The following is a 144179-nucleotide window of genomic DNA, read 5'->3' as shown; positions in this document are numbered from 1 at the left end:
CGAGTGTCAACTTGATTGGATTTAAGGATACAAAGTATTGATACTGAGTGTGTCTGTGAACCTGCTGCCAAAGGAGATTAACATTTGAGTCAGTGGGCTGGGGAGAGCAGATCCACCCTTTATCTGGTGGACACAATCTAATCAGTTGCCAGCGCATATAAAGCAGGCAGAAAAATGTGAGAAAGAGACTGGCCTAGCTTCCCAGCTACATCTTTCTCCCGTGCTGGATGCTTCCTGCCCTCAAACATCAGACTCCAGGTTCTTCAGTTTTGGGACGTGGACTGGCTCTCCTTGCTCTTCAGCTTGCACACAGCCTACTGTGGGACCTTGTGATCATTTAAGTTAGTACTTTATAAACTACCATATATATATATATATATATGGTACTATACATATACATATATATGGTACTATACATATACATATATCCTACTAGTTCTGTTCCTCTAGAGAACCCTAACTCATACACTGTTTGAAGGGACTGAACAAACGTCAGAACCAGAGTCAGATATAACAGGCATGTTGAAAGTATCAGGTCAGGAATTTTTAAAAACTATGATTAACATGCTGAAGGCTTCAGTGGAAAAAGTTAACAATATGCAAAGGCAGGTAGTAATGTAAGCAGAGAGATGAAAATTCTAAGAAATAAAAAGGAATGTTAGAGACCAAAAATACTACAACAAAAATGAAAGATGCCATTATGGGCTCAGTAGACTAAGCATTGCTGAGAAACGAATCTTTGAGCTTGAGGATATGTCAATAGAAACTCCTAAAACTGAAAAACAAAGAAAAAAAAAGACTGAGAAAAAAGAACAGAATACCCAAGAACTGTGAGACAACTACAAAAGGTGTAATACACATGTAATGAGAATATAAGAAAAAGGAGAGAATGGAAAAAAGAAATATTTGAAGCAATAATGGCTGAGTTTCCTCAAATTAATGTCGGACATCAAATCGCAAACACAGGAAGCTCAAAGAACACCAAGCAGGATAAATGCCAAAACACAAACACACACACACACACACACACACACACACACAAACAACTACATGAAGTTACATTGTATGCAAAATGCAGAAAATAAAAGACAAAAAAATTTCTGAGAAGCCAGAAGAAAAAACACCTTCCTTGTGGAGGAGCAAAGAATTGCATTTGACTTCTCCTCAGACACTATGCAAACAAAAACAGAATGGAATGAAATATTTAAAGTGTTAAGAAAAAAACACTACCTATAATTTTGTATCTGCAAAATTATTCTTCAAAAGATCTGTTCATATTTTTTCTATTTTATCTGCAAAATTATTCTTCAAAAGATTTTTTTCAGGCAAGCAAAAATTGAGGACATTTGTTGCCAGGGAGTACTTTTGAAAGTACTTAAATTAGTTCTAAATTAGTTATATTGCAAACTCTAGTGCAACCACTAAAAAAGTTTTTTTTAAAAAAAGTTCAATTGATATACTAAGAAATGAAAGAAAATGAAATCATATGAAATACTCCATTAAAACCACAAATGGCATAAAAATATAGAAGACAAAAATAGGAACAAAGAACAAAGGCACCAAATAGAAAACACTAACAAATATGGTAGCTGTTAATCCAATTATATAAATAATTACTTTAATCATCAATAGTCCAAATATACCAACAAAGGCAGATTCTCAGAATGTATCAAAAACAAGACCCAACTATATGTTGTCTAAAAGAAGCCCACTTCAAATATGAAGACACATATAGATTAAAAGTAAGGAGATGGAGACAGGTATACCAGGCTAACACTAATCAAATGAAAGCTGGAGTAGCTATATTCATGGTAGATAAAGCAGACTTCGAAGCAAGAAAAGTTAAACTGTGGTAGATCCAGACAGTGGAATATTATTCAGTGCTAAAAAGAAATGAGCTATCATGTCATAAAAGAACGTGGAGGAATCTTAAATGTTATTAAATGGAAGAAGTCAATCTGAAAAGTCTACCTATTGTACAAATTCGACTGGATGGCATTATGGAAAAGGCAAAACTATAGCAAGAGTGAAAAGATTAGGGGTTGCCAGGGGATGAGAGGGAGGGAGGGATGAATAGGCTGAACAGAGGACTTTTAGGGTGTGAAACTATTCTATGTGATACTACAATGTTAGATACGTCATACATTTGTTAAAACCCATAGAATATACAATACCAAGAGTGAACTCTAATATAAACTATAGACTTTGAGTGATAATGATGTTTCAATATAGGTTCATGAATTGTAACAAACGTACCTCTGGGTGACATGTCATTAGTGGAGAAGGTTGTGCATGTGTGGGGACAGGGAGTATATGCAAGCTCTGTACTTTTCTCTCTAGTTTTCTGTGAGCCTAATACGCTAGTAAGTAAAGTTTATTAATTTTTTAAAAACAGATAATAGTGCTGTTGAGAGTATTGCCTGGCACATAGTGATATTCAATAAAAGCTAACCAGTACTAAGATGTAGATTCTGATGATTCTGCTTTCTCACACTTTCAATTTTCTTTCCTCTTACTCCTCCTTCTCATCCTCTTCCCCCCATCTCTTTCATCTTCTCTTTCCCTGTCTCTTCTCCCTCATTCTCTTATCTCTTTATTTCTCAGTGTCTGCCTCAGAAACATAAAATTATCTGTACTAGTTGAACTGAATATGATGCTGTTCATACTTTATCTACTCCCAAGACACACAAATAGTAGTCAATGTGTACAGCTTATAAAGAGAATTGACTTAAAAGACTATTGATGGTCATGACTACCAAAACAAGATGTTGTAACAGTTTTAAGACTGAACAGGATTAGTGGGAATGCTGCAAAATAACAAGTTTGGAAACTACTGTATATTTCTTTAGGAAAAAAAAAAAAAAAAGCTTGCCAGAAGAGAGAGATTATGAGTTTTGCCCAGAACATCCTCATTTTCATAGAGACATTACCATCTTTTGAAAGAGTAGAAAGTGGCTGACTTCTAAGCTCTTTTAAAATCCAGAGGCTTTGAACTGACTACTATAGTAAGACACCCCTTAGAGGTCCAACAAAGTAAACTGCTATCACTAAATTCAGTTCATCCCCATATTCAAGGCACCTACAACCTGAGGCAAGATTTTAGCTAATGACTAAAGCAGTAAAATAGAAAATGAGAGTGATTTCTTATTTCCTTCTCTGTATTTACTTGGGTCCATCAGATTTCACTGTAATAGGCCTTCTTATTTCCTGCCTTCCTGATCTCTCCTTCTCCATCTCCTCTTTATCACAGCAATTCAAAATATATTCTTATCTTTACCCAACTTGTTATCATATTCCTAGAAGGCTATCATTCCATCTTTGTGGTTAGTTTTTTAGCTTTAATGTCCAGCTCTCATTTCTTCCATTTTTGTAACCAGCTACTGATTATTTCTACATAAATACCCAACAAAATCAAAATGTACATACTGGTTCCATTACTCTCCCACTGCTCAACTCTTCATTCTGGGTTTCCCATTTTCATTTCTGTCTCTATCATTATCCAGGTCACTCAGACTTTAAAACTTCGCTGTTTCACCTTGAGATCTCACTTCACCTTAACCCACAACATACTCATTGCCAAGTTCTGTCTCTGCTAGCTCAGAAAATCTTTCCAATCTCTTCCCTCTTTTTTGCTATTACCCCCATTCTTAATTTGATCTCGACTTCCTCTCACCTGTACTATTGTTAAAGCTTTTTAAAAAATACTTCTTGTTCTTCCTAATTCAAGCTGCTTGTACATTGCTGAGAGCTTAGTGTTACTGATGTGCAATTCTAATTTTGCTGCTTCCCTGCTCATAGATGTTTAATGTTCCTGACTGCAGAATGAAAGTCAATTTCTTTATTCTGGCACACCAGCCATCTATGATCCTCCTCCTACCTCTCTTTCCAGCTCTATTTCCTGTCTCCACACAGTTTGTGCTCCTGGCCAGCTGAACTTCAGACTTTTCTCAATGTACATTCCAGGTTGCTCCATTGCTCCCCTTGCTCATGTTCTTGCCTCTTTCCTCTGGTATGAGCAGCTAATTATATGCTGCCTGAAGTAGTTAATTGACTAATTTCCCAATTAGAGTGGAAATTCATTGAATTAAGGGTGTACTTCTAGTGTATCTCCGATCCCCCCTCACACTTTGAGCAAAGTTCATTTGAAATATTTTTATAATGAATAAGTGTTTGTTTCCTTATTTCATAATATCTTCTGGCTTTTTAATGATGGAATTAATTGAATTAAGGGTGTACTTCTAGTGTATCTCCGATCCTCCCTCACACTTTGAGCAAAGTTCATTTGAAATATTTTTATAATGAATAAGTGTTTGTTTCCTTATTTCATAATATCTTCTGGCTTTTTAATGATGGAATTCATGTCAATTTATAACATTTTTCTTTTGCTGGTAAGGTATTTATCTAGTTTACAATTCTTCCATAGATGGAATTCATGTCAATTTATAACATTTTCCTTTTGCTGGTAAGGTATTTATCTAGTTTACAATTCTTCCATAGATGGAATTCATGTCAATTTATAACATTTTTCTTTTGCTGGTAAGGTATTTATCTAGTTTACAATTCTTCCATAGAGTGGGTAGGAAAGATTTTCCTCCCATAACCACCATCTTGCAGCATATTCTTCCTCTAGAATTTTGATTCAAACCATCTTGTCCAGGCTTTAAACTGTTTCTATTGTAAAGGCATCGTGTGGGGCATCTTTTTTCTCTGCCTATCATATCCCCTTTCTTCTACACCATGTTTCAAATGTTGTCTGTTAAGTAAGGATTTTTTTTTTTATTATTACATGTGAATGTTCTGCCCTCTACTAAGCTAGAAAGTTGTAAATTGGGAAAAAAATCACTACTGATATTTGAAGTCCATGACAAAAGGATATGTTTGTATTTCTGAAAGGTATGTTGATGACTAAAAAAAGAACTTACCATTAATTATGTGGATCCATGTAATAAATATCAAGTTATATTACAATATGAAACTATTATTTTACTTTGGTAATGTCACTTTTACAATCAAAATAATCATGATCATCAAAATGTGTATCAAATATGCAAGAATTTTTGAAATATTTTAAAAATCATTATGTAAAACTTTAGATTTTTCTTTCCTTATAATCTATCCTAAAATAAAAAAAATACTAAATCCATTTTGATACAAGTACTTGATGTAATAATTATATTTTGAAAAATATTCTCTTCATTCAGCTGCAGTTTATCACAAGCAGCGGGTATTTTTAAATGGTCTGGAGTATTTGACATAATCAAGATTTTCTGATTGGCAGCTTAATCATCTTGGTTTTGCCTTATGGGAAGGGTTTCTTTTTATTATTTAAGATACTCTTATGAATTAATGTTGTCAATATTCATCATTTTAATAGTCAGAAAAGTCTGCCAAAATTCATTCTTGAAATGATAGCTATTGACTTCAAAAATTTACTTTTCAAAAAATCTTCTAAGCTTTTTCTTAAGTGTGTTTCAATATTTTTCTGGCAAATTTCTATGTATTTTACCCACACTTTTAAATACTTAGAAACTTAATATTATATTTAAAAGTCATTATTTCAAAAACATAAAGAATATTACGCTACACATTCAATTCTTTAAATTATCGACAAATGGCATAGACCAGGGGTTCCTAGCCCCTGGGCCACGGTATCAGTCTGGAGGGTTAGGAACAGGGCTGCACAGCAGGAGGACAGTGGTGATTGATCCATAGAAGCTTCATCTGTATTTACAGCTACTCCCCATCACTCTCATTACCTCCTGAGCTCCACCCGCTGTCAGATAAGCAGTGGCATTAGATTCTCCTAGAAGCACAAACCCTATTGGGAACTGCGCATATGAAGGATCTAGGTTGTGCGCTCCCTATGACAATCTAATACATCACCACCAGATGGAACCATCTAGTTGCAGGAAAACAAGCTCAGGGCTCCCACTGATTCTATGTTATGGTGAGTTATATAATTATTTCATTATATATCACAATTTAATAATAACAGAAGTAAAGTACACAACAAACGTAATGAGCTTGAATCATCCCAAAACCATTCCCCTACCCCAACCCAGTCTTTGCAGAATGTCTTCCATGAAACCAGTCTCTGGTGCCAAAACAACTGGGGACTAGACTATTAGAGTATTACTCTACATTTTTCATATTTGTAGAGACATAACCGATAAACATAAGAAACAAAATCATCTTTTCTTGTTGTCAAGTTTGTGGTTTCTGTTTTGTTCTGGTATTTTATTTTTTGTTTTTGTTCTGGGGTTTTTATCTCATTTTGTTTTGCTTTTATGTGCATACATGCATGATGAATATACATGAATAAGAAATAATGAATAAATCGTTATTTATTCTATAAGTTATTAGACTTTTTATTCATCTATCCTCCTAAGGAAACTTTTCCTATTTGGTCTCCAGGCAAGTCTAATTGAGACAGATGATGCTGTTACTTGGGTTTCAAATAATTTACACAATCTTAAAAATATAGCACTGGGCTTCTACTTTTGACAGTTGGCACAGAAGATAGTCTGAAAGCCTTCCCACTAAAAATCGATTAAAATGTTGGACAAAATAAAATAAACATTCTTTTGAATTTGTAGTTTAGTTCAGAATGTCATTCCCACAGTTCCAAAATAAGGGAATGCAGTAAGAGCCAAAAAACTGAGAGTAATCCCTTTTTAAAAGTATGATAGACAGTGATATCCACAACATTTGCTGGTTTTAGCTACTTAAGATACAGGGTTTTAAGGCCAGTGTGAGACACATAAAAAAAGATCTTTGTGCCTGAACAAAATCAAGAGTTGAACCTGAAAACTCCTAATAAATGAAGTTTAGAACTCCAAGGAACTTCAGATTCAATGACAATTAGCAGATGGAGGAGGGGGAGTGCCTAACAGCAAAGAAAAGCAACAAGAAAACTACTGGTGCTCAGCCATGTTAGGTAGAGTTGGGTAAGTAACCACCCCCTACCCTAAGAATTCTTTAATGAAATAGACAGTATCTAGATGCCTTAATAAAATACGTGAGTACTTAAGCATGGAGGATAAATCTCATGAAAATTAAGGGGGCTGACAGGAAAGCTTCATGGGTCCTTTCAGCTAGAACATTCCTTTCACCTAAAATATCCCTTTCCAAACAGAACAAGTTACTGCTAGCTGGTGAGAACCCTTCTCTAATATAAGTTCAGGGTTCTAATGCACTCTACAAATGTGGTTGAAGAAGTTCTCAACTAGAAATTAATATACAAAGTGCCAGTATGAAAGTGTCAGGATATTTGAAAGAAGCAAATGTAAGTTTACTTTTGCAAATTCTACAAATTAGGTTACTATTGATTCTTACCAATAAATATCAATCAAAAACAACCACATAATAAAAAAGGGAATACTAGCTAAAACAGATGAGCTCCCCAAGCAAAATGCTGTGGAAAAAAAAAAAAAAATAAACAGCAGCATTATATTTTGAAGGATTTTGGCTATGAGATTCATTAAACTCAAAAATAAAATTAATATATGTCAAATGCTCAGGAAAATGCCATAGGAAATTGAAAAACAAGCAGGACAAAAGAAAAACTATCACAAAATTCCAGGCAATGTAATAAAATACATCACTGAAATTTTAAAAGGTGAATTAAATAGCAGATTAGATATAGCTAAGAAAAGAATTAAAGAACAGGAAGTTAGGTCTGAATAATGTAGCAGAGAGAGACAAAGCAAATATGCAAGATAAGTTAAAAATGACCGACAGAAAGTGTAGTATATTTATTCTAGCATATATATATAATTATTTTAAATCAAAAGCAAAATAATATCTTCAAATTTCACAGAGAAGCTAAATATCAGTCTAGAAATATCTGCACAGGTAAACCTTCATTAGACAATAAGGTCCAAATAAATATATCCTCAGAAAAACAACAAACTGAGAGGGTTTAGCATCTTGAAAAGGAAGTTTTTCAGAATAAGAAAAACTATTTCAGAATTACAGTCTCAAATAATCGAAAAGGAAAAGATTATCCATATAAAACAATAATTTAAATATATTTCTTGAGTTGAAACAAAATCATATAGAAAAAGATACAATGTTTTTCAAATTCTCTGTGATGTTATTCTTAGTGTGCCAGTTGTCCTCAGCATGCTCTTTTATGGTTGTAGTTAACTCACCAGCTAGCAGTAACTTGTTCTGTTTGGAAAGGGATATTTTAGGTGAAAGGAATGTTCTAGCTGAAAGGACCCATGAAGCTTTCCTGTCAGCCTCCTTAATTTTCATGAGATTTATCCTCCATGCTTAAGTACTCACGTATTTTATTAAGGCATCTAGATACTGTCTATTTCTGTGTCCGATCACCAGATATTATCAGCAAGATATCATCAACATGGTAGATCAAACAGAATGCTTGGCAAACCAGTTCCTCATAGATTGAATTGTGATACAGTGTTGGAGAGTTGATATAAACTTGAGACAAGACTGTGAAGGTATAATTTTATCCTTGCTAGGCAAAGGCAAACTAATTCTAAAGTTCCCCTCTTTTCAGAATAGAAAAAAAAAAAATGGCTTTGCTGAATATTTACATACTAGGTAAAGAAAACATTATTCATTTGGTTTAATAAAGTGATCACATCTGAAACGGGGGCTTATATTGTAACTGTGCTTAATTAAGCTTACTACTTACTAATTACTATTCATTGTCATTCTCAAACACTCATTTCCAAAGACTTTCCATACTAGCCATACCAAAGGGGGAAAAAATGGGCCTAAAATATGAATTACTATGCCTGTATTTTCAAATCTTAATATGACATTGAATTCAATGATAATTTTAGTGACAGTTGTTTCATTGGAATGATAAGGACAGAAGATAAATTAGAAGGATTGAGGCATTAGAATATCTCACTGTGGCCTTAGAAGTGTTCTCTAATTTTCTGTGTGCTAATTTCTATAATTACCAATGACTTTATAATTTGTCTTGCATAAAGATATTAAGAATAATGAATGTAACAATAATGTGTATACTCACTACCTAGTATAAGAAATAAAACATTACGGGAGGACGTGGTGGCTCATGCCTGCAATCCCAGCACTTTGGGAGGCCGAGGTCAGTGGATCACGAGGTCAGGAGTTCGAGACCAGCCTGACCGACATAGTGAAACCCCGCATCTCTACTAAAAATACAAAAAGTTAGCTGGGCATGGTGGCATGTGCCTGTAGTCCCAGCTACCTGGGAGGCTGAGGCAGGAGAATGACTTGAATCCCCCGGAGGCAGAGGTTGCAGTGAGCCAAGATGGCGCCACTGCACTCCAGTCTGGACCACAGAGTAAGACTTCATCTCAAAAAAAAAAAAAAAAAAAAAAAAGGAAAAAAAAATTGCTAACACATTTGAAGCCTTTGCATAACCCTACCACCACCTCCGGAATAAACAGTACCCTGAATTATCTTTATCATTCATGTGTTTGTTTGTATTCTTACTATATATCACTAATATAGTTATTTTTTCTAAAAATTTATGTAAATAACATGTATGTATTGTTTTGCAGCTTGCTCCTTTTGCTCAATATGCTCTAGAAATTTATCCATAATATAAATTGATCTGTTTATATTTGTAGAAGTTATTTCACTGCTCCATAGTATGCTTTTCTATACCTGTATCATAATTTATACTTTCGATAACCTATTAATGGAAATTTAGTCTTTTTCTCTTATTTTATAGTACAAAATATACTATTCTGGATATTCTTACATATGCTTCCTTGAGTACATTTGCAAGAGATCTAGAAATATCTAGGGAAACAATTGATTGAGAGTGTATGTACTTCTTAATTATTACTGGATACTGCCAAATAGTTTTCCAAGGTGTTGTACAAAATGTTTACTGGACCCAGTAATGTGTAACAGTTTCGACTAATTCACATCTTCACCAACTCCTGCAATTATGAGATTTATTTTTACCAGTCTGAAAGATATAAAATTATGATACCTAATAGTGATTGAAATTTGTATTTTCCTAGTATTCATGAGGTAGAGTATTCTTTAACACATTTCACTTTTTATAACATTTTTTGCCAAAATGTCTCTTTTTGTGATTTCTCCAATTTGTGTTCTGGTTTTCATTATTACCAATGACTTACTAATTATCATTTTCTTCCATATTCTCCTCCTTCCATTAGCATGGCTGTAGGATACAATATGATAATCATAACAATGTCAGTATCCCAAGCTGTATTAAAATGACATATTTAAGAATAAATTAGCATCTAGTTTCAATCACATGGTCATGTTTAAACGGCATGTGTCATATTCTCAGTGCCTGATCCACCCAGCCATGATGGGTCATAGCATGCAGCAGTTTAATTGTAGCTTCACTTGTGAAGTTCTGCATGCCCTTTCTTAGTAAAACTTTGCAAACATATTTTGCAAAATATTACCCATGATCCCTCAATAAAAAACAGAACAGAGTGGAACACTTTTAATTAAAGCATCACAGCAGCCCAGACCCTTGCTGGCTTTCTCTGTCTCCGGGAAAGGTTAAACTGAGGATGAGGGAAGAAATTTTAGAACAAAAGAGATAAAATAAGGACATAACCATTGATAAAGTATTCATTAAAAGTATTATATTCTATATATAAATCAACGGCAATGTGTCTGAAGACTTCTCTGAAAGGGATAAATGTTTTCAAAAGATAAAATTACTGAAATGATTTAAGAGGAGATAAAGACCAACAAACTTTAAGCATATTAATGGAATCATTAATGTACGTTGTTAATTACAATATTACAAATTTATTAATTTCAAAATTAATGAATGTTCAAAGTGCAGAGTAGTAGAGTATGGCTATCATATGGGGTAATTAGGGAATCAGGCAGTCTTGGAAGATGAGTTAAGAATAGTCTTCTATGCCAAACTTAAAGGTTACTGCTACTATTTGCTGCCAATGAAGGACCAGGGAAGACTCTTTAAACAGAATAATAAATTCAAATTTGTGTTTAAATATCATAAATTTCACAGTAATTAACAGAGGAGATATTAAAGTAATGAAGACAAGTTAGGAGGTATTCAAACAGTACAGGCAGAAGATGATAGCATTACAAGTGAAGAGGAACCATTTGAATTAAATAACATAAAATATAAAATGAATGATGTGAGTAGGAGGATGGGATGAGGAACAAAGGAAGAAGTTTGGATAACTATGATAACATTGTTATTTGAATAACTTGGTAGATGGAAATTCTAAAATCAAATGCAAGACAGAAATTAGAGGCATGTTTTTTCAGCCATCAAACATTGAGTATTTGCCAAAAATGTGTTATTTTCTGGGGACACACAAAACAAAATTAAGCCATTCTGCCTGCATTTAAGGAACTCACAGCTGTCACATGGTGAGTCATACAGAAAAAAAATGGGCTATGCAGTTGAATAAGAGCTGCAATAGAAGTATATATTTGTGTTGATAACAAGAAAGGTGTTATCAATTCGATATTGAAAAAGATTACATTTCAAAGAAGAAAAATAATAAAATGGGTTTAAATATTTTGAGTTTAGGTTACCTATATTTTTCCAAGTGAATCTGTCCATTAAGCAGATGAATGTGTTAGGTCAGGTGCTATCTGTGTTAAAGATTAAAATCTGACAGTTTTCAGAAATTAGAAAGTAGCTAAAGTTATAGAAACAAATGAGATCACTCAGGGAGAATTTCTAAACTAGAAAAGAAGATTTAAGAATAGACTAGAGAGAGAACGGTAGCTATTATGACATATCAAGTACAGTGAGAAATATTGATAGTTTTTCATACCTTTCTTGTCCTTGTTTTATTTTTCCTGCATTGAAGATATTGTTGGTGTGCTAAACAATGTTTTATTTAATAAGAGAAAGGAAGTGGGGTCAGAGCTTTGGGGCCTCAGATTTTTGACAGTATCAAATAGCAAATCATGATGATCAACTGTTCTTTAACAGAGAAATCAGGGATGGAAAAGTAATGCTAGATTGGACGTGACAGTGAAGGATGAGAAAGACTATTCTAAAACATTGTTTCCTTGTGCATTGCTTTGGTCAGATGTAGAGCAGTTCTTTTCATGCTTTAAATGAAGGAATGAAGTGGGTACAATCAAAAGGAGAAATGTTAATTCTGTTGCTTTTTAGAAGTTCTTTTCTGTGGTGGAAAATAGATGTAGCACAAATAACAGCTGTACTAACAGCAACAATAGAGTAGTCAATAATTTTTATCAGTACTTAACAAATTTATCAGTGTTTATGGATTAATAGAACTGTGAATGTCTAATGTGAAGAAATTATTCAAGTAAAAGTAATAGTCTATGAAACTCAAGTCATCCAAATCTAAACTAATTTTTTAAATTATAAAATAAGCAAAAAATGTATACTGTGGTAAAAAAAGTTTAGTGGAATTTATATATACTATATTATAGTATATTCAGTATTATATTTACAGTATTTGTACTATATGTAAATATTTAAGATATTGATAGTCATAATCATAACCATTTTAATTGTAGTCACTGAAAATTATAAATTGATTCTTATTTGTATATAGTATTTAAAATTTCATACATCTTTAGATTTTACAATACTGTAATAATGTAGATAATTATAGTTTCTAAACTTTTAATATTATTAGTTAGATTCATTTTTTAAGAATGCTTCTTTGGGAAAGGAGATACATGAACTTATAAACTGGTGATATTCATTTAAATCACAGATTTTAATAAAATTACACTCAAATGGAAAATGCAGTATTTTAAAATTAAAATAATTGCATCATATCAGTCACCTTTTTTATAAACAGTCAGAGTTTGTATGATGTTCTTTCTGGGGAAGGTGAAAAACTACTCAACAAAAACATGTCAGTAGTATTAATTTTTAATTTCTCTTGAGTAAATCAAATCTACTTCCATTATAGCAAAGAAATAGAAACAATATTCTGTTTCTTCTGCTACCAAGAAATACAATAAACTTGTATATGAATAATTTTTGACCCATTGTATTTGTAGCTTTATGTGTATTAGTGTGTCAGACTCTGAGATTAGCTCATAGAAGGCCTTTATAGAAGGCTAAGGGGATTTGTGCTGTAGACAAAAGAGCACCATTTCTATTCAGAATCAATAACTTTTATTCTGCTAAGTTGTATTGTGTTCGGGGTAAAGATACTCATCTCTTTTGTGTTTTCTTTATAATATTCTGTTGTACTCTCTTGGATAAAATTTCAATGAGTTGTTATTGATAGTGGCCCTGATTCATACTATAGAACTATGCTTGGTTAAAAAAAAATAAAAATGATAATCCATACTTTTAGCATAAGTTACCTCAAACTCACTACCGTGCTTTCGTAGCTTCCTTTGCCAATTTGAGATGGTGTTTTTATTTTTAAACATAATTTAGGAACTTAAAAGATTCTCCTTCTTGATTTATTAGATGTTCCCATGACTCAGAATTAACTTTATTTTGTGAATCATATCAAAGTTAATATAATTAGTTTGATAAATCTATATGATCTTTTAAGACATTCAAACATTGCAGAGTATATTTTAGATGTTATTTTGTAATCAGAACCCAGTAACTCAATACTATATAACATATTTTGTAAGATGTTTAATATGTTTCATATAAAGACCTTGTTGGTTTTTTTATTTATAATTGGAAGAGAAATAAATTTGGAGTGTGTTCAAATAGCATTGCCTGAAGAGGCTTTTGGAAGCAGCGGGAAAACACTCTGCCTAACCCCAATTAGTCTTGTTTTCCATATTCAGGGCAGTTCTGTTTTTCAACATATCCACTAAACATGGTGATAATGAAAATTAATATGGTTAGAAAGCAATTCAATAGCAAATGTTTATTGCTTATAATTGTTGTTTCCTGTCATAATTTTCATAAAACCTGTCAACACTGAAAAAAGGTTCAAAGAGTGTGTGAGCCAGAAAGTAGGCAGGTGCACCTGAATCATATAATAGATGTGCTCCTGCAAAGCAACATGGAAGTCATTTTTTAGCAAATTGAATTATATTTTTATTGCACTTTGTGAGTTCATTGCTTCTCAGAATAAGTAAAACCTAATTATAAAATCAAGTAATTTAATTCATACATAAACCCATATATAAAGACTATCCTTTCTCAAACATTTTCTGGTAGACTTATCAATAGTGTGAAAAGCCCTAACAACAAGAAAAATGCTGGAATCTCATCATTACCTTTCTCATCTCATTTTATTTATAAAAATATTTTCTGATTTTTGTTTTCAAACTACCACAGATGATCACTTTAGTTGTATTTGTGTAAGAATATAGCATTTGCCTAACATGTGCAAAATTGGACATGCCATAGGGGGATCAAAGGTGGATCAAACACAGATCTTTTCTTCAGAGAATGTATAGTATAGGAGGATAGAGGAGATAGGCTTATGGACTTTCCTTTTTATCTAGTCTTACATCTCACATTAGTTTCAATGCTCCTGGTGACAGCAAATGTCAGGAAAAATGGTCAATGTACCATGACACATTTGTCCAGGACCTCCCCAAAACATCTACAACTCCTAACTTGGAGTTTCCTTCTGTGAAGCTAAAATTTAAGCTCCATTAGGGTAATCTTTATATATTTGCTCAACACTGTATTCCTTGATGAGTTCTTGGGATGTAGTAGTCACTTGATAGATGTTTGTTGAATGCGTTGAATTCATTAGTGACTTCCAGTAGGATAGGCAAAAATAACATGAAGAAACAGTGTCTAAAACCATATCTATGGTAGAATCAACAGATATGCAACATCCAAATAGTTTCCAAGTTATATGCTAAGGATCCTACTTATTTACAAGCCAAGTCCATCTCTTTGTAAACTTAACCATTTTCCTTTACTAAAGGCATCCAAATTAATATCCAAACTTCATCTAGTGTCCAGCTAGCTATACTGCATCTTAACTTGATTGGCATATGGCTTTTCTTCTTATATCATTAAAAATTGATGTGCAGTTCAGCATCTGCAAAGCTTCTGTTCCATCAGTGACATTCCAACTATGTTATAATCTTTTCTGGTCACAAGAAAGGAAACTTACCTCCTTAACTCATATTTTCCCCAGTGTCTTCTTAGAATTCACACGCTTAGTACATTCTGTTTCTAACAATTAAAGTCACTTCACTGCCTTCATCCAAATTATTAGGTTTACTATTGTTATGCCCAGACCGTTTGTTCCCCAAAGAAGACCACCAGAGTCCAGTGTCAAAGCCAAGCGGCAAGGATCTTTACTACAAGTTCGAACCTGGTCCCTCCATTCCACAGTATACAAGAGGGCCCCGAACAATGCGAGCGTTTGCTTTTTATAGCCCGAAAGTTGCAGGGGAACAAAGAAATTCTTTTGGCTCCCGCGCTTTCAGTAACCTTGAACGGCTGTCTCCTTATCGGAGACTTTCCAGGTGGTGTTTGTACTGGGCTCAGGGAGTTTTGAGCCCGGGGCTGAGGAATGTGCCCAGCTCCTTTCACTATATTACCAATTCTATAGTTATGCCAACAATTGTAACGTAGGATAAAAAACAATATGTAGACTAAAAAAAAGCTGTGGATACAATGCTTTGAGGAGTTCAAATTTGGGAGAATATTCAAGTAGGCCTTGAATTAAGGGAGAAAGTTTATACCTAGGATTTGAGGAAGGATGTTCCACAAAGATAGAACAATGTGAACACAAGTAGAGCAACAAAAGAAAGTTGGTTCAACCTTACCAGGAGATATGCATGTGTAGAAGCACTAAAAAGTAAGACCACAGAGGGCCTGGCTTACTTGATAATTATACTGTAGTCACTGAAGTTTTTGACCAAAGGCCTGAGGTAATTATGATGGAATAAAATTGACATGGCAGCAATGACAACTAATAGACACCGTAGGAAGGAAAGCAAGTTAGAAAGAAGCCACTGAAACAGTTTAGTTGAAACAATGAGAACTTAAACAAGGGTTGTGGTAGCAGAAGGAAAGATACAAGGTCTGATCTAAGCAAGAAGTGTCAGGATCTAGAAACTAGTTTGGGAAGAGATGAGTAGATAATGATGCTGAGTTTCTAAGCTTGGAACACTAAGTACTGTGAGTTAGAAACTGAAGGAGCAGCAGATGTAGAAAAGTCAGAAATGATTAGAGGACTCAAGACAGAGGACAGAGCCTTGGAAATGATGTGTGTTTTAAAGTGGTTAAAGGAACAGTCTGTAAAAGGTAGGTAAGAAGACAGCCAAAGTACGGAACAGTGTCATGAAAGACAAGAAAAGAGAAAGTTTTAATAAAAATAAGGGCTTAGTATTATGGAGATTTCTAGGCATCAGTGTTCATAAGCACTGATGAAGGATTTGCTAACAATGCTTTAATAACCTTTGAAAAGATTCAATAAAATGCAGAACGACGTAGGTAAATTTCAAAGAGTAAAAGATTGTGTATAGAGGCCAAGAAATGGTAACTTTTGTGATACCATATAACTTAAGTCAAGCAGTTTAATAATACATAAGTTGTATTGTTTATACCTGATTCTCACAAGTAATCTTCACAAGTTATAGGCATAAACAGGATGTTAAAAATAAACTTTCTTTTGCACAACAGGATATAACACTGTAAACAAATAAGGTGCCATACCTAAAAGCAAGATTTAACTAGAAAGTATTCTTGATTTAAAAAGGGTTTGTATTTAGACGAGAGGATTTTGAGAGATAATTTTGAGAAAATGTTTTTGAAGAAGGCTGTCTTATGGACCTCACTCCCCACCCTCTTCCACCCATCGTATCTGACAATGTGTTTGGGGATAGCTAAAGCTGGATCACTGGGAAAGTAGCACCATGGACTGTTGACCTATGGACTCATACATTCATAGCTGAGCTAAAGCAGCACTGTGTGTGTACGTGTGTGTGTGTGTGTGTGTGTGTCTGGAAGGAGAAGGAGGGGGAGAGAGAAAGACAGAGAAAGGGCTGGGTGGGATGGCTCATGCCTATAATCCCAGCACATTGGGAGGCCAAGGCAGGTGGATCACTTGAGGTCAGGAGTTCAAGACCAGTCTGGCCAACACAGCAAAACCCTGTCACTACTAAAAATACAAAAATTAGGCAAGCATGATGGTGTATGCCTGAAATCCCAGCTACTCAGGAGGCAGGAGTTGCAGTGAGCAGAGACTGCGCCACCATGTTCAAGCCTGTGCAAAAGAACAAGACTGTCTCAGAAATAAAAATAATAATAATAATAATAATAAAAAACAGAGACAGAGCTTGGTTGGAAATTAACTATATCCCACATACAGTAGGACAGGAAATGATAGGGAATTTAAGAGTCTTTACCACGTACTAGATATGTACGCCTCAGGAAAAGCAACTGGCCTGAAAGTCATTTTATGTTCTTCCCAAATGCTCCTTGTTAAGTTACTAAGATGACCTTAACACTCTTCTTAGCTTAACTAAACTTTAGAAAGGATTCTTCCTGACTCTAGGTCCCTGGTCTCCCTTTTCTTGGAGCATTTACTTTAGAAAATTTTCCATATTAAATTATTTCTCTGTTGCCTTTGAAACACAAATCTTTAAAATACCTTCTTGTCAGTTTTACCAGCCAGGAATTTCTTTCTTAAGGTTCTTGGAACCACTGTTCCCCTGAAATGTAATCATAAAAGAAGACAGCACCCCATCTGTCCACCTCTAGGGGAGGGTATAAGACTAACTTCAATGGGTGCCTTGATCCCAGTTGTAAAACTATGTCCTGATACAAAGATAACAGAAAGTTTACCTATCCTTTGAGTAAAGCCAATTAGCAAACACGGATGGCCTGTATTCTCTCACTCCAGCTCTTAAAAACTCTCCCACCCTTTATTACAAAGGAGTTGAGTTCGGACTGAGTTCTAGCCTCTCCCTTACTGCAACAGCCTTGAAAAAAGTCATCCTTGCCTATTCAACTTAATCTGTGCAGTGTTTACACTGACACAGGCAAGTCATTGTCAACAACAAGAGTTTGAAAAATCAGAGCAAGACCAAGATAGAAGTGACCAGTCAAAGAAGGCAGGGTATGACTGCAAATCCTAGGTGTGGCAGTTGACAAAGAGTTTCCAAAGATTGAATAAACGTTCATGAGTCTTAGTGTTACCAGATTTAGCAACTAAAAATACAGGATTCTTAAATTTAAATTTCAACTAAACAGCATTATTTTTAGTATATTTCATGTGATGTTTGAGACATACTAAAAATTTATGGGGCCTGGGCACAGTGGCTCACGTCTCTAATCGCAGCACTTTGGGAGACTGAGGCGGGTGGATCCCCTGAGGTCAGGGGTTCGAGAGTAGCCTGGCCAACATGGTGAAACCCCATCTCTACTAAAAATACAAAAATTAGCCGGGCATGGTGGCACATGCCTGTAATCCCAGCTATTCAGGAGGCTGAGGCAGAAGAATCGCTTGGAGCTGGGAGGTGGAGGTTGCAGTGAACCAAGATCGGGCCATTGCACTACAACCTGGGCAATAGAGCAAGACTGTCTCAAAAAAAAAAAAAAGAAAAGAAAAGAAAAGAAAGAAAACACAACAACAAAAAACTTATTTGTTATTTAACTGAGCATCCTGTATTTTATCTGGCATGCCTACCATGAAAGAAACAATCAGTTTCAAACATGTTCCCTTCCTAAATAACAAGATGCCTGGTTACAACAGTACAATTGCCAGTTCTAACAGCTCTTCTTTACTGTGTCATCTTTTCTTTCCATCCCACCTTGCCTTCTCCCATTCAAAGCTGGAAGGGTCAGAAACAGCAGCTAATCTGAAGGAGAGGTGATAAAATGAGAAAAAGAACAGAAACCAGGGTTACTTCTGCCCCTCAAGGAAGACAGCAGGTGTCAGGCCACCTAGAGATAGGCTGGTGAAGGAGGATAGGAGAAATCATGTCTCTGACGGAAGATTTAAATGTTACTAAATTTCTTAGACTGGATATTAGCTTCTCACTCACTGTATGACTTAGAGAGATGGTAAGAATCATCAGAAATACTAAATGTCCATCCAGTGGCAGAGAAAACTCCTCCCATTGTGAGAAAGACAAAAAAGAAAGTTGGCTGGGCACGGTGGCTCACGTCTGTAATTCCAGCACTTTGGGAGGCCGAGGTGGGCAGATTGCTTGAACTCAGGACTTCAAGACCATCCTGGGCAACATGGTGAAACCCCATCTCTACTAAAAATACAAGTTAGCCAGGCATGGTGGCACATCCCTGTAGTTCCAATTACTTCGGAAGCTGAGGCAGATGGATCACCTGAGCTTGAGAGTTTGAGGCTGAAGTGAGTCGAGATTGCTCCATTGCACTTCAGCTGGGCTGACAAAGTGAGACACCATCTCAAAAAAAAAAAAAAAAGGTTGCATTTTCAACATCCTATGTGTTGCACTTGTTCAATGTACCAATTATATTTTAATAGATGTGAATATAGATCTATTTCAATGAAATGTTTCAAATTTTATGTGCATCAAGATTTTGTGAGATTAGTTATTTAAAATAAAAATAATTCTGTAAGTCTAAAACTAATAACCTTGCATATTATAGTAATACTACTTATAAAATACCTATTATTGAAAAGCACTAAATATTAATGAACATTAATAAAACTCCTGAGTGTGACAGTTCTCTAACCTTTGTGTCACAATTTTTTTCACTTTATTGACATAATTACATCAAATAAAATTTATCAATTTTAAGTGTATAACTCAATGTTTGATTGTTTGTAACCCAAAGGATAAATGCTTGAGGTGATGGATACCCCATTTACCCTGATGTGATTATTATACATTGTATTCCTGAATCAAAATATCTCATGAAACTCATAAATATATATACCTATATATGTGACCATACCTATATAATGTGACCACAAAAATTAAAAATTAAAAAATGCAACCTTTGCATCACAAAATATCGCAAAAGAATCTGGTGAAGAACTATGATTTCACAATGCAAGTACACAGATTTTTTCAGACAATTTCAGGGTGTTTGTTACTTCTTAAAACCCATCCATGAACATCAGATTATAACTCTTATTCAGTCTTTTCCTCTATACTGGTAGTTAATTATTTGAGGCAATAAATATAAATTTATTATACTTCATATCTAAAGTTCTTAAAATTGGACCTAATGTTTTAAATATTAGTGTTACCTTTTTAAATGAATGCTAACTATAAATGCTAAGCTTTTATCTATTTGAGTAGCAATATAATGCTATCAGAACATATTAATACGATTTTCTTTTTTAGATGCAGGTTTATTTTTTCCATCTTTCAGTGGGAATTCCTATTTAGAACTGCCCTTTTTGAACTTTGTCCTGGAGAAGGAACATAGCAGAACTGTCACCATCTACTTGACTATAAAAACAAACAGTTTAAATGGAACTATTCTTTACAGTGAGTATTAAATGTTTGACTTTTTATATGTCATGTTTCTTTCTCAAACGTTAATCTATTGAATCATTGATTTATTCATTTAAATATTGTGAGAGAACTTTTTCAGATCAGTGCATGAAGCATTACCAAAGAGAAATTTTAGTTCTTGGTAATTTCTCTAGAAGTTTAATTTATGAGTCATTCAATGGAACGTGACTTACAAACAGGCTCTGAGCTGACAAGACAGAATTTAGCAAGCATATGAATTTGACAGCATATGGCTACAGCAGTAAAACATAAATGCTGCAAATGTTTCAGAGTATATTTTTATGATATAAATCACTAAATATGAATTATATTCAATACTTGATAACTTGGGAAAAGGCATTCCAAAAGCTGGGGTTCATTTCACAATCAAATAAATTCCTACCACTCTTTTAACAACATCTATTATCTTGATATAAGCTGTTTTCTTCAAGTAGTATTAACAGTATTTGCTTAAGGAAATGTCTCTATATCCAGAGTTCTCTGCATTATGTAATTTGCTCATAAAAGTCTCTATAAGCAGAATTTATGGGCCTCTTCTCTGAATGAACATCACTAAGCTGTATTAGCAGCAGTATTCAAAATTTGACAGTTGTTTTCTCTTTTGAAATAAATGCACAATCGTTTTAACAATTCCTCATATTGGGGGTGTAATGTCTTTAGTATGTTAACAGATTATCCCCTTTGGGGCAACTGATTTCCCAAATGATTTGCTCCTCTACTTTGAAACAGTTTGCTAAATTGATTCATCATTCTGTACTTTCTAAACAAAATATAAAAGGTTTTATTATTTGACAATGAGTAAAATGCCTAAAAGAAGCATTTGGGGAAGCCGGGTGAACTTAGTAGTTTTTAACATTAAATTAAAACTAAGAATTTATGTTATATTTTAGAAAGAAAACAACTGGTCAGGGTAGGCCAGTATTATTTATTCCCCAGGAGCAGAGGCACCCATGTTTAAATGTTAGCTTAAGAGTGTCTGATTGATTTATGTTAAAAGAGAGAAGAAAATACAGAAAAAAACTTTTGTATACAAAATCTAAGTGCTGGTACATGCCCATGAAATTTGGAAGTAATAGCGCATTGCAGCATAAAGAAAACAAGAACAGAACAAAAGACACAAACAGAATAATTGAAAGACACAAATAAAAGTGATTTTCTGGTTTTGCAATTTTTTAAAGTTATATAGAATTAGAAAGTGTTTTCTTGGGGAAAATGTATTTCTACCAACTAAAAACAGCTCATAGTTAAAGCAGCACCCAATCACTGGGAATTCTCCTGCTCTGGGTTCATGCTCCTGGCTCATGTCTATACCGACACTTGGATGTGTTATTTTTGAAGGCCAGAGAAATACAGGCCAAGCGTATATACACTCCATTCAAGTTTATACTTTAATTTAAATCCAATAAAAGTCAAGCTGATGATAGTGCCATAGGATCATTTCTGCCTTCCTTACTCAATGACCTACAAAAACAATCAAACTAGAAATTATTAGTAAGAAAATAATGTCACTGTAATGATTATCCATTTCTGCCCTTATATAATTGTTATTGTTATAGTACCAGATTCATCAAATCTGTTTACTCTAGAGAGTTTTAGAGCCCATGAAGGGAGAAAATATTTTTGTTTGTAAAGCATTCTTTCTGTTCATTTGTAAGGTGATAATTTAATCCTACACTGTTGGGAATACCTCAGCAGAATGTTTCCTGGGGTTGTTACTTTCTATCCTCTTAGATTTGTCAGCCTCATAAAAAGCCTCACAACAGATAAGCACAAAGATTTTTGCAATTCAGTTAGATACCGGTAATTTAAAAGGCATGTCCCTTAACTTATGGGATAATTGCATTTGTTTTGAAATCAGTATATTATGTGTAGGAGCAATTAAAAGTAGTGAGAAAATTAAAACAGATGTTTCACTTCAAATTTTAGGTGTTGATTTTGTTTGAGTTGCTTTGTTTTTAATTTTGCCATTTTTTTTTTGCTCCTAAACATTTCAGTTCAACTCAATTCCATTTCACAAACATTTTTTGAACATTTGTATTTTATATCAAATCAAATATTTAAGGGACAAGGATAGAGAACTGTCAGGCTGGTAAACCACTGTCAGCTTTGAATTATATTCCTGGTTCAAAACTGCACATTTATTTTGTCTCAGTTTGCCTCACCAACTAATTGATGTTGAAAAGGAACAAAAGGAAGATAAAACTTGAATCCTTATGGGTTACAGTAAAAATCCTTAGAAAGGATAGCTTAAAAAAGAACCCTCTGTGGGAGAGAGACAGCTCCGAGAGCAGCAGTCAAGATGAAAAGAAAGTTTTTTGTATCTGCCACTGAACCAATTCAGAATTCTGGAACCCAGTCAAAGGAACTACTAATAGGTCACGAGAGAAAGGATGAGACCACACAAAATTCTTTAGGTGCACTTTCAGAAAATGAGCTCTATTATACAAGCAGTATCAATCAGGAGGTTTCGTCATGGGATATATTACCATGCAGTTGGATACATTCTGTGCTACTTCTTTGAAAAGAAATAAGCATGCCATGTGGAAGTATGTGATCTTTGAGAATTAGGAGCAGACATCTGACCAAGTCCCAGGAGGCAAATTACATGAGCAACTCCACTGGGAGGAGAGGATTCAGAAGCAATCGTTGTATCACTTAATGTTTGTATTTAAAATAGGAAGCAAAAGAAGATCCAGTCTTAGATAAGAGTAGTTGACAGGCTAGTGGAATTATTAGGGCCTCTTTATTTGCATTTATGGAGGACTAACAGATTTCTGATACTCCTGGAGAAAACAAATTAAATCTGAAGAGTCATAACACCTGCCTTTCTCTATAAAATGATTTCCAGCAGAATATACAATATCTTCATTACATACTTATTGTATTTCATTCCAATGATGTGGCAAAGCCAGAGAAATCCCACAGCATTCTCTGGCATCATATTAGATAGCATCTTCTTTTTTTCTTCTAAGTAAAAAGAATGCTCAGTTGTTTTAATCAATTGTGGGCACCATAAAATTCTTTGAATATCTTTTTCCCTCCTTGATGGGTCCCAATAGAGCTAACGCCAGACAGATATGGGAAGGAGTAGGTTGCAAACATGGATGGCTGAATTCATGCATTGTCATTCATGAGAAACTGCTATTCATTGTTATTTCATCTTTTTTATGACAGCAAAGACAAATTCAACAAATTCTGAGTGCCTGAGAAGTACATAGCTTTCTTTGGGCAATGTGAGGGATACAAAGTTGAATAAATGATGGTCTATATATCCCTAGTTTCTCACCTTTTCATAGATAGGTACATAATTCTTTGGGCAACCTGGTTGTGATATGTCTTAAATTAGAAGTATGAATTAAGAACTGGCACAGAGTTGAGAGATTCATTTTACCTGGAGTCTGTGCTTATATCTCCTCACTAAATAGAAAATACCTCTGTATTAGTCTGTTTTTACACTGCTAATATAGACATACCCAAGACTGGGTAAATAATAAAGAAGAGGTTTAATGGACTCACAGTTCCACGTGGCTGGGGAGGCCTCACAATCATGACAGCAGGCAAAAGACACATCTTACATGACAGCAGGCAAGACAGAATGAGAGCCAAGTGAAAGGGGAAACTCCTTATAAAACCATGAGGTCTCATGAGACCAGAATAGTATGGGGGAAAATGCCCCCATGATTCAATTATCTCCCACCAGGTCCCTCCCACAACATGTGGGAATTATGGGAGCTACAATTCAAGATGAAATTTGGGTAAGGATGCAGCCAAACCATATTAACCTCTTAATCTGAAACTGCGTTTTGTAATTCCCTATTCCCCCCACCTCCTCAGAACCTCCTCGAGTGACTTGTGTAGGGTACGTACTTGGCTAGAATAGTTCTTAAGTTTTGTTTGTGAGTTACTCAACCTTGATAGTTGTGATAAAAAATAAGTAGATATTGAATCTTTAGGAAATTCTCCCATTGAACATTGTTATAATTTCTTCCTCTGATAGAAACAAACACACAAATTTCAATGGTTTAGTCAAAATGTAGCTTGAAACATAATTTTTTCATGCATTTACTTTAAAAATCAGGAATATAGCAGGAGTTGGCAAGTTTTTCTATAACCATTAGAAATAAGTATTTGAAGTAGATGTGTTTGCAAGCTGCACAGTTCAACTCTGCCATAGTAGCCTGAAAGCAGCCATGGACAATATATAAATGAATGAGTGTGGCTATGTTTCAATGAAGCTTTATTTGCAAAATCAGACAGTGTTGGAATTTGGTCCATGCACCATAGATTGCCAATCCTTGACCTAGAATTATGTGATTCATTACTTCACCTAAAATAGAACAATTATATTCTACTTATACAATTGAAATTTATGAGGAAATAAGTCAATGAAAGATACATTTAACCTGCTTAAAACAGGGCTTGGCAAATGGCAGGCTGGAAATAAGTGACTTATTGAGATGATGCTTTAACTCCTTTCCTCTTATACCTTGTCTAGGGAATTAAGGTCTTAGGACGCAAGATTTTTGTCTAAGAGGTGTTATGACTGTTATATCCATTTAACAGCCATGTTCATCCTAGCAACAAATAGACTAAAAATCGTGGCACCAAAAATGGGAGAGCAGGAAAACAAACAATTGGTGAAATTTGGAGTTTTCATTTTTATTCATTTCACCCAAAGGAAGAGGACCCATTTCCTCTAAGAGTTGTGTATTACTAGTGATTTTTACTGGTTAAGCACAATTAGCAGACTTGAAAAAATTAAAATAGCCTGTCTATAAATTTCAGAAATTGGCCCAAAGCCAATCTCCAATAGCATGTAATAAACATGGGTGTAATCATTAATTATGTACCAGGCTACTGCCATGATCCTTCAGTTCTCCCCAGAGCGTCTCTGTCTGCCATCTTCCCACTGACAAACTAGCTTATCCTAACACTGGTTATTATCAGCCCATGTCATCATTGTTGCTGTAAGCTGTCTTAAATTATGAGCAACTGCTGCTGAGGTTGCTACTGGAATTACTGCTGTATACAAATCCAAACCTTTAGGGGGAACCAGAAAAGGGGAATTCTAAAACTACAGAAGAAACATATATGTTCCAACAGAGATCTCAATGCAAGATAACCAAACAGTCTTTATCATATGTCATGAAGGCAGCACCAGGGATAAAGAGATCATCTGACTGCTCCCACAGGTCGCCCTGATTGAAATGTCAGATAACCAAGGATAGATTTGAACCCAAGTCACTGTGAGCTACTGTACATATAGGGGACATCTATTCATCTTTCTATATCTTAGTTTGACTACAGTTATACAGATATGTTTATATTACCAAACTTCACAAGGTTTGAAATGTATATCTATATAAGTGTTTTGAAAAATATAAAACACCATAAAAATGTAAGGTATTTTTCTGTTAAGGTAGATGATAGAAATCCATGTCACTTTATGGAAATTTCCAGATTTAATAATCTAGGTACCTGATTTAATAGTGCATTATCTGTACTGATAACTATTAATTTTTCTATAAGGAATGGTGTTAGATTTTAATTCAAATCAATAACCAATGAACTTCTTCTGAATGTTTATAAATGATCTCAATTCAAATTGTTGATATTTGGAGCATTATTACAATAGCTTAATTAGAGAAGAATACCCGTGTTTAATGGGAGTGGTACCATATAAACAATGAATATCTTCAATATTTCAATAAAGTGATAAAATATCCATGCTTAGAAAATTCCAGATCCGCAATTCAACTAATATCTAAGCAAACTAAAGTTGTAAAAAAGTTGACTAGAATATCACTTTTTCTCCATGTGATATTATTTCTTTTTATGAGACTAATTATACATATATATTTTTTTATATATCAAATTCAAACTTGTTAGAATTATCTCTCTAAAAGCTATGAGATTTAGATACTAGAATCTGTTTTGAGAGGAATACTGTTATTATTCATTGTTCTAAGCAGCACTTTTATGCTTAACAAATCTTAAATTAGCAGACAATCATTTTATTAGGATAAATAAAAATTGAGAACTAGAGATTTTGTAAAGTTTTGAAATGTAATCTGGATAAAACATTCTGGAAAAAAAAATCAATAAATAATTCATTTTAAAACTTTACTACAAAGCCTAAAAGCATGAAGAACTGTTACTGCATTACTTCTGCACCAACTTAATATTTCAAGAAAAGGATAAGTTCACACTTCTCTAATGGATCATCAAGCATCTTTTCAGTGAAACAACAGAATGACTTTCTTTCAATGGCTTAATAGTAAATTCTTCTAGAGCTTTCAAGTCCTGCCTGAAGGTAGCACCAATTAGAACATTATGGGGAAAATGTTCTAAACACTGCCTTTAAACATTTGCCCTATATATATTTGCAAACATACATATATATACATTTCTAAATATATATATATATTTAGAAAGATTCACCTTTGCTTGATGTCTAGATTCAATGAGCAATGTTGAACTAAATTTAATATGACATATGGATTACTCAATTCATAAGGTTTAATGTAAAAATACATACATTTATCTAAGAATAGTCATTACTTACAATTTTCTTCAGTAGTTCTATTTTGGAAATTCAAGTTTCTTTCTCTTTTCCTGATTGCCACTAATTTTTCCATTCTAAAAATCAAATAATTTTTATCATAACTGTGTTTGAAAAATTGTCTTTAATACTGTTTGGAAAAACCAGAGTTCCTCCTGAATGTGTTTATTCATAGCTTTTCTCTACTTATAGAATCCTAGGGGTACATGATACAAAACGAATTGATTTGAAGGTCAGAAAAGTCAAATGATATGTCTTTTCTTCCCTAAAGTGATTCATTTGCTATAGAATCATGGAAGCACATCAGTAGCATCAGACCCTCCCTTTCCCACCTACCATAATATGTTATTTGCAAAACACTTTGAACTTTGTGAAAAGTATTATATAAAACCAAATTGCTTGTTAATGGAATAAATCAATATGATAAATTAAAACCTGTTAATATATAGCAGACTGTAAAGATAACTAAGCTTCATTGTTCATTTTTATTCCCATTACATTAAAGCAGTCTTATTTTATACTGTACAATAAAGCAGCTACAGTCCATAGGATGCTGGTATACTTGAATAAGACTATTCATTTCTGTCATTGATGTTAGTGGCTGACCTTTGTTTAAAAATAACTCATTCTTGCATAGTACTACATACATCTTGTTGAATGTGTATAGTCAATCTTTAAAATTCAGTTTTTGAAGTTTTGAAAAACAAATGTTGTGCATATGGCACAACAGCTTGACCTAAATGCTCAGCTGTTCTGTTCTACCCTATGCTATATATCCTATTTTTAAGTCTTATCTCAAAAATATGAATCTGAAATGGTAACATAAAGCAGTTTATTAAAAATATTAAGAAATAGAAAACTTCTGAGTAGAAATGATAGAATGGAGCAGGATAACAGACTGTCCTTTAGTGCGTAACACCCTCCCCACTCACAAAACGATGGAAGTGGAGAACAAGTCAACAATTCAAGAAAGAACCACCTTATGCCATTTTATAGTATAACATTTTACAGATCCAAGGAGAAAAACACAAGTGCTGGTGCAGTTTTGTGTTTCTAAATATGCTCCATCTCTCAACCACCACCTCACCTCCACTCCAGAAAAAAAGAAGTCAAGAATACAAAAAATTGTTAATTATACTCTCAAATTCAGATAAAAGCAGCCTGATCAACTGAATAGGAAGCCATGGGAAAAAATAAGAAAAAATACTAAAGAGTAGAAGAAAAAAAAAAAAAAAAAACCTGCTAATGGATCTCAGAAGATGCAGAAAAGATGAAGCTGCATTGCCCTTTGCCACACAGTGGGCTAATTTGCTCATTGTACAGCTGAAGTCCTCAGAAGTGATAAAAACCCAGATGGGTTAAGTGGATCCTAAAATAGGACATTTAGAAGGATCTCAAATGAGTGATTTTCAACCATATGCCCTTTTGTTATTCTAACTTATTAAATCTTTTAATGCTGTTATTTTATCTATTTTCTTACTTCTGCAATATTGACTTAATCTATTTTTATTATTATGGATTACTTTGTGTTGCTCTCAAACTGAATTTATATTATCAATAAATTCTATAGCTTGAAGCACTAATGGGAAACGTACTTCTGTGCTTTGGATTTTTTATGTCCCCCCCCCATCTGTTTCTTCAACCATGTTTTGAATTATTCCTTCCTTCCCCAACTTTGTCATCCTCAGTGTGTGCATCTTTGTCCAGTGCGAGAGTACAATGTTCCCTAGTATCAGGGACCCCATTTGCACTGTTTTTATGCAAATTTTACTCATTGGAGTTGGTTTTGGTTTTGTTTTGATATAATACAAATCATTCCCCCTTATATGTATTGTAACATCAAAAATTAGAATTAGCTGATTTTTCTTTATTAAATAATTTTTAAAAGGGTATATAAAATCAACACATGTCAAAGATTTTATTTACTTATTAATTTATGTAGTAACTAGTGAGATATTACAATAAATTTAAGAAACAATCCAAGGGGTGGAAACGTATAAAAACTAAGGAATTCTGAAGTAAATTTACAAGTAGATGAAAAATAGGTCTCCCCATGGGGTAATAATCAATTTCACTTCATCAGAAAATTAATATGCATTTGTATCATCAGGAATCATTTGAATTATTAGTTTTCTGCAACTTACAGTGTTGGGAAATAGATCAGAGACAAGGAAAGGGTCAGAGAACCAGGATGAGTAAGCTAAATATTAAATTATTTTCTCATTTCAAAGTCTTTCATAATTTTTCCAGATACCTTTCTCCGAACCCTTATTTGAGACCTGACTGTTGCTTTTAATCCACTCTTCTAGAGCCCAAGGCAGGGGTAACAGATAACCCAGGTTTCTACACATTCTTGCTGAATTGTTAAACACTTATTAATGTTGAGCAGTAAGTCTAGTTTCATTCTGGCTTCTGGTTTTTCCTTTTAAGCAGAGGTAAGCTCTAACACAGGGATACTCCGAGTGTATCCATAGACTCCTGAGGGATCCATGAGACTTTCAAGCATCCACAAGGTCAAAATCACTGTGTTGACATTTTCACTCAGGGTGTAAAAGTCACAATAAAATTATTAACACCTTAATATTAAGGCAGCAGCACCAAATCGTACCAGCAGTCATTGTATTCTTTTCCACTGTCCACTCAAAATGGACGCTTAAAAAATGTCCTTAGACATGCAACAAAATTCATTAATCCTGTTCAATCTCAACACTTGAGTATACAAATCTTAATATTCTGCGTGTAGAATTGGAAGTACACATTAAGAAAGCTGGCTACATACTAAAGTATAATAGTTGCCTTGAGACAAGTTGCCAGTTTATCATCTCGACACTATGAAGACACTCAAAAAATGACTAGCAGATAATGTGTGGTTATTCAAACATGACTATTTGGCAGCTATTTTCTGAAAAAGTAATAAAGTAAGCCTATTACCTCAAGGAAAACAGCTAATAGTATATTTGCCAATGATAAAACTCAAGCTGTCAAAGAAAAATTAGAATTTTGGAAAAATCTACATTCCCCATAACGAACTTGAGAACTTTCTAACATGTTCTGATTATCTTAGTGGTAATATTAATGAATTTGATTTCTTATTATACAATAAATGTGTCATATCTGAGAACTCTGCACAACTCTGAACCAATATTTTTCAAATGATCAATTAGTGACATTATAAAATTATGAATGAGTAAAACATTCAAAGTGCAAGAAAGACCAATGACATTTTAATGTAACAAAGTATGTGAAGTTCATTAATACACTTTTAAATTCCACACTGCAACTAAACTTTAAGGAACTGTCATTTGTCCAGTTTGTATGTATTTGAAAAAGTTATTACAATGTTTCTCCTCTTCCAACTACATTTTGTGTGAGGCTGAACTTCCTGTACTTCAGCCAAAGAAACAAATCACAACAGATTGAATACAGAAGCAGATATAATAATCCAGCTGTCTCCTATTAAGGTTCAAAATAAAGATATTTGTGAAAGTATAGAATAATTCTCTTACTGTTTCTTATTTGAAAAAATATAATTACTTTTCACAAAATATGTTATTTAGGTTAACATGTAATGGGATTTTTAAATTAATAAATATTTGACAATTCTCATGGTTTTAAATGGTAATTCAGTAAATCAAAAGATACGAACGATGTAAACAAAAGCTCCTTAGAGTTTACTAGATTTTAAGTGTGTAAAGGGCTCCTTAGATCAAAGGGTTTGAGAACTGCTCATTTCATATAATTTTCTTTTTTAAATACTTTATAGTGTGATCCTGCTATTTTAAGAAATTCTACGTATCTATCCATATGACAATCTTTGTATCTATAGATGTTCACTGAATATTAATGCTGGCCATTTCTGAAGGTTGTAATTTTGGAGAGATTTAAGACACTTATTGGTCCATGTTTCTATTGTTTGAGTACAAAAACAGTGTCATTATCATAAAATACATATACTGATATATATATCACGTGTATATATACTGATATATATATATACACACACACACACATATGTATATACTGATAAAAACAATAGAAGAAAAGTAGGGAATGGGGAAACTCAAAAGTAGTAATATATATATATTCCACAAATAAATATCTGAAAATTCAATATTTACATCGTAAGATTTACTTTGATGATTTTGGATCAATTAGAAATCAAAATGGAAAATTAAAAAATGACTCCTGCATTATTTTGTATTGCTGCTATGCCAAGTTACCACTAAAACAACAGAAACTTATTCTCTTACAGTTCTGGAGGTCAGAAGTCTGAAATGAGTCTTATGGGGCTAAAGTCAAGCTGTCAGCAGGACTGGTTCCCTCTGAAGGCTCCAGAAAACCCATTCCTTGCCTCTTCCAGCTTCTGGTGGCTGTCGGCATTCTGTGGCTTGTGGCTGCATCACTCCAGTCTCTGTTTCTGTAGTCACACGGCCTTCTCCTCATCTGCCATCTAGTCTCCCTCTTCCTCCCTTTTATAAGGACACTTGTGTCTACTTTTAAGGCCCACCAAGATAATATAGGATAATCTCTCCATTTCAAGCTCCTTAATTTAATCACATCTGCAAAGTCTCTTTGGTAGTATCAGATAACACTCACAGGTTCCACCAGTTAGTACATGGGTGTCTTTGAGCATCATAATTCAGCTTATCACAACTCCATACTTTACATTACACAGAAAAATTTATTCTAGGCAGAACTGAAGTAAACCTTACAGAAGCTAATGTAGAATAACTTTATGACTTTGGGGAAGGCAAAGAAATCTTAAACATGACATGAAAGTACTAATCATAACTCTGAAGGAAACAATACATAAATTTACACAAAAATTAAGAATATACACTCATCAAAACTCACCCTTGAGATTGGCAAGTCAATCTGCAAAACTGAAGAAGACATTTACAACTTATGTAGTTGACAAAGAACTTGTATTCAATAAGAAAAAAACAAACAACTAAATATAAATATGAGCAAGAAACACAAAGTGACATTTCCCAAGAGTATATCAAAATAGTCAGTAAACATGAGGATATGTTCAACTTCACCAATATCAACAAAGTAAAATTAAAGTTACAATAATCAGAATAGGTAAAATCTACAAAGTGACCACACCAAGTGATAAGGCTATGGATCAGCTGGAATTCTTGTACGCTGCTGGTAAAGCGTTAAATATAAACAATTATTTTGGAAAACCGGCAATACTTACTAAAGTTAATCCTACTTATACTTTCTTACAGAGCTATTCAACTCCTAGATATATATACAACAAATGTATGCAATTTAACTGAAAGACATATATAAAATGGTCATAGCAGCATTATTCACAGTAACCAAAACCTAGGGGGAAAATGTCTATCTATACTAGAAACAGTAAATGAATTTTAAATATTAATTTAATGGAATATTACAAAATAATGATAATGCATTAACTGTGGCATAATGCTATCTCTCAAACATAACATTGAGCCGAAACAAATGCAGTAGTCCCTCGTTAATTGCAAGGGATACATTCCAAGATCCACTGGAAACTATGGATAGTACTGAACCCTATCAATATTATGATTTTTTCCTATACATCCATGCCAATGATAAAGTTTAATCTGTAAATTAGTAACAGAAGGACATTAATACCAACATATAATAGAATGATTATAACTATATCCTGTAATAAAAATTATGTGAATATGGTCTCAAGATATTTTATTGTACCGTAATTACCTGTTTTGGGACTGTCATAAAGGGAACACTACTTTAGACAAAGAATCCATACAATATGACTCCACTAATATGAAGATTAAAATCAAGTAAAACTATAGTTGTTAAATATCAAGATAGTGGTTACTTTTGATGAAGAGTAGAAAAGAATAGTGATTGGTAGGACTTCTGACAATGCAGATAATGATCTTTTCCTTAACTTGGGTGATGTTTGGGTGAGCAGGTTCACTTTGTGATTACTTACTGAGCTTTATGCTTATAATTTCTGTGATTTTTTTGTATAAGTGACACTTCAATTAGGAAAGTTAAAAAGAGAGATCCATGGGCTTCCAGGGACAGATGTCCAAATTTTAAGTAAAAAGAGAAAGATGAATGAAGCCATTTGTGAATTTATGAATAAAGTACGATCTCATTTTTAAAAATAAAATTGGGATATGTAAATATTTGTATGTGGGGAGATAGGTGGTAGAAAAGAACATTTCAAAGTGGGGATGAATAATGAGATTAGGGGAAAAGAAATATTTATCTTTTTTTCTCTATATATTTCTCTGTTATTTTGAATTTTATAGAAAATGCATATTGGCCGGGCGTGGTGGCTCAAGCCTGTAATCCCTGCACTTTGGGAGGCCGAGACGGGCGGATCACGAGGTCAGGAAATCGAGACCATCATGGCGAACACGGTGAAACCCCGTCTCTACTAAAAAAATACAAAAAAACTAGCCAGGCGAGGTGGCGGGCGCCTGTAGTCCCAGCTACTGGGGAGGCTGAGGCAGGAGAATGGCGTAAACCCGGGAGGCGGAGTTTGCAGTGAGCTGAGATCCGGCCACTGCACTCCAGCCTGGGCGACGGAGCGAGACTCCGTCTCAAAAAAAAAAATAAAATGCATATTGCTTTGTAATTAAAATACAAATAAGCATAAGAAATTAGAAATCAAAAATCAAATTTAAACATTAGATTCAATAATGATAATGCAACTTATTAAAAACTCAACATGGCACTTTTCATTTATTATTTTATTTAATTATCACAGGAGTTCTAATACTCACAGTAGTTACTCTCACTACCCCATTTTAACATATGGGGAAACAGGTTTAAAGTAGTTAAGGACATCTAGCTACTAGGTAACAGAATCAGAAGTTAAAACTCATGTCAAGTTAATGCTGTTAATACCATGCTATCTGTCAGCCTGTGGACAATAATGTATGTTTCTAATATGGTACTTACTACAGTGAATAATTATCTCATAGCACTCCTACAAACCCCGTAAATTAGTCTTTGATGGCAAATACTGTGTTTAATTATCACTAATCAACAAAATATAAATCTACATCAATTACTAATATATTGTTTTTTCTTAAAGGTAATGGGAATAATTTTGGAAAGCAGTTTCTTCATTTATTTCTTGTGGAAGGAAAGCCATCAGTTAAATATGGATGTGGAAATTCTCAAAATACTTTGACTGTTTCTGCTAACTACAGCATTAACACAAATGCATTCACCCCTATCACAGTACGGTAAGTACTGTACTCCACAGTAGTTCTTTTGTGCTGAACTTTTGTTTGTTTGTTTGTTTTGAGATGGAGTCTTGCTCTGTCACCCAGTCTGGAGTGCAGTGGTGTGATCTCAGCTCACTGCAACCTCCACCTCCCAGATTCAAGCGATTCTCCTGCCTCAGCCTCTCCAAGTAGTTGGGACTACAGGTGTACACCACTTTGCCTGGCTAGTTTTGTTGTTGTTTGTTTTAGTAGAGATAGGGTTTCACCGTTTTAGTAGAGATGGGGTTTCACCATGCTGGCCAGGCTGGTCTCGAACTCCTGACCTCGTGATTCATCCTCCTAGGCCTCCCAAAGTCCTGGGATTACAGGCATGAGCCACCGTGCCTGGCCTGAACTCTATTTTTTAAATGTTATTTACGTGTGTAATAGCCACCCAAAAACGAAACGAATTTTAAAAGTTCATCTGAAAATTGTTTTGTTTACCTTTTAATTTTTGCTTTTGTTTTACTTGTTTATTTTTACAGTTTGGTGAAATGAACTACAAATTGAACTAAGCCATAATTTAATACTATCCTATGGCAATCAAATTGCACACAGAGTAAATCAATTTTATTTGAAAATATTATGGTACAAGCAAATAAATTAATGCATCAAGGTGTTCAGTTAAAACTAACATCCAGTTTAATTGTTCAACAAAATATCTACGGAGTACAGCTGCTAGAAATTGGTTAGTGGGAGCCCTTGACTGCACAAAAAAAGAAAACTCAGTAGAAAACAAAGACCAAACAGAATACTAAATGGAAATGTCTTTCTGGATTATACAAATTTTTGGAAAGCAGTATTTGAATTCATTTATGCTTCAAAATTACAAAATATCAGAAAAGAGAAATTGCTAAATGATGGTCACATCTCAGGGGCATTACTAAACACTTACATGTAGCAACTAAGAATTTAAAACTTTTCATCAGTACAGCTCAAATTTTTCATCTAGTAATAATGGTCTCCAAAGTTACGCTATGTCATTGAAAAATATTCTGTGACTGAGTTCGTCTTTAAAATGACAATTAGGTAAGTTAGTCTGATCAGCAGGACTCTTGGCTAACCTATGAAGGTTATATAAATTAAATAAACTTTCTCAGAAACTGCATCAGTCTGAAAATAACATCAACAAAATTGACACCAATATGAAAATGAAGCTTCTTACAGGCAGGGATGGTTTCTTACTCATTTTTAATGCACTTAATAGGACATCTGACAAATAGGAGATACTCAGTAAATGTCTGAATGAATGAAGAAATGAGGGTGTCTGGGCTGGGCAATTCATTTGATTATAACAAGAAGGCAATGAAATTACTAAGGTAATGAAATTATCATTTGTAAATTAGATATACCCTTTGGAACGCCGAGTTCTATACAGACAAAACAAACTCCTTCAGATCAACGGACAAATATTTCAACCATTTCTGTTATAAGTGTTTGCTGTTGATCACTAAAAAGAACCAGATGAGAAGCTAAATAACAGAAAACTGTTTAAAAGGTGTTTCTATTAATAAGATCATCATTTTATACAGCATCAACAATTTATACAAACAATAGCACTTTCAGTTATACATGAAATAATTGCTATTCGAGGTCAAGTTCTTAGAGAAATGATTTTCTTCTTTACTTTTAAGTTGTAACCTAACAGAGCAGTCCTCAAACCACTCAGATTCTGAGATAGCCTCAGGAAAAAAATAATCTGTAAAATAAATATTGATGCTTCCAGTAAAACTGAAAAGGACTTTCCAAGTGTTTAATTTTATCAAAACTTAAGTAAAAAGGAGATATTACATTACTATGAATGTAAAAATGCAAATCTGCTTTGTGTTATAGGCAATTGCCTACAAGAGCTCAAAGTGACAATAGGCTGACCCTAGGACTACATATTACATATTATATATCATTCATGTAAAACTTTTGAGTGCTCATCTGCTAAGCATGCTCTCAATGCCTTAATATTTGCATCTCATTTTTGTGGTTTTCCTTGTTTTATTCTATATTTAGTTTCATATATTCATTTAACAAATGTTTCTTGTAGTGCTATACTAAGCTACTAGAATTCAATGGTAAGCCTAAACAGAAAAAATCCAAATTCTTATGTGTATACAGTTTAGTGAGGGTGACTGACAAGTAGACACACTAATGAAGGAATAATTTGAGATGTGTTGTAAATGGAAGAAACATGATGCAGGAAGAACAAGTTAAAAAAGTAACCTAGCCTGTGCTAGAGAGACCAAAGAGCTTTAACAATGAATAGAGGTAAACTTGGTAAAACAAAAACAGGCAAAGCAGTGGTTATGAGTTTCAGGCAGAGGGAAGAGTATGTGAAAAAACCCTTTGGGAGGCGGCTGGGTCACCTGAGGTCAGGAGTTCGAGACCAGCCTGGCCAACATGGTGAAACCCCATCTCTACTAAAAACACAAAAAAATTAGCCAGGTATGGTGGCACATGCCTATAATCCCAGCTACTCAGGAGGCTGAGGCGGGAGAATCGCTTGAACCCAGGAGGTGGAGGTTGCAGTGAGCCGAGATCCTGCCACTGCACTCCAGCCTGGAGAACAGAGCAAGACTCAATCAATCAATCGATCAGTAAAACAAAACCCTATGCTAGAAAAAAACATGGCATATTCAGATTCAGAGACCCCAAAGAACAGTGTGTTTTGAACAGAGAAGCAGAAGAGGGTGGCTTAGTAACGGAAGATGAAGTTTGAAAGGTAGACAGTTTGCAAATGCTGTCTGGCCTTGCGGCTATATTAAGGAATAATTGCAGGAACCAGTTAGATGGTTACTGTATATCCAAGTAAGATATGACGGTGACTTGGAGTAGACTAGTGTCAGAGATAAAGTGACATAATTAGGAGCAAAATTGTGACTTATTAAATACTAGGAGTAAAAATAGAGCTGTCAAAAACTAATACTCATTTCTTATGTGCAATTGGATAGCAGATTTTATCAGACACTGAGATAATAATAAACAATGCAAGAAGAGCAGGTTAGATTGAGAAGATCCTAGGTTTAAGCTTGAGCATGCTGAGATTAAGATGTCTCTGAAACACAAAGTGGAATTTTCAATTGAATATATTGAAGTAAAGGTCAGAGAAGGGATCTGGATGGAAAATATGAATTTATGAGTCATCACTGTGTAGATGATAATTGAAACCATGGGAATGGATGAGAGTATATAGTAGAAAAAACTGCCTCAAGTGACTCTTGAGGAGCTAACATTTAATGACTGTATACTGGAAGTTGAAATCATTAAAGAGTCTGACAAGGAGTAAGTAGGAACTAACAGCCAAAAAAGGAGTAGAGTGTCATGGAAGGCAATGGCAAAGCTTATCAAATGCTCCAGTCCACTGGACTGCCCACATGATTCCATGACCTGAGGACTTCAGTGTATCAGGATAGAAGAAGCCCGATTAGAGGAAAAAATCAAGATAATATGTTTATACAACTCCTTGAAGTTTTAATGTGAAAGTATAAAAAGAGGTAAGATGATAACTAGAGGAAGGTGAGGAATCAAGACAAAAAAAGTAAGATGAAAGAAATTTGAGTATGTTTAATTAATTGGAATTACTAGTTGAATAGAAATTGTTAATACACAGAAAACTAATGAAAAAGGGAGAATATAAGTTTTGGTTTTTGTTTTTTTTTTTTTCTTGAGACGGAGTTCTGCTTTTGTCACCCAGACTGGAGTGCAATGGCGCGATCTCAGCTCACTGCGACCTCCGCCTCCAGGGTTCAAGCGATTCTCTGGCCTCAGCCTCCTGAGTAGCTGGGATTACAGGTGCCCACCACGACGCCTGGCTTCGCCATGTTGGCCAGGCTGGTCTTGATCTCCTGACCCCAGGTGATCTTCCCACCTCAGCCTCCCAAAGTGTTGGGATTTCAGGCGTGAGCCACCACACCTGGCCAAGTACATAAGTTTCTTAAAAGTTTAGGCCAGTAACATACAATGTACATGAGAGAAGATTCCTGCCCGAGGGCAGGGAAAATAGAGATACATAGCCTGAGGCTTCTGATTTCTGTCATTGTAGATGTCCCTGGATTTATGATTGCCTTTATCTGTCCAGTGGTTTATATCACCTCTGGCTGTCTCATCTGTTTAGTCTTACTTCTCCATCATTAACTGGGTAAAATATAGAATTTAAGGGTCTTTTGGGATGGCTTTTTCCAACTTAATTCTCACTAACAAAACTCTCACTATGCAAATGCAGGGTACATTTCTCCCAAAAAAGCATGTGAATTAGGTTCCTTTTTCATCATATGAATGTTGACGTTATTTCTTCAATATTAAAGAATTTCTTGACAATAAAAAAAATATAGCATGATTGCTAAAAACTTTTTTTTGAAACAGAGTCTTGCTCTGTTGCCCACGGTCCCACTGCAACCTCCAATTTCCGGGTTCAAGCTATTCTCCTGCCTCAACAGGCACGCATCCCCACACCTGGCTAACTTTTGTATTTTTAGTAGAGACCAGATTTCTGTATGTTGGCCAGGCTGGTCTCGAACTCCTGACCTCAGGTGATCCACTCCCCCACCGGGCCTCCCAAAGGGCTGGGAATAAAGGCATGATCCACTATGCCCAGCCTAATAAAAACTTATTTTCAAAAATTAATGGAATAAAGATAAGCTCAACTTGTAAAATATGACTTTTTGATTTGTTATTAGCTATTATTTTTTATTTTGTTATCAGCCAGTAGTTCCTCCAACTAAATCCATCTTACATCTGTAGGACAGGGAGAAGTAGAACAAACTTGAATAAGCCACTTGTAGTGATTGAGGTCAATTCAGTATCAAGATAGAAGTTCTTCTTAAATGAAATGGAGCAGAGATCACAGTTCTACAGATACATTGTAATTCATACTCATGCACAGTTTGTCTTTCATTTCAACGAATTTTGAAAGGGATCACATAGAGAGAGCTATTGGTTTTCACAAGGGTTATTCTCTTTTGGGGAAGTTCAGAAAAATTGTCTTACTATATATATACACTTTTTTAAGTTTCTGAAGTTTAAAATTTTCTGGCACCTTTAGTGTCTGTTTTACACTAAAGCTAACTTTTACCCAGTATTTCGTTCTCTAAAAAAGCCCTGTGTCCTTTCTTGTAGGTGATTTACTGTGTTATCTGCATGTTTTAAAGGCACATAACCTATTTCCCCTTCCTTAGATGCTACTATCTAACACTCCTGAGAACATTTCCTCAAAGATTTATCCAGAGGTATAAAGTTATCCATGTCTATTGAAGGTATACCCTAATACCTAATAATTTATTTTGGTTAGCAACTCTTAGGGTAGCCAAAGTGGGATGCTGGCCAAGAATTGCATTACTGCCAGAGCAACACAACTCCAATAGCCACTTTTTTACAGGTCAGTGTAAAGAAATGCATGGTTTAAGATCATCTGCACAGAGGCTGGAAAAGTTTCTAGTAGTTGGACAGCAAGAACCCTTATTAGTATTTGCTAAAACCCAAACATATATCAAAAGAAATCAATGTAGACATATTTATCACATTACCTTTGATAATATTTGGTTCAGAAAACAAAATAAAAACTGCTGAGTTTTATAAATGGCCAAATTTTTATCTTCTGTTGACCTTTCCATGTTTATGAGATAAAACCTCATACATATTATATATGTATATTGGTGCAGATTTTGTAAAATTCATTTTAATTAGCTCATTTCTCACAGTTGTTTAAGAAAGATAGAAATTTATTGTAATGCAAAATCCACATTAACTTCACAAAACGGGAAGAATGATTCTGAGTAGGACTGATTTTGGTCATATCAAATTAAGATACTAGTAAGTAATTTATAGAAAAATATGAAAGGAAAAGATGACTTCTTATAATACCCACATTTAATTTGTTAAAGGCTCTCAGACACCTCTACTCAACATCAGATTCCAGTTATGTACCCTTTCCCCACATACATCCTCTGCATTGCAGCTTGCTTGACCAGATGGTATTGATCTATAACTCAATATGGCGAATGAGCAAGAGACCATTCCATTTCATGTAAGAAAAAAAGAATATCCATACTCTATTATCTATAATTTTGACAGTAACTAAAAATGTTACCTATGTTTCTAATTTTCTAAAATATACAAAAGCTTTTCACATATTCCTGAGAGTTTATATAATATAAGCTATGGATTTCATGCTGGTAGTCTTACAGCCAGGAAACTATGTGAGAGCCTCCACTTCTTGAAACAGATGGTGACTTTTGAACTGCGCTAAATCTATAAGATATTAGATTTATTCATAAAATGTTGCTATGTCAATATGGAAATTTTGGCAAGATTTTCACATTAAAAAGGTCAAACTTCATCACTTCAATATTAATTTGTGTATCTTTTTATCAGCTCTTCCATCTGGTATTTCTTAGAGAAAATGAAGGAAAACTCAAGCTCAATATGGGAAATATAGGTAATACTTTATCATTATATTGGCATGTATGTAAACATATAAAGCTAAACATTACTCCTGCACCTTTATCCATGCATAGCCTGTTCTTACATAACATACATAAAAACTAGCTGGATAGCAAGTTACAATGCAGTTTATTTGTATTAATTTGTGGAGATCTACTGTAAAACCAAAATTTCTTTTATTACATAAGCTTAAGAAAATCTTTAAAAAAGATCTATGAATCTGCAAGTTGGTAATTTTAGTACTATTTCAGATTATTGGATAGAATGTTCTACTATATAAAGTTGTCTCCAAAATTTGCATACTTCTTGAGAAACGTGGAAGTATTAGTTTGGTGCTTATTGATTGAAAAATAAATAAAGTGAAGCAACTCAGTCTGAATGTGAACCCGAGTCTACAGACCATCTTTATGGAATAATATGCCAGTGGACTCTCCCAGCCAGTTTGACATTTAAAAAGCATATTTGAAGTGATTTGATTCTGTAATCACATTTGTGCCTTTTAATTGTGCAATTCACTTCAAATTTTCAAAACAGAATGGCAATTAGCAAAATTTTAAAAGTCAAGACTGAGGGCCCAAATCCTCATCTTACGGAATGCGGAGAAGAAAAGACAGAGAACTGGTTGACCTTCAAGTCCTGAGAGCAACCACAAAGACCCTACTGAAGAGAAAGGGACTACATCTATAACATGAAATGAAAAATGAACTCCATTTTGAAGATTAGAAATTTATCAGGGTACAGCAGATGAAAGAGTATCTGCAAAGATATCAAGGTATAGATAATAACATGCTCATGGAAGAAAATGTATGATGAGAACAAAAAGTTCCAGGTGAAAGGATGTTTAGCTCTTTAGCAAGTCACCATTAAACACTGTCATTTCTAATGCAGAGTGTAACAATAAATAAAAATAAAAGGCAAGAAGTGTTTTGAGCACTAGCAATGTATGCTGAGGAAGACTCCAGATTTTCTTCATCCTTTAAAGTTAGTGGTAAATTTCTACCACTGTCAGAAAAGACTACTGGAGAAGTTTAAATTATTTTTGTGCAGTGGCAGAGTATACAACAAAATAAACTTCAATTCTTAAAAGCCTTCTAATTCTAAAATGTGTATAGTTTATCACTTTCAAGACAAGATTTTGACAGTTATATGAGAACATAATATGAAACAAATGAAGACTTGGGGAAAATCAAATTGATAAAAATCGGGGCAGAATAGCAGTAATTGATGGGGGTCAGTGAACACTCTGGCATATAGCACAGTTAAATAATAGGATTTAACATGTTGAAAAGTAAGATTCAGGGGAAACATCAAGAGATTTGTTAATTAAGTGATGAAGTGGAGATTTAACAATATATTTATATTTTGTGTATTTTTCCTCCCACTTCTATAGTCCCCCTAGCTCTCCTGAATTGGAATTTATCATTATAGTTAGAGAATATTTGATTACTTCCTTAAAATGACTATCTGGAAAGAGACTTTATTGTGAAAAATTTTTGAAGCCTGTTCTTAGTGGTAGAGCTCAATCCTTGAAAACATTTCTCTCAATTAACTTTAGAATAATTCTCACTGAATTCACTCAAAATATAGACCATTCTATTAAAAAAAAATTTACTTTATAAATGAAGCTAAAGGAAGCTATGCCAACTTCCTCCTCAACAAATTGCTCATGACTTCATCAATGTATGAATAAAATGTAGATATATGTTGATATAAATTGTTTTACAATTTAACATCTGAACTCTTTTCCACCCAACACTATTCAGTTAAGAATAATTTAATGCTTTTTAAAAAATTTACTAATTTTCTTTAAAATTGAAAGCTGGTTCCAGAGACAGGTACTGGTATTCAGCCAAAGTGTTTGAACTCAATAAATATAGAACAAAGAATTTTAATATCTCTTCAGATAATTTATTCTAATGCCATCATAAGACACAGTAAATTTCTGTTTTATGGTATTTGAAATAGAATTCTGTCCTGGTTCCTCTTACTTTTTAACTTTGTAATAGCTGGCCTAATTCTAATGGCCAGTAATACCAGAACTCCATCCTGCCCTTCAAAGACAATGTTACAAAGTTAAAAAGAAGGAGACTGCAGGACAAAGCCCTATACCAATTACCATAAAACAAGAATTTACTGTGCCTCCTGATGACATTATGTTCACAGTACCCAGTGGCATCTGCTGAGCCACAGAGGGGCTGGTTAGACACCTAAGTACAGCTCCCATCATTTGAAATGCAAAAATTTCCAGTCAAATGAGGTGGACAAGATAGACTCAACCATGCCCTGGGAATCCCTTCCCCTCTACCCAAAGAATAAAACACCAAAGGAACATTCTCCTGTTTGCATGGTAATAGCAGTGTCACTCATCCCTTTCACTAGGGTGCAGTAGCAGAAATTAGGGTGAAGGAGAATCCCAATTCCTCTGGCACCTCAGCCTCAGGGAAAGTGATAGAAACACAGTTCCAGTTTGGCGTAGCCTCTTAGAATAGGAATATATGGAATTCTTAGAATAGAAAATGTAGGAATGTAATAGGAATGTCTTCTTAGAATAGGAAAAAGTAAAGTCTTGGATTGATGATGCACAGTAATCACCAACAAGCGAGTCTGATACTTGGCACACATAGACAAGCAAGTCCTGGGAATTTCTAAAAATATTTGGAGAGGGAGAGTCTATAATAGATTGTAATTCCTAAGGTTAAGAGTGTGTATTCTCAGTCACTGAAGCTTAATAACTGCATCTTAGGTCAGATTCCTTGGAAACCGTCTGTGTGCCATGGAGATTTGCATGCACAAAGTTTGTTAGAGAATGCTCTTAGGAACAAACACTTGGAAAACAGTGAGGGAAACAGAGTTGAACAGAGGCAGAAGTTGAATTGCAAAGTAGTTGCACCAGAGGCCTCAGCTGTCTATAAGGGAGTCTGGACTTGAGATGTTCATACTTTCCTGAATTTAGTCAAGAGGATCAGGCCTTTGCATCCCCTCTCATCCCCAGGGGCCTCTGGGCAGCACACCGTAGCACTCACTGTAGCTGACTGAGGCTGCTGGCTACAATCGGCACTTACTGGCTGAAGAAGCCTGAGACACTTGGGTTTGACTTACACCTAAGCAAGCCAAGGTTGTTTTTAGATAAACTAGGCATATATTCCCACACCTGCTATCACCCCATCAGGGAGCTAAATTCCCCATGTTAGCGACTGGTTCTACTGTTTCTTATGAGGAGTGACCCAAAGAAACAGTGACGCTTCAGAAGAACAGCTAAATATTCATCATACCAAAACCATAAAATGCTAATTGTATAGATGTGCATCAGTATGGACACATGTAACTCCAAATGAAGTCACTCACTGATATATCATTAGAACATACAGCACAGCCCAAGTAGGGTATACCTGGGTATAGAACAAAAGAAGGAATCTTTATAGATTCATTCTGCTTCAAAATGACGGCACAGGACATGTAAAAGGCAGAATCCCGCAAGTGGGGAAGTGAGGAAGCAAAGCACTCTTTGTATAACTACAAAGGATCTTACCTATTTCTTTTTTGAAACAAAGAAAAATAACACTCATTTTTCTGCTATATAGGTTTCTGTGAATATCATGTATATGAAAGCTCTTTCAAAAACATCAAGTATCCCTCAAACGAAAGTGTTATTGTTACGGTTACACACACATATACCTATTTCTTCTATTGCTGCCGTAGGACTAGAAAAAAAATGTTGCCTTTTATTTTATAGCATCTTATTAAAAACACTTCATAATTAGGCAGTTAGCACAGCGACTAATCCACTATCCTCTGGGGCAAATGTCTTTGAAGGTTCTTGCTTTTTAGGTTTGTCTTCCTTTGCAGTTTCATAAATGGGAAGGTGGTAGTCCTGGAGCCACAAGAGGCCAAGCTCCGGGAGGGTCATGGAGTGAGCACGTGCCTCTTCTTATCTGTATTACAGTAAGCAGACCTGTTTCCTTGACAATAGGAAAGAAAACTGTCCTGATGATTGTGAGGCGGATAAGTAAATGTTAAGTTTTGGCCCTGTTATGTTTAAAGGATAGGCGGAAAACTTCACCTGCATTACAGTAATCTCATTTAGTCATTTCTTCATGTCCATTAATAGCTATGTAATACGTATTTATTTTGCATTTATGTGACAGCCACCATGATAAATATTTGTATACACTATCTCATTTACTCTTTATAATATCTTTAAGGGGTAGTTATTTTTCTGATACTCATTTAAGAATTGAGGAAACTGGCCGGGCGCAGTGGCTCACGCCTGTAATCCCAGCACTTTGGGAGGCCAAGGCAGGTGGATCACCTGAGGTCGGGAGTTTGAGACCAGCCTGACCAACATGGAGAAACCCCGTCTCTACTAAAAATACAAAATTAGCTGAGCCTGGTGGCACATGCCTATAATACCAGCTACTAGGGAGGCTGAGGCAGGAGAATTGCTTGAACCTGGGAGACAGAGGTTGCAATGAGCCGAGATCGTGCCATTACACTCCAGCCTGGGCAACAAGAGTGAAACTCCGCCTCAAAAAAAAAAAAAAAAAAAAAAAAGAATTGAGGAAACTGGGACTTAAGGAAATTAGGTAATTATCTGAAGTCATGCAACTATAAGTAATTGTAACAGGGTTCCTATGTAGACCATTTTACTCTACATGCCTTATATTTAACCACCCTATACAACTCATTCTTGAAATATTATTTAAATGAGGTCACTCTCAAATCACCAATAGAAAACTTTCCCTTTCTCCATCATTTATCATTTCATGAACAAATCATGTGTCTTATAATCAAGCTTTTTTCTCAGCTCCTTCCATCTTTATCCTCCTCTAATACCCAAGTCTTATGGACTTGCCACTCCATTGAAGCCATAATCTCTACTGTCCCAAACACAGTCCTACATTTTCCTACCACATGCATCATAGCCAACACCACAATTCCTTCCTAAATATTCTGGGTTTTTTTCTATGAAATTGTACCTTATGCTTTCTGCAAGTCATTCACCTTCTAAAAGCTAGCCGAGACCTGTCCCAACTCATACTCAACTCCTTTGCTGTCAATTCCAAGCATGCTCATGTCTTGTAAAGGATTTTTCTATTGATCTTTTGTTATCTCATCTCCAAAATCAAACAATAAATGGCACAGGATCTCTTCCTTTTGTCACATGTAAACTACTATAAGAATGCTAGGAATAAAGTATGTATTTATTAGAGATAATCCTTAAGACCGCATGTGAAACCAAATCAACAAAATATAAACAAGTATGCAAGGGTTGAAATGTTACAGTCAGAAGAAAATCAATTATACAGACTTCACCATAGGAATCTTACTAAAGGGGATTAGTTAAGTATGTAAAGGCCATGGAATTTTAGCTTTATAGAGAGATTATTTGCAGTAGGTTTACCATATGCAAATATACAAATAAAATGCTTATATGAGAAATTAGAAAATTGACTAGAACCTAATGAGAACTCTAAAAGTTGCAAAAAAGGAAATGGCATTAGTAGAGGGCCTTCAGGTTAAATGGAGAGGCTGATGATTCTAACTTTTTTCTTAAAGAAAATGTCTAAATTATGTTAATGATAAAATAGCTATCACTAATTAAGCTCTTACTATTTTCTAAGCCTAGTTCTTGGTCTTCACCTGTAGTTAATTATTTACACCTGTATTTAATTAGTTCTAATATCCACCCAGTGAGTTACTATTATACTTATTTTAAAGACAACAATATTGAGGCACATAAAGCCAGAGGACACTGAAAAAAATCACACAGAAGTTTTCAAAGTAAAGAAATTTGAATCCAGAGTCCAACTCTAATCACTACTCAATATTGCATGGTCTATATTACAGGCAATAAATGGAGTTAAAATCTCTTATACTTTACATTTCATGAAAACCTTAAGAAATATTCAAAATTCTCTATTTTTAATTCTAAAATATGCTTTATAAAATTAATGAACATAATTTTGGAAGCTCAACTGTAATAAAAATTAAAAATGTACAAAATCTAAAACTTTTATTTCTATTTTCACTTATGTGACTACCGTTTTTCTATTTAGAAATTTCACACAATAAAATTTAGCAAAAGTTTTATTCTCATTGTGACAATATATTGAAAGAAACATGGAATTGGTATACCATTTATAAACTCTGGAATTTCAAAAAAAGGGGTCAAAAAAGTTGCTTTTACTTATCCTACAAAATACATATGTATACATTTAAACATAATTTAAAGGTGTTTATAAATTATTATATGCTGCTATACTTATTATACATCAAAAACTTTAATGTATTTGTTATTATGAAAAAAAGCTATGTATTAGTCTGTTCTCACACTGCTATGAAGAAATACCTGAAACTGGGTAATTTATAAAGAACAGAAGTTTAATTGACTCACAGTTTGGCATGGCTGGGGAGGCCTCAGGAAACTTATAATCATGGCAGAAGGCACCTCTTTGCAGGGTGGCAGAAGAGAAAATGAATGCAAGCAGGGAAATGCCAGATGCTTATAAAACCATCAGACCTCGTGAGACTCACTCACCATCAGAGAACAACACAGGAGAAAGCACCTCCATGATTCAATTACCTCCACCTGGTCCCTCCCTTAACACATGAGGATTATTACAATTCAGGATGAGATTTAGGTGGGGACGCAGAGCCAAACCATATCAAGCCATAACATTCTATTACTTAAAATTTGTTAGGCTATAATTGGTAAATACTGTTTTAAAAAGTTTTTAGAAAATATGTTTTTCATCTTAGAAAATTACATGGATCAATTATAGTTCTATTGTAGACACATGTTTTTAATTCCATAAATGCAGGAAAGTTTAGCATATTCCCCTTCTATCTAATACGAGGAGGTATGTTATACTAAAATGAATATTTATTTCTAATTAAAGACTGATGCAAATTGATATGCTATTTTTCAGATTTTTCTCAGCCAAGATTACTGATTATTATTTGAGAGAACAGTTGCTTTAAAATACCACATGTGAGTTGTTCAAAAGCATGTCTAAGTGCTTAATTAAAAAGTATTCATTGCTGGGTTTATTCCTAGGCTCAGGAATAAAAGGAGTGATTTTTTTTTATTGCATTTGATGACTCTAACTGATCCACTGAGAAAATAGCAAATTTTATTTCTATATTATTTTAATGGTCCAAAATAATTAAGTGTTCTCACAAAATATGTTTACTTTCTTCTAAAATATTTAGATTAAGATTGAAAAGGTACATTAACAATAATGTAGTTCAATCCCCTCATTTTTCTGATGAAGAAACCTGAGAAGAAAGGAGACTTGCATGGAGCCACATGACTCAAGGACAAAATGGGAAAGTTAGAACAACTAGATGCACATTTGGCACTTTTCCCTGCACCCATCTTTTGTATCTATTATTATAGGTGACATACCGCTACCTTTTTCTTTCCCCTCTCTGTGACCTATGTTTTACTTCCTACTATATATAAAGAAAAGAGATATCAGTTTTTTGTTCATTATGCCAGGCCTACAGAACACTTGACTCTTTTCTTTGTGAGAGGATCAAGAAGTCCAAATCCAATAACTCCTCTTTTTCAAACCTGACCTGGAAAACTTCTGTTTGTAAGAACAATCATGTTCATTTCTCTGGTCATCATAAGCGAAAATTAGTGATCTCGATTAACACAAAAATCACAGAACCTTAATTTTAAAAAACTATGGGCAAGTATCTATTCTTATCCCTAATGCATATGGGATTTATCTAAAACCACCTTAAAGCTTGATAGTATTAGCTAAATGTTAACAATAATGGGAAATTGCTATTCCAGAAAGCATCCTATTCCATTCCATGTTTATAGACTCTGTACATGTTAGGGACTTGTTTACATTAAGGAAATGTATTTTTCCTTGCAATTTTATGTGCATTAGTCCTCTACCTGTTCTTTTAAGAGAAAAAGAAAGGACACACATAACTCCATAAATTTATCTTCCTGTTTCTACTTAACTGCCCTTAACTATTTCCTAATCATGAAATATAAACTCTAAACAAGCAGGACTACTGTTTTTAATGACTATTTCTCCACAGCACTTAATGTAGCGCTAGTATACACTATGTGTTCAATAGGTATTTCTCAAATGAATGAAGCAAGTTTTCTTATCTTCCTTGTGTTTTTTTCTATAAACAAAATACTGCCAGCTCCTAATCCATTTTCAACAACATGACTTGGGAAATGCTCACCATCCTAACTATTCCCTACATTCATCATTCAATGTATCAGTTACTAGATAATCTGTCAGAGACAATGGAATTCAGTATTCCCCTTATAATATAAAAATGCATAACAAAAGTGAGATTATAATATGCTCAAACAAGAATGAATTCACTTTTCTCAATTTTCAGATCATTCAGATTGTGATTTTAGCCAGCTAAGTCTCTATGTCTGTTTAACATAAACTGCCTGAAATTATTTAAGTTGCTTAGTCATACTGCCAGATTTTACCACTCTCATAATATGTAAACATCCTCAGGAGATTTAACACATTAAGCAAAGTTCTCAATCATTCACAGCTTGTGGTCAATTTCTTCCATCAGATATAATTTTCTCCTAACCCCTAGCTGAGAGAGCAGCATGCGGAAGGAATGGAAGTTTGCGGAGATAGAGTGGATGATTTTGTAACTCGTGGCACTGTCCAGAAAGTCAAGTTTGAGCACAGCCCTCAGTCAAGGAGCCAGGGTATATAAAAGTACTAGGAAAGAAAGAAAGAAAAGAGCCAGGGTGAGAGTTTAACACAGTAAGGGCATTTAGGGTAACAGTGAAACAATTTTTTCCCTATTCGTGTATTTTCAGTATACATGATTCAGTACATTTTAATTAGGAGTCTACTATGAGTCAGGTACTGTAAGACCCTCTAGTTACAGAGAAGGGAAAAAATGTGTTTCTGACATTATGAAATTTTAGCCTACTAAGACAAATGTAAGAAACAAGTAAACAAGTCTATAGTTAGTCATTTTGAAAAATGTTCCAGGTAAAATAGAATTCAGAGATACAACATAATGACAGTGGCTGGGAGGGATTCAATAAAAAGAGTCAGGAGAGAATTCCAAAGAGGGGATTATCAGAGATACTTGGATGAAAAGAAGCCTGTCATTTGAGGAATGAAGGAATGTATGTGGATGTGGATATGGATATAAATATATCTCTGTTAAAGAAAGAAGGCAGGGTGAATAATGACTGCTATAATAACATGTTTTAAAAAGTGTTACCAAATCTGAGAAGTACTGTGACTTTCTTTCCCCTAATAAGATGTCAGAAACTCACTGCCTACACAGGTTCAGGAGAGCAGCCTCCTTGCAAATCCATCGTCTGCCTGGGCCCAAATTGTCTACCTGGAGTGTGTGCTGGCTCTGTAAGGAGTTGAATTTCCACCCACCTGGGTGCAATGGAACAGGCTGTCACAAGCTGCTGCACATGAACCCCATTTTTATGACTATTTTATAACCTCATTTCTATCTATCTTCAGAAAAACTAGAATATCCATCTGTTATTTCTGCAATATCAATGTTCTTAGTATTTTAGTCAATCGGACGGTGGCCCATCTAGTTTCTCAGCCAAGTGCTTCCTTAGACTTCGCCTGAACATACTCCTAGGATATGTTTGAGAGGTCACAAGTTGGGCTAATACAAGCTACATACAGGGATGTCTTTTCCAAAAGTCTGTAAAACACACCCACCTCTAGCTGCCTCTGAGTCTCCAGAGACCACTTATCTGGGCTTAAACACCTTTAGTTTCTAATGCTTTTCAAAGTGGTACCTAAATTCAATCCAGTGGGAAAGAATTGAACATCTATTATGTGGTTAGTACTCTGCTGGGTGCTATGGAGGGTAGAAAAGTTAATCACCAAATTATAAAAAATACTGACTGTAGTGATAAGCATGCTAGAGTATGCCTTAGCATATGGTGAAATGCGCTCGTCTCTGCAACTTATTTTGCAATTTAAACAAAAAATAAGGTGAAATGATGCATGAATAGAGGGATATATATGTGACAGTGCAAATATAGCAAAATGTTAATCAAATACAGCAAAATGTTAATTGTAGGATCTAGGTAGGTATATGACTGTTTATACTGTGAAATCGCTTTAACTTTTCCATATGTTTAAACTGTTTGATAATAAAATATTGGGGAAAAACAACTGATCACTGTTTATGTGAACTTTACCATTCAGATAAATACTCACATAAAATAACTACTATACTGTGAAGTACTGATTGTAAGTGCTATGGGAATTCAGAGAGAAATCAACATAAATTGACATATGAGGAAGTAGGGCCACTTGAGATTTGAAGATGGTATAGGATTTTCAAAGATAAAGTGGGTGAGAAAGAGCATTTCAAGTGGGAGAAACAGCATGAACAAATATCTAGAGGGGAGAACAGAATGGCAGAAGAACAACTGAACCTGGGAGAGAATAGTCAGAATAACTGGAAAACCTAGTGAAGCTACATATGACAGGTCACGGTGGGTAGGAAAAAAGCATGGTCCCTTCTTTTAAGAAGCTGATAATGTTTAGTATTAATCAGAGGAAATAGAAACCGGATTTCCAAAAGAGTGGTCACATAGTCATATGAAAATGAACAAAGAAAGTGACTAGATGAACGTGGGCCTTTAATAATACTTCAGACCTCTAAGTCATCATGAATCTGATGATGTAAAAGAATTAGATGAAAAACGTTTGAGCCCACCTTTATCACCATGATTTTATTGTTCTAGAGAAGTTAGGTGCCATGTTTGTACTGGGGCCATCTGAATCCCTCCTTTCCCATGACCAGGGTTTCTACAACTTTAGCTTTTCCTAGGCCAGCTCAGGTCACAGCACAGATGACTATGACAAGCCACTGTCATTTTCCTCCATCATATACCAGATCCCCTCACCCAAGCACAGAGCCATAAAGAACCAAAGTCACAATGAAAGCAACTGAATGGAAAGTTATGGAGTAGCTCAAGATTCAAAATAAATTCTCCAGAATCACATTCAGAAACCACAGAAATCGGGGTGTGTCCCTGAGATCCAGGTCATTCTCTAGAGGGATACATTCCAACAGTTGTCATTACCACTTAAAATTCAAAATTAAGGTCAGGTGCGGTGGCTCACACCTGTAATCCCAGCACTTTGGGAGGCTGAGATGGGCAGATCACCTGAGGTCAGGAGTTTGAGATCAGCCTGGCCAACATGGCAAAACCCCGTTTCTACTAAAAATATAAAAATTAGCCAGGCACGGTGGCACGCATCTGCAATCCCAGCTACCTGGGAGGCTGAGGCAGGAGACTCACTTGAACCTGGGAGGCAGAGGTTGCAGTGAGCCAAGATTGTGCCACTGCACTTCAGCCTAAGCAACAGAATAAGTCTGTCTCAAAACAAATAAATAAAATAAAATAAAATTCAAAATCAAGAGAGAGTACATCTGAGGAGACCAGCCTCTGCTGCAGCCCAGCCCTTGGCCAGAGGATGGTTACCTCAATGATAGTTCCCACCAATGCAATATTCAGTAGGGACACGTAGTTTGTCCAAGCAAGTGACTTAACCTTCTGAGATGCACCTGAAAGGGGAATAATAGCAGTATGCCCCTCGTAGAATTAAGCAAGGACAAACTGAGATAAAAATAATAGAAGGGAACCGATATGGTGCTTATTATGTGACAAACACTCTTCTGAATATTTTGCAAATACTAAATCACCTAATTCTATAAACAACTATTTGAGACTTATCTGATTACACTTTGTAACTCACATTTTAAAATTTAACTCAAAATTAACATGAAACAATTTTCATTCTGTCAGGCATTTCTATGCCTGAGTTCTGAACGCCCATCAAGTGTATGTCTCTAAAAGCATCCACTTGAAAATTTGAGCCTGTTTATTCATTTCTCATTTTTGTAGATTCTGTCACTTAACTCTTTTCCCTACAGCACGTTGATATAATCAGTTTTTGTGTTTCTGTTTTTTGTTGTTGTTGTTGATGATGGTCCCATTTGTTTCTCTCTCTCTGCCTGCAGACCATTTTTAATAACAACCTCTGGTCTCCTAAGTAGAGTGACTGAATTATTACTTCTCCTCACCAAAATAGCTTATAATATAATTACCACAATTTTATCTTGTTTGTTTTTTTTTTAACCTAATGACACACTTTAAAATTAGAGATGGGAACTGAAAAACATCTTTACCTGGGGAAAAAGGTACCTAATTTTAATACTTGGTTAATTTCAAATATAGAATAATGAGAGGGGGAAAAAGCCATTAGGTGAAATATTCTTGGTGCCCCATGTTATCATTAACACTTAGCACAGCATATTATGAGAATAAAGGGAATTTGCAGTGACTAGCAAGCTAAGCCGGACCTCTGCTCTACAACCTTCAAAGAGGAGAGAGAATGTAAAGCTAAGCCTGACCTCTGTCCTACAAACTTCAAAGAGAATGGAAAATGTATAGAGTCACAGAAATTATGACCTACTGACAGACTATACCTCATTTCTGGGGGAGGATCTGGAGGTAGTAAATACGGAAACAATTTTTCAGGCAAAGAAATATTCTGATGGCAAGAAATATAAACCATAATCAAATGTGAATATCAGTGTGTGATATGCTGACTGTCTGGATGAAGTTTATTTAGAGAAAAGGCAGCACTTACTATTCAGTTGTCCTCTTGTTTTTACAGACACTTAGGCAGCTTTTGAAAATACTACTCCCCTACCAAGACACTGTTTCTCCCTCAGTAAAAAGGAAGGAAATAAATTCTATTGTGTTTCTGGTTGAAAAAAAAAAAAGAATAAAGCTTGAGCCTCCTTTCAGGTCAAATTCATGCTTCAGAATTAAGTTAAGATGTAGGGATGATAGGCACAAGCCAGCGTGTGTTCTCCCGACTCACAGCAAGATGCTCATAAAGATGGTCTTTTTCATACCCTGGTGAATCCAAATAGATGGACAAATGGAAAGAGAGAGAGAGAGAAACAGACAGATAAATCAATAGATAGATATGGACAGGAGACATTTTAAATGTTCTTCCCCTTAGATTTCTTTTTGTATTTTAGGTCTGAAATCGATCCTTTCAAATTGTCACTGCTTACTGGTTAGGCAGGCAAGATTCAGGTCTGATATCAAACCTCAAGAAGCTAATGTTCTCAAGTATATTAAAAATCTCTAAAATATATTACATATATTTTATATATTATAATTTTTAAATATTATAAAATATAATTACATATATTTTATATATGTAAAATATATATGTAATGTATTTAAATATATTACATGTGTAATTAGATGTAAATATATGTAATATATTATATATAAAATGTAATACATATGCATTATATATTACATATATAAAATGTATGGTACATATGTATTACATGGCATATCTATGCATATACACATATATATCTATGTACACATACATACATATATATAATATTACATATTGCATAATATTTAACTGTTGTTAATAATTTGTTTCAGGCCAAGCATGGTGGCTAACGCCTGTAATCCCAACACTTTGGGAGGCCGAGACAGGCAGATCATCTCAGGTCAGGAGTTTGAGACCAGTCTGGTCAACATGGTGAAACCCCATCTCTACTAAAAACACAAAAAATTAGCCGGGCGTGATGACAGGTGCCTGTAATCATAGCTACTCAGGAGGCTGAGGCAGGAGAATCACTTCAACCCGGGAAGTTAAGGTTGTAGTGAGCCAAGATCACGTCATTACACTCCAGCCTGGGCAATAAGAGCAAAACTCTGTCTCAAAAAATAAAATAAAATAAAATAAAATAAAATAAAATAACTTGTTTCACCCAAACATTAAAAAATGAATTATTCTTAGGGAAAAATAGGGAAATAATAGCAGTATCCACCTCAATAAAAACATTTGTCAACAAAATATTTACATTCACCTTTTTAAAGTATTCCTGAAAAACTTTTTCATTATTAAAAAAAAAAAAGTAAAAATTAGGCAAAGTTTTCATTATCTGATGGCAAGTGCCTGTAGCCAAAGGATGCACACATAGTCATGGAGAGGACTCACTCTGACCCTAATAGCTGCTGGCTGAAAACAATGTTTGTTCTATGAATGGCCTGTGTGCTCACAGAGAAAGATGGCTGAGTAAGGGGTGTCCTTTTCCACTGCATTGATTACAATGAGACAATCTTTTTTCGGCCAAAGATTATCTCAATGTTCTATATGCAATGTTCTCCATACAGCTAATTCCCAAGGGAATTAGGCCTAAATTTAATTTTAACCACTGCATTTCATATTTTTCAGCAGTTATATTTGTCATTTGGTTCATAATATCTACTATCTGATCTAAACTATTCACTTCTGCCTTTTATTTTCATGCTCATCTGGAAGCTAAATCAACAAAACAGCCTGGTATAGTAAATCATATGTTCTCACCATAAAGTTTTATCATATTTTTAAAGTAAAAAAAAAACACTCAAAATATTCTATAATCAACAGTAAAAAAGAAAAAGTAAAATTTTCCCTGAAAAGAACAGAAACAATGTTAAGCATTCTAAGAGATGTGTGGGGAATGTCGAAGACCAAAGTTCAAATACATTTTCATAACTACATTAAGTAACCAATGGAGCTGCACAGAATTATTCAGCTAAAATTCAAGCTGAGTTGAACACCAGGGTACAGCCACTCACCTTACATGAGTGCTTTACCTTATAAGCGAACTTACGTTCCACCTGAAGTGTTCCCCGGCTCTCTGCCATTTTGATTTTAGCCATCATTACATTTTAACCAGAAAACCTTTGCTTTGAATCATCTTGAGGTAATACTGATGGGCAGAAAGCCAGTAATGCAAGGGCTGTAGCAAATCTAGATGTGAACAAAAGCAGATAAATCACAATTATTTAACCAGTGATCAAGGCTCTCTATTAATTAATGGAATTATTTTGAAACAAACTTTCCATTCAATGTAGGACCTGCAACAGCATAAAACAGAAGATGGAAAATATGTGTTTTCCAATAAACTGTTGTAAAAAGGAAGTAAATTTTTTGCTGAAAAGACCGCTGAACATATTTGGAATCCTATTAGAAATATGACATATTCACATGCACAAGGATTCACAAACAAAGCTAACTGAACATGTGCCTCATTAGCATAATTAATGAAACCACTCCCCAGGTCCAGGAGTTACAGGGTAAGGAAGGTTTTCATGAAAAGTTCCTCAAGTTATGTGTGGAGTTTAAAATAACAATGAACAAGAAGTTTACTTAGTATATTTCCCTTCATGTTTTAAGGGAAACAATAATGGTGGGATATTAAATCAGTGTATTTTCATTTCATCTTTAAATCTGCTTTAATCAACCGTATCCAAAGCTGAGGCTTCTCAACCAGGAAGTTACCACACAGAACAAAGCATCTTAGCTTTGACCTCCAAATAACTTTCTTGAATCTGCAGCAAAACAGTGTTAGAGAGTATTATAAGGATGTTTGGAGTAGATCAGTGAAGTGATTGCCAGGATCTTCTTCTCTATACCCTCAAGGACCTACCCAACCCTTGAGAAAAGGAGGTGATTCTATAGGACTATCCAAAGGAAAATGAGGAACTAGAAAGTAATGGGCATATTCGTGGCAGAACCTCTAGGTGTTCAAGAGGACTCTAACTTTGAACTCAGCATTGGCTCCAGCATGGTGCATGTGTGATGGCACAGAAGTAATGGTGGGAAGTGGCTGAAGAGTGATCAAGTAGCAGTCCTGGTTCCTCATGACCTGCGTGTGACATACATGCAATCCAGATGTCCCCACACTCTTCAGTAAGGCACGTAATAAATATTCATCCTGTTGTTATAAACATTCTAAAATGATGCTTACCTACATATGGAGTACAGAGCCTTGTGATGCATTTCATATTGTACATGAAGGCTGTACCAATTATACTCCTGCCAGCAGTGCCCACTTACCCACCAGCACTAGATATTTTCAATCGTTTATAAAATTGACAAATTATTAGGTGAAAATGGTATTTTATCGTTAGTTTAAAAAATTTCTATTCAGTACCTATATCATACATTTCCATGGGACCCAAGTTAAATAAAAACAAAGTTCTTAAGATGATTAACATTTAATCATCATAACCACTCTATAAGAAAAATATTACTATAATCTCCTTTTTATAGAAGAGGAAACAGAGCACAGAGATATTAAATAACTTGTCCAAGGTCACTCAGCTAACTAGAATTCAAACCCAAGCAACCAGACCCCAGAACCTGCACTCTATGTTATGATGGAAGCAATTTTAGAAAAGTATGTGACATGAGGAAAGTGGAGTGGGAGTCCTTAAAGATGGCGGATTCGGAGACAAAGGAAAATGTTAATTGACTAGAGGCAAGTCAGCTGAGACCAGCCTAAAAGTATATGGTCTACTCCTGATCTTTGAATCAGGAAGAGTATCTTAAGTGTCCAGAGAACAAAAAGATATAGAAAATCACAAAGTCCTGGAAGAAAAAGCAAAAAGCCACTACATTGAACTCACGTCATATAAAGACTGTGGTTTCCAGTCAGTCACAAGAAGTGAATCTGGAGAGGTAAAGAGGGAAATGTGTGCACAAAATGGACAAAGAGCTTTCTTCCCAGGGCACTGCCTGGGATATTCATGAAAGGTCTGTTGTTCGCAGTCTTCTGAACACTGCAGAGAAACATGCACTTCTTATTTGTATGAGCATTTAATAGAAATTGTCCTGACTCTACCATGAAAAGTAACCCCAAAGTCAAATGCTTTTGGAATAGAGCAAGGCATGCTTATTCCCCATTTTCCAGTCACTAGCTAAATGTTTCCCTAAAGTGGTTTATAAAATAGTTAAGTTCTGTTACTAACAGAGAAGTAAAGCATTGCATGCACATTTATGTAAAGATTGTAAAGATTCAGAAGAAACTTTAATAATCATGGAATTAATTATTTCCTGATCCTGACCTGTACTCCAAATTAATTCTACAAATGACTCCAAGTCCAGTCCATCAGTAACCAAAAATATGACCCGCTGCCTTATAATTCTTACTTTTTTAAGTATAAAGAAATTGCTCTCATTCATCATTAATATGTTATCTTGCGTGTTAGTGAACTCTCTAAAGGATAGAGATTTTTCTAACAGCTTTTTAACCTTTTCTCACATACACTGGTATTTTAGAAACTAAAAGAACTATGAAGAGGTGAGTTTCAAATGCATGAAAAGCAAAGGCAGGTAACACATGAAGACAGTGAAAAGAATCTAAAATGCTTTCAACATTTTAAGAAATGATTATATTTACTTTGGATTCCAACTGAGACACAGACCCATATTTGTTTTCTTTCTGCCTCAGATACCAACTTACAGCTGGATCTATTAAGATTTCCAATTAACATGTGGACAGCAAAAATTTCAAAATAAGGAAAATGAAAGAGGCAAAGACAGTTTTATTCCTATTCAGTATTTTCTCTCATAGTTTCTCCAATTTCCATCCCACATAGGGAAATTGGTATGTACTGAAGATTGTTATTGCCTTCTGAACATGTAAGAGCTTTGACGCAAAAGGAACTTTGGAGCTTTATGATTTATTGCTTTATCATTTTTAGTGCCATCTCTGTTCATCCTCAAATCCAAGGCAGGCTACAGGACATATTAAAAGGGCAATATTTTCTGGATTCCCTTTTTAAAGGGCAAAGCACTTACCATTTTCTACATAGAAAGCACTTATCTTTTGGCTCAGTGTTTTCAATGAGCAACATTGAAGACTGCATTTTAGACCTCTTTAATACCAGAAAATTTATTTTTCCCATATCCAACCAACTTGTAAATTTTTATGTACCATGATTCTTATTTTTCTGAAAACTGCAACTATTTTAGTCTACTTTAGTTCTACTTTTAAGAGAATTGTTTTTTTTTCATACACACTATACACACCACACACACACACATACACACACACACGTGCAGATCTATGATGGAATTGATTCCACACTGTGGGGGTCCATGTGATCCTTTCTGTCAGAATCAGCAGAGTCTATCACCCCACTATCTAAAGAGGCAAAGCCCCACTACCACCTCTACCTCAAGGGGACAGAAATCTTAAAGGTACAGGTCATCTAATATTACAAACACACTACCCATGTTTAGTAAATGACCGTGGTTAAACTTAAAATGTAACCAGATACTTTCTCTTGAGTGCATTCTAACTTTTAAAATTGTCTTTTCCATGAACGAAAATCTGATTGCAGATTTTGAAATGAATACCTCTATTTAAACACAGGTTGCATTTGCTTCCCCCTTATACTAGTGCCTTTAATTATTATTCTTCATGGGCAATTGTAAAGCTCAGCTCCAGCTTTTTAGGAGCTCGAGGATAAGGAGCTGACAAACACTTCTTCTAAAGTGCCAGATAATGAATATTGTAGCCTTCACAGGCCATACAATCTATGCTGAACTACACGACTTTGTCACTGCAGCTCTAGAGCAGCCATAGACAATGTGTAAATGAATGGATATGGCTGTGTTCCAACAAAATGTTAAGTGTGCTGTATTTGACTCTTTGTCCTTAGTTTTTGAATCTTGGGTCTAGGTTATAAACTAATAGTTTTTATCTTAGTTGTGTACCACATTAAAATTTCCAAAACCAATTTAAAATGTCAGAAAAGAAAATCGAACTAACATTTGAAAATCAATAGGTATGTGTTCCAAATAATACAAAATTTAAAATTCTACCTAAATGTTTACATAGAACAGTTTTTAAAAGCTCATTAACTTTCACAAGATTGACTATTTTCAGAAGCAATGAGTTATCAAATACACATAATTAAATGGAAGTGCATTCCAACTACAATTCCAAATTACACTTAAGTAATTTTTGTCCTGCTCTCACCACCACCCCCATAGCATTACAAGTAACTCTGAGGCGTCTTCCATATATCACCACATTACCACAAGCACAAAAGACAGAAACAAAGGTTTAGTGCCAAAATCTTTGCTGGATTTAAACATAGTAGGTTCAAACTCCCAATTTACACAGTATGGAAATGCAGAGATAAGAATTATTTAAAAAGGATACCTCTACAGAAGAACTGAAAACATTTTTTCAGTTCTAACTTGGAACCGATTAAGTTACTGCTAATTAAGAAAACTTAACTTTGCAAGTTCTATCTTGCCATATGGACACATTGCCATTCAAGAATTTCTTATTTCCATCTATTTTAGTCCCAGTGCTATGAGGTTATCTTTCTAAGAACAAATTTAAGTATGCAATGTGGAAATCAAAGATTTAGAAATAATTCCTATATTATTAACATTAAGTTTAATTCTGCACATCAAATTTCTTAAAATTGTTGATGATAGCAAAATAATAAAATACGTACAAATAAAAGAAAAAGGAAAGTATTAGAATTTTCTAAAGATTGCAGATAATCCAAAAATAATAAAATGTGTAGCTTTCTAACTTTCTACCTTGTCACCTAAATTCCTGCCTCTCAAGCTACAACCACACATTCATGTCATAAATAAATTTCATGGAAACATTTTTTTTTTTTTGGCCATTAAAACAACATCAACCTTATATTCCCATTTAAATAAATTTTAAGACTGCAAAACATATTTTATTCCAGTTAGTAACCAGTATATTTGCAAAATTTCAGACTTTCAAACCTGGAATACCTTGCCAGGGATCTATTTAAAAGTAGAATTACTCATAGATGAAAACTTTAATTTGGAAAGAGCTTCCACTTTTATTTATCCCTCTAAGATGCTTATTGAAGTCAAATTTCCCAAGTTTACTCTTACTGTACCATTTCTAATATTTTTAACGTGTATTTCCATGCTTTGCAATACTTTGTCTCAGAAATTTTACTCTCCTTTAAGCAGCTGACTTGAATTAGATTCTTGTCCAAGAGTTCAGTATTCTTCTTTAGTAACCATCACAATAATACTTACCTAAATAATTCTTATCTGAAGTAAAAATTCAATGTCTGAATGAATGATCCATTAAGAAATATTCTTAATATTTCTTATATAAGAAATATCAATTAATGAATTATTATATTAATTATTACTTAATAATATAGAAATTAATTTCTATATTTTGTCATAGAAACAAAATCTATTATTTTGTGTAGACTGAAGTATCTGATACACTGATTTCTACATTTGTCAGTCAGGTATTTGAAAATTGGATAGAATAGGCCAGGCATGGTGACTCACACCTGTAATCCCAGCACTTTGAGAGGCTGAGGCGGGCAGATCTTCTGAGGTCAGGAGTTCAAGACCAGCCTGGCCAACATGGTGAAACCCCGTCTCCACTAAAAATACAAAAATTAGCCATACACAGTGGTAGGCGCCTGTGGTTCCAGCTACTCAGGAGAGTGAGGCTGGAGAATCACTTGAACCTAGGAGGCAGAGGTTGCAGTGAGCCGAGATCGCGCCACTGCACTCCAGCCTGGACTACAGAGCGAGACTCTATCTCAAGAAAAAAAAGAAAGAAAGAAAGAAAACAAAAGTAAAAAGAAAATTAGGTAGAATAAAGTAAATAAATCACTAAAAAATGTTCTACTTTGTGAAGACATCTTCATGAATAAGAATTAGTCTCATATTACTAAATAAAAATGGAGGAAAAAATTAACTGCCCATAATATTTTTATGCACACAACATTTTTTAGTTAATTTTATAAGACATGTCTATATATCCTAATATTGCACAATGAAGTACTGGATTTTGATAGTCAATTAGGAATGTAGATATTAAAGTGACAAAACCTCAGTTCTAAAAGATAAGATTTGTATTTTAATGTATTGTTTATTTTAAGACAGGTAAAATTATATATATTTATCATGTACAACATGATGTCTTGAAGTACACATACATTGTAGAATGGTTAAAATACAGCTAATTAACATATATATTACCTCACACAGTTATCATTTTCATGGTAAGAATATTTAGTAGTCATTCTCTTAGCATTTTTCAAGAATATATCATCACTAACTGTAGTCACTATGCTGTGAAATAGACCCCCTGAACAGATTCATCCTATCTAAGTGTAAGTTTATATCTTTTAACCAACATCTCCCCAATCCACATCCCCACTTAACCTCCAGCCTCAACCACCCCAGCCTCTGGTAACCACCATTCTACTCTTTATTTTTATAAGAGAAATTGCACCTGATTAATTTTGCATAGGGAGATTTTAAACTACCACTAATCAGAAAAAGTCAATTTGATCTAAAATATGTTTTAGTTCATTTTGCATGTTTATTCAATTGTATTCAGATAAATTGAAACTTTACCCAGTGCCTAAATTATAATTTAAGTATCTATATGATTGATGTTTCCACAGTTCTAGAAAATGAAATGCCACATTTCAACTCATCTAAACTAATGAAATATCATTCAATAAATTAAACCCTTATGTGTTTTGAGGCAGGCATAAAATTCACAGTGACTCTTTGTACCCTATTAATGATTTTAGGAGGAGGTGAAAAATCAGAAATAATGACAGATGGGAATTTCTAGTAAATCCATAGCAACCTAGCATCTCATCTGCATGTGTGTGTTTATTCATTGTTTCATAGTTTACTAATGATTCATATACATTGAATATGATCTTGTTAAGATGCTGCCAAGGGGAGTACTTTATTCAAAACCTCATTCCCTCATTGGGAAATCTATCATATTTCTCATAATCTTTGCCTATCTTTTTCCATGAATGTTTCACATTTTACATTTTTAAATGACTACAGCAATCTATCTTGTTTGAAAACAGCAATTCCATAAAAGAATGAATTGCACATTTTGTGATACAAACTCAAATACATTTGTCTGGTTTTCTATTAATATTCATGAAATTTTTTGCACTATTTGTTTTCTAGATTGTATTTAATTCAGTTTCCACTTTTGTACTAAATGTGGTTGAATACAAAGCCCAGATTGCTATTTTGTGAAGTGTACTGAAGTGTTAATGTACAATGTGGTTAAAAATGACTAACGAAAAAGTTAATAGAACCTTCTTCCACAATCTACTTCCCAATACGTTCTGGAACAGTTTTCCATTATCACTGGTCTTTTTAGATTTGGGAAAAATATAAAAATATTTGCCACTGTTATCATTATAAAATCCAATAAGCTGGAATGTAAAGTGGCAGGGTAGTATATAACCAAATTTGAAAATTCCACTTAGTTGCCTATTATATGATCTACCTTTGTGTTGCATAGCCATCTGAGGCTCAACATTTCCAAAACATAATGCAGTATTTTATCTCACACCCCAGATATTCTCTTCATCCTGTAATATTCATTCTAGTTACTAAGAATAGTTGAAATCATGTGCTTTGGAGTTAGATGGTCCTGAGTTCAAATCCTAGCATTGCCACTATCCTCAGTGTGGTCTAGAGCAAGTTATTTAAGCCAAGTGTTCTCATCTGTAGAAGGTAGATAACATTTATTACATCATAGATTAAAAGAGAAGATACAGGTAAAGTATTTAGCTGCATCCTAAATCAGTAATGTATGAGTCTTACTTAGTCTCCTTTTTATCACACACTTTACAGCCAATCCAGGCTCAAGATTTTGTTACTCCTTAAATGTCTCAGTAGCTCAAACTACCCTTTTCTCTTCATCCCCACTGTGACAGTCTTAGTGTAGGCCCTCATTGTTCACCTGCGTGATGTCTGTAGCTACTCAATGGTCTCCTTACTTAAACACTAACCCTCTCTCATCCATCTTCCACAAGACTAAGATTAGAATCATTCCACATTATTCCAGAATAATAACTCTTCCATAGTATTCCAGATTAATCTCACTAATGTCTGGAATAATGTCATTACATTACAAATCTCATTATTTTACCTTTCCAAGTTAACTTTTCAATATTCCATACCCAAAATTATTTGTATGATTATTAAGGCCATCCATGATCTGAGACATAGCTCCTACATTAGCTCTCACTACTTACTCCCACTCTACACCCAAACTCCATCACCCTTAGCAGTCCTATCATATTTTTTTTTCTATTATACTTTAAGTTCTATCATCTTTACATGCTTTCTATCATCTTTACATGCTATTTCCTAGTCTGGAATGGCAGACAAGCAACAAATACTTCTCCAGCTAGATCTAAGTTGTCACTGTACATTACTGTATTATACAACAAAATTTGCTGTATAAGATCTCTTAGAAGATTACTACTTTGGGTATTACAGAAAGAACAAGGGTAAATGAGAATTCTAGTTCAAAATCTTTTCAGTCATACAGCACTACTCTTTAGTGCTAACACAAACTAATGCCTTCAACAAGATCAGAAGTACAGCTTTCCAAACCAAAACTTCAGAGCTAAGCTCAGAATCCAATTTTAATAGGATATGCTAGAGTGAATCTCTGAGAACTTATAATCAGATTTTCTCATAATCACTTTCTTATATAAGGTTAAATGTAATAGAATTTAAAAAGATAAAAATTAAAATTTTTTAAAGCACTGCAGTGAAAAATGTTTTAAAAGAAAAAAAGCATTTAGGATGTCATGAAAATACAATTAGTATGCAATAAGAAAAGATAAGATGCATCACTTTGAAGGTTATCCTCTTACTGTTATTACTTTAAGTAATGTGTCAAATTTCCCCTGCACATTTTCAGGGATGTAGTTGCATCTTACATGATTCTTTACTCTGGTTAAATAGAAGGTGTATTACTTCTTCATAGGCAGGTGAAACTAAACATAATCTAGGCTTCAAAGAACCAACGTCAGCATATTTGCATGACCTGGCTCTGGTCTTCTCATTCAGTGGTCTGGACATGTTTGAGATGTCCATTCCATATCTAGCCCTGCCCTACCTAGTTTCCTTCTCCTCCCTATGAGTCGTAGATTTTGAAGGCTGTAACTGCATTTACCCTCACGTCCAAAGAATTTTCTAGCCATGAATGTACAGTTTCTAGGAATTCAATGGTTGTTGTAATTATTCTAATACAGTCACATCAGTGTATCACGCTTTTTGAGTAAACACAAATTAACCATAATCCTAGATGAAGAAAAATTGAATACACTTAACCTCTTTACTGTCTGTGTAATTAAAATGAAATAGCCATTAGTAAAGAGTTTCTCATACTGGATACTATTGACACTGAGGACCAGATAAGTCTTTGCTGTGGGGCCTGTCATGTACACTGCCATGTGTTCAGCAGTATCCCTGGCCTCTCTATGCTACATGTCAGTAGCCTCCACCCCACCCCTCAGTTGTGACAATCTCCAGACGTTGACGTATAGCTATTCTCTGTTTATGAACATAATACCACTTTCAATTCCAAATAGAAATCAGATGCCTTATTCCTTAAAATGCTCATCACCACATGTTGCTTTGGTAAGATACTAAAACTAGAAATATATAATTTCATCTTGCTGCAGCTTAGACTCTTTTTTTTCCTTTAGTTGTAAGAGAATGCCTCATGTTGCTTGTCACTATTCACTGTATGCTTAAGATTGTCCATTATTCCTCTTAATGTCATAGATGGATTATTTCCTGGGCTTACTAACTCTAGTTCCTTCGACCTCTACAACTTTAAGACAGCATGGCATAGTACAGAGATTCCCAAACTTGGCCACACATTGGAATCACCTAGGAAGCTTCAAGAACCCTTGGCATCTATGTCCCACTCCCACAGTAGGGAGTTAATTGGTCTGGGACATGGCCTGAGAACTGTTATTTTTTAAGTCCCTCCAGGATATTCCAATGTGGAGATGGTATTGGGGACTACTGGGATAAGTGTTAAGTGTGCAGACTCAGGGCCAGGCTGCTTGGGGCCCCATCTGGCTCTGCTCCTTGACAGTGTGTGCAAGTCACTAGGATTCCTGGGTTTTGATTACCTTATCTGTAAAACAAACACTGTAAGATAACATTGCCTACATCTGGAGGTTATGAGCTAATATATGTAGTACGTATATAAAAGTACTTGGTCTCTGGCATTTGGCAAGTATTCAATTGTAAGCTAGTCGTGGTGGTAGTAGTAGTGGTGGTGGTGTTAACAAGTATCATGTATTATCACTTTTTATTGCCCCCCTCAGTCATTCTGTCTTCAACTTTATTTTGGGTTGTTTGTTTTAATTTTAACTTAACACTTACTGGACCCTAGATTTGGCCTACCATTTAATTTGACTGCATTGCTAATGCAGACCATTACCCAATACAGGCCTGACCAATAACAATCTATTAGGAATCTAGATCCATTTTTACTTCCCTTTGTTTTGTTGAATTTATGTTGATTAAATCAGTGTTCCTGACAAATTAGACTATACTGTAAAAATGTTCAAGATACTACTGCTTTCTGATTTTTTTCTCAGCTACTCCACACCTGAATATTTGTTAAGGCCAAATTGTTTAGATTATATGTATGTTTTAACAATGTAAGTACACTCACAATTTAATATATATATATTCTAGTTACATTGTAATTGAATTTATGTATATACAACATTATCAACATAGCTATTTTGAATAGGGAAATTATAGAAAACAACAATTCTAATTTTTCTAATAATTTTAAATTTGTTTTTGTTTCAACCGTATCTGATCTGAATATAATTAACCTGTTAAATATTTTAAATGTAAATTTAAATAGATAAAAAATTTTGACAATAAGGTGTTATAATTTTGACAATAAGGTGTCCAAGTTTACATAATTTATTTAAAAATATTTGTAGCAGGACTTCTCACCTATTTTAGACAGTAATTAACCTTATTATTATAGTTCTCATTGCTTGCTTAGAAATTTATTCATTAGTACTCTTTTTCAGGTTCAGAGATGAAAATTATTTATTGAATTTACCTAAAACATTTTAGGGAATAAAACTTTGATATGTTTCCCTTTCATCTTTATCCTCTTGAAAAAGCCTTTTCAGAATTTACTAGAAAACCACATTTAATAGCTACATGCCTATTAGAGTAAAAGGAGCCTGTCTTCTCTAAAGAAAGTAGACTTGTGATGAGTAGGTGAAAAATTATATGAGAAGTGTTTTGACTCACTGTATGAGAAGTAGAAACAATAATAAGACAAATAATCTAATTAAAAATGAGCAAACACTTGACTAGACATTTTTTCAGAATAGACATATAGACAGCTGTTACATAATTAGAAATTTAAATTTGGTTTCTGTCTCCAGCTCCTGGCAGAGCTTCTAAATTCCTTGTAACCTCCTGAGTGATAGGAGCATCTTCTGTTACAATATTTGGTCTTGGCCCCTGCTTCCTGAAAAAAGAACTTCTAAGACTCTTGGAAGCTGCTCCAGAGAGGAGAGAGTGGCTGGGGAGTGAGTTAATCACCATTGGCCAATGATTTACTCAATCATGCATTTGCAGTGGAACCTCCATAACAACGTTAAAACAATGCAGTTCAGAGAACGTCTGGATTGGCGAACAAATTGAGATGCTAGAAGGGTGCAATGGCTGGAGAGGACATGAAAGCTCTGTACTCCTCCCTCATAAACAGCCTCATGCATCTCTTCCATTTGGCTATGCTTGGGTTGTAGCCTTTATAATAAACCAGGATTAGTAAGAAAAGTGTTTTCCTGAGTTCAGTGAGCCAAATTAGCAAATTATTAACATCAAGGGTGGGCTGTGTGTATCCCCAATTTATAGCCAAGTCAGACAAATGTGTAGGTAACCTAGAGACCCACTACTTACTTCAGATTAACATCTGAAGTAAGGATTAGTCTTGTGGGACTAAGCCCTTAACCTGTAGGGTCTGTGCTAACTCCAGATAGTGTCAGAATTAACTGAGTTAAATTGTAGGATGATCAGTTTGTGTCCACAGACACATGGTGTAGAAAACCCACACATTTAGTGTCAGGAATGTTGTAAGTATAGAAACAGTTTTTTCCCTTTAATGGCCAAAAAGCACACAAAGAAGTGCTCAAAATCATTTGTCATTAGGGAACTGCAAATCAAAACCACATAAGATACCACTTCACATCTACTACAATGGCCAAAACTTTTTATTTAAAAAATGAAAAATAACAAGTGTTGGTGAAGCTGTGGAGAAATCGAGACCGTACCATTTTACTCAGTACCATATAAAGTGTAAAACGTAAGTGTACATTTTACCATGTACAGTGTAAAATGGTACACAACAAATGGTAGAAACAGTTTAATGGTTGCTCTAAAAGTTAAACACAGATTTACCATATGACCCCACAATTCCACCCCTAGACGCATATGCAAAAGAATTGAAAACAGGGATTCAAAGAGATACTTATATGTCAATGTTCATAGCAGAATTGTTCACAACCCAAATGGACAAGTATAGATTAACAGAGAAATAGATTTTAAAATAAGCTGTATGTATACAATGAAATGCTATTCAGACCTAAGAAGAAACGAAGTTCTGATACTTGCTACAGCATGAATTAATCTTGAAAACTTTATGCTAAGTGCAATAATCCAGACACAAAAAGACAAGTATTATATGATTCCACTTATGTGAAATATACTATATAGAATGGGCAAATTCATAGAGACAGAAATCAATCAAAGGTTACCAGTGGCTAGAGAAGGGCAGAATGGGGAATCATTGCTTAATGGTTTGTTGAAGTCAATAAAAAAATAAAGACAAATCTCTAAATATAAAACGTTTGATTTGGGAAGCAAGAATTTCATTTCAGGGCATACACACAGACGGGGTGATCTTCGCCATGTCCAAAGAACAAAGAGAAGGTTGGAGGTTTTATAAAAAGGAGAAATATTATGTATTGTTCTTCAGGAAAATTCATTGGCACTAGTTTCGGGGAGCTGGTAAGCTCTGCATGATAAGTGATGGGCATGGGTAAAACTACTCTTAGAGTCACAGCAGCCTGTTTCAGTAGATATTGAATGAAACTGGTTTCAGCTTGGAGCAGGCAGTTTCAGCAGCCATACTTGCAGAGAATTACATTATTGAAGAAATGTGCCCTGGATGCTTTTTCATTTCTGACTTCTGAACTCTGTTTTAGTTGGGTATGACAAGAATGACCAAATTCTTTCAGCTTTCACAGATTACAGTTTCTTTTCGTTGTGATGAAATAATTTAGAAATAGCCAATAATGATATTTGCATAACATTATAAAAGTACTTAATGCCAATGAATTGTACACTTAATAATTGTGAAAATGGTAAATTTTATGTTATATATTTTAGCACACTAAAAACAGATTAGAAAAAAAATATCTCCCACGAATAGATTCTGGATACCTGAGCACTGAGAATATTTTAGACACAAAATATTGTATTATGTGTCTGCCTCTTATTTATTCTCATGTTTTGATGAAAAGAATGAGAAAAAAAACTTTTAAAATTATAAAGTTATCCGAACTCCTTTATATATATATATTGCCAGTGTGAATTGAAATGGATTCAACTTCAATGAAGAGTGATTTGGGCAACATCTGATAAAAATTACAAGAACAGATTTGCTTATTTGGCAATTCTGTTTGTAGGACTTCAACTCACAGATAAAGATATTCATTGATCAGTGTCTGTAACAGAAAAAAAGTGGAAATAATCTAAATATCCATAGAGAGGGAAATGGTTACATAAAATAGAAAACATGCATACAATGTACAATGCAATGCTCTGCCATCTTAAAAAGAAATAATGAGGAAACACTTTGTGTCATGATAGAAAACAATCTCCAAAATGAATTAAGTAACAAAAGCACAATGCAAAGAATATGTATAGTATGTTTCTGTGCATGCATATAATTTCTTACAGAGGCCTAGAGAACTTTTAGGTACCTAAATAAGAGATTACTAACACTGTTTCCTCCAGGGAGGGAACTTGGGTGAACCAGGGATGGGGTGAGAGGGAAACTTGGACTATAACTGCTTGAGTATCTTTTGAATCTTGGACCATGTGAATGTATTCCCTATAAATAGAAAAATGTTATAACATATAATAATCTTTTCAATTCATCCATTGTAGAAAAACCCATTTTTCCTCCTACTTATAACAAGACCTACCATTTATTTAGCTGATGAACAATCACTCAGCTTTTACTTTGAAACATTTTTCTCAAGATGTGCATTGTTGACAATTTAGGGCTGTATCTTTCTTTATTATTCCAGGCAGTCCTGTGCATTGTAGGATGTTTGCCAGCATCCCTGAACTCTACCTACCAGATGTCAGTAGCATCCTCATTCCCTGTTGTGATAAAGAAACATGTCTCTAGGCATTGTCAAATGTGCCCTAGGAAGCAAATTCCCCCTAGTCTAGCACTGCTGCCTTGAGACAGATCATGTGTGATGTTGAATCCAGTACCTGGCTTAAGAAAATGCTCAATAAAGGGTAATTGTGATGGAAAGAAAAAGAACGGCTTTTGCAAAAAACAGCAGCAGAGCTATTAAGCAATAAAGAAAAAACTTTTTTTTTTCCCTTTGAAAACTATCACTTCAAGGAATTTTAGTCTCTGGATAAGATACAGACAAAATGAGAACCATTTCTCAATTCAGAAAATGCTTTTGGGTAGAAAAGATTATTAGGAAGTCTATGGTAACAATGATAAGGTTTCCTCATTTGTGGACACTTCTTGGTTCTTCCCCTAACATTTTCACAATATAATGTAGAGAACCTTCTGCAGTCATCATAATTCTTGGATTCCCAGGAAATCTTTTAACACAAAAATAGGGTTTCTCTATCTGTCTATAGCACCACTATTGAGATCTTTCTTTGGTATTAATAATATATTATTTTAATATTTATAATATTCTCCCCAAGATTAGGGCATTATCTAGCATACCAGATGATTCAAAGTTAATGTAACCCACCATGGAAAAGTTTGCTACATTGACTGTCTATCAATAAAATATAGTTGGTAAAACTCTGGAATAGCAATATTTCTTTTCATCATAAGTAGTAAAAATAATCCCTCCCCAAAAATCACCCAAAATAATCAAGTGGGGATGTTTTAGATTCTAAAATATCACATGTGAAAGGAATGGAAATTGTTGGATAATTTTTACCATTTCTTTTCCAGTTACTACCACATCTATATTCATCCCATGGAGCCCTTGGTATCAGGAATAATAGTGAACATAATCTACCTTATACTTTACAGAGGTCTGTTAGAATGTTTTCGTGACTTGGTTTGGTGATTTATTAGTTAAATAAACAAATGTGTATGTTATGTAATTTGGATGAAAACATTTCATCAACATTTTTAAAGGAAAGGTTTTTTGATATATTACATGTATACATATTTATGTGTACGTGTAAAATTTTGTACATGCATTGGATGTGTAATAATCAAGTCAGTACACTTAGGGTATTCACCACCATAGTATTTGTCATTTCTATGTGTTGGCTGCATTTCAGGTCCTCTCGTCTAGCTATTTTGAAAAATGCAATGCATCGTTGTTAACTATAGTCACCCTACTCTGCGATCAAACAAGAATTCATTCCTTCTACCTAACTGTTATTACTCTATTTGAATTGCAATAAATGTAGATACTAGATTTTAGATGTTTGTAATAGAGTTACGTTGATTATATCAGTGTTTCTTGTCACTGATTACTCTGTGAAAATGTTAAGAGGAGATACACTATTGCTTTCTGATCTATTTCATAGCCTCTACACAGCTGAGATATTTGTTAAACCCAAAGCATTTAGATTATCTGTATATCTTAATAGAGTGTCCACTTACAATTCAATATACATACATTCTAATCTCATTCATCTCCAAATTCAATTTTAACTATTGAACACTCTTAGTATTCAAACCTTTGCTTCTTATTTTTAACACTGCTTCATTTAAAAAAGAAAGAAAGAGGCTGAGCGTGGTGGCTCATGCCTGTAATCCCAGCACTTTGAGAGGCCGAAGCAGGCAGATCACAAGGTCAGGAGTTCGAGACCAGCCTGGAAAATATGGTGAAACCTCGTCTCTACTAAAATTGCAAAAATTAGCCACTAAGGCAGGAGAATCGCTTGAACCCAGGAGGCAGAGGATGTAGTGAGTCGATATCATGCCACTCAACTCTAGCCTGGGAGACAGAGTGAGACTCCGTCTTAAAAAAAAAAAAAAAAAAGGAAAGAAAGAAAATCTCTTGCCCCGTATTTGTTTCTTGTAGCTACTATAAGAAATTGACACAAACTTGGTGGCCTAAAACAACAGAAACTTATTATCTCACAGTTCTGGAAACCAGACGTCTGAAATCAAGATGTTATGTAGGCAGGTTGCACTCTCTCCAGAAGTCCTGAGGGAAAATCCATTTCTGCCTCTTCCAGCGTCTGCCAGCTGAAGGCATTCCTTGGTGTTCCTTGGCTTGTGGTTGCATCATTCCAGGTTTTGTTGCTATCTTCACATTACCATTTCCGCTGAGTCTCCAATCATTCATTCTCTCTGTTTCTGCCTTATAAGAACATTTGTGGACCGGGCACAGTGGCTCACACCTGTAATCCCAGCACTTTGGGAGGCCAAGGTGGGCAGATCACTTGAGGTCAGGAGATCAAGACCAGTCTGGCCAAAATGGCGACACCTCGTCTCTACTAAAAATACAAAAATTAACCAGGCATGATGGGGTGCACATGTAATACCAGCTACTCAGGAGGCTGGGGCAGGAGAATTGCTTGAACCCCGGAAGCAGAGGTTGCAGTGAGCTGAGACTGTGCCACTGCACTCCAGCCTGGGCAATAGAGCGAGACTCCATCTCGACAAAAAAAAAAAAAATTTGTGATGACATTCAGGACACTCCCAGATAACTCAGGATGATCTATTCATCTCAAAAAACTTTAACTTAATCACATTTGCAAAGATCCTTTTCCAAATAAAGTAACATTTACAGATTCTAAGAATTAGGATACAGAAATACCTTTGAGGGGGCCATTTTTCTACCATATGCTAGACATCAGCATATGAAAACCAAAAATGTTACCAAAATCAAATTTCAATTGAGACACCACAAAAAATTTTTTGCTATTCAGCTGTATAATTGCAAAACCTATAAGTATTAGTTTAGTCTTACTCAATGTGCAAGTCAAAACATATTCTTAATGCAGATATTTAAAAAGTTTAGATTTGATGAGAAAGCAAAGAGAAACATCCAAACAACAGCAATAAAAAAAAAAACCCTAAATATGGAAAAGAGATCATTTTCCTGAGGTATGTTATGATGAATCCAATCTGAGCTTTATACTATGTCTAGGTCACAACTATTTCTTTACCTACTTTCCAAAGGAAACTGTGTTAATTTATGTTTTCAAATGAAATATCCCATCATAGTATATTTTTCGAATATATCTTGACTCCTAAATTCAGCTTCAATTTACATATTTATATATGTACATATATATATGTGTGTGTGTGTGTCTGTGTGTGTGTGTATGTGTGTGTGTATTCCACATCTTTTCTCAGGACTAAGTAGGAATACATTTGGCACCAAGGTTTACACATAAGACACAGTTATAAATAAAATGGGGATAGAAATGCTACTACATGGATCTCTGATTTCCCAACATATTATTTCTTATACAAAATAATTGAACATTGGACAAGAATATAAGGGTTTAGAAGGGCAATGAAAATGTGTAAGTTCCTTTATGTATCAGGAAACACAAAGAGATTTAAGTAACTTGCACAGAGTCACATAGATAGCTAGTTAGGGTGAGAGTTGGGTCTATCATTACAAGCATATTGACTGTTCTCACCACTTCATATTAATGAGCAGATGTGCTAAAGGATGAACCTTTCACACAGGAAGAGCAGATAGAATTGTCACTGGGCTGTGGGTAGAGCAGACAGTGGGTAAAGAAAAATGGTTTGTCTAAGAAACAGTTCCACTGGCCTGTTTGGTCCCACATCACGCAAGTTCACTGGCTTCAGGTCAGCATATGTGCATTGTGTGCATTATGCATCAGGTACTGTACTTACAGCTGAGGCTATCGGAGGAACCTAAGGAACAGAAGGCCAGAGAGAAAAACAGACACAAAACCAACAGCTATGGAATAATACAACATTACCTCCTTTTTACGAGACCTCACCAGACCATGGAAACAAATGAAATCTCATATTGTAGTAATGCAGCTTCTTGAACATCTTCAGTACCCACAAATCCCCCAATCCCCAGGATGCAGAGAGTCCCATAATTGTAGATCACAGATGTTCCCAAATAAATCCACTCCCACAGCCCTGTCAGGCACTGTAGTTCTCTTCCAGGTACCCTGCCAGGAACCTGCCACCAACACTGCACCAACACTACAGAGTGTGGTAGTATGCCTCCCTCTCCTTCCTGTTACTTGCTATTAACAAGGTCCAGAAAGGAGTGTTTGTGGGGTCTCAATAGATTTTGCTTTCAGCTCTCTCTCCCTGCTTTTGCACTCATCTAAGAGTTCAGTCCTAGTGATGGATATGACAGCAGCCTAGGAAGGTTCAGGCAGAGGACAGGAATTAGAGGAAAAAAGACCAAGGCCATGCGGAGTGCAACTGATGGAAAGATTATGATTAAAGGAGACAGAAGAAGGGAGTCCTCCATCTTAAGAGAACACGGTGGGTGGTAGAGACAAGGATACCTTCAGAAGTAAAGGAATTGAAAAGTTTTCCTGTCTCAGTTAAGCTAAATAATTAGTCATTTGCTGCTAATCAGAGACAGATTAGAGAATAAGAGATGAATAAGAAATGTACAATACCCTCATTAGAAATCAAAAAGAGGCCAAGCGTGGTGGCTCACACCTGTAATCCTAGCACTGTGGGAGGCCAACGTGGGTAGATAGCTTGAGCACAGTAGTTTGAGGCCAGCCTGGGCAACATAGTGAGAACCTGTCTCTACAGAAAATACAAAAATTAGCCGGGCATGGTGATGCACACCTGTAGTCCCAGCTACTTGGGAGTCTGAGGCAGGAGGATTGCCTGTGACCAGGAGATTGAGGCTGCAGTGAGCTGTACTCCAGGCTGGGTGATGGAGCAAGACCCCATCTCAAAAAAAAAAAAAAAAATCAAAAAGGTATCACACAGCAGCCAATAACAGATTCTGGAGCTAGAACATACAGGTTTATAACCCAGCGCTGTCATTTATTAACTTTGTGACCTTGAGAAAATTAACCCCTGCGTGCCTCAATTTCCTCATCTATAAATGGGAAAAATGTTTCCATGTACCTCAGAGGGTGGCTGCTGTGTAATATTTTAAAGTACTTGAGATAATGCCTGGTCCATAATAAATGCCATAGAAATGTTTATTAAATAAAGTAAATAATTCAATTGTACAGTATTTGATTATAAGAAGTCATTGCTAATAATAAAAACATACCCCTGTGAAGGTCTCTGTTCCTTTGAAACATGTTATTCCAGTGTGTACTGATTGGTTGCGTTGCTTTTAATAGGAGGTAGGACAGAGCAGCCCAAAGGTACCAGGTGGTGAAATGGAAATGGAATTTGTTAAAGAAGAGGAACAAAAAAGCCAAAAATAGGAGAAAACATAGTTCCTTTGTTTGTTTATTTCCTAGAAGCAACAAAGCTCAGCTCTCAGAATTCCTTACTTTCCTTTTTGCCTCATAAGTCTGGAAATCAAGAAGTCCCAGCTTGTGTTCTATGTGTAAACTCATCCTGGCATTACTTGCTGTCTCTATTTGAATGCAGCCTTGAAGCTGGTGCACAAACCCGTCAGCTCTCATTAACACTAACCTATACTGCTGATGTGGGTGCCCTGGCTATGCTTCCTCTGGTTCCAGTGAAAACTGACCTCTCAGAGAATGACAATGTCTTTCCTCCTTACCCTCTGTGAGGACCTTCAGATTACAACGGTTTTATTCACCTTCACCTCACCATTACCTACCACCTATATTTCTTATATCATAGGCATTTGATCATTTGTCTGTTGAATCAATAGTTCTCTTTTCATTTGTATTTTAAATGATTTCCCTGAAAACTAATTTCTTTTATCCTTTATTGTGTTATCAAATTTTTCTTTTTTCTTCTATTGTTTACTATTTTACCTATGTTAAAAGTTACCTTAAATCATTATTGGATTGAGACTTTATAAATAAAATTAGCAGAGATTATAGATTTTAGAGTTTATTAAATTTGTTTGTGGTCTTGAGCCTATGAGCCCTGCAATATTTAGTTTGCTATTTGTATAAAGCAGTACAAAACATTCAAACCATTGTCTCTAACCATCAGTGATTTTTTCTTCATATGAGATGATGTGGATTTTGGTTCCACTCGGAGAATTTTGTGTATCATCTTCTGGAAAAACTCCAAAACGTTTAGTGTAATTGTTTTTTATCAGAAACAACTCCAGTAATGTGTTGTCTCTATTGTAAGAGTGCAAAACAAAGCAATATTTTTCATCATCATGATTACTTATTCAATTAAATTTTTCTCAGTCTTTAAATTGAAAGTGCCCTTGTAGAAGCTATTTATAAGAAATTGACTTAAAGAAGGGCTGGTAACTCTTCTTTCAATCATTAAGCCTAGATTACAGATATTCATCAGTTCTTCCTATTTTTATATTGGTTGAATTTCTAAAAGTTTACATGTCTGGGTTATCTCCAAATTGAAAGTTGGCTTGGGGTAAGATTTTAACTATTCTTCTCTCCCTATAGAAAATTTTAAAGATGGGAGAGTCATGTTTTACAAAGGGTATAGAAAGGATAGTTAGAAGGGGAAGTGGTGTACACAAAACCTCAGAAACCAAAAAAAAAAAAAAAAAGACTAAGCCAAGCAAAAGGATATTTAGACCATGTGTTAGCTGGTAGAGAAACAAGAAACCAAAGAGTTATTGATTCAAGACTGAATTCAATGGGTCACACTATAGCCTTTTTACACTTAGAGTGGTAAGTTTATTTACAACTTTGGCTCAGGGAGCACTTCAGAAATTTAAATGTTTTACATCTCTATTCATCTACTCACTCTTCATATTTTTAATAAAAATGTGAAACTAGGATTATTACTGACTTCACTGGATCAAACATAATACTGTATAAATACCTTAACATTAAAATATTTTCTGTTTCTTCATAAATCTCAGTAAAATGCACTGCCAGGAAAATTATGTACTGCAAATAGTACCAACCACTTGGAAACTGTAGTATTTAGAAAACAAAAAAAGTACACACTTAATTTAAGGCAATTTTATCAAAAGAATCCCTCACTGTATCATATCTTTGTTAAAAAAAAAAAAAAAAAAAAAAAGGCAGGGACACACATGGCCTTTTCATTTACCACCTAATGGAAGTGAATCTCCACCTACTAATTTCATCTGAATTACTTTTTGTCTAAATTTTGGTAAAGTGATCTGCTTGTTACCTAATTGAATTTTTCCATATGGTCTTTTAACTAAAAAAAAAAACTTCACTCTCTCAAAATATGTGTGTGTGTGTGAGTTCAAATGTTTGAGATGAAAGGATCAGAAATCAATGTTTTCAGTCCTGAGTTTTGATTGATTACTCAGAGGAGTGAACGCCCCTAAAACTACTAAAACCAAATAAATTTAGCACATAATAAGTATTGGAAATGGAGAATAAAATTAAATACTATCTGATATTTGTAAACTGAACATGTGTAGGTTTTAGGGTAATATTCTTAGAACTTACTTCACCATCAGAGTGAATTAGCCCAATCTAGAACTGTGAAATATCACCAAAAAAAAAAAAGAATTTTTTTACTGAAATCTCAGACGAAATGGCAACAGTGAAGTTGAGCTTTTCAGCTTTCTTAATGCCCTTGTTCTAAGTGAATACTTAAATGCTACTAAAAAATGTTCAAGAAACTCAGCAGCATGCTGGTTTTTAAGAATCATCTCTCAGGGCGGGGTTGGGGGGGGCGGGAAAAACGATTGGAGGGTGATTTGTAGCATTTGCCACTTTCCCTGGAATAAATACTTTCACCATGGCCTATATTTCAAGCTAACAATATGAATTCACTGAATATAGTGTTTGGGAAAGATATGCAAAATTAGCTCTCACAAGCTAGTGCCAGCCTGCTCCAGCATCCCATTGACACTCCTCATCATCATGTTCAGAGAGGTTAGAAATGGATGTCAGGTCAAAAAAACAGGAAGCTTTCTGGATGCAAATTTATATTTGTGTAATTGTAATTGTTATGTGAATGCTTTTACTGGGTAAAGAAAACAAGAGAATTCTGGGCATTTACATATTTAAAGGCGCTACCAGGAGACCATGAAGTCTAGAGAATATGCTGCAAGTCCCATTGCACATGAATTGGATAGTGTAGTCAGAAGGAAAATCACAGTTCTTGGAAAATTTCCAGTATCTCCTGATGGCTGGTTGTGTGTTCCCTTGACGATTGCTCTGGTTAATCAAGGGTGTAAGTGAAGCTCCTGCTTCAGTGGTCCTCAGGAATCATCACAGATCCTTTTTTTAATATCAGTACATCACAGGAAAATGGCTTGGTTTTCTCTGTAATTTATTATAAAGTGTATTTGGGCTGTTTTGTTAGAGAGGAATCTAACTAATATAATCTAAAACTAGTGACTGCCATATGACTGTCATCCAGAGGCAGGAAGTGCTCAGAACAATCACTTATTTGAGGTCATGGAGTGCTTTTTATACAAGCTGTTTGTATGGTCGGGCTGGCCAACTCTGTGATGATCTAAACAAAAACAGGATGCTTTTTAAAAACAGTGTGTTTATATTGCTTTTGTTAGACACAAGTCTTGACACTGTGGCTTTTATGCCTGATCCTTTTTTTATACTGTTTAACATTTATTTTGTGCTGAGTTGCACGGACAACCTCAAGAAATATGGCTGTGTTGATAGGGCTGTATGAAAACTATCCCACTTTTAGGAAACAGCATTTCCTTAAATTTGCTTACCCAGCCATGACAATCACACTGGATAAGTGAAGTGGTAAGGAAAGCTGTATGTCTCTGGACAGTTTCACCCATACTGCCTAATGTCTAATCTCTGAAATATATTTTCCATGTTTCCCTGTTACAAACAGGGAGCTAAAACAGTAACACTATCAATTAGATCTTAAGTTAGCCTTTGCAGGGACCAGATTCCTTTTAGTGCCTCCGTCTCTGCCATGTACCTTTACTGCCATCTGCTGATACTGTCTCTGGGCTCCCAGTCTCCCATCCCAGCTATTCTCATGTAGAGCTGTCACTAGTCAGCTAAAACTTCTGGCTGAGCATGGAGATCATAGCTGCTAACAATTGAACCTACCCTCTTTCTATCCTAAATGTAGCCTAAGAAGATTATTTTAAATAAAAGTTCAGAGTTAATGCTTAATTCATACGCTACGATTCGCTTCAGAGCAATAGACTTACATTTATTCGGTATACATTAAAGCAAATTATTACTGGTCAGAAATTCAACAGTTATTAATCTGGAAATAATTAAATCTGGAATATAGACATTTTGCATTCATTTTTAATATTTAACTGAGAAAAGGAAAGAAAAGAAAAGAAAGGAGGGGGAAGGGGTAGAAGCAGGAGAGGAGAGGCGAGGAGAGAAGAGAGGAGAGGAGAGGAAAAACTTATTAGCAATGTTAATGCGTGCCCAAAATCTAAAATAAACAAGCCAGTGTTATTGTTGGGTAATTGCCAAGCCTAAAGACAAGAGAAAAGAACATTTATGTTTTGCACCTGTGAAAGCTTTCAGTATCATCATCAATTTTGCAATATTCCCTGGAAGCAGTTGGTGCTGTTCAGTTTTGTTACTGTTATATCACGGTTTCATGCTGCAATTATACATGAACTATGTTTTGCACACCTTCAGCCCAGCACCGAGATACTGCTTTAAAGCATTTAATTTCATTATGGTTTGATGCCAGTAACTCATATAACCACCAGATTTGACAAATAAAACATCGGTACCTTAAAAAGAAAAAAAAAAAAATACGTTCTATTTCTCTCTGGGGGAAAAAAAAAAAGACTTTACTTATGTGCTTTTGAAATATGCCACTGGAAAAAAAAAAAATGTGAGACAGATGCATTCAAAGGCCTATAGCACAAAACAAACCTGAGATAGAAAAGCCAAAGAAATTAGTCCTTCCAAATTTAAAGACTGCAAAATCATGAAGGCACTTCCAAATGGCTTGGTTAACTATTTTTCATCCTGCCTCTCACAAATTAAAGATGAGTTTCTATTTACACGTCCCTTCAAAGGCTAGAACTTAGATTGATCTTTCATTTTTGTGTTTTCTTATAATAAAAAAAGAAAATGTGGGATTTCGGGTCAAGATGACTCTGTAATTTCACACTTTTATGTTCTAGTAGTGATGGAAAAAATAAAGAGAAGAAAACTGAAAACATAAGAGCAAATTCAAAAACAAGACAAACATATCTTTAGACAAGAAATAGACAAATACGCAAAGCAGAGAAAAAGATAAGAGTGTATACTTGCTAAGATATAAATCTGGAAATAGAAAAGCTTATCTCCTGTACAGTAAAAGGAACTAAAACTATTTGCTCAAAAAGATTTGTGAAAGGTCTGTTATAAACATAGGTTTATAAACATAAATAAAATATATAAGGGAATTTACATATATATACACACACACACACACTCAGAAAAAGAGAAAGGCTGCCATCTGGAATTCTGACTTTTAGCAAGCTGCCAGCCCACTAAGAGAACAGAATGCAATCAAAGTATCATGACCTGAATTATGCCAAGCAGTCTGTCAGCTCTGTGAATGGACCTGTGAATATTTCCAGTATCATTGTAGGACAGAACTACCAAATATATTTTAGCCAAGATTCCGGTTTCAGTGTCAAAAGATCAGGTACGGTTCTCATTCAGCAGATAGGGTTGGGCACAGCAGAAGAACACAGCACATGAAGAATGGGAGTACACAAAAAGAGAGAAAAAGAAACGTAAGTCCCATTCAAAATGGGCCTGCACAGTACACTATCAGAACCCATTATACTATTGGAAAAGGAACCAAGCAAACCAACAATGGAACAGGAATCATTCTAGATAAAACAATTTTTATGAAAGGGCCTGAAAAACGCTAAAGTATTTTTAAAACACTAGAAAGCATAAATGAAGGAACAATTTTACTATTTAAAAAGGGAAATTACAGGCCACAGCACTGTCCCCCTTCTCTCCTCACCGCCCCCCACCCCAACAACAACACACACACACACACAGCCAATGCCACCAGTGCAAATGTACACATGGAGGCTGGAAGCCCTGCACCTGCAAGCACCTTGCCCCTGCCACACCACCACCACTGTCAGAGCAGGAGCACCTCATCCCCACTCCCGCCAGTACTCTGCCCCAGCCTATGTGCATGCACTCTACTGCTCTGCCATGGTCCAGGCATGGGCAACTGAGCACAGATCCTGCTGCTGCCACCCCAATGCAGTGCTTTGGCCAGCTCCCCTTCATCAGAGGTTCTGGCGAGCAGACTGGAAATCTCAGCTCCCCCAGCACAGCAGGTTCATAACCTCAAGGGGCCAGAGAGAAAAAGCTAGGAGTCTGGTACCAGCCCCACCCCCAGAGCTAGAGCACACAGCCCAGGAGTGCTGAGCTGAGCACTGGCCCCCTAAAATCTTCCAGAAATGAAGCCAGTTGACTGAACCCACTTTACACCACATTCAAACCCCCAAGGAAATCGAAGAAGATAAAAGCAAAAACAAACAAACAAACAAAAAACACATCCAAAGGATAGCAACTTCAAAGACTGAAAGAATATCAGCCAACACAGATGAGAAAGAACAAGTGTAAGAACTCTGGTAACTCAAAAACACAGAGTGTCTTTTTATCTCCAAACAACTGAACTAGTTCTCCAGCAATGGTACTTAATCAGGCCAAAATGGCTGAAATGACAAAATTGAATTTAGAATACAGATAGGAACGAAGATCATCAAGATTCAGGACAAAGTCAAAAATCTAAGGAATCTAAGGAGTACAATAAAAAGATACAGGAGATGAAAGATGAAATGATCATTTTAAGAAAGAACCAAGCTGGCTGGGAGTGGTGGTATACGCTTGTAATCCCAGCACTTTGGAGGCCGAGGCAGGCAGATCACGAGGTCAGGAGATCAAGACCATTCTGGCTAACCCAGTGAAACCCCATCTCTACTAAAAATACAAAAAATTAGCCAGGCGTGGTGGCAGGCGCCTGTATCCCAGCTACTCGGGAGGCTGAGGCAGGAGAATGGCGTGAACCCGGAAGGGGGAGCTTGCAGTGAGCCAAGATGGCACCACTGCACTCTAGCCTGGGCAACAGAGTGAGACAAAAAAAAAAAAAAAAATGAAAATTTCCTAACACAAACAGCAGAAAAAAAATATTTGAGAATTTCCTAACACAAACTAGCAGCAGAATTGACCAAGCGGAGGAAAGAATCTCAGAGCTCGAAGGCCAGTTCTCCAAAATAACTCAGTCAGACAAAAATAAAGAAAAATGAATAAATGAATAAAACCTCCAAGAAATGAGATTAGGTAGAGACCAAATCTATAACCCATTGGCATCGCTGAAAGAACAGGAGAGAAAGCAAGCAACATGCAAAACATTTCAGGATATTGTCCATAAAAATTTCCTCAACCTCACTACAGAGGCCAACATTCAAATTCAGGAAATGCAGAGAACACCTGTTAGATACTATACAAGATGACCATGCCCAAAACACATAGTCATCAGATTCTCTAAGGTTGAAATAAATTAAAAATATGTTAAAGACAGCTAAAGAGAAGGCACAGGTTACCTACAAAGGGAATCCCATCAGGTTAACAGTAGACCTTTCAACAGAAACCCTACAAGAAGAGATTGAGGGCCTATATTCACCATTCTTAAAGAAAAGAAATTCCAGCCATGAATTTCATACTCAGTTAAACTAAGTTTAAAAGCAAAGAAGAAATAAGATCCTTTTCAGACAAGCAAATGCTAAGAGACTTCGTTACCACCAGACATGCCTTGCAAGAAATCCGTAAGGAAGTGCTAAATATAGAAAGGAAAGACTACTACCAGCCACTACAAAAACACAATTAAGCACATAGACCATTGACACCATAAAACAACCACACAATCAAGTCTACATGATAATCAACAACATGACAGGATCAAATCTGCACATATCAATATTAATCTTGAATGTAAACAGGCTAAATGCCTCAATTAAAGGGCACACAGTAGCAAGTTGGATAAAGAAACAAGAACCAAATATTCAAGACACCCACCTTATATGCAATGATACTCATAAGCTTAGAGTAAAGACAGAGGGAAAAATCTACTAAGCAAATAGAAAAAGGAAAAAAGCAGGGGTAACTATTCTAATTTCAGACAAAACAGACTTCAAAGCAATAATGATCAAAAAAGATAAATAAACATTATATAATGGTAAAGGGTTCAATTCCAAAAGAAGATCTAATCATTCTAAATATATATGCACCCATCACAGGACCCAGATTCATCAAGCAAGTTCTTAGAGACCTATGAAGAATTTTAGATAACCATACAACAATAGTGGGAGATTTAAACGCCCCACTGAGAGTATTAGACAGATCACTGAGGCAGAAAACTGACAAAGATATTCAGGACCTGAACTTGACACTTGACCAAATGGACCTAACAAGTATCTCCACCCAAAAACAACAGAATATACATTCTTCTCATCTGTGCATGGTGCCTACTCTAAAATAAATGACAAAATTTGCCATAAAACAATCCTCAGCAAATTTAAACAACCAAAACCATACCAACCATACTATTGGACCACAGTGCAATAAAAATAGAAATCGATGCTAAGAAAATCATACAATCACATGGAAATTAAACAATCTGATCCTGAATGACTTTTGGGTAAACAATGAAATTAAGGCAGAAATCAATAAATTCTTTGAAAATATGAATAAAGATACAACATATAAGAATTCTTGGGGCACAGCTAAAGCAGTGATAAGAGGGAAAGTTATAGTGCTAAATGCCCACATCAAAAAGTTAGACAGACCTCAAGTTAGCAACCTAACACTACATCTAGAGGAACTGGAGAAATAAGAGCAAACCAACCGCAAATCTAGCAGAAGACAAGAAATAACCAAAATCAGAACTGAACTGAAGGAAATTGAGATGTAAAAAACCACACTAAAGATCAAAAAATCTATGTGTTTCTTTTTTAAAAGAATAAATAAGATTGACAGACTGCTAGTTAGGCTAATTAAAAAAAAAGAAAAAGAAAGACTCAAACATAATCAGAGATAACAAAGGGAAAATTACCACCAACCCCACAGAAAAACAAAAACCCTCAGAGACTACTTCAAACACCACTATGCACACAAACTAGAAAACCTAGAAGAAATAAATAAATTCTTGGATACACATATCTCGCAAGATTGGACCAAGAAAAAATTGAATCCCTGAACAGACCAATGAGTTTCAAAGTTGAATCAGTAATAGAAAGCCTAAAACCAGAAAAAGCCCAGTACCAGATAGATTCACAAACAAATTATATCAGAAATATAAAGAAGAGCTGGTACTGTTCCTACTGAAACTATTACAAAAAGTTGAGGACAACGGACTCCTCCTTAATCCATTCTATGAGGTAAGCATCATCCTGGTATCAAAACCTGGCAGATACACAGCAACCAAAACAGAAAACTTCAGATCAATATCTTTGATGAACATCAGTGCAAAAATTCTCAACAAAATATGGGCAAACTGAATCCAGCAGCACATCACAAAGCTTATCCACCATGACGGAGTAGGCTCTATCCTTGGGATGCAATATTTGCATAAACATATGCAAATCAATAAAAGGGATTTATCACGTAGAACTAAAGACAAGAACCACACGATTATCTCAATAGATGCAGAAAAGGCTTTTGATAAAAATTCAACATCACTGCATGTCAAAACCCCTCAATAAACTAGGCATTGAGAAAACATACTTCAAAATAGTAAGAGTCATTAATAACAAACCCACAGCCAACATCATACTGAATAGGCAATGGATGGAAGCATTCCTCTTGAGAACTAGAACAAGAAAAGGATGTCCACTCTTACCACTGCCATCCAACATAGTACTGGAAGTCTTAGCCAGAGCAATCAGGCAAGAGAGAGAAATAAAATTCATCCAAGTAACAATAGAGAAAGTCAAACTATTTCTCTCTGCAGACAATTGATTCTATACCTAGAAAACCTCATAGTCTCTGCCCAAAAGATCTGCTCCTAGGAGTCTCTGCTTCTAGATCTGATAAACAATTTCTGCAGTTTCAGGATAAAAAAATTCCACATAAAAAAATCAGTAGCATTTCTATACACCAAAAACATCCAAGATGAAAGCCAAATCAATAATGCAATCCTATTCACAAGACCCACAAAAAGAGTAATATCTAAGAATACAGCTAACCAGGGAGGTAAAGGATCTCTACAAGGAGAATTACAAACACACAAACACTGTTGAAAGGAATTGGGAATGACCCAAACTAATGGAAAAATCATTCCAGGCTCATGATTAAGAAGAATCAATATTGCTAATATGACCATACTGCCCAAAGCAATTTACAGATTCAATTCCATTTCTATCAAACTACAAATGACATTCTTCACAGAATTAGAAAAAAACTATTTTAAAATTCATATAGAACCAATAAAGAACCAGGATAACCATGGCAATCCAAAGCAAAAAGAGCAAATCTGGAAGCTTTATGTTACTCAACTTCAAACTATACTACAAGCCTACAGTAACCAAAACAGCATGGTACTTGTACAAAAAAAACAGACACACAGACCAATGGAACAGAATAGAGAGCTCAGAAATAATGCTGTATACCTACAACTATCTGATATTCAATAAAGTTGACAAAAAAAGTGATGGGATGCCTATTCAATAAATGGTGCAGGGATAACTGGCTAGCCATATGCAGAAGATTGAAACTAGACCCCTTTCTTATACTGTATATAAAAGTCAACTGAAGATGAATTAAAGACTTAAATGTAAAACCCAAAACTATAAAAACTCTGGAAGATAATTTAGGAAATACCATTCTAAATATAGGCCCTGGCAAAGATTTCATGACAAAGACAACAAAAGCAATAGCATCAAAAACAAAAGTTGACAAATAAGACCTAATTAAACCAAAGAGCTTCTGCAAAGCAAAAGAAACTATCAACAGAGTAAACAGACAACCTATAAGATAGAAGAAAATATTTCAAACTATGCATCTGACAAAGATCTAATATACAGATTCAGTAAGGAGCTTAACAAGTGAAAAACAAAAAACCTCACTAAACAGTGGGCAAAGAACTTAACCAAACTTAACAGACATTTTTCAAAAGAAGACATACATGTGGCCAAAAGCATATAAAACAAAGTTCATCATCACTAATTATTACAGAAATGCAAATCAAAATCACAATGAGATACCATCTCACACTAGTCAGAATGGTTATTATTAAAAAGTCAAAAAATAACAGATGTTGGCAAGGTTGTGGAGAAACAGGAACTCTTATACACTGCTGCAGGGAATATAAGTTAGTTCAGCCATTGTGGAAAGAAGTTTGACAATTTCCCAAAGAACTTGAAACAGAATTACCATTTGACCCAGTAATCCCATTATTGGGTACATCCCCAAAGGAATATAGATTGTTCTGCCAAAAAGACATATGCACACATATGTTCATCACAGCACTATTCACAATAGGAAAGGCATGGAATCAACCTAAATGCCTATCAGTGGTAGACTGAATAAATAGAATGTGGTAAATATATACCATGGAATACTACACAACCAGAAAAAGAGGAGATCATGTCTTTTTCAACAAAATGGATGGAGTTGGAGGACATTATCCTAAGTGGACTAATGCAGGAACAGAAAACCAAATACCACATGATCTCACTTACAAGTGGGAGCTAAACATTAAGTGCTTAGCTCAAAAGGAACACAAAGAAGGAAACAACAGACACTGGAGCCTACTTGAGGGTAGAGGATGGGAGGATGATGAGAGTCAAAAAGACTACCTAACAGTACTATGCTTACTATCCGGGTGATGAAATAATCTATACACCATGACACACAATTTACCTATATAACAAACTGCAACATGTACCCCGAACCTAAAATAAAAGTTAAAAAAAAAAGTGATTCAAACTTTGATAACACTTATTGTTCCTCATTTAAAGAGTGGAAACTGAATTCCAATGTTTTCAATTAAAAATAACATTTTACAAGAAAGTATACTAAAATAGTAGTTAAAATAGGGGAAAAGTTATAAAAGCATAACAAGCAGAAATTAAACACAAAAAAAGAAATATATTCAAAATCTTGAGAATAAAAAAATCATAGACATTTAAAACTCAGTAGATAGGATAAACTCTAGTCTAAAAACAGTTGAAGAAAAAAATGACACCTAAGAAGAAAGTCAGACAGAAAAATTAAGAGAATTTTTTTTTAAGAGTAAAAGCAAGATTAAGAAGTTTAGAGGACTGCTTAACAGCTTTCCAAAAAATGTCTAACATAAGTTCTACGAATAGAGATTTCAGTGTTCAGTGTATTAGTCCATTCTCATGTTGCTATAAAGGACTGTCCCAGACTAGCTAATTTATAAAGGAAAGAGGTTTAATTGACTCACAGTTCCACATGACTGGGGAGGCCGCAGGAAATTTACAATTATGGCAGAAGGGGAAGCAAACATGTCCTTCTTCATGTGATGGCAAGAAGGAAAAGTGCAGAGTAAAGAGGGGGAAAAGCCCCTTATAAACCATCAGCTCTCATGAGAACTGACTCGCTATCACAAGAACAGCATGGAAGTAACCACCTCCATGATTCAATTACCTCCTACTGGTTTCCTCTCATGACATATGGGGATTATGGGAACTACAATTCAAGATGGGATTTGGGTGGAAACACAGCCAAACTATATCATTCAGAGAATACCAAAAAGCAATATTCAAGATGATTCAGGTAAAAATTTTCCAAAGTTTGAGGAATTTTTTTTTTAATTTTTAAGTTTTGAGGGTCCATAGTGGTTGTCTGTATTTATGGGATATATGGGATGTTTTGACACAAATACACAATGTGTAAATCACATCAGTTTAAAATGGGGTATCCATCAACACAAGCATTCATCCTTTGTGTTACAAATAATCCAATTGTGTTTTTTATTTTAAAGCATACAATTATTATTGACTATAGTCACCCTGTTGTGCTATCAAGTAGTAGATCTTATTCTAACTGTATTTTTGTACCCAGTAACAATCTTTCCAGCTCCTCAGACCCCTACTATACTTCCCAGCCTACGGTAACCATTCTACTATCTATCTTCATGAGTTCAGTTGTTCTAATTTTTAGCTCCCACAAACAAGTGAGAAAGTTTGTCTTTCTATGCCTGGTTTATTTTACCTAACATAATGACCTCCAGTTCCATCCATGTTGTTCCAAATGACAGGATCTCATTCTATTTTATGGCTGAACAGTACTCCATTGTGTGTATATGTACCACATTTTCTTGATCTATTCATCTATTGTTGAACACTTAAGTTACTTCCAAATCTTGGCTATTATGTACATAGGTGTACCTAGAAGGAAGGAATGGAATCCAGGAAACAACAGAAAAACGTTGGAAAATTCTTTAATTATTATTTTGTTAATAAAAGCTGAATTCCTTAAGAGATAAGATTGAAAAACATATGTTCAGTGTCCAAAATTTAGAAAATACAAATAAGCAAAAGACACAATTTAAAAATCATCCTCTGGCCAGGCACAGAGGCTCATGCCTACAATCCCAGCTCTTTGGGAGGCAAAGGCAGAAGGATCACTTAAGCCCAGGAGTTCAAGACCTGCCTGGGCAACATAGTGGGACCCTATCTCTACACACACACATACACAAAAAATCATCTTCATTCCCAGTGAAACAGGAAAGTTCCCCGATTCCCCTCACAGGACGTGTGACAAGGATATGGCTCCCCTGTTTGGTCACCTTGCAGCTCAAATCCCTAGAAGTAGCATGCAGATAGGCAGGTACAGAAGCCAGGGCGAGTGCTTTGGGCTCTCGGCCCCGTGGTAGCATCTAGGGGTGGGTGTCTGTGACTCCCAAAACCCAAGTGGGCATGTGTTACAGTGTGCTCCTTTAGCTTGGTTCTCTGTGGGTGGCTTGCATGTTAATCAGCTCAATGGACCCTCTGCCTTATTGCAAGGGCAGGGGGCCATTGTGACAGCCTTCTGTATCCTGAGCTCTTGCCCAGTGTCCCAGAAGAATCAGATCATATACAGGCTCAAAGGAAGAGTGCAAGGTTTTATTGAGTGCTGGAGGTGGCTCTCAGCAAGATGGAAGGGAGCTGGAAGTGGGGATGGAGTGGGAAGATGGTCTTCCCCTGGAGTCGGGCCACCCAGGGGCTGGACTCTTCTCTGACAGCCCCCAGCCAAACTCCGCTTGGCATCCAGACATCAATACTATTCTCTCTTTCTCTGCTACATTGTTCCACCATGGCTGGTCTGCTAGTCTATTGGTCTCGACATTCAGCTGCTTCTGTGTGTGCCTGCTAAGGTCTCAGGTTTATGTGGGCACAGGATAGGCGGCATGGTGGGCCAGAGTGGTCTTGGAAAATGCAACATTTGTGCATGAAAATAGGAGTGTCTGTTCTCATTTAGGTTCGTGGGCATAGGCCCAAGGGTGGAGCCCTTGCCAGGAACCCTGCCCTTCTCTACCCAGCATTTCCCTGCCTGCCTCCCATATCACGAGGATACAGAGATAGCCACTGTTAATATTAGTAAAAGTAGCTCTGGTATTATCCTCTGCATATTTTTATTAAAATTATCTTATGTAATTCAAATTACATGTATCTCTTTTTCTATTTCACACAAATGTCTTTCTGTGTTATTATTATTCTATTGTTTAAGAGCTGGATAAATTATTTAAATTACTTGATTTAATTAATTAAGAAATGAACTCTTCTTTTTTTTACCTTTTTGCAGCCCTTTCATGTGTTTTAGATAACCTGAACTTCCATTTGGGCAGGTCTTCTAAAAATCTACAAATAAATTGTCTTTTCCAGATCAGAATGTTTCCACCAATATTGCTAAGTATACCTAAAAATTGTAAATCTAAAGTGCAAAAATGTTAAGGACACTGAAAAAAAAGTCTGTTTCATCGAATTTTAGTTTTTAAAATAATGCAACTTGAGTATTTGATTTTGAATTCCATTATGAGCAATATTAGTGGAAGTGGATGAACACTTCAACTTGACTGTGTAATTTATTTTTACAAAAATCTCTTTAGAGATCCCTGTCTAGTCAGCAAATAATTGCTTTAACTTGGATTTTAATATTAACACTGAATGATTTATGTACATTAAATAATGTGATTCTCACTAACCATTTATGAGCTTAGAATGATTATCTCCCTTCCGTGCATAATCACACTTCAGGGAAGAAAGGTTAAGTGGTTTGCCTAAGATCACTCAGCCAGTCAACAGATTATCTCAAAATATGATCCTTAAGTCTTTAAATCATTAGACTCAGCAATACTTGAGAGGCATAAGGGATATGCTCTTAGGCTTTTCCTCAAATGATTTATGTGGCATAATATCTCATTTGTTTATAGGGTTTTTTGTTTCTTATGACACAATTTGGTCTATAAGCAAGCATGAGACATCATAAAAGTGAACATAAGAATCAACATGTGGAAAAAATTCTGGAAGACTTAGCATATCAATTTCCAACATAGTTCATAAACCAGGGAGATAATATAAACCATCATTTGTGGAAGGGTCAGGGGGAGAAAAGAAGGAATAACAGAAAGCAAATAGAGTGAATAGCTTACTTTGGTGGAGCTTCAGTTCCAAGTTAGATTTCAACAAGCTCTGAATGAGAAAAGCAGAGATCTTGTGCATTCCCTGAGAGCAATTCTCTCCATCCCCAGTATAAAAGCCTCCATACATATCAACCTGGCCATATCCACACTGATGGCAAATATGCTTCATATATTTTTACAGTACAAAATTCACACTAAGTGGGAAATTCTTAGAATTCAAGAATTTTTAACAGTGATCTCATCAGAATTAGAAATGACCTTGGTAAACTAAAGTGGAAGCCAAAAAGGTAGTGGAATGATTTATTGGAAGGATCATATCAGATTCTTATTACCTAGTACGCGAGGAGAAGGAACCAGCCCACAGCTGTGCCTTTAAGAGGGGTAAGAGAAAGAGGAAACTTAGGGGTTTTTTTTTTGTTTTTTAATTCAATTAAGTCAACAAAGTTATTTTAAGAAAAATTATTACTATTTAACCAATAATTGTTTAATAAAATTGACTTTTTGTTTGAAAAATAAAATGACCAACTTCTCCAGGTCTGCCAGAAACGTCTCTGGTTTTAAAACTGAAAGTCCTGCAGGGCAGGGTGGCTTACACCTGTAATCCCAGCACTTTGGGAGGCCGAGGTGGGTGGATCACGAGGTCGGGAGATCGAGACCATCCTAGCTCACGCAGTGAAACCCCGTCTCTACTAAAAATACAAAAAAATTAGCCAGGCATGATGGTGGGCACCTGTAGTCCCAGTTACTCCGGAGGCTGAGGCAGGACAATGGCATGAACCCGGGAGGCGGAGCTTGCAGTGAGCCAAGATCTCGCTACCGCACTCCAGCCTGGGCGACTGAGCAAGACTCTGTCTCAAAAAAAAAAAAAAAAGAAAAAGAAAAAACTGGAAGTCCCATGTCCTGGGAAATGCCTCAGGCCCAGGCAAACAAGAAAGTTTGGTCAAAATAAAAAGTAAAAACAAAGTGTGATCATTGTCCAAAATGTAAAAAATACAAATAAGCAAGAACGAGAAATGAAATCATCCACACTCTCAGTATGCAGAAACAGCCACTGTTAATATCAGTGAACATATTTGTATTATCTCTATGAAATAAACTTTATAACAATGCAAGTTACTATTGTTACAACAGCTGCCGGGGTAATATTGTTTGAAATTTTTTTAAAACTCTAAATAAACTGTTTTAAAAGTATGCCAAGTACCTTAGTATATGTACCTTTTCATATGATTGCATCATTCTATAAACTGTGATAAATTTTCAGTTGTGTATTGACCATTTCTGCTATTCATTCTACAAACTCCCTTAACCTTATACTTTTCTTTATCTCTGAGATACAGTACCAGCCGGTACATTAGCAGCATGCTTTCTGAGTTCTGATAACTGTATCACAGTGTAATCTCACTACTCAGGGGTATGCAGCCTTTCATTTCTTATTCCATTTCAATTTCCCTGTAGGCCAGGGAGGGGAAATTTTTACCTAGGGAGTTTAGCATCATTTAACATTGATGTTACTTGTCCAACAATCTCCTACATGAGTGAGACCATATGTCAATCCCAGTTAGCACTTAAAATTTATCAATATCTACTTATATACATGAAGCTCTTTTTATTCTGTGGGAGGTTTAACTTTCTGAAAGCATTCCATGTCCAGTTTTAAAGTCAGCAGGAGAGAAGGAAAATAAAACGCAGTGTTAGAAAAGAAATACGTCTTTTGTCTACTTGAAAATGTCCACACTTGGCTGGGGCCATATTTCAGGATTGTTGTGATCCAGAAAGTACCTCTCTCAATGAAGAAGCACTTACTATCCACGTGTGAAGTTACCCCTTTCTTGCCAATAACACATATCATAATGGCCTCTTCTGTTTTAGGTTTAGCCACACAATGCCTATTGGCAGCCCTGGAGTTGTTTGTATGATTGAAATGACTGCAGATGGAAAACCTCCAGTGCAGAAGAAAGACACAGAGATTTCCCATGCCTCTCAGGTAGGTATGCAAATATCCAGTTCCAAACACTAATTGTGCCCTCAGTATTTCAGATAAGTATTTTTTACATTACTAAGTAGTAATCATATTTCTTAATTGAACAGATTCCTTGTAAAAACTCTCAACAAAGCACCAGAAAATTCAACTCATACTTTAGGGATGATTAAATCTATTTAATGTTGCCTGTCACTATAAAAGTTTTATCAAATTTAACAATAAACTTATTTTCCTTTCACACTTTGGATTTAATATATTGTGCTTGACTTTTTTGTTTTTGTTTTTTTTTAAAAAGACAGCTCCAGAGTGGAGAAAGATTAGCAAAATATGCCAATTTTTTAAAACTTGTGTTTTTATAATATATGATAGTACTTACACTATTTTAAAAGGTCGTTCCCAGTCTTACAGATTTGCATTGGCCAGAAAATTTCTCTTAGAAACATTGAATGAGTCTAAATTAAAAGAAGAGAGAATGTCTGTCCCTCCAGAGACCAGGCAATTTGCTGAATTCTTTCAGTTTTAATGATGTGGTTGGTAACATTCTTCTTAGTGTAACTTTATCGCAATACATTTATGGTAAAAATTCCTAGTTCCTTTGATCATCATGGATAATTAATCTGTATAATTAGAGCTCTAATTTTGGTAGACATTAAAGTTGCCACTATGCACTGCCTTAATGATTGGAAATTTCATTTTATTTTCATTTCTTCTATATAGTCTCTTGAATATATATAGGCATCCAAAAGAAACACATAATCACATCTAACATTTGTATAAGCACATTACATTTTCCAAACTATGGCCTTAAATATTATCTCATTTAATATCTGCAAGAACGCTGAAAAGGTAGAATGATTCTCTCTTTTCTACAGCTGGGGGACACTGAGTATCTTTTCTGACCAGAATTGTATAGTGATAAGAAAGGAGACTCTACCTCAGGCTCTGTTTCCCAGCGCTTTTGTGTTCCTTTATAATGCACTGTACTGCTCTTCATTTGCTACTGCAGCTGACTCAAAATTGTTCAAGTGTGTTGTTAGGGTAGGAATAAAATTGTTTTTAGGTTTTAAAACGTCATTCTAGATCCCGAGAGGGCCACACATTTAGATGTAAGACATGGAATATTCAAGCAGTGGAAAATATATGAGTCACTCGTAATGAAAAATGGAAAGCATTCAGTATGACTACATCTTTATTCACTCCTTATAGTTGCCCATTTTTTATATTGAAAGATCTGTATTTTCTTATGAATAGCAAAAAATATGCTACTAACTTCTACATTAATGAATCACATATTTAACAAATAGAATCCAGTAAATGCTCAATAAATACCTTTTTGTTAATACAAAAAAAAAAAAAAAAAAAACTAGCCGGGCGAGGTGGCCGGCGCCTGTAGTCCTAGTTGCTCAGGAGGCTGAGGCAGGAGAATGGCGTAAACCCGGGAGGCGGAGCTTGCAGTGAGGCGAGATCCGGCCACTGCACTCCAGCCTGGGCGACAGAGCGAGACTCCGTCTCAAAAAACAAATAAAATAAAATATATATATATATCCTTTTGTTGTTGAAAATGTTAAATAGAACATATTTATAGCCTCTTTGACAAATCAGTTACCTTGCCCTTTAGGCTGACCAAATGAAATACCGATCAGAATGCTGCAAGCAATGCGCATGCACACGCAGAGACTAACACAGGGGAGTAGAATTTACTATATCAATGGAAAATAATCCGGATAATTTTAGGGTGGTAAAGAGAGAATGAATGTAGGCACTCTAAAGCCTCAATGGCTGTTCCCTGCTGCCACTACAGGAGCTGTCACATGCTTTTATAGCTCTCTGCCTCCTTAAGTTTAGCCCAACTCAAGTGCTCCTAAGCCTGGGTGAATCACTGCTGCCTTCTAACTTGTGTTAACCCCAAAGCTCAATTTGGTCACTCTTATGGAGGCTATATGTGGTGAGATTCTCTCAGATAGACTTCAGTCCTAGAGTTATGGTATATTACAGCCTCTAAGGGCCAACCTCTATGGCACAGGCCCTTTCTCTCCAAGTTCTGGCAGGATCCTGTCTGAGAAAGAACACCTAAAGGTGGCTTCCAACTGTGAGTTATACCTTTTCTACTGCCTTTTCCTCTATTATTACAGTGGGAGAATGATGGAGGTTTGTGGAATAAAGATACAAGAACTGAAAATTTTGCGAGCTGAAGCTATTTAATTTTAAGAGTCATGGACTTTGGCACAAAATATCAAAATAGGTTCCAGCACTGCCTCTACTCATTATAATTTAGTAGGGATTGTTAAGTATATTCAAAGAATCATTATGTACAAGATAGTATTTTTCAGTACATAAACCCAAAACAAAGCCAGATTGACACCGAAGGGTCTGAAATCTGAAATGTGATATTCTAGATTGGATAAGAAAAAACACCTATAATAATTTAGAGGGTTTTTTGGTAATTTTGAAAGTAAAAAGTAAAAATTTATTCTTAATTCTGATAATAATAGCCAAAATATATGTTCCAGATACTGTTCTAAGCACTGTTCATATTTTAAATTATTTATTTAAATTATATAAAAAATACGAAGTAAATACTATTATTATCTCCAAATACAGAGAAGGAAAATAAAGCACAAAGGGGATGAGTTTCCTGCCCAAGATCACACCGCTATTTGGGGATTCAAATCCAGACATTCTCACTAGATAGTCCATGCTTTTAACCAAAACTATGTGGTCTCACAACATTTTATATGATATTTACTTTTTGTTATTTCTAATGTGATTTATTGTTTTCTTTTGTTTTTAAGTTCTGGGATACACGTCCTGAATGTGACATATGATGTTTTCCTTTATTCTATTGCAACTATTACTAAGCAACAAAATTTTATGTGTACAGTACATTACTGTTAATTACATATGCATTATTATAGAACAGTTCTCTAGAACTTTTTCATCTTATCTGAAACTTTATACTCATTGAAGAGCAACTTTTCATTTCTCTCTCCCTGCAACCTCTGACTACTTTCTGCTTCTATGAGTTTACTTTTTGTACCTTATTTAAGTGGAATCATGCAGAATTTGTACTCTGTGGCTGGCTTCATTTATCATAAAGTCCTCAAGGTTCATCTATGTTGTACCATATGACAAAATTTCCTTCTTTTATAAAATTGAATATTCCATAATATCTACATATATATGTCGTTTTCTTTTATCATATTTTTAATTGACAGATAATAGTATATATTTATCAGGTACAATGTAGTGTTTTGATATATGCATACATTGTGGAATGATCAAATTAGACAAATTAGCATATCTATTACCTCAAATATTTATCATTTCTTTGTGGTAAGAAATTGAAAATCCTCTCATTTAGTTGTTTTTAAAAATGTTATTATTAACTATAGTCACCATGCTATGCAATAGATTACCAGAATTTATTCCTCTTATCAAATTGGAAGTTTGTACCCTTTGACCAATGTTTTTCTTTTTTCTGTCTATCCCCATTCCTGACCAGTCTCTGGCAATCACCATTGTACTTTCTATTTCTATGAATTCAACATTTTTAGATTCTACATATAAGTGAGCTCATACTATACCATATTTTCTTTATTCATTTATCAATTAAAGGACATTTATGTTGTTTCTATCTATTAAATGATGTGAATAATGCAAATAATGCTACAATGAACATCCAAGTGCAAATAATCTCTTCAATATCCTATTTCCAATTCTTTTGGATAAATACTGAGAAGTGGTATTGCTAGATCAGATGGTAGTCCTATTTTTAATTTTTTGAGAAACCCCCATACTATTTTCTATAGTGGCTGTATCATCTTACATCCTGACCAACAGTGCTCATAAATTTCCATTTCTCCACATCCTCACCAAGACTTGTTATTTTCTGGTTTGGGTAATAGCCATCCTAACAAGTATAATGTGATATCTCATTGTGGTTTTATTTGCATTTCCCTGATGGTGAGCATCTTTTCATATACCTGCTGGCCATTTGTTGTCTTATTTGGAAAAATGTCTATTCAAGTCTTTTGCCTATTTTTTAATCAGGTTGTATTGGGGTTTTGTTTGTCTGATTTGTGTGTTTGTTCATTGCTATTGAGTTATAGAAATTCCTTGTATGTTTTGGATATTAACTCCTTATCAAACATATGGTTTGTAAATATTTTCTCCCATTCTGTAGTTTTCCTTTTCACTCTGTTAATTGTTTTATTTGCTGCACAGAGGCTTTTTAGTTTGACATAGTCCCACTTGTCTATTTTTGCTTTTGTTGTGTATCCTTTTGGTGTCATATCCAAGAAATCATTGTCAAAACTAATGAAGTATTTTTCTCATGTTTTCCTCTAGGGGTTTTATGGTTTGGGTGTTAAGTCTTTAATCAACTTTGAGTAGATTTTTATGTATAGTGTAAGATAAAGATCCAATTTTATTTTTTCAGTTTTCTAAATCCTTGCTTTTTAAATTATACCATTACTTTCTCATACAATAAAGGGATTTCAGAAGAAACAAAGGAAAATATATTATTGATTGTCTTACTGATTCAGTGAAAACATTATCGTAGAGCTGAACAAATTGATTCCTGATGATGAGTAGGGGTTACCTTCTTGAAAATAGTTTCCTGTGTGGAAAATATTGTGGAAAGTGGTCTAGAGTCTTCCTTAGAATGTGAACTTGTCTTCATTCTTTTGTTATTATAGTCAATATAACGGTCAGTAGAATGTTTGCAATCCAAGATGTTGCTGAAGCTCTCCTGTCAGGAACTGCCTTAGTGAAAACTAAAGGAATTCAAGGCCTTTCAGGGTCTCTCAGTTACTAGTGGAAGATAATTTACTTGTGACTAACAGGGAATTCCTGGGGCATTCTTAAAATAATGAGAATCCTTGGGAACATGCACTATTTCCTACTCCCATTAGAGTAATTGTTGCATAAGCAGATTTAACATATTTATCTGTTCCTACTTACGGTTTGCCACTAGACTGATGTATCAGAATTTTAATGCCACATAATTATATATTGTAAGTTAAAGCAGTGTAGCATACTGGTTGAGAATAGAATATTTTACATTTTATGATATCTTCAGTGACTGTACCTCAGCTAAGTTCTGAATTTTCTACTACCTCAAGACATCTTTCAGATATATGCCAAATGCTTGCTCGTTATAAAATGACACTCTTTTGCATGTGAATACCCAGTTCTCTAAAGACCATTTGTTGAAGATTATTTTCCACATGCACCCTTTTCAAAGATCATTTGACCATGTGTGCATGCGATTTTTTTATAGCCTATTATGTTTCATCGGTTTATAGATGCCTTTATGCCAGCACCATACACTTTTGATTACTATAGCTTTGTACTATACTGTGAAGTCAGGAAGTGAGAACCTCTGCCATTTTGTATTCTTTCTCAAGATTGTTTTGGCTATTTTGCATCCTTTGGTGCCATACGAATTCCAGCATTGTTTTTTCAATTTTTGTAAAAATATCTTTGGAATTTTGGTAGGGATTGTATTGAATCTGTAGACTACTTTGGATAGTATGGACATTTTATTGATGTTCCATGAATGTAAAATGTCTTTCTTATTTATTTGTGCCTTTTTTCTCTTTCAAGAATGTTTTGTAGTTTTAAGTTACATGTTTTATGTCCTCTTAAGTTTATTCTTATGCTATTTTATCCTTTTCCATGTATTATAGATAAAATTGTGTTCTTAATTTATTTATGATACTTAATAATTAGTCCATAGAAGTGTAATTAATTTTTTGCTGATTTTTGTATCCTGAAATTTTGCTAAATTTGTTAGCTCTAACAGTTTTGTGTGTGTGCATGTATGTCAGAGACATCATTAAGGTTTTCTATGTATATTATAGTGTCATCTGTGAACAAAGATAATTTTACTTCTTTATTTCTTATTTGGATGCATTTTCTTCCTTTTTTTTTTTTTTTTTTTTTTTTTCTTTTGCCTAACTGCTCCAGCCAGGACTTCTAGGACTATGCTCAATAAAAGCAGTGAATGGGCATCCTTTTCTTGTTCTTCGACTTGAAGGAAAAGCTTTAGATGTTCACCATTGAGTATGATATGTATTCTGTTGAATTAATTTCCTCCTAATCCTAATTTGCTGAGTATTTTTTCATGAAAGAGTCCTAATTTTGTAAAATGACATTTCGCATTTATTGAGATGATTCTGTGATTGTTATCTTCCCGTTTGTTTTAATGTAACGTATTATTACATTCTCCTTCCTGTCTTACAAGACGGCAGGAAGGAGAATGAACACAAGAGGAACTACCAAACACTTATAAAACCATCAAATCTCAAGAGAACTGCCGCTTTCACAAGAACAGAATGGGAAAACTATCCCCACAATTAAATTACCTTGATCTGGTCTTTCCCTTGACATGTGGGGATTAAGGGGATTTAGGGGATTACAATTTAAGATGAGACTTTGGGTGGGGACACAAATCCTAACAATATGAGCATGGAATATATTTTTCCATACTTTCACTTTCTGATTGTATGTATTCTTAAATCTAAAGTGAATCTCTTGCAGGACAAGTTTTCTTGAACCTCCTTTCCTTTCTTGCTTTCTTCCTTTTTGACTTTTTAGTGACATAACTTGATTTTATTTTTTGTTTTTTTTGTATCTTCTATAGATATTTTTTATGGTTACCATGAAGCTTACACAAAATATTTTATAGCTATAGCAGTATATTTTAACCTAATAATAACTTCAATAACGTACTAAAACTCTATTCCTTTATTGCTCCTACACACACACACACACACACTCTTTATGTTATTAATCATAAAAATAACTTCATTTTATATTGTGTACATGTTAACATATTTTATAATTATAGTTATTTTATACTTTTGCCCTTAATTTCTAAATTCCTAAAGTTAGCATGCAATATACCCATGTAACAAACCTGCACATGTACCCTTTGTATCTAAAATAAGTTGATATCTTTCAAAAGAAAATATTCCAGAATAAAAACCATAAAAATAACAACTATAAAAAATAATGCAAACTAAAAATAAATAAATTCCAAAATTTATTTACACACCATGATTACAGTATTACAGTATTCTATATTTGTATACATATTTACCTTTATTAGCAAGTTTTATACTTTCATAAGTTTTTGTGCTGTTGTCTAGTATCCTTCTATTTCAACTTGAAAAACTTCCTTTAGCATTTCTTGTAAGGAAGATCTAATGATTAAATCCCTCAGTTTTTGTTTATGGGGAAAGTCTTTATGTCTTCTTCATTCTTGAAGGACAGTTTTGGCAGATACAGTATTCTTGGTTTGCAGGTTCCTTTAAAAAATGTTTAGCACTTTAAATATATCACCCCTTTCCCTCCTGATGTGCAAGGTTTCTGTAGAAAAAATCTACTGATAGTCTTGTGGGAGCTCCCATTTACATGAAAACTCGCCTTTTTTGTGTGTCTTTTAAAATTCTGTTTTGGGCTATAGTATGTCTCAGAGTGGACTTTTTTATGTTCATTTCTGTTGGACTACTTCAGCTTCTTGATTCTGGGTGTCCATTTTCTTCGCCATATTAATGAAGTTTTCATTCATTATTTCTATGAATAAGCTTTTTCTTTGTTTCTTTCTCTCTTCTCCTTTTGTGACATCCAAGTGATCTGTCTTTGAATTTTATGATTCTTTCTTCTGCTTGACCAAGACTGCTGTTGAACTTCTGTAATGAATTTTTAAATTCAGGCATTACAGTTTTCAGCTCCAAAATTTTGGGTTGGTTCTCTTTCATATTTTCTCTCATTTTTGATATTTTCATTTTGTTCAGCATCACTTTTCTGTCTTCATTGAACATTTTCAAAATGGTTACTTTGAATTTTTTGTCAGGTAATTCATATAGATCTCTTTTTAAAGGGTTGTCTCCTAGAGATTTATTTTGTTCCTTTGATTATGCCATGCTTTCCTCTGTCTTCCTTTGCTTTCTAACTTTGTGGTGGAATCCACACATTTGATAAAACATCCACTTCTTCTAGTCTTTTTGGACTGGCGTTTTGCACAGGGAAAGACCTTTAACCATCAGTCTGCAGTCCTCTCAAATGTTTCCTATGGATGTGTCTTCTCTGAACTTGTGCATGCAGACTCCAAATTAAAGTGATTTTCCAGTTTCTTTTTTCAGGAGCTCATAATCTCTTGCTCCCTTTACCTTCTGTATATGGTACTATAGGTTCTCTGGATATGCTACAAGCTGCCCATCTCTCTTAGTCTCAGAAGCCCTCAGACTTCTAGAGTATGCCAAGTCCCATTAGCACTCTCAATCAAACAAGATAGAAATTAGTCTCTTGCAGCCTTCTGAAAACCAGAACATTGGGTACATGATCCACTCTTTTACCCACTCTCTCCTGAGGGAGAGGTCACCAAGCTATACCAGCCTCTGTCTTCTCTACCCTGGGTCCTTTGAAGCAGGAATAAGCCTCCAAACACTCTTCTTTTCTCAGTAGTCCCCAGATATTGAGAGTAAGCCAGGTCCCATCAGCATTCTGAGACAAGTGAGACAGAAACTAGTGAGACAGAAGCCCCCCAAAAGCCATAACACTGGATGCATGCCCTAATTCTTTACTTTACCTCCCTGGTGAGAAGGTGGAAGGTGAGAATTTTCTCTGATCCCATGCTAAGCCGGGACAAGAGACTGTGGTGAATGAGTGCATATTAGTCCAAACCATCACCTTTGCTCTTAGTGATCCCCAGTGTGGTACCCTTTCCGGAGTCAGAAAAGGCAAAAGCCAGTCACTCAGACAGCTCCCCAAAGAGTCTGAATGCTGGACATGTTTAAGTCTTCTGTTTCCCTTCCCAAGTCAAAACTGGGAGCAAGGAGTTTTCTCTTCATTATGCCATGCGATGTTAGGGAGTGGACTTGTAATGAATGAATGCCATAAATTTTCCTTACAGCTTTGATACAGCTGGCTTCACAATCACCTGACATGTAGGACCCTCTTAACTGTTTTCTAAATCCTCACAAAGGGAATCGGTCCATGTATTTTTGTTGCATCTGTGTCTCCACAGGGGAAGGAGGATCTGTGGCTTCCTATTCTGCCATCTTGCTGACCTATATGCTATTATTTTGCAACAATTTTTTTATTATTTCATTCTCTAAATTATATTTAATTTCTTTATGGACAAGAGTAATCCCACATACTTCTATTTACACTTCCCTAGATCAATGTGTTCACAAAGTAGCAACTCAGTTTATCATTGTTTCTCTAAAGTTTAGTTGTCCCTTCAACAAGGTGAGGAGATACTATTTTGAGAACATTTCCTAGCCTAGAAAACCTTAAGAATCAAATATTAACTGTGCATTATTGATCATAACATCAATAATAACTTCACTCATATTTATCAAATTTTTAAAGAAATAACCTTGTGTGAGCTACTGTCCTATGCACTATGCCATATATATATATTAAATATAGAAGGGCATATTAGAATAATAATATAACATTTATTCTGAGTGGGATCTTATAACGACATCCCATGTGCTGAATCTAGAAAAATATCGAGATTCTAAGGCAGCAAAACACAGGGAAAGAGGCCTAAAGACAACTAAGAGTCTGAAGAAAAGCAGGATTGGATTTCATGAAACAGGGTCATTTGTAAAAAATGTGCATGAAACTTCCTATTTTCAAGGCACTTTGATGGACGCCCAGAATCCCAAGATAATCAGGGCAAAGGCTCTGTCCTAAAAATAAATATAAATTAACATAGAAGATATCATATGCTCACAGATTATTATACTTTAGGGCAAAGTAAGAGAAAGAGAGGGAGAGAGCAATCCTTTAACTGCAAAAGAATGGGAATTTTGATAAATATTGCTTGTGTTATTTTTTATCCCTTTTCACTTATTTCATTTAAATAATTTTTAAGAATTTAAGCTTTTTTAACATGTGAAAAGTTACTTCAATAAATCCTTCTGAAACACTTTATCCAACATTTCTTATCCATCTTTATTCCAAAACTTAATGTTTCTGATTTTAAATTTGTTTCTATACAATTCAAATAACGTTACAAACCAAAAATGGTAATGACTCTTAAATAAAAGCCAGTTTGTTTCCATTGTAAGTCATCATATTCTTAAAGACAAGTGCAAGTGATAATTAATTTTAACCAAAAAGTATTTTATAATCATCTCCCCATATTTTGTTAACACAAGTCATTTAACTTCAGACACAGAATTGAGAATGTAAAATAAAAGTAAACATTGAATCAGGATATCAATACAGAAAGATATGCAGTACTCCAACATCTAAATTTAAATTAAAACAAAACAAAAAAATAAATAGGACAGCTTCTTATCTACCCTCTCTCCTGCCTGCTGGATTTTAGAATTTTACTTCCCCTTTGCCTATTTTCTTATTTTATTCGTATGTATTATAAAAGAATAAATATATTCTTCCTTTAAAAAGAAACTCTGAAAGGAAAGGAAGTGTTCATTTCACTCCTGTCAGATATGGAGTCCTTTTCCCTCAGTTATCATTGATATTTTTTATTATTTTCATAATTCCTTCTTGATTGTCTATGTCTGTTCTCTGTGCTTTTATCTTGTAACATCATATCTTGATGTCAGACTTTATTCTTCATAGTCTGATTCACAAGGAATTATTAGAAAAGACTTATTTTAAAGATCCATCTCCTTAGGAATAATTATACACACAAAAGTCATCTCTTGTATAATTGAAAGTCTGAGAATAGAAGAAGTCGACCATTTTAATGGTTATGTATGTGTAGCCAACAGCATCTGCTTTTTTAGACATTTCAGGACTCCAACTAAGCATGAGTCTCACATCAGAAAAAATACAAGAGCCATCTACTTCCATTGTTTGGGTGTTTTTTAATGGTCTAATAAATCATTGATAGCTCTATAGACTTTCCTTCATACCTTCCTACTACCGACAGAAAAGGAGAGTATTCTTCCATTCTCTACCAGTTTTGTGCTAAAACAGCACACTTGTCAAAACAGTGAAAGCTTCACTGTTCCAGGTGTGTGATCAATACACAAAGATGTCAGAGATCCACGGTGAGAGGAAGGTCATCCTTTGGATGCAGAGTCGAAAGTTCATGATAGTTCCCAGTTGTATTAACAATGGATCACTTACCTTAGCTGATAGACAGGTCTGCTAATAGTTTGTAGAATGTGAAAACAAACAGAAATACACCTATGCGATGTGACAGTTCTACTGATACACCTTGAAAGTTTTAGCTTCCACCATAACATCCCCAAAGATAGTCACCCTCTGGGATCCAAATAAGAAGAAATACTCAGGAAAAAAAAAAAGAACTAAAGACGCCCTTAGGAGCAGAGACTCAGTCTTTTAAAAATAACCAGATCTCAAATACAGAGTTAGTTTGACTTGTTATGGGTCATGGAGATGCTTTGCTCTTCCTAGAATTAAACATGCTTCTGCTCTCTAAAAGTACATCCGCATGAAAACAGCACGTATTAGTATAAACGTAAAGCAATATTGCTGGGCATCTCTCATACTCTCCTCCCGCCAGACCCCTAACTTAATGATTTGGCTTTAGTTTTTTTAATTCTGGCAATGACAGTGTTCCATTTTATTGTATCTGTAATACCAATTTAAATACTTTTCAGATGTCAGCTTGAGGTATGAATGTGTGTTTTGGGAACTGGGATATCAGAGATGTTTCCCACACAAATGTTGCTGCATCTACTTGCCATATGCCTAACAGCCCTGAAGAGCAGGGTCTTATTTCCAGATTATTTAGACTTCAATTGTAGCTCATAAATTCTTACAGAGAGTATCTGCATTTCATGTACATCTAAATTATGAGAATTCAATTATATATGTTGCTGAGGGTGGGAAAGTAGAAATCAAGTAGCAACTTAAATCATGTATGGTGATTTTAACATCATTCTGGTCAATGCGCATAAGCTCTGCAATGGACATCAGATGTGAGAAGTTAATTTATTGTACTCAGTATCAGTTTCCTCTTGTGTCTGACAGTGGTACATCTCACCACACACTGGGGGGTTCTAGGGTTTTTATACAACATGACATGAAATGCCAGCTTCATCTACAGCTGCACTGAAAAAACAGCAAGCTATTCCAAAGCTGGAGGAAATATGTAGCTGTGTTGGAATTATCTGGAGAAAGCATGTTAGTCTCCAATGTGGTGACTAAAGGATTTCCAAAGACAATTTAGCTTCTACGAAATATTCATATTATTTGCCATCTTTAGAACTAACTCCCTTGTAAGATGTGGCCCTGATGTATTGATCAAATAAAGGTAGATCAACACCCTAATTTTACAAAGTCTCTTTATTCTACTAATTTTCTATAAATGGCTTGGTTGCCTTTAAGATGGTGTGACTTCTTTTTTTTGTTTTTTAACTTTTAGGTTTGGGGGTACATGTGAAGGTTTGTTACATGGATAAACCACGTCATGATGTTTTGTTGTACAGATTATTTCATCACCTAGGAATTAAGCCTAGCACTCAATAGTTTTTTTTTTTTTTTTCTGCTCCCCTCTCTCCTCCTACCCTTCACCCTCAAGTAGACCCCAGTGTCTGTTGTTTCCTTCTTTGTGTTCATAATTTCCCATGATTTGGCTCCCACTTATAAATGAAAATCATGTAGTATTTGGTTTTCTGTTCCTGCATTAGTTTGCTGAGGGTAATGGCTTCCAGCTCCATCTATGTTGCCACAAAAGACATGATCTCGTTCTTTTTTATGGCTGCATATTATTCCATCCATGGTGTATATGTACCACATTTTCTTTATCCAGTCTGTCATTGATGGGCATTTAGGTTGATTCCATACCTTTGCTATTATGAATAGTGCTGAAATGAACATTCAGGTGCATGTTTCTTTATGGTAGAATGATTTATATTCCTTTGGGTATATATCCAATAATGGGATTACTGGGCCAAATGGTAGTTTTGCTTTTAACTCTGAGGAATCACCATACTGCTTTCCACAATATCTAAACCAATTTACACTCCCACCAGCAGTGTGTAAGTGTTCCTTTTTCTCTGCAACCCAGCCAGCATCTGTTATTTTTTTACTTTTTAATAGTAACCCTTCTGACTGGTGTGAGATGGTATCTCATTGTGGTTTTGATTTGCATTTCTCTAATGATCAGTGATATTGAACTTTTTTTCATATGCTTCTTGGCCGCATGTATATCTTCTTTAGAAAAGCATCTGTTCATGTTCTTTGCTCACTTTTAAATGGGGTTGTTTTTCTCTTGTAAATTTGTATGCATTCCTTATAGATGCTAGATATTAGACCTTTGTAAGATGCATAGTTTGCAAAATTTTTCTCGCATCCTTTAGGTTGTCTGTTTACTCTGCTGACAATTTCTTTCGCTGTGCAGAAGCTCTTAAGTTTAATTAGATCCGACTAGTCAATTATGGCTTTTGTTGCAATTGCTTTCGGTGTCTTTGTCATGAAATCTTTACCTGTTCGTATGTCCAGGATGCTATTGCCTAGATTGCCTTCCAGGGTTTTTATAGTTTTGGGTTTTACATTTAGGTATTTAATCCATTTGTGTTGCTTTTTGTATATGGTGTAAGAAGGGGACCAGTGTCAGTTTTCTGTATATGGCTAGCCAGTAATCCCAATAAGATGATGTGATGTTTTTGTGTCTTCTCAAAGCAGGAGTCTTTTCTTGATCTGATTTTGGAATAAAATGTGAATTAAGAAAGTGAGTATTACTCAAGCAAAGTTCTACTTCTCATGCATATTATGTTCAAATTTTGGAGAAAGGAAACGGTAACATTTTCAATTTTCCAAGCACTATTTGCAAGCACCATACATTTTGCTCATATTTTAGGATATTTATAATATATTGTGATTACCTTAGTTTGTCAGGGTTGCCATAACAAAGTACCACAAACTGGGTGGCTTAAACCACAGAGATGTCTTATAGTTCTTACAGCTCTGGAAACTAGAAACTCAAGAACTGTAGGGTTCTTTCCATATGATGACTTGAGAAAGATCTGTTTAATGCCCCTCAACTCATTTTTGGTAAGGTGTTGGCAATATTTGATGTTCCTTAGCCCACAGATGCATCACCCTGATCTCTGCCTTTTTGTTCACATGGCAATCTCCCTGTGTGCCAGTTGGTCTGTATCCAACCTTCTTTATAAAAGTCCTAAAAAAGACTATTGTCCTTATAAAAGTCCTTATAAATGTCCAAAAGATCATATGGTACATCTAGTTCCATATGACCCAGCCATCCCATTACTGGGTATATACCCAAAGGATTATAAATCATGCTGCTATAAAGACACATGCACACGTATGTTCATTGCGGCACTATTCACAATAGCAAAGACTTGGAATCAACCCAAATGTCCATCAGTGACAGACTAGATTAAGAAAATGTGACACATATACACCATGGAATACTATGCAGCCATAAAAAAGGATGAGTTTGTGTCCTTTGTAGGGACATGGATGCAGCTGGAAACCATCATTCTTAGCAAACTATCACAAGAACAGAAAACCAAACACCGCATGTTCTCACTCATAGGTGAGAACTGAACAATGAGATCACTTGGACTCGGGAAGGGGGACATCACACACCAGGGCCTATTATGGGGAGGGGGGAGAGGGGAGGGATTGCATTGGGAGTTATACCTGATGTAAATGACGAGTAGTTGGGTGCTGACGAGTTGATGGGTGCAGCACAGCAACATGGCACAAGTATACATATGTAACAAACCTGCACGTTATGCACATGTACCCTAGAACTTAAAGTATAATAATTAAAAATAAAAAAATAAAAAAAATAAATAAAAAGATTACTCCTTTCCAATAAAAAAAATAAAAATAAAAATAAATAAATGTCCAAAAGATCCTATGGATTATAGGTTTGTCTTATTCTAGTATTGACCTCATACTAACGAATTACATCTGCAATGACACTATTTTTAATTAAAGTTACACTCTGAGGTACTAGGGATTAGAACTTCAATATATGAATTTTGAGGGAAAACAATTCAACATCTAACAACAATTAGTTAACATGGCTTTATTTTCTTATTTAGTTATTATTTGGGAATGTTCACACTAAAATGCAAACACATCAGCTCGAAAAATCATTTCAAAGTAATCAATCAGCGAGTTTTACTGAGTGTCTAATTTTCTGCTAAATATTATTAGATATTGTTAGAGATAAAAAAGAGATATAAAAAAGAACCATTTTCTAAAACAGTCTATCTCCCCACCTAGTAGAAGTGACAAAACTAACCAACAGCAGCAACCTGTTTTACACAGAAAAACACGTTAAAACACATCTAATTACAGAACCAAACATCCTACATCTTTTCCACATAATCTGACAACACCCTATTTTTTGTTGTTACTTTTTCTACAGGTATATTTTGAATCAATGTTCCTTGGTCATATTCCTGAAAATGTTCAAATTCATAAGAAAGCAGGTCCTGTTTATGGATTCAGGGGCTGCATTCTAGACCTTCAAGTAAACAACAAAGAATTCTTTATCATCGATGAAGCACGACGTGGAAAGAATATCGAGAACTGCCATGTCCCTTGGTGTGCTCATCATCTGTGCCGCAACAATGGCACCTGCCTCAGGTCAGTACTAGACTCCTGATTCCCAACCTACACTGCATGACTCCAAATTCTTAAAACAATAAGAGCCAGCAGCATTGTCCTCTGAGAGAGGGAAAAGACAAGTCCAGGACTCTCAGGTTTTTCTATGCATCACCTAGACTATGCACACATGTGGTAAATTCTTGTTTTTCCAAAGAAATGTACATATTGTAGCTCAAGTGACAAGAGATTCTCAGACTCTGACAATAACTAGGTAACTAGGCCTGGTTTTGGCAATTTCAAATGCATCCACATTTTTATCTAGGTGTTCCAGCTTTTTATAAATATGAATGAGAGGCTATTATTCATTGGTGATGATTTTGATATATTTATTAATTTTTATATTTGTTTTTTATTCATCTGCCAAAAAAGAATCTGCTTAGATTGCTAAGATTAGAGATGAAGACAAAATTATATCTGTTTTCTCTTTTTATTTGCAATCCTATATCCTTTTTGCTTCTTGAAGCAGATTTATCATGCTTATAAACTTAAGAAGATTTTAATTAAAATTAATTTTGCTCCACTTAAATGTCTTAACTGAATCAACCCTGAGGGAGTCTCATTTGAACAGTGTAAAACATATTCCCAATTTTCTTCTGTCATCTGAGAATTCTTTATTTTGGGGCTACAAATAATTACAGAATGAAAGCTGAAACAGATACAACTTACAATAATTCAGGTCAAGGAAAAATTGACCAAATCACACAGGAAATATTTTAATTAATTAACCTCAGTATCTTCAAGGGGCAAGTTATCAAGCAGTCAATAATGACTCCATAAAAGTAAATATCTCCATACATAGTGTAGAAAAGAGAGAAATTTTATCAATAAAACAGGATTAAAAAATGGTAGACAGAAACAAGCTCTGATAGTGATCACTAGAATAGAAAATTTTATAAAAAGAGGGAGAGAGAAAGAACCAAATCGCAAAGACAAGAAACAGAGGACTGGACAGGTATGATAAAATCAAGGTGATGTATTTACCAATCGCAGAATGACAGTAATAAATTTGGAAAAAAAAAAAAAAAAAGTATGGTTAGTGGAAGAGAGAGTTTCTTAGAGTGTCTAGAAATTTGGCTTCTGATTCACTGTGTAAGTATGCGACTTACACAGTGAATTTATACAGATTTATACATTGGTACAATAACAACAGCAACATAGACCTATTGAACATAAGTACCACAGATACAGATTTAAAGAACTAAAAGAGAGTAAATCTGGGGGCTGAGGATATCTCCTTGACTATCATCACTTTCCTCAAGGCTTTACTCAACAAGTATTTTGCTTTATAATGGACCCACTAATACCCAATTGTTTTTCAAAATCTAATAATGCAAAAATAATTTAGCAAGACAACCTTCAGAATCCTGCAAAAGGACTTGCAATTCTGTTGAATTAAGCAAAACAGAAACAAGAAAAATCTTCTCTACTGACGTTGCTAATGTCTGAAATATTTGTGTCATTCAACCTAAGTAAATATTTTCCATGAGGCTTTATTACTGATGAAATTACAGAAGTGACGAGAACTGTGTTTTCTCCCTCCCTATATGTGGTGAACACACTCTCCTATGGCCCTGCAGTCCCGCTCCTGTTGTTCATGCCTTTGTGTGATCTTCCCTCCTTGCCTGTGGATGAGACCTGTGACTTGCTTTTAACCAACAGACTATCCGATAAACTAAGGTGATGAGATGTCACTTCCAGGATTAGACTACATAGAAGTGTAAGCTGTAAGTTACAAAGAGATTATCTCTTTTGCTGCCTTTGAAGAAGCAAACAGCAGTTTGGGGAAGGCCCACATGACAAGGCACTGAGGCAGCCTCCAGCCAATAAGAAGCAAGGAGTTGAGGGTGTCCCTTGGCTGACAACCAGCAAATATTGAATCCCTCATTCTTACAACTGTGAAGAATTGAATTTTACCACCAACCACATGAGCTTGACAATGGGCCCTTTCCCCAATCAAGACTTGAGATAAGACCCCCAACCTAGCCAATACCTTTACTACCATGTGAGATTCTTATGCAGAAGACCCAGTGAATCCATGCACAAACTTGGCTCTTGGAAACTGTGAGTTAACTGTTAGTATGTTCTTTTAAGCTGCTAAGTTGGTGTTAATATTGTTATTCAGGAATAGAAAACTAATACACTCTCATTTCCTGGAAAAGTGTCTAACATTACCAACTCAGAAAAATTGGTAAGGATAAGGTTTATTTTAGAACATTAACTTTCTGATATTTTGTAAGCCGAGTACATGTTAAATACAGTAAACCTCTTATCTGCATGAATTAAAGAACATCACATTAATTCCAATCTCAGTTATTTAATATGTATTTGAAAATAACAATAAAGATAATCATCCTAACAGGATATATATAAGCAGTCCTAGATTTATTTATACTTTATATATTGATTCTCTTAGACTTATTCCAACAAACACTGCCTGAGAACCAACTCAGAGCCAAGGTATATGTAAATCAAAGACGTATATTCAAAAAACATAAAGAGTTTTTATTCTAGGGTGGAAGCTCTATCAGCTCTTCAGGACTTAAGGTAAATTTTCCCACAAAAAAAATTGTATCTGTCAGTCTTCATCATGTACATTATCTCGCCTTCCATACTCATTTCTAAATCTTTCAACCTCTCAACCACAACTCCAGAGAAATCTACTGGAATGTCAACTGATTTGGCATGCACTATTTAAAGACTTGTAGATCTGTATGTCCCTTTATATTGCTGGCCAAATGGAGATGTAGCAGTTGTGTATCATTAAGTATAACACTTATTCGCATCTTATGAACAACATGCTTTCTATCTTGATTGCCAGTGCTCAACTCCTGTAAACTACTACTTACACCATTGCATATAGGACATGCTGCTCCATAGCAACTATGACTTATATTCCCACAATCCCCTTGTGTACTCCAACACAGGATACACTGGAGTTGGCCAGTTCCAGAATAACATTTTTTTTTTTTTTTTACCTCTTGAAAAGATCCAAAAAGAGATGCCTATAGTATATCAGAAGTTTAATATAAGAGAACAGACAGCTATAGGACCACGGAGGAGATTACCAGAATAAGAATACTGTCTTCCCATCAATACCCAACCCTACAGCTAGCACTCCGGCAGTCTATGCAGTAATCCAAAAAGGAGAACCAGAAAATGTACTGAAGAGGAACGTAGACTCCCAATGAGACCATAAGCAGTTTCAGCTCATTAAGAAGAACACGTTTCAAAGAGGTAGGACACAGAGGGCTGTCACCATGACTAACTTTCTCCCTCAACAGATGCATACTCACACTTGGCATACACAGAGCAGTGTAGAATCTTCCAAGAAAGAAATTTAGAGAAACCCTGTGCTACTGAGTGAGCCCATTCTGATTTTGACAAAATGGATCTGAACTGACTTCATGATTTTGGTAACTCACTTCCTGTCTATGTTGTTAGCCGAAGCCAAAGGTTCTTTTTCTTTCTGCTGCCACATCATAAAGTGGATTTCTCCAAAATCTTCTAAACTCTCTTCCAGTCCTTCTCACCCTTTGGCTTTGTTTTTTTCCCTCAGTCCATGCCATGTGACCTGATCTCACTCCTGAGCCCATCTAGGCAGAATTCTAAACTTCCCTTGTCTTTCCTCCTATTTTCTCAGAAGAGAAAATTGGATGCAAGACAGCTTTCAAAATAGCAGATCAATTTCAATAAGATGTGTTAATATTCAGCCTTTCTGGATTCAGGGAGGATGGACAAGATGGCCTGATGAAATTGTTTATAGGCTTATACGTTATATTACTTTACTTTCAAAGTAATAGACTGTTTATGTTCAGAATAAAAGAATGATTATTACAGAGACAGGAAGAAAACCCTTTTACCTCTCTGCTTGCTCCTCTCAAAATACACAGATACTGATGTTTTAATACTGTAGCATGTATGCATAAAGTTTTTACTTTGAAATACACATAACAATTCCTCATCACAATTTAATCATTCTGGACCAGGACTCTAATTGAAAGGTTGGGGAATGTTTCCTAATGGGGTATATGAGAACCTTAAGAAAGAGAGATTTTTCAACACACACACACACACACACACACACACACACACATACGGGCATTCTAATCTGTATCTCCTGAAAACACATGCCTATTTTCCCCGATAAGTAAAGAATAATAGTGTTACAATATGAGATAACCCCTAAAGAAACCAGCTCTCTACGCAAGAGTGGGGTAGTGAATGAACAGAGTTTCAGAGCCATAGAGTTAGACCTTAGGGTTCACAAAATGAAATGCTGTTACAATGGATATTTGTAAGCAAAATCATCACTAATTTTTGTACCTTGGTTGATCTAATTTACTGCCGTAAAGTGCTGTTCCTACACTGTCTACGAATGTAATCTGCTTAGAAAAAGACAAATTTCATGTTGAAAAGTATTAAGGAAAGTAACACTTCAGCAGCTTTACTGAGCAAATGTCATTCTGCTTTGAGTACCATCACAAGTTTCTGGACAGTGTCCAATCTTTTTTCATTTTGTTATAAATCTGTACTAGAATTTTCAAACCCCTGTGGTTGCTCATTTCAGAGAAATCCAAATTGCATGTAGTGAAATTCAGTTTAGAAAGTGATACAGAAGGGTTATTCTGAGTATCTAAATCTCTATGGACTTAAAACAAGCTGTTTCCAAAAGGGCATAGGAAGGTTAGTAAATTAAATGATAATATTTAAATCACTTTCCCCTTTCTGAGCCATATGTTTTTAAATAAGTTAAACAGTAATTAAAAGGAGCATCAGGTTTGGGAATATACCCTATACAACCACGACACTAGAAACTTACATCACTGACATTACAGTAAATAATTATTGAGACATTAATTTTAAATTTATTCTTAATTTTACCAGAACCTAAGCACATATAAATGTATTTTATCATCATTGAAAGTCAATAATTTCCACATCCCAATGAATCTGCTTTCTATGCTTCTAACTGTTCTCATAGTTTTTATTCATCACTAACCAATGCTATCCTCCATGTTCCAAGGCAGAGGCTAGCAAACATGTTCTGTAATGGGCCAGATAGCAAATAACAGAATTTGTATTGCAATAACTTAACCCTCCTATTGTAGCAGGAATGCAGCCACTGACAAAATGTAAACAAATGGATATGACTGTGTTGTGACAAAATGTAAACAAATGCATATGACTGCAGTCACTGACAAAATGTAAACAAATGGATATGACTGTGTTGTGTTCCAATAAAACTTTATTTACCAAAATAGGTGACTGGCAGGATTTAGCAAAAGGTCACCATTTGCATACCACTGCACTAGGGCAACAAATGGATAAATTAGTGTTATTCACTAATTGAGCTAGACTAAAGAAATCAAACCCAATTCAAATGAATAATGTTTTCATATTAAGTAAGCTTCAAACAGGGTACGTATTTGTTTAGCATTCGGAAATTATTATTCTCAGTATCCCATGTGAACAGAGGTGAGTTTCTTTCCTTTATTCTTTACTTTTAATCCATCTTTCCCTATTATCTTATTTTGTAGACTTTTTTTAACATTAGTAGAAAGAAGGCAGTTTTTTTGTGATTACTGGGGTTTTTAGTTTCCAACTCATTTAGCGCTTCAAAATGAGGTAGGAGTCATAAATCGAATTTGAAATTGCAATAGTAAGAACTGATATCCGGTTAAAGACAGGATATCAGGTCTTAGCTTTTCCATTTGTTCTGTAATAAGTTGCAACCCCTCACAAAATTTTTGCTTGTCTTCATTGTCATTTCACAATGTCATGTAGCTAGGAATAACCTGCTGAGATCTTTTAGTTTTTACTCTCTATCTAGTCCAGATTACCCCTAATCTAGCTCAGCAGTCTACCCTATTCTTCTAAATACTATAGGAAAAAAGAGCCCTATTTCAGATCAATTTCTTACCACACATTTAGACTAATGACATTTTCAAATATTTAACCCTTCTTCTTAACTGCTACACTTCTGTCTGTAGTCTATATCTTTGAAATTGTACATAGGATTTAAGTGTCCCTTGTACTAGAAGATTACTTTATATTTAGTTAGATTATTCTCAACTGTAAAAGTTTACCAGTGAACCTCCAAACATCTCCCACTGTAGGCAGCCATTGTTGCTAGAGAAACAGCGGGGGGAAATGCTAACCAGGTTTTGGGTAAGAATTTAGAAGCGTATATGATTTCATAGTTTTCGCTATCTTTCTCATCGTGTTAACTAATTGAGTATTTAAGGTGTTTTCTACATAATTCATTCACTAAAATCAGTCTCTACGGTATCAAAAGAATGTTTTCTTCTTTCATTGATGGTGTACATACTCTGTAGGTCTCCACTTTATTTTCCCTTACTGGAATATCATGCCGGTTCCAGAGCCTTCTATGTATGTTCACATATTAAATCATCTGGTTCAGACTGCACCAATTTAAAACTTCTATCTCATATCCAATTTAGTGGTCATCAGCCCCATGCCAGGTTGGACAAACCTCAAGTTCAAGAATTTAGAGTGGGGAAGGAATGTAATGCATTCTTGATTTCTTTCTATCCCTCTTCTGTTTCTAGTTTCTCCAGTTTTGGGTCTGGCTTGGGGCAGGAGGGATTTGACTGAAAAATATTGAAAGGTTTTCTTATGAACTGGTGCCATTATGGTCCTGTATTGATTTTCTGCTCCCTGACACACAAACTCAGTGCTGTATCTCTTGTCAGATACATGCAGGAGTCCTCATCAAGCCTTGCTCCAAGGGCCACTCTATGGTTGCCTGAGGGGAGAAATGTTCTCTGGTTTGTTTCTCTCCGCCTAGTCCTTCACAGCTCCTTGCCTGCTGACATCCCCTCACCCAGTAGCAGAGCTGGCTTACCTCAAAGCTAATGAAGCTTAAGAGGCCCTCAACCTTGCACATGTCTTTCTGAGACTGGGAGTTGCTAGGAATTGCAACAATTTCTCACAATTTCCTTTGGGAAGGGAAAGCAAGTTCAATCAGGAAACATCTCCATATAAGTTCTAGTATTTGATAGCACAAGAGTGTAAAAATATTAGTTATTGATAAATTATTCGTTATCAATAATTTATTGCATGTTTCAAAATAGCTAAAATATAAGATTTGGAATGTTCTCGACACAAATTATAAATGTTTGAAGTGATGGTTATTCCAAGTATGCTAATTTGATAATCACACATTGTATGCCTGTATCAAAATATCACATGTACCTCATAAATATGTAAAATTATTATTGTACATAATCTGTATTATATATAGATTACTGTATATGTACAGTAATATATAGTAATATTTAGCCCTTTACACAATTATGTATCCATTTTTAAAACTATAGTACAATAGGAGGCTAAATTGAGTAATAATAAAACTCTGGTCTCCTAAAAAAAAAAAAAAAACTATAGTACAATTAAAAAGAGAGTTCAGAGAAAGAGACTTGAATCTCCAAATATTAATGTAATTTGCTGTTATTTTCTTATTCTAAATAAATAATAACTTTTATGTATAATTTTTCATTTGAATCTGTAAAAATTTTTTGGTTGTAAAAGATCATGAAATTATATGAGCTTCAGGCCCAACAAAATCTAAACTCCCCTCTACAATTCTCTAAGACAGGCCATTCCAGCAAGATAATTCAAGCCCAATGTCAAAGTTTAATTTTCAAAAAGTTATAAACATGATTTTTATACGATTGTATAAACCATATACCAAAGATTCATTTAGCTCCTATACAAAGCAACCAGCATGAAGGTAAAGTTGGTTCAAGAAGAATTCAAGAGGCTAAGCTTTTATAGGCACTGAAAGGATGCTAAAATAAAATTGTAAGGTTTAGAGACAAAACTAGTTAATATTCCACAGGGCAATAAAATGTAATTTTGTGATGTTTTCTACCAGTCTGTATTCATTTGTGTCTCCATCAAACCACAACCTACAAGTTAGCATGTAACTTCACAGAGTCCTGGTCTAATTAATAGTATTAATAATGCTAATGCACTTCATAACAATGTTTCAGTCAACGACAGACCAAATAGATGATGGTGGTCTCATAGGATTATAATGGAGCTGAAAAGTTTCTATTTTCTGGTGATGTTGTGGCTATTGTAGCATCATAGCACAGTTACTTTTGTTTTTATAAATTTAGTGTAGACTAAGTGCATGATATTGATAAAGTCTGTGGTAATATACAGTAGTATTTTAACCCTTTGCATTCATTCACCACTCACTCACTGATTCACCCAGGGCAACCTCCAGTCCTGTAAGCTCCTTTCATGATAAGTACCCTATATAGGCATACTATTTTTCTTTTCTTTTATACTGTATTTTTACACATCTTTTATATGTTTAGATACACAAATACCACTGTGTTACAATTGCCTACAGTATTCAGTACATGTTTTGGTACTACATGCTGTACAGAGCTGTATTACAGCTTAGGAGCAATAGCCCATACTGTATAGCCTAGGTGGATCGTAAGCTGTGCTATCTAGGACACTCTATGATGCTTGCACAATGATGAAATCACCTAATAAGGCATTTCTCAGAAGTGTTATTGAGTGACATATAACTGTAAATAGTGAGCCAAATAAAAGTTCACCATCTAGAGAATTACATAATCCTTAAGCAGGCCCATTAGACAATGCTCTGGTGTGATATTACAAGAACACGCAACTCTGCTTTTGTATTATTACTAAGTTTTGAATCTTTTCTGAACACCAGACACTTTTTGCATTACCAGAAGATAGGAGTTACAGCTGCTTCAGTGTAACCCTCTGCTGTCCTTAATGTTTAACAAGAAAAGGTCATGATAAGCAAAAAAGTACCTATGCAAATATACACATGCTATTAGAAAAGAAGAAAAGGAGAAACAGGCATGTTTTGGCTCACTGTTACTTAGACAAAAAGCAATGCATCGCAACAAAAAATGTTGGTAATTGTTTTCTGGTTTTTTCTTTTTTCTAGAACATCCATGTTTAGAAATTATTTTGATCTAAATCTGTCTGATTAAAATAGGATATGTGTCCTTAATACCATCAATCTGTCCCTTCTTTTATACTATGAGTGCTGTAGAGCCTCTTTTGTGTTAAGCAGTGTAATGATCATGCGATTCATAAACATAAATAAGACATGGAAACCTTTTCCACATATTACTTTGTTTATGATAATCTCAAGTTTGTAAAACATTAAGGCATGCAGAACAAATTGTGTTTTTCCATTTATACACATAAAGTGCAAGCTTAGGTTAAAACAGCCTAGGTTTCACAATTTCTATTGTTTATCTTTTTTTGTCTCATTTCTTTCCCCCATTCTACAAGTGCCAGGTCTTGTGAAAATGGATTGATGTGAGGTCATTTATTCTTGCTTGGAGAGTGTGACTGAAGCTGCAGGGTTTTTAGTTGCTTATAAAAGTGGATCACATATTTGGAAAGCATAACTCTTACCAATGTAAGTGTCACCAGCTCTTGGTAAAGTACAAATGCAGTTTAAATTGATTTTCTAACCACTTTTATTACTGCCATCCTTGAGTGTAGCAACAAGGGCTGGGCATTTGTTTTCACAGGGCAGAAAGCATTTATTAATAGATCCTCGGCAAATCAGAGTTGTATTAAAGTCATGATTACAATTGTATTTTAATAAGAACAAAGATTAAATATGAAGAAATTGTGTTTCTTATAACAAATTTGAAAAGCCTCAAAGAGTTAAAATTTCAAGGTTTGACCAATGGAAAAGACCACTATCAAATTGCACACATATTTTTATATCATATTTATGCAGCAAGGTCAAATAAGTAGCGGGAAAAAAAATCTCATCTTCAATTTTCTCTACCCTTAGGTAATAATACATGGAGAACTCATTTACCCTGATTGATCTTCCTGGTCATAAGAGACTTCTCTGGCTTAAATCCCATTTGAAAACCCTTTTCTCTCCTTTCTTAACGGAATGCTAATAGTATCTCTCCCTCACTCTTTTCTTCAAAGAACAAGCACGCTAAATGTGACTTGCTAATATGTTTTTTCTTTTGACTGTTTTGCTTTCCTTCAAAAACTATTTATTAATGAGTTTTTTTTAAGTAGGAAAAGATGTGTTAAAATCTGTTTATTTTGTAAGTAGAAGCATTTATTTTTGTTTTACCACTTACAGATTGAATTCATGCACCCAAAAAAAATGCATAAAGATGGCAAATTGTGTTAACCACTGTGATTTTTACATATAATTAAACATGCCACTGTTAAAATTGTGTGACAAGCTTGACAAACAAAATGAAAACAGAGCAAAGTCAAAGGTGGAACAAAATATGAGATATTCAGAATCCGTTGGCTTTCGGTTTACAAAATGCTTAAAAACAAGTTTAAGTGATTAATTTAGAAAGAAAACAAACCAATCCTATTGGTTGAGTAGTAAACAAACTTCACAAGCCTTACATGTTTTTCCTGGCCCATTTGCTGGTAGATATTGTAGCTTAAGAAAACTGCTTAACCTTTTATTATAGAAAACTAAAGTAAAAATTGTTCCCACCTGCCTACCTAAACCTCCAGTGGTTTGAAGCCAAAAGTTAAAACTTGGTAAAGACTTGAGAGTATATACACTACATGGGAAAACACTGGAAAATAAATCTGGGTATTGTTTACTGACAGTAAAATGCAGTCATGGCTTTAAGCAAGTACTGACTAGATATGACCACCACTAACTGACATTGATCTAATAATTAGCAAGTGTTGTCTGTGCCAAGATATGCATAGTCGCATTGTTCTCATACGAATTTATCTTAAAATGATGTTACTACTTAAAATATCTTTATAACATAGTTTTACATTTTTATTTCAAAAATGATAAAATGGAGTATAAATGAATTAAGAGATTGGTTCAAATTGACACTAATAATAAAGATAGGATAAATTCTAATTTTTTAGACTTTAATTCAATGCTCTCTATCTTAGGATCTGAAATATAAATCAAGCATTTATTTCATCACAAATAATAAAGGTTAGTTCTCTTCTTGTAAATTTGTTTAAATTCCTTGTAGATTCTGGGCACAAAGAAGACATTTATGCGGCCAACAAACATGTGAAAAAATGCTCATCATCACTGGTCATCAGAGAAATGCAAATCAAAACCACAATGAGATACCATCTCAAGCCACTTAAAGTGTCGATCATTAAAAAGTCAGGAAACAACAGATACTGGAGAGGATGTGGAGAAATAGGAATGCTTTTACACTGTTGATGGGAGTGTAAATTACTTCAACCATTGTGGAAAACAGTGTAGTGATTCCTCAAGGATCTAGAACTAGAAATACCATTTGACCCAGCAATCCCATTTCTGGGTATATACTCAAAGGATTATAAATAGTAGCATGATTATAAATCTTGCTACTACATAGACACATGCACACATATATTTATTGCAGCACTATTCACAATAGGAAAGACTTGGAACCAACCCAAATGCCCAACAATGATAGACTGGATAAAGAAAATGTGGCACATATACACCATGGAATACTATGCACCCATAAAAAAGGATGAGTTCGTGTCCTTTTCAGGGACATGGATGAAGCTGGAAATCATCAGTCTCTAAACTAACACGGAACAGAAAACCAAAGTAGAAGTTGTTCTCACATATAAGTAGTTCTCACTCATAAGTAGAAGTTCTCACTCATAAGTAGAAGTTCTCACTCATAAGTATGTTCTCACTCATAAGTTCTCACTCATAAGTAGAAGTTGAACAATGAGAACACATGAACACAGGGAGAGGAACAGCACACACTGGGGCCTGTTGGGATGGTGGGCTAGAGGAGGGATAACATTAAGAGAAATACCAAATGTAGATGGCAGGGTGATGGATCCAGCAAACCACCATGGCGCGTGAATACCTATGTAACAAACCTGCATGTTCTGCACATGTATCCCAGAACTTAAAGTATAATAATAATAAAAAAAGGTTAGTTCTCTAAACTAAATGATTTAGTAACTATTTTTAGCAGTGGGAATTACACATAAGGACTAGGCTACATATAAAAATTATAGCTTCATCATTTTAGATTACTCTAACAGGCAAGAGGTCTATGTTTTGCCCTTCCTCGTAAGTATGCCAGTAACCATTTCTGAACCTCACTTTCATCATTTGTGTAGAGAGGGAATTAAACTAGACTGGGATTTTCAAAGCTATTTTTCAAGTATGGTAATCAGTATTCCTTGGGGAGAAAAAGGTAGGTAGGGAGAAATTTCTCTAAGACAAATTCATAAAATGTCACATATTTCTTTCTCTCTCTTGGCGTTTCAAAAGAAATCCTGTAAAAAAGAACCCATTCAACTCTGCTTAGAAGTCACTAAACTAATTTCACCGAGAAAAATAAAGTATTTTTCCAGGAATATCTATTAACATTACATAAAATATTCTCTTTCTCAGAAATAGAGTGGAGAAATGTTGTAACAAATGATATAAACAAGGCCCAACAAGTGAAATTTGTTTCTACTTTTAGAAGATTTCTATAGTGGAAGACTGTACAGCAACAATTGGGAAAGTCTTTGAGTTTAGTATGTTTCGATACCAAGAACCCTTTCTTCATATCTCACCTAACTTGCCATGTGCTTTAAGATATGTGGTTTTGTCTTTTCAGTCTGAGATTAATAGAACTTTTGACAAATACATTTGAAATGCAACAAAATTGGCAGAAAATCATGCCTAAAATACTTGAGTTCAGTCTTGAGGTAGGACATCATCTGGCTGTTAGACCTATGTGGTGGGATTGTGCCTGAATATCCACCCGACTAATTTCTTTCCCCTTTTATCTGTCACAAATTCTCTGGGCTTTTTTATTTCCTTCTCCAGTCTACCCATCTACTTAGAAACACAATTAAAGCCTCAAAAATGTTCTAGACCTAAATGTGAGCCACAAATATTTATATGCATGATTGCAGAATGAGATTTTCTTCTCCCACAGAGAAAACTGAAGATCACCAAGACCTGTCTAATCCTAAATATTTAAGAATCTTAGACTACTTCTAGAGCTATTTTCTATAATCTAGAGGTATATAATCTAATTGAAGTTTTAAGAGAATGCATGCTGAATTAAATATATTGAGGATTATTTTCCTGTTTTATACTTGGATGTATTAAACATCTATTACCATGCATATAGAGGGCTACTGAGAAAATCTTTTAACATGTTAGTCAGATTAAGTAAAAACCCAGATAATGCTAGGATGGAGCAAACCACACTGACAGGTAAATCCTCCTTAAGTTGAAATAGACAGAAGAGATTACTTAGATACTCTCACAGTGCAGCTCTCCATTGCTGGGCTTGACTATCTATTGCCTGTTCTACTTTACAACTTTGTAGGGTTGGAGGTTAACTTGTAGATTTTTGTCCAGTAGAAATGAGAATAACTTGTTTCTAACAAAAAGTACCCTAAATGGTACAATTTATGATCCTCTTGGACACTAATCATTTTTATATCCAACCCAGCAATCTTAATATTGCTTCTCAAATGTTCTTTAAATTACTGTTGGCATCTTACTATTTTCCTGATTATTGAGTTAAATAAAATTTTGACATGCATTCATATTGTGTTTGCATGAGTCATGATTTTACCATTATGAAATTATACTTTATCAAAATTGTCTTCCAGTTTCCTTCCTCTCATCATTTTTAAATAAAAGCAAGTGGATTAAAATGAAGACAAAGTGCACATTGAAGTAAGAAAACAGTCACAGAGGAGAAGGAGAAAGACAATGTCAACCCTCTTGCTTCAGGATTGGGGAGAGGATACCACTTCTGTCAGCAAGATGTGCTCCATCATCCCACAGATTTTTTCTTTTTTTTTTTTTTTTTTTTTTTGAGACGGAGTCTCACTCTGTCCCCCAGACTGGAGTGCAGCGGTGTGATCTTGGTTAACAGCAAGCTCCACCTCCCGTGTTCACACCATTCACCTGCCTCAGCCTCCCGAGTACCTGGGACTACAGGTGCCCGCCATCCAGCTAATTTTTTGTATTTTCAGTAGAGACAGGGTTTCACCGTGTTAGTCAGAATGGTCTCAATCTCCTGATCTTGTGATCTGCCCCCCTCGGACTCCCAAAGTGCTGGGATTACAGGCGTGAGCTACCACACCCAGCCCATCCCACAGATCTTCTATCTTGGGAACCATGGCCAGTTTCATGGACATGGGGCCAGTGCAGCAGCACAGGACACCTTGCTCACAAGGGCCTTCACTAGGAGTGTAATGCTGTGAAGTGGTCATCTGAAAATTCTTAACATAATATAGTCAATGTTAGCTTTTGTAAGTGAAGTAAGTTGGAACAATGGAGCATGTGTCAGGGACCTGGAGGAACAGATTACGTTTAGTCTCACTCTTACCACCTCACCATGTCTCCAGGAAAAGTTCTCAGCTACCTACTTTTCCTCACCAACCCAATAAGCACTGCCATCTCCTCTCGTAGCAACGGTCTGGGTGTGGACACGGGGAGAGTCAGGGTTGGGTACATACACTGCATGTACTCAACTCAGGGCAGGATCTCAGGTGCTGTGAAGTTCTGCTCTCACCCCATGAGTGTCCTCATGACTGAGGAAATGAGTGGCATTAAACAGCAAATAAAAAACGTGGTAACAGCTTGCGAGAGAGAGAGACTACAACAGAAAGTCAAAAGCTGTTCTACTGCTTTTTGAATTAGGGACTCCTCATTGTCATCATGAACTGGTCCCCACAGATTATGTGGCTAGTCCTGTGGGGGATGAAGAACAGGGATTCTCAATGTTGCACTGATTGATGTGTCCAGTCCCCACAGACACGGACTGGCCACTGCAAATATATCAAGTTAATTTACCATTGATCTTCAAATCTTTGTTTAGCTTCTAATTTGTTTATTTTTATCCTAATGATATGTACTCAGAGAACAAAGTAAGTCCTAATAGTACTGCTTGAGGTTATTTAAGGATTCTATAATAATTACAGGGACTATACAGAATACTTACTCCCTATTAGTTAGTTTTAAACTAGTCTACAGAAATCCATTAGGCTATTCTCTCTGCTTAGGATTTAAACACTGGAAATAAACAAAAATTCCTCATGCTCTTATTTAAATGCAAACTCATAAAAGCCAGGTTAGGAATACTTTAAATCTGGTTTCTAAGATTTTTACTGATGTTAACATCTGTATTGATTGTGTATTATGAAACTGTCCTTAAACAAAGAAACATCCATACTCAGGTCAGTTTTACAAGCACATCAAAAGAGAGCCTACTATGCTAGTCATTTTGCAAGGCATAAAAATAATGCAAATAATAAATCACAAACCTTATACTTAAGAAGCTTAAGGGTAATGAAGATACCACAATATGACATATAAGTGATAAAACATATTGATGCTGTGTTGAAAAATATATCACTGGAAAACACTCAGAATAAGAACAATAAAAACAGTGTATAAGTGGAATATATTATTGTGCATCATCACAACAAGCTCAATTTTGATGTATTATGCTGCTAGGTAAAAATTACATATTACTTCTGTGTAAACAAAAGTACACTTTGTGTAATATAGGTCTACTTTTCACATATTCCTACCAAGTTCTTCTCCTTTTGGATTTGCATTACTGACTAAAACATCTAAAACTGCCTAGTCAGGAAAAATTCCAATGAAATTTCTGAGCTGCCTAGCATGGCTGACTGGAGACTTAATAGTGGTGAACATCATCCTTTTTGAGCTCATCTGGGGGAGCTTTTTACTGAAAGGAAGAGTGAAGTTTATGAAGGGTCATCTGGCAGGAGAGTCTTTTATTAGAGTTTTGAGACACCTCTGAAATATTCTGCCTTCACCTTTCGAGCCTTGTAGAACAGAGAACTGCAGATCTCATAGCTAATATTCAAACTGAAATTGGACCACATAGATATGAGAAATCAACTTGACATCAAAGGTTATCCGTCTTCCCACACTGCTTTTCTGACTCAAATCTCAATTTCACAGGTACTTTTATTTTTGAGTTCACTTTTTGGAGTAAGAAAAAAAAAAAAAAAGTTTCCACGCATACCCCTGCATTTTTCCCCAATTAGATGCATCTTGCAAATCCAGCTGTGATTCTTTTGTTGTCTCTCAGATGCAGACATATAAGCCCATAACCAAGACTACAAAAATAAAGAATTGTATTTGCCCTGGAAAATATTATGATGTAAGCTACCACATCTTTATTTTCATCTGAAGCTCTCTTCTAATATTTGCACTAATATTTTCTCTGATATCTGAGTCTTTTTCAGAGAATATTCCTAGAAAAAGCAGATAAATATCAAACCAAAATAGCCCCAAAGAGCACATATAAATATAGAAGACAAATATAAAAAGCATGCTACAAAGGTGTTTCTTTATTGTAATTAGTGAAAGCAGAAAAAAATCATAATGTGACAGAAATTCTAATGGTACTTGTGATAGTACAATCTCACATAACCTAAAACTAAGCTGCAAAAGCCAACCTTATCAAACACTGTCGAGTGAATTTTTTTTTTTTGAGACAGAGTCTCACTCTGTCCCCCAGGCAAGAGTGCAGTGGTGCGATCTCAGCTCACACCATGGTCTCTATCTCCTGACCTTGTGATCCGCCTGCCTTGGCCTCCCAAAGTGCTGGGATTACAGGCGTGAGCCACCGCGCCCGGCCTGAGTGATTTTTTTTTAACTTACTCTGCTGCTTAAAAGCTATGTGATTTGAGGCACATCGCTTCACCTCTCAAAACTTGTTTCTTTGTGAGGGAGGAGATACCAATATCAGCTAGGATTACTCCCCAGGGCTGCAAGAGGTTGACATAAAACTGCATGTACGGAAATGTTTTCAACTGCAAAACATCATACAAATGCAAGGACATTTTATTATATCTGTACAGAATGTTGAAAAAGAGAGAATGTGAAGGTTGATTTGAACAAGCAGCCTCTGTTTTGCTTATGGGGATTAATTATGGATTTCCATGTTTCCAAAGTATTCACAAATTTGTTTAAATAGTGAGATTCAGAACCAAATGAAACGTGGTGAATTGATCAAAAGTCCAAAAATGTTTCCAAACTTATCGTCACTTGTGTCAGGATCACATCCATGCTTTTGATGAGAATATTCAGACAGAAGTAAATTCCTCTTACCGTTGGGTAGCATTGCCAGTGTCATTAAGTACTGTCTCTCTCTCCTCCAGAAACATCATAATATGTGGCTATACCACAGTTTTTAAAATACATTCTATTGTCCATTAATGCCACACAGGCTACTTCTACACAGTAGTCCACCTTTATCCACAGTTTCACTTTTGGGGTTTCAGTTACTGGCAGTCAACTGTAGTCCAAACATATTAAATAAAAAATTCCAGAAGTAAACAATAAGTTTTAAACTGGGGACACTCCTGGATAACATGATGAAGTTTCTGTTGTTCTGCTCCGTGGGACATGAATTATCCCTTTGTCTAGCATGTTTATGCTGTATATGCAACCCACCTGCTAGTCAGTAGATATCTTGGTTATCAGACCAACTGTCACAATATCAAAGAACTCGTGTTCAAGTGACCCTTATTTTACCTAATCATGGCCCCATACACAAGAATAGTGATTCTGGCATATTGTTGTAATTGTTCTATTGTATTACTAGTTATTGTTGTTAATCTCCTACTTGCCTAATTTATTAAACTTTATCGTAAGTGTGTACCAAAAGGGAAAATATATATGTGTGTGTGTGTGTGTGTGTGTGTGTATATATATACACATATATATATGTAAAGGCCCTAGTACTGTCTACAGTCTCAAGCATCCACTGGGGGTCCTGGATTGTATCCCCCTACAGATAAGGGGAAACCACTGTATTCTTGCCAGATAAACCCCTTGCAGGGGGAAGGTAATAATAAAAAAATAGCTAACATCATTGATTGCTTACATGTATTAATTACTCTATATGTATTATCTCAGTTAATCCTTGTGACAATGCTATGCAGTTCAAGCTATGGTTATCTCCATTGTATAAATGGCAAAGCTAAGGTACAGAGAGGTTAAACAATCCATCCAAGGTCACAGCAATAGCAAAAGGGGCAGGGGTTAAGCTTCAGGCAGTCAGCTTAGCCTCTGCTGTATACTCTCACCCTTTATTGCTTCCTATGGCATGTTCTACTGAAATGGCTCTTATGCTGTTGCTATTGCTTTGAACAGCTATCAGGTTTTTAAATTTTTTCCATAAGTTATTAGGGTACAGGTGGTGTTTGGTTACATGAGTAAGTTCTTTAGCCATGATTCATGAGATATTGGTGCACTCATCACCTGAGCAGTATACACTGCACCATATTTGTAGTCTGTTATCCCTCGCCCCCTCCCACTCTTCCCAAGTCCCCAAAGTCCTTTGTATCATTCTTATGCCTTTGCATCCTCATAGCTTAATTCCTATGTATCGGTGAGAATGTACAACGTTTGGTTTTCTATTCCTGAGTTACTTCTCCAATCTCATCCAGGTCGCTACAAATGCTGTTAATTCATTTATTTTTATGGCTGAGTAGTATTCCATTGTGTGCGTGTGTGTGTGTAGCATACATACTACAGTTTCTTTGTGCACTCATTGATTGATGGGCATCTACCAGTTTTTAAGTGCTTTGCAATGCTTCATGAAGTATAACTTCTTTAATTATCTCATTAGTACACATTTTAAAAATAGACATTGCAACCCCTATGTTATAAAATAATGAAACTGAAGTTAAACAGAGTGCTCACATTCACAGAATAGGTGGCATAAGTAGCTGAGATTTTAGCCCAAATCTGTTTGAATTCTGCAGTTCATATTCTTTCAACAATTGTATGGTAAAATGCCCATGATTCTTTTCACTGATACTCGTGATACTTACTATTACAGGCTCTGTTTTCTGGGTCTTACTTACTCGTACTTTCTAACTACTGGTTATAATGAGCTGTTCCCTCAGATCTTACAAATACCAAGGAAGGTCCAAAAGCCAAACCATGGTGCTGTTTATGTTTTTATTAAAATCAGGCAAATCAACCCAGTTGACACAGCCACCATTTTTTGGTTCCACAGAAAATGATTTATGCAAGTTAGAATTGAAATAGAAAAAGCTCTTTACTCGTGAATAAGTTTTTATACATTGTCATGCAGAACTGTTACGTTACCAGATGACTCTTACAAGAGAAAGGAGGACAATTTGATACCTGGGTGCTTGTCAAAGGGTTATATTTTCCCTGCTCATCAAAAATGAAATGCACTTTGCACTTGTGAAATCCTCTGTTAAAATTGAAAACAAACCACTAAAAATAAAAATTACAACGGTGCATACATGTTACCTATTAGGTTGAGAAAGCAGGGGCAGAAAATCTTAGGTTGGTATACATTAACATCATACGACCTTTTCTTCTGCCAGCTGCACAAAGATTAGAAAAAACAGAATACCTGCTTTCATGGCTCTTGTGAAGGAACAAAGCTTATTGATAGTATCTTCCAAAGTAAGAATTATCGATCTTACGCAGAGTTAAGAATTCTACCCTATGAAGAGTAAATACATAAATAGAAAGGCCCCTTTGAGCCAAAAGCATTCTGTAAGCACGAGAAAGGTAGAAATGTTAAGCATATATCCCAAAGTTATTTTTTTAAATCGCCAACTTAATCTCTGTAGCCTGTGTTAAATTTTTTTAGAGAAATCAAAGAACGATATAAGTATAAACTGGTTTACTGCAATAGGAAGAGTCCATAAAGCTAAACTAAGCAAACATGCCAAGTATTCACCATGGTGAAGATTGTTTTTATTTTAGAAACCTGGCAGTATCTGTTGGCATAATATGACAGTAACTGCCTCCTCTTACTGGCTATGTTTTTCTTTTTCTATGGCTCTGTCTACTGTAGCCTGAAATTGTCACTTTACTTTTCTAAGTGTTAAATCATAAGCAATAAAGGAACTGATTGTTGTTTTAATTGTACTAACAAGAGGAGAAGTATGAGGGGAGAAATTCATGTTTCGCTCTATTTGCCTTACATTTTTGGATCCAGTGTTCTGATTTCTACTGTGACTTATGCTGCTTCAAGACTCAGAGCTAAATTATAAAGTCAGTTTTCAGCTTCAGCAAACCCTCTCTGGGTCCTGCTGTGTTTCCCTTAATGGCAAGGACTAGCGGATTCCATCTGTAAGCAAGCATGTTTTGCATGTGAACTACCACAAGGCAAAAGACAAGGCAGAAAAGAATTGCAAATCAACAATTCCTTTTCCTGTTGTGTTTGGGGTTGTTTTTTGTTTCTTTTAAACACAGACGGGAAATCAGCAAGTGATTTTGGAAGAAATCTTTTTTATTGTGGAATTGGAAGAATAATTATTTGATGTTTTGTATGCATATACTTGAAAGCAAAATGCCATTGCTTAATATAAATATAACAGTGGGCTTTAAAATCTGAACTAATCTTGCTTAGATACGCAGCACAAGAAACAGTGGATTTCTTCAGCTGCTGACTTATACAGTACTCTTCCTTGTTGTTCTAGGTTTGTTTAGTCTGATGTGAACATAAGTTCACCCCAGCTAGTGGAGAGTCTACTGAGAATACATAAGTATTTCAATTTTACTTCAAATTAAAATGGGGGAAGGAATCAAACTTCCAGTGGGGGAACTGTTATTGCTCTTTATACTGGCCCAAAGGTAGAACAATATTCTTTTTATATTCTGTTTCTCTTAAACCAGATTTAATCTTCCTTCCACTGGGCAGAGTAACCAAAACATTAATAACTTACTGCCACCTACAGATGGAAGATAAGTCTTTGAAAATGCCTGCTACTAGCAAGAAAAATGAACCTGGAGTTCACACTAAAGACCCACAGGTCAAAGAACATAGAGATCTTATAGGTGTTCAGCGTGAGAAATGAATACTTCCCTACCATCAGTAATTAGACTGTGCTTGTAGTTTGAAATTTAAATGAAATTAAAACTACTGAAAAAATATTCTCCAATGCTATATTCCAGTCATTTTCTTCTCATAAAATTTCTTCCTAATGGCAGTGAGTTGTCAGTTACTACAGTCTAAGTTTTAAGGAGAGGGGGAAAAAAAAGAAAACCCATAGTCTGTGACAAGCTTGGTGCCAGTCAACATTTGCAATAAGCTGTCCCCTCGCCCAGACCCAGGAATGCCACCTCTTGGTCCCTTGAGCAAGCCGTGCCAGGAGCAGAAAGCAATGCCATCTTTGTGTTATTATTTCTTGAAACCACATACCAGCAGCTTTTCTTGGCACATGTCTGAAGCGTCTCAGATCTACTTCTTACATTTCTCAGTGTGCAATTAAACGAATATTTCTTTTCTCCCTGTATACAGTATTTGTGCACTTTTTTTAGTCCATATTTTTATTTTCTTTTATAAAGAGTTCATATGACATTGTTACATGATTGGGTTTTATTGCTTTTTCAAATTAGCATTTCTTACATTTTTCTAAATCTATAATGTAAATTTGGGAAAAAAATAACAGAATATACAGGAAGATTCTCGAAGAAACATTGAAGATTGATTATGGTCTGAGTGTTGGTGTCCCATCAAAATGTATATGTTGGAATGTAATACCCAATGTGATAATACTTAGAAGTAGGACCTTTAGGGGGTGATTAGGTTATAAGGCCTCCACCCTCATGGATGGGATTAGTGCCCTTCCCTTATAAAAGAGACTTGAGGGATCTGTTTGTCCCTTCTGTCACATGCCTCCCTGTGAAGCGACCAACAAACAGGCTTTGTGTGAGCAATAAAACTTTTTAATCATCTGGGTGCAGGCGGGCTGAGTCTGAAAAGAGAGTCAGCAAAGGGAGATAGGGGTGGGCTGTTTTATAGGATTTGGGTGGGTAGTGGAAAATTACAGTCAACGGGTGTTGTTCTCTTGCGGGCAGGGGCGGGGGTCACATGGTGCTCAGTGTGGGAGCTTCTGAGCCAGGAGAAGGAATTTCACAAGGTTAATCCCTCAGTCAAGGTGGGGCAAGAACAAATCACAAAGATGGAATGTCATCAGTTAAGGCAGGAACTGGCCATTTTCACTTCTTTTGTGATTCTTCACTTGCTTCAGGCCATCTAGATGTATACCTGCAGGTCACAGGGGATATGATGGCTTAGCTTGGGCTCAGAAGCCTGACACCTTCCACCATCTTTGAAGCAAGCCCTAACCAGATAATCTGCTGGCACCTTGATCTTGGACTTTGCAGCTTCTAGAACTGTGACCCATAAATTTATTTTGTTTATAAATTACCCAGTCTATGCTATTTCACTATAGCAGTAGGAGCAGACTAAGAGATAATCTAAGATGCAGTAAAAGGTAATGACTAAGAATAGATTCACATACAGGTAGGTAGGTGGTTGAATTTGGACCAGGTTATTTACAGACATACCTTAGAAACATTGTGGATTTGGTTTCAGACCACTGCAATAAATCCAGCATCAGAATAAAGTGAGCAGATGGAATTTTTGGTTTCTCAGTGCAATAAAATTATGTTTACACTCAACTATAGTATATTAAGTGTGCAAGAACATTATGTCTAAAACAAAATGCACACTTCTCAAAAGAAGACACTTATGCAGCCAACAGACACATGAAAAAATGCTCATCATTACTCGCCATCAGAGAAACGCAAATTAAAACCACAATAAGATACCATCTCACACCAGTTAGAATGGCAATCATTCAAAAGTCAGGAAACAACAGGTGCTGGAGAGGATGTGGAGAAATAGGAACACTTTTACACTGTTGGTGGGATTGTAAACTAGTTCAACCATTGTGGAAGACTGTGTGGGGATTCCTCAAGGATCTAGAACTAGAAATACCATTTGACCCAGCCATCCCATTACTGGGTATATACCCAAAGGATTATAAATCATGCTGCCATAAAGACACATGCACACATATGTTTGTTGTGGCACTATTCACAATAGCAAAGACTTGGAACCAACCCAAATGTCCATCAATGATAGACTGGATTAAGAAAATGTGGCACATATACACCTTGGAATACCATGCAGCCATAAAAAGGAATGAGTTCATGTCTTTTGTAGGGACATGGATGAAGCTGGAAACCACCATTCTCAGCAAACTATCGCAAGAACAGAAAACCAAACATCGCATGTTCTCACTCATAGGTGGGAATTGAACAATGAGAACACTGGGACACAGGAAGGGGAATGTCACACACCAGGGCATGTCATGGGGTGGAAGGGGGAGGGATAGCATTAGGAGATATACCTAATGTAAATGACGAGTTAATGGGAGCACCAACATGGCATATGTATACATATGTAACAAACCTGCACGTTGTGCACATGTACCCTAGAACTTAAAGTATAATTTAAAAAGAAAATGACACACACCAAAAAAAAAATGCACATACCTTAATTTAAAAATACTTTATTACTAAAAAATGCTAATGATCATTTAAGCCTTCAGCAAGTCCTAATCTTTTGCTGGTAGAGAGTCAGTCCTTGATATTGATCACTGCTGACTAATCAGAGTGGTGGTCACTGAAGATTAGAGTGGCTGTGGCACTAAGATAATAATAAAGTTTGTCACATTGATTGACTCTTCTTGTCATGAAAGATTTCTCTGTAGTATTCAAGGCTGTTTAATAGCATTTAAACCATAGCAGAACTTGTTTCAAACCCTGCCACTGCTTTATCAACCAAGTTTGTGTATACTCTAAATCCTTTGCCATCATTTCAATGATATTCACAGCATCTTCACTAGTAGATTCCATCTCAAGAAACCAATTTCTTTGCTCATTTATAAGAAGCAAATCCTCAAATTCAAGTTTAATCATGAGATAATAGCAATTCAGTCATTTCTTCAGGCTCCATTTCTAATTCTAGTTCTCTTGCTTTCTCTGCCACATCTGCAATTATATCTTCCACTGAAGTCCCGAACCCTCCAAGTCATCCACAAGGACTATAATCAACTTCTTCCAAACTCTTCTTAATATTGATATTTTGACCTTTTCCCATGAATCATGGATGTTCTTAATGGCATCTAGAATGGTGAATCTTTTCCAGTTTTTAATTAACTTTTCGTAGATCCATCAAAGGAATCACTATCTATGGCCTTACAAAATGTATTTTTTTTTTTTAATTTTACTTTAGGTTCCAGGATACATATGGAGAACATGCAAGTTTGTTACACCGGTATACATGCGCCATGGTGGTTTGCTGCACCTATCAACTCATCATCTAGGTTTTAAGCCCCACACGCATTAGCTATTTGTCCTAATGCTTTCCCTTCCCTTACCCCCACCACCCCCCGACAGGCCCTGGTGTGTGTTGTTCCTCTGTGTCCATGTGTTCTCATTGTTCAGCTCCCAGTTATGAGTGAGAACATGCGGTGTTGGTTTTCTGTTCCTGTGTTACTTTGCTGAGGATGATGGCTTCCAGCTTCATCCATGTCCCTGCAAAGGACATGATCACATTCCTTTTAATGGCTGCATAGTATTCCATTGTGTATATGTACCACATTTCCTTTTTCCAGTATATTATTGAAGGATACTTGCATTAGTTCCATGTCTTTGCTATTGTAAATAGTGCTATAATAAACATACATGTGGATGTGTCCTTATAGTAGAATAATTTATATTCCTTTGGGTATATACCCAGTAATGGGATTGCTGGGTCAAATGGTAATCCTGGTTCCAGATCCTTGAATAATTTCCACACTGTCTTCCACAATGGTTGAACTAATTTACATTCCCACCAGCAGTGTAAAAGCATTCCTATTTTTCCACAGTCTCACCAGCATCTATTGTTTCTTGACTTTTTAATAATCACCATTCTGACTGGCATGAGATGGTATCTCATTATGGTTTTGATTTGCATTTCCCTAATGATCAGTGATGTTGAACTTTTTTTCATATGTTTGTTGGCTGCATAAATGTCTTCTTTTGAGAATTGTCTGTTCATATCCTTTGCCCACATTTTGATGGGGTTGTTTTATTCTTGTAAATTTGTTTAAGTTCCTTGTAGATCCTAGATATTAGACCTTTGTCAGATAAGCAGATTGCAAAAATTTTCTCCCATTCTGTACGATGCCTGTTCACTATGATGATTGTTTCTACAAAAAGTATTTCTTACATAATAAGACCTGAAAGTCAAAATACACCTTGACCCATAGGCTTCAGAATGGAAGGTGTATCAGCAAGCATGAAAAAAACATTAGACTCCTTGTATATATCTATCAGAACTCTTGAGTGTCCAGATGCATTGTCAATGAGCAGTAATACTTCAAAGGGAATCTTTTTTCTGAGCAATAGGTCTCAATAGTGGGCTGAACTTATTCAGTAAACCATGCTGTAGAGATACTGTAATCCAGGCTTTCTTGCTCCATTTATAGAGCACAGACAGAGTAATTTTTGGAATAGTAAGTGAGCACTGACTTCGACTTAAAGTCATCAGCTGCATCAGTTTCTAACAAGAGGGTCAGCCTGTCCTTTGAATTTTTGAAAGCAGGCATTGACTTCTCTTCTCTACCTATGAAAGTCCTAGAGGGCATCTTCTTCCAATATAAGGCTGCTTTCACTACATTGAAAATTTGTTATTTAGTGTAGCCACTTCCATCAATGATCTTAGCTAGATCTTCTGAATAATTTGCTGTAGGTTGTACATCAGCACTTGCTGCTTCACCTTGCACTTTTATGTTATGAAGACAGGACTAAGTTTCAACATGAACATTGTGGGGGCCACAAACATTTAAACCATGGCAAACCTCATGTAACATATGCCTCTTTCCTCCTCCGCTATGACCATTATTCTCTTCCATTGCCAGACTTTTCTTCCTCTATAGTTTACTTCATAATCTGTATATTACTTTTTCTCTTTTTCCACTTGTAGAGTGTATATCTGTTCAGATAGGCTGATAGTTTTATTGGTATGGAACCATAGCTGTTTCATTCATAATTTATTTCTACACCAAACATAGGTCTGGAACACTCTCAATAGATATTTGTTGACTCAAAATGAATTATATTAGTTGATTGTGACCATAGATTTGACTCCCCACATTAGCACATTAGCTTGACTATTAACCATGGTCATAGATTATGTAAACATCTATCTATAAACATCTTGAAAATTCTTGTTCTTGAATTAAGGAGGAACAAACTAGAGAGTAAATATGGGTCAATTCAAAGACTTTGCTAATTAAAAATCAACCCAAAGTTATGCCTGTCAGTAAGTTGCACTAAATTGTTTGTCTGTCATAATCAGATTTACAGAAAATGTACGTTGTCAATATGATGGCCTTCAACTGACCTTGTTTCTTTACTAAAAACAGAATTTTTTGATGGAATGTTTCAGTGTCAACTCTAGCTTTCATACATTTATTTTGTTGATAGTTCAGGAATTTTGGCATCAGAGAGAGCAATAATCTGGAGTTGCTAGTTGCTTTTTTCCCAGAGATAAGCACCACGTATAGATATACCTTATATTTTTACAAACATAAAAAATATTTAATATCATATAGAATTATAATTGGTAGATTATGCCTTGGAGAAAGTACTTAAGAATATTGTAAGTAAGAATCTAATATACATGGTATCCAAACAAGATTTTTCTTTAACTTTCAGGCATTGTAGCATAAATGATTTTTCAAATTTATAGTTTGAATAAAGAATTTACTTCACTGAATATGTGAAATAGCTTTCAGCATAGCATGCAAGCTTCATTCTGTCAACAAACAGTTATTGAGCTTTTATTATTTAATAGAAGAAGAATACAATTACTCTACATTTGTGAATTCCATATTTGAAAATTCACCTACTAAAATTTATTTGTAACCCCAAAATCAATACTGGTAGCATTTTTGCAATCATTTGAGGTCATTCACAGATATGCACAGAGCAAAAAATTTGAGTCACTTGAGAAGCAAGCTCTGAGTTGAGGCCAAACAAGGTTACACTCTGCCTTGTTGTTCTCGCTCTTGCACATAAACAAGTGTCCTTTCTGAGGTCTGTTCAGTGAAGCCACATTTTTTTTTTACATTTTCTGCTTTTTGTTGCTAATTTCACTGTTTAAAATAGCCCACAAATGTAGTGCGGAAGTGTTATTTAGTGTTCCTAAGAAGACAGTAATGTGTCTTTCAAAAAAATATTGTGTTACATAAGCTTCATTCAGGCATGAGTTATAATGCTATTGGCTATGAGTTCAGTGTTAATTGATCATCAATATAGTACATCCAGAAAAAGGAAGAGCAAATTTGTCAATCTGTGCAAAAGGATACTCCAGAAAATGCTAAAGTAACATCTGTAATGTGTGATGAAGCTATAGAAAAAGTGGAAAAGTAGTTAAATTTGTAGTTCCATGAGATAACCAATATTTAAAAGGTGTATTGGAGACCACTGTTGTAAGGCTAAAAGCCAAAAAAAAATTTAGCCACATTATCCAGGGGCAGGAAAATGTTAAACTTTTTTGGCGAGTGCTGGCTAACTTGCACATTTCAAAAGGCAGTATGTGTGGGAAATACGTGTTAAAATTGCAGACAAGGCAAGTTGTGCAAATAAGGAGGCTATGGAAGATGAATATAGTAATTAGCTTGATTAAATAATTTCATATCTATATCAAAACATCACATTGTACTTGTGTCTTATAAAGACATGCAATTATTATTTGTCAATTAAAAACAAAATACATATAGAAAAGAATTTTTTAAATACCCACCAGATGTTCTATGGGAAAAAGTTTATGTGGAAAAGCAATGTCACGCACTTTCATGTGAAGAGACCACCAAACAGGCTTTGTGTGAGCAATAAAGCTTTTTAATCACCTGGGTGCAGGTGGGCTGAGTCCAAAAAGAGAGTCATGAAGGGACATAGGGGTGGGGCCATTTTACAGGGTTTGGTAGTGGAAAATTACAGTCAAAGGGGGTTGTTCTCTGGCAGGCAGGGGCAGGGGTCACAAGGTGCTCAGTGGGGAGCATCTGAGCCAGGAGAAGGAATTTCACAAGGTAATGTCATCAGTTAAGGCAGGAACTGGCCATTTTCACTTCTTTTGTGATTCTTTAGTTGCTTCAGGCCATCTGGATGTATATGTACAGGCTTGGGCTCAGAGGCCTGACCTTCCTGTCTTCTTATATTAATAAGAAAAATAAAATAGTGCTGAAGTGTTGAGGCAGTGAAAATTTTGGGGGGTGGTATGGAGAGATAATGGGCAATGTTTCTCAAGGCTGCTTCGAGTGAGATTAGGTCATCATGGGAACCTAGAGTGGGAGAGATTAAGCTGAAGGAAGATTTTGTGGTAAGGGGTGATATTGTGGGGTTGTTAGAAGAAACATTTGTCATATAGAAATATTGATGATGGCCTGGATACAGTTTTGTATGACTTGAGAAACTAAACGTAAGACACAAGTTGCGAAAAAGGGAAGGAGAAAAACAGGTATTAAAGGACTAACAATTGGGAGGACCCAGGACATCCAATTAGAGAGTTAGAGAGTGCCCAAGGGGGTTCAGCGTAATTACTTGCTTGGTTGATGAGTTTTTTGGGCTCTATCATTGAATTTTCTTATGTTGTCATATACCAGGCCAAATTGATTTAGGTAAAAACAGCACTCTTCATTTAAAAATATACAGAGTCCTCTTTTTTTAGCAGTGAGTAAGTCGAGGCCTCAGTGATTTTGGAGGAAAGAGAAATGCAAAGCCAGCAATTGTTTGTTAAAGAAGAATTAGAAACGGCTAGGAGAGAGTGAGTGAGATTGATAGTGTGGTGGAGATAGCTGGGGAGAGGTAAAGGGTGGCATAAGAATGGAAATGAGAATAAGAGTGAGTATAAAAGTAAAGAGTAGGACTTCAACGTGGTGAAAGTATTGGAGTGTACCTTGCCACTGAAGATCTTTTATTGACTTTAAGAGAGACTTAAGGGTGGCAGTTTGAGGTAAAACCAGGAGATGTCAGTTATGATGGTTTGGTGGGAAAGTGTAAGCCAGCAGTACAAATAAGGGCAGGGCATTTACGAGTAGTTGAGAACGGTGAATAGGAGTATGACTAGAGAGAAGACAGTAGGGATGAAAGTCGGTCTGTTATTGGACTGTATAGAGATGCGAAGGCCAAACTGAGGAATTATGTTTGACAGAAAGGAAGAAATTACTGCAGCAGCCTTCTCAGACCCTGTGGGAAAGGCCTCTACCCATGCAGTGAAAATGTCAACCCAGACCAAGAGGTATTTTAGTTTTCTGACTCAGGATATGTGAATAAAGTCAATTTGCCAGTCTTTCACAGGGGCAAATCCCCAAGTTTGATGTGTATGGAAGGGAAGGGGCCTGAACAATCCCTGAGGAGTAGTAGAATAGCAGATGGAACACTGAGAAGTGATTTTCTTGAGGACAGATTTCCATGATGGAAAGGAAATGAGAGGTTCTAAGAGGTGGGCTAGAGGTTTGTAACCTACATGGAAGAGGTTATGAAATGACGACAGAATAGAATGGGCCTGTGAGGTTGGAAGGAGATATTTTCCTTGGTCTAAGAACTATTTACCTTGTGTGCAAAGAGACTGATAGGTGGAAGTTTCAGTGCGGGAGTAGGTGGGAGTGACCAATGAGAAGGAGAAAAACTGCTGTGAGCAATAGAAGTTGGAATGCTAGAGGCTTTTTTAGCTACCTTATCAGCATAAGCATTACCCTGAATGATAGAATCTGATGCCTTTTGATGGCCCTTGCAGTGAAAGACTCCAGCTTCCTTTGGAAGTAAAGTGGACTTGAGAAGAGTTTTTACTAAAGAGGCCTTAATGATAAGGGACCTTTTTGTAGGGAGGAAACCTTTCTCAGCCTATATAACAGCATGGTGGTGCAGGATATGGAAAGCATATTTTGAGTCAGTATAAATACTGATGCATAGTCCCTTTGCAAGAGGGAGGGCTTGAGTTAAGGCTATGAGTTGGGTTTGCTGAAAGGTAGTGGAGGGGGGTAGAGCAGTAGGCTCAATGATAGATGTGGAAGATACTATAGCATAGCCTGCCTTTGCTGGTGAGTGGAAATTAGGCCTGGTGGAATTGCCATCGATAAACCAAATGTGACCAAGGTGAGGAAGAGGAAAGAAGGAAATATGGGGAAATGGAGTGAATGTCAGGTGGATCAGAGAGGTACAGTCATGGGGGTCAGGTGTGGTATCCAGAATAATGTGGGAGGCCGAATTGAAGTCTGGACCAGAAACAATGGTAATTGTGGGAGACTCAACAAAGAGTGAGTATAGCTGAAGGAGGTGGGGAGCAGAAAGTATATGCATCAGGTGTGAGGAAGAAAACAGATTTTTGAAGTTATGAGAACTATAGAGACGGGGTTGAGCATAGTTTGTGATTTTGAGGGTCTCTAAAAGTATTAGGGCAGCAGCAGTCACCACACACAGACAGGAGGACTAGGCTAAAACAGTAAGGTCAAGTTGTTTGGACAGAAAGGCTACAGGGTGCAGTCCCGGCTCTTGTGTAAGAATTCTGACTGCACAGCCCTGTACTTCAGTTGTGTCTAATGAAAAGGGTTGGGATGAGTTAGGGAGAGCTAGTGTGGGAGCAGCTTTTAGGGTTGATTTTTAAGGAATGGAAAGGGGCATGGGGAAAGGATTTAGGACTTATGGGGTTGGCTAGGTTTTCTTTTGTGAGTTTATGTAATGATTTAGCCAGGATGGTAAAACTAGGTATTTAAAGGCGGAAGTATCCAACCATGCCAAAGAAGGAAAGGAATTGTTGTTTTGTAGAAGGGGTTAGGGTTTTGGAGATTAGCCAGTCACGATTAGCAGGGAGAGCACATGTGTTTTCATGAAGAATTATGCCAAGATAGGTAATGGGCAAGGAAGAAATTTGGGCTTTGGAGGGGGATACGCGATATCCTTTCGAGAATAGATGTTGGAGGGGCAGGAGAGTGTCCTGTTGGAAGGATTTATAGGAGGGGCTATAAAGTAGAAGGTTGTCAAAATATTTAATAAGCTGAGAAGCAGATGGATGGAAAGAAAGTAAATAATGAGAAAGGGCTTTATTGAAGTAATGAGGACTGTCCCTGAAGCCTTGAGGCAGTACAGCCCAGGTAAACTACTGGGACTGATGGGTGTCAGGGTCAGTCCAGGTAAAAGCAAAGATAGGCTGGGACAAAGGGTGCAGGGGAATAGTGAAAAAAGCATCTTTAAGGTCAAGAACAGAATAGTGAACTGTAGAGGAAGGTATTGAGGATGAAATAATGTATGGCTTTGGCACCACAGGGTGGATAGGCAAAACAATTTGGTTGATAAGGTGCAGATCCTGAACTAACCTATAAGACTTGTCTGGTTTTTGGACAGGTAAAATGGGAGAATTGTAAGGAGAGTTTATAGGCTTTAAAAGGCCATGCTGTAACAGGTGAGTGATAATGGGCTTTAATCCTTCTAAAGCGTGCTGTGGGATGGGATATTGGCATTGAGTGGGGTAAGGGTGATTAGGTTTTAATGGGATGGTAAGGGGTACATGATCGGTCACCAAGGAGGGAGTAGAGGTGTCCCATACCTGTGAATTAAGGTGGGGAGATACAAGAGGAGGATGCAAAGGAGGCTTTGAACTAGGGAAAATGGTGGCAATGAGGTGTGGCTGTAGCCTAGGAATAATCAGGGAAACAGATAATTTAGTTAAAATGTCAACCTAATAAGGGAGCTGGGCAGGTGGGGATATCTAAAAAGGAGTGCATAAAAGAATGTTGTCCAAGTTAGCATCAGAGTTGGGGAGTTTTAAGAGGTTTAGAAGCCTGGCTGTCAATATCCACAATAATTATGGAGGCAAGGGAAACAGGCCTTTGAAAAGAAGGTAATGTGGAGTGGGTAGCCCCCATGTTGATTAAGAAGGGGATGGACTTACCCTCCACTGTAAGAGTTACCTAAAGCATCTGTGATGGTCCAGGAGACTTCCGAGGCAATTGGGCAGCATCGGTCCTCAGCCGCTAAGCCAAGAAAATCTGGGAGTCAGTCAGAGAGCCTTGAGCCAGAGTTCCAGGGGCTCTGGGAGTGGCTGCTGGGCGAGTTGGACAGTCCGATTTCCAGTGGGATCCCGCACAGATAGGACACGGCTTAGGAGGAATCCCAGGCTGTGGGCATTCCTTGGCCCAGTGTCCAGATTTCTGGCACTTGAAGCAACATCCTGATGGAGGAGGTCCTGTAGGAATGCTTGACTGCTGTGGTTTAGGAATTTTGAAGTTCTTGTGTGCTGGAGGTGCGGCTGGGTTTTGTCTCACAGCAGAGGCAAGTGATTGCAACTCTTCTCTATTATTGTACACCTTGAAGGCGAGGTGAATTAAGTCCTGTTGTGGGGTTTCAGGGCTGGAATCTAAATTTTGGAGCTTTATTTAATGTCAGGAGTGGATTGAGTAATAAAATGCATATTGAGAATAAGACGGCCTGCTGACCTTTCAGGGTCTAGGGCTGCAAAGCGTCTCAGGGTTGCGGCCAAACGAGCCATGAACTGGGCTGGGTTTTTATATTTGATGAAAAGGAGTCTAAACGCTGACTGATTTAGGAGAGATTGGGTAAAGAAAAAGGAGCATTAACCTTGACTATGCCTTTAGCTCCAGCCACCTCTTTAAGAGGAAATTGTTGGGCAGGTGGGGGAGGGCTAGTCATGGAGCAAAACTGTAAGCCGGACTGGGTGTGAGGAGGGAGGTGATAAAAGGATTGTACGGTGGAGGAGCAGAAGCTAAGGAAGAATTGCAGCCTGATTCAGCCTGGTGGGCAGTGACCTGAGGAGGAGCAGTCTGGAGATGAGGGGAGAGGTCCGATGGGTTGGTAGACAAGGAAGATTGAAAAGACTCAGTGACGCTTGGGGTTGGCACTGAGGGGACAGGTGGGAGGGAAAGGAGGAGGATTTGGGATGAGTTGCATTGGGAACAGAGACTAGGGAAGGACTAATGTGTAAAAGAAAGCCTGGATGTCAGGCATCTTAGACCATTTGTCCAATTTATGACAAGAATTATCTAGATCTTGTAGGATGGAGAAATTTACATGCCATTTTTTTGCTATTTGGAACAATTGTCGAGTTTGTATTGGGGTCAAGCGGCATTGCAGAAGAAAATAAAGCATTTAGGTTTTAGGTCAGATGTGAGTTGAAAAGGTTTTAATTTCTTGAGAACACAGGCTAAGTGAAAAGAAGAAGGAATGGAGGGTGAAAAGTTGCCCATAGTGAAGATGGCAAGCCCAGAGAAAAGAGAGGGTAGAGACACGGAGAGAAGGGGTGGGGGATGCTTGCCCCCCAGGAAAGTGGTGCTTGGCCACTAAGGGTGAAGGATCAAGGCAGCCATCCCCATGGTGATCAGACACCTCTGAAACGTGGGTGAATAATCAAGCAGGTATCCCCGCAATGATTAAACACCAAGGGAAGACTCTCTTCCCAAGTCCGTGACCAGTGCCGGAGTTTTGGGTTCACAGATAAAACGCTTCTCCTCTGTCTCTACCAGAAAAGGAAAGGAACTGAAATTAAAAGAAGGGAGAGATTGAAGGGTGGTGCCAAGATTGAAAGGAGAAAGAGGTTGAGGGATAGAGAGATTGGAGAAAAGAGTAAAAAGAGGCCGCTTACCTGACTTAAAATTAGTGAGATGTTCCTTGGGCTGGTTGGTCTGAGGACCAGAGGTCACAGGAGGATCTTTCTAACAGAGCAAAGAGCAGGAGGACAGGGGATTAATCTCCCAAGGGAGGTCCCCTGATCCGAGTCACGGCACCAAATGTCATGCGCACCCATGTGAAGAGAACACCAAATAGGTTTTGTGTGAGCAATAAAGCTTTTTAATCACCTGGGTGCAGGCAGGTTGAGTCTGAAAAGAGAGTCAGCGAAGGGAGATGGGGTGGGACCATTTTATAGGATTTGGGTAGGTAGTGGAAAATTACAGTCAAAGGGGGTTGTTCTCTGGCAGGCAGGGGCAGGGGTCACAAGGTGCTCAGTGGGGGAGCTTCTGAGCCAGGAGAAGGAATTTCACAAGGTAATGTCATCAGTTAAGGCAGGAAATGGCCATTTTCACTTCTTTTGTGATTCTTCAGTTACTTTAGGCCATCTGGATGTATATGTGTAGGCTTGGGCTCAGAGGCCTGAGAAGCAGGATATTTGTTTTGTTTTGTTTTGTTTGTTTGTTTTTTGTTTGTTTTGAGACAGAGTCTCATTCTGGTGCGATCTTGGCTCACTGCAACCCCCACCTCCTGGGTTCAAGGAATTCTCTGCCTCAGCCTCCTGAGTAGCTGGAATTACAGGCACCCGCCACCATGCTCGGCTAATTTTTTGTATTTTTAGTAGAGATGGGGTTTCACCATCTTGGTCAGACTAGTCTTGAACTCCTGACCTCGTGAAAGCAGTTTTTTAATGCTGATGAGACTGGTTTGTTTTATAAGGACGTTGACAAATGAATCTACATAATGCAAATGACATTTTGGTTGATGACAATGTTGTGACCAAAGGTTCTTAGGAATCCAACTTGTTATTTTAGGAGTAATAGTTCCATATTTGTTAATTTATTATTTATGCCAACTTTATAGAACATAATTCCCTGAAGAATGAGAATAACTGTATGTCTCTTAACTCAAGGAGGTCATAGTCTAGTGGATGAGAGGCATATCAGCAGTTACACAAATGGCATCTATTATGCACACAATATATATTTATTGAACGAATGAATAAATGAATGAATAAAAAGGGCAATGAAAGAAATATGTATAAGATATGAGCTTTAGGAGGCACCTAACCCAGGCTTGAGAACTGAAATTGAGAATACCTTCCCAGAGAAAGGGAACACTGAATTGAATATTTATGTAAAAAAAGCTACCCAGGCAAAGAGAGGAACCACATGTACAAAAGTGTGGAAGGAAGATAACCTAGAAAGTTTAAGAAATTCCAAGGAGATTAGTATGGCTAGAACACAGGACACTTGTAGGCTAGTGTAAGTGTTGAGATGGGCAAGGCATCTGGGGCTAGACTAATGAGTTTAAAATTTATGCCAAAGGGAGTGGGGAATAACAAAATATGTAAAGCATAGACCTTTGCTACCCTTATCTTTTCTTCTGACAGAATTATGTCTATCTGTGTCTGATTTTGAAGTGTCCATTGACGAGTCTTTAATTTTCTGTGTCAATTTCATTTTCTGTTAGTCTTTGAGCTATATGGAATCTTCACTAGAAGTATAATTTAAAATGTTCATTTTTGTATATTAAAAAATCTCAAAATATTATAGGTAGTACACTATAGTAATAAAACAATTCTGAAAATACAGAAATAACAAGAACACAGGAAAGATAAATATACCACACAAAGTAGAAGATAATATATATGAGAACATATCTATAGCACACTGTATATATAGCACATATTAGATGTATTGCATATTATATATATGGTATGTAAATAATTATGGAACAATACTTAAATGCCCAGATACACAATGCCCATTGCCTCTTTAGGCCAGTAAAGAACCTAAACCTAATTACTTGAACATTATGCACTTTTGTCCCTGGTTTGGAACTAAGTTAATAGAATACTCTTGATTGAAAACTTCATTCAAATAGTGTTTTTTAGAAAACAAAATAAAACTGGTTCAGGAGAAGGAGAGAGAAAGAAAGAGAGAAAGGAAGGATAAGGGAAATCAGGGAGAGAGAGAAAACTGTTTGTTCCTAAAATGGAAAACCAGGGCATTGCTTTCTTTCAAGCTGTCTGATCAGCACCTTGTTGGGGAGATACATCCTCGTGGTGTTTGTCACCAGCTTGCTACTGGAGGCAGGCATCAGTACAGCTGACATTGTAAAGAGCAGCTACATGATAGAGCAAAAGGCACTTGTCTCATATTTCTGAGAGACAAAGAAATGGAGAAGCATGTTCTCCTCTAGTGCACAAAAGGCAAAGATAAGTGCACATGCTATGAGGAAGCAATTGAGATTGAGAATTCATCTTTTGAGAGAAGAGGGAGAAAAAAGGCATATCCATCTTCACACAATGGCAGCTTCTACAAAGAAAGGACAGATCGCAAGTGTTCTGTGCAGCCAAGTATGATTAATAATGAAAGGAGAAGCCTAGAAGCTCTAAAACAATATAAAAACAAGATCTTTTTCATTTTCTTTTAGTCTTTGCGATGTGCATATGTGTTTAACATGTTTTGTTCAAATACTTGATGCATTTTTGCATCATTTAGTTCACTGTATTTTTACTCATGAGTTGTTAGTATTGTGTTTAATACTCCATCTTAGTAAAATCTCAGCAAAATGTAATGTGAGCAATGAAAGCACTTTCAAAAGAACTTTATTCCTAAAACTTGTTACTAAAAACCTTGCTATATTGGCCTAAATAATGAATAGCATATGTCATAACCTTCAGTATGAAACAGCTCTGTTTTCATAACAATAATTCAA

The 144179-nt window shown here is 35.7% G+C and overlaps 1 protein-coding gene across 1 annotated transcript; it reads left to right on the top strand.

Annotated features, from left to right (window-relative positions):
• Nucleotides 1–33605: 33605 nt before the first annotated feature.
• On the top strand, nt 33606–108408 carry LOC101026297 (protein eyes shut homolog). The gene is made up of 3 exons (XM_031667687.1): nt 33606–34176; nt 92146–92260; nt 107628–108408. The coding sequence occupies exons 2-3, from the start codon at nt 92159–92161 to the stop codon at nt 107865–107867; spliced, it is 342 nt and encodes a 113-aa protein (XP_031523547.1). The 5' UTR covers nt 33606–34176; nt 92146–92158; the 3' UTR covers nt 107868–108408.
• Nucleotides 108409–144179: the final 35771 nt, after the last annotated feature.

The sequence above is a fragment of the Papio anubis genome, chromosome 6 (genome assembly GCF_008728515.1).
Source record: "Papio anubis isolate 15944 chromosome 6, Panubis1.0, whole genome shotgun sequence".
NCBI classification, from domain to species: Eukaryota; Metazoa; Chordata; class Mammalia; order Primates; family Cercopithecidae; genus Papio; species Papio anubis.
Note: the sequence above shows the minus strand (reverse complement) of the source record. Positions and strands in the feature narration are given on the sequence as shown.

Coding starts and splice junctions, on each gene's coding strand:
- LOC101026297 (XM_031667687.1), top strand. CDS start 92,159: ATGCCTATTGGCAGCCCTGGAGTTGTTTGTATGATTGAAATGACTGCA. Junction 92,261..107,627: donor AGATTTCCCATGCCTCTCAG/GTAGGTATGCAA, acceptor CTTTTTCTACAG/GTATATTTTGAATCAATGTT.